This window comes from Macaca fascicularis, chromosome 1 (genome assembly GCF_037993035.2).
Source record: "Macaca fascicularis isolate 582-1 chromosome 1, T2T-MFA8v1.1".
Taxonomy (NCBI): domain Eukaryota; kingdom Metazoa; phylum Chordata; class Mammalia; order Primates; family Cercopithecidae; genus Macaca; species Macaca fascicularis.
Window position 1 is genome coordinate 191,862,728 of NC_088375.1, and position 121,896 is coordinate 191,984,623.

Genomic DNA, 121,896 nt, shown 5'->3' on the forward strand with positions numbered 1-121,896 from the left:
GATCTCAGCTCACTGCAACCTAAGCCTCCCGGGTTCAAACGGTTTTCCTGCCTCAGCCTCTTAAGTAGCTGGGATTACGGGTGAGCGCCACCACGCCCGGCTAATTTTTGTATTTTTAGTAGAGACGAGGTTTCATCATGTTGCCCAGGCTGCTCTCAAATGCCTGACCTTGTGATCCGCCCACCTTGGCCTCCCAAAGTGCTGGGATTACAGGCTTCAGCCACTGCGCCCGGCCCCTTCTTTTCTTTGTAAATTACCCAGTCTTGAGTATGTCTTCATAGCAGCGTGAAAACAGACTAATACAGACCTCAACTGAAGTATCCTACCTCCCAGGAGAGAAGGGCCTCCCTATACCCACTCCTCTCTGCATGGCTTCAGCCAGTGCAGACAAGGGTAAGCCAGTACTTCAGCCAGTGTAGACAAGGGTAAACCAGAACCCTGTCTCCCAGTGACTGCCTTCTCCAAGAGATCTGACAGCCATGAATGCATCCGGGGTTCTTGAGGGCCAAAGACAGGGTGCTGTTTTAAAGAAGCTGTGAACTCTCAGTGTGCACTTACAGTAGAAGGCAGAGGCAGTGATAGCAGCAGGGCAGAGCTGGAACCTTCGCTGTGGGTTTCCCATTGTCATCCCCAGAACAGTGGAATCAGTATGAATTTCAGAGCCAGACCAACCTGGCTTTGAATCCTGACTCTGACACCCATTAGCTGGGCGAGTTTCTTGGGCAAGTTATTTCATCTATGAGCCTCAGTTTCTTCACCCATAATTCCATAATATTGGAATATGAATCCCTATCTGATAATCCAGTTGGGACAACTCAGTAAGAACATAAGCAAAAGCACGTGAGTCCAGAGTAAGAAGACCATCTCTTCCCTTCCTACCTCCAGTTTCCCCTCTACTTCCAGGATGGAATAAGGAAAGATTACTGGCTGCTGCCCCTTCCCCCACAGTCTAGAAGCCATCGTAAGGAGGATAGTAATGTGGGGTGGTGAGGTCGGGGGGAGGCCAAAAGTGGTACCTCAAAAGATATCCATATCTTTATTTTGGGCATGGTGGTTGACACCTATAATCCCAGCACTTTGGGAGGCTGAGGCAGGAGGATTACTTGAGCCTAGGAGGTCAGGACCAGCCTGAACAACATAGTGGGCAACATAGTGAGATGCCATCTCTACAAAAAATTCACAAATTAGCTGGATGTGCTGACGGTGCCTGTTGTCCTAGCTACTCAGGAAGCTGAGGCAGGAGGATCACTTGAGCCCAGAAGTTTGAGGCTACAGTAAGCTACAGTCGTGCCACTGGACTCCAGCCCGTGTGACAGAGTGAGGTCCTGTCTCAAAAATAAATAAAATTAAAAAAAAAAAAAAAGATACCCACAGGAATCCCTGACACCCGTGAGCATTATCTCATATGGCAAAAGATGTGATTAAGTTAAGGTTCTTAAGAGGAGGTGCTTAACGTGACTTGTCCAAGCAGGCCCTAAATGACATTACAGGTGTTCTTATGAGAGGGGAGAGAGACAGACAGAGAGAGGAGAAGACATACCTACATAGAGGAGAAGGCCATGTGAAGACAGAGTCTGAGATGAGAGTGATAAAGCCACATGCCAAGGAACACCTGCAGCCACCAGATGCTGGAACAGATAAGGAATGGATTCTCCCCAAGAGTCTGGGGAGGGAGTGGAGCCTTGCTGACACCCTGCTTTCAGACTTCCAGCTTCCTGAACTGTGAGAGAATACACGTCTGTTGTTTGAACTCGCCCAATTTATCATAATTTATTACAGCAGCCACAGGAAAGTAATACAGGTCTATTGATTCTGGCTCCATATCAGCCAGTCCCCTGCTTCTGCACCTCTCATCTTCTAGCCAAATCTGGACCTAGGCCTTCATGCATTCACCCACCAAACCCCGAATGAAGCCTGATCTCGGTGGGGTGGGATTCCTGCTACCTGCCACCTAGTCTGGGTCATAGCTATCGTCTGCTCCTTGGCCCTGCCTACCTCCACTGGGCTGCAGCGCCAGTTTTTCTGCCCCATTAGACCCCAGTGGAAGTGGGAGGGAGGCATGCCTACTGGGTCCAACTACTGGCTAGTGGGGAGAAAACACTAATAGTAAAATCAGGAGGCCTATATTTAAATTTAGCCTCCACATTAACTTGGGCAAGTCACTTCACCTCCCTGGGTCACACTTTTCTCCCCTGCCATGTGCCCAGATTGGACTGTGTGATTTTTCCACGTCCTTTCAGTTCTGACTGTGAATGAGCAGAGGAAGAAGTGGGAAGCTTAGGAGGAAGGAGGAAGATAATCAATGCTTAACAGTAAAAACGTGCAGTCCTATAAAGGGAGTTTCAGTTTATTTTAGAGGCTGGATGAAGAGCAGTGTTAGGTAACAGTGAACCTCATGTCTTGGGAGGATTGAGGGTTTAGGATTGGAGGTCTGCAAGAGAGGTGACCATCTGCAAGACAAGTGATCTTCTATATGGGAAGTGTCCATCATATGGCCTGCCCCATCACACTCCTTTCTAGGAAAATGGTTCTGTCCAAAACCCCCATAGCCCAAGTGGGTACATTTGGACCATTAAACCTTGTCCTCTGCTATGGTCTGAATGTTTGTGTCCTCCCAAAATGCATATGTTGAAATCCTAACCCCCAGGTGATAATATTAACAGATGTCATGAGGGCAAAGCCTTCATGAATGGGATAAGTGCCTTTAAAAAAAAAAAAAAGGTCCAGAGAGCTGCCTTGCCCCTTCTACCATATAAGAACAGTGAGAAGGTACCATCTATGAACCAAGAAGAGGACCCTCACCAGATACCACATCTTCCAGTGCCTTGATCTTGGACTTCCCTGGCTTCAGAACTATGAGAAATATAAATCTGTGTTGTTTATAAGTCCCTTAGTCTATGGTATTTTGTTATAGCAGCTTAAATAGACTAAGACATCCTCTGTGGATGGAGTCAATTGGAAGAAGAAGGAATCTGACTCAAGGGCTGCCTGACAATCACTGACATGGAGGGAAAAGATGGGATGAGCCCAACTAGGTTCTCACCCTTGGGAACCTGAATTGGGAAAACATAGTAGGAAAATGGAGGCAAAGAAATCATAGTATGGAGAGGTCCAGAGATCTGAGCCTGTTCAAGCCAGTGACTGAGCAGAGAAATCGAAAGGATTGAGTTAGTGAGGTGAAGCAGGTGTGGATGGTAGTTGAGTTGTGTTAATGTTGATCTGTGAAAGTAAAAGTTCATGCCCTCCTGCTACAGGTGGTCCTGAAGGTTCCTAGCATTGGAGGGGAAAGACCACAGACCTAGAATTTATAAGTACTCTGTTTCTAAAAATGCATTCTGGGAAAGGAGGAGGACAGTATTCACAGCCAGGGGTTGGGGACCATCACACTAGGTTCTATTTTTATTATTATTATTTTTTATTTTTGAGACAGAGTCTCGCTTTGTCGCCCAGGCTGGAGTGTGCAGGAGTGCAATGGCGCAATCTCAGCTCACTGCAAGCTCCGCCTCCTGGGTTCATTCCATTCTCCTGCCTCAGCCCCTCCAAGCAACCGGGACTACAGGCGCCCGCCACCACGCCAGCCTAATTTTTTGTATTTTTAGTAGAGACAGGGTTTCACTGTGATCTCAATCTCCCGACCTCGTGATCCGCCCGCCTCGGCCTCCCAAAGTGCTAGGATTACAGGCGTGAGCCACTGTGCCCCGTCCACACTACGTTCTTAACATGTTAAAATTATAGACTTCTTAGCTACTAGAACTAATAATAAGTGAGAACTAAGTGAGTTTAGCAAAGTGGCAGAACACAAAGTCAGTATTTTAAAATCAATTATATTTCTATATACAAGCAACCAACAATTGGAAACTGGAATTTTACAAACACTTTTTAAAATTACATAAAAACATCAAATACTTAGGCAGGGCACAGTGGCTCACGCCTGTAATCCCAGCACTTTGGGAGGCCGAGGTGGGCAGATCACCTGATGTCAGGAGTTCAAGGGCAGCCTGACCAACATGGAGAAACCCCGTCTCTACTAAAAATACAAAAGTTAGCCGGGCGTGGTGGCGCATGCCTGTAATCCCAACTACTCAGGAGGCTGATGCAGGAGAATCGCTTGAGCCCGGGAGGCGGAGGTGGTGGTGAGCTGAGATGGCACCATTGCGCTCCAGCCTGGGCAACAAGAGCGAAAATCCATCTCAAACAAAACAAAACAAAAAAAACACATCAAATACTTAGTGATACACTTAAATATGTGCAAGATGTGTTAGTTATCTATTGCTGTGTAACAAATTATCCTAAACTTAGTGGTTTAAAATGAGCATTGACTATCTTAGTTTCCACAGGAAGTCAGGAGCAGCTCAGCTGGGTCGTTCCGGTTCTGGGTCTCTCATGAGGTTGGAATCCAGGTGGGGTTGACCACCAGCACTGCAGTCATCCGGGGGCTGGACATGGTTGTTAACAGAGGCCTCAGTTAGTTCCTCATCACATGGAACTCTCCATAGTGCTGCTCACAACCTTGCAGTTGGTTTCTCCTAGCCGGGATGGTGCTACACACTCTACAGTACACAGACTAGCCTCTTAAAACAAAGAATTATCTGGGCCAACATCCCAATAGTGCTGAGGCCAAGAAACCCGGGGCTAAGCAAAGACTTAGAGAGAACACAAAATACAGAAATCATTTAAAAAAAAAATCCACAAAGTCAATATTCTGTGTTAAGATTGTGTTTATTTAGGTTAAGATTTCATTTTGACTTTATCAAAATGAAAAATGTTTGCTCTTTGAAAGACACCAGTCTTAGGCCAGGCACGGTGGCTTATGCCTGTAATCCCAGCACTTTGGGAGGCCAAGGTGGGTGGATCATTTGAGGTCAGGAGTTCGAGACCAGCATGGCCAACATGGTGAAACCCCATCTCTACTAAAAATACAAAAAGTAGCCAGGCGTGATGGCGGGCACCTGTAGCCCCAGCTACTTGGGGGTTGAGGCAGGATAATTGCTTGAACCCGGGAGGTGGAGGTTGCAGTGAGCCAAGATCACGCCACTGCACTCCAGCCTGGACGACAGAGTAAGACTCTTGTCTCAAAAAAAAAAAAAAAAAAAAAAAAAAACTGTCTAGGGGAGAATCCTATTAAAGATGTATATAGGTGGCCATGGAGTTTGTCCAGGGAATGAATCATTTAAGGATATCTTTATTAGTTGGGATTTTTGACATTAAGAATCTTTGAAGACACAGGTAGTACAGGTAATAGGGAGGGAATGAATTCCTCATCAATTAGGACCCTCATGAGGTCCATTGCTAGTAAAATCTTTGTAATACTCCTGGGATTTCACTTAGTGATCCATGCATATTCTTACACCAATGCCCCTTTGACTGAGTCAGTGTGAGTGGTCCAGTCCTTTGTTTCCTGCCACTAAAAGCTCTTCACTAGAAAAGGGTCAGAGTTCCAGTTTATGACTAAGGGTTAGGTTAAGATTAGATTTAGAATTATGCTCATGCAAAATCTAGCTCAAATGGTTCCTAGAACTTGTCTACATAGTAAGTGATCAGTATATATTGGTCAAAGAAATGAATGAATGGACACTGGTTTAAGCAAATGGAATCTGTTGGCTGGCTTCAAGTGGCTCAAACAACATAATCAAGAATGGAGAAGGGGTCTCTCGCTTTCAGCCTGCTCTGATCTCTGCAGCATCATGCTCAGATGACCCACTATCCATGATTGTGCTAAAGGATTCCTTGTCCCTCCCTACACCGTCTCAGAAAAGGAGGTCTGCCTGGTAGCACCCACAGGTGTCGGGGGAAGCCACTTCTCTTTCTCAAGAATGCCAAGGGCCGGGTGCGGTGGCTCACGCCTGTAATCCCAACACTTTGGGAGGCTGAGGCGGGTGGATCATGAGGTCAGGAGTTCAAGACCAGCCCGGTCAACATGACAAAACCCCATCTTTACTAAAAATACAAAAAAAATTAGCCAGGGGTGGTGGTACATGCCTGTAGTCTCAGCTACTTGGGAGGCTGAGGCAGGAGAATCGCTTGAACCGGGAGGCAGAGGTTGCAGGGAGCTGAGACGGCGCCATCGCACTCCAGCCTGGGCGACAGAGCAAGACTCTATCTCAAAAAAAAAAAAAGAAAAAGAAAAAAAAAAGCCAAAAAAGTCTCTTGCTTTCCTTGGCTCTGATTTGGTTCAGAACCAGCCCCGAACAAATGGCTGCAGACAGCGAGTGGGACATGTGGATTGGCTAAGACCCATCAAAACCTATTCCTGGTGCCGGGGCATGAGCTACTTCCTTCAGGCATGGGTAGAACAGATGCTTAGTGGCCAAACTTACAAATGTTACAGGAATTTCAGGGTCTGGATTAGAGTGCCAGGAAGGTTCCAATCTAGACTAAGCAATAAAAAGGTTCAGTTGTGTTTTTCCAGATGAGAGAAAAATGCATAAACACTTTGAGCCCTGCATTCCACTCCCAGGGCTTTTCTTAAAAACAATAACAAAAAAATCACCTTCCCTAAAAGCTGTTGTTCATGGCGTTCTTCATGTAGAAGAGTATAAGACCACATAGAAGGCCAGGCACAGTGGCTTATGCCTGTAATCCCAGCACTTTGGGAGGTCGAGGCTGGTGGATCACGAGGTCAGGAATTTGAGACCAGCCTGACCAACATGGTGAATGAAACCCTGTCTCTACTGAAAATACAAAAATTAGACAGGCATGGTGGGGCGTGCTTGTAATCCCAGCTACTCAGGAGGCTGAGGCAGGAGAATCGCTTGAACCGGGGAGGCAGAGGTTGCAGTGAGCCGAGATTGCACCACTGCACTCCACCTGGGTAACAAGAGTGAAACTCCATCTCAAAAAACAACGACAGCAACAACAACAACAAAAACACATGGAAAGAGAGAAGGTTGGGGTAGGAAGTGTGGGGCAAGCAAAATGCTATGTACATTATTGAATGATAGTGATAAAAAAATACTGGCTAGGCTGGATAGCTCATGCCTGTAATCCAGCACTTTGGGAGACTGAGGTAGGAGGATCGCTTAAGCCCAGGAGTTCAAGACTAGCCTGGGCAACATAGTGAGACCCGGTCTCTCCAAAAAAAAAATTAAGAATTAGCTGAGTATGATAACATGCACTTGTAGTCCCAGCTACTACTTGGGAGGCTGAGCTTGGAGGATCACTTGAGCCAGGAGATCAAGGCTGCTGGGCTATGATTGTGCCAGTGCACTCCAGACTGGGCAGCAGAGTGAGGCCCTGTCTCAAAAAAAAAAAAAAAATACTGCCTATAAAAGTCACTAGACATAGGTCGAGTGCAGTGGCTTACGCCTGTAATCCCAGCACTTTGGGAGGCCAAAGTAGGCAGATCACGAGGTCAGGAGTTTGAGACCAGCCTGACCAACATGGTGAAACCCTGTCTCTACTAAAAAATACAAAAATTTGTTGGGTGTGGTGGCACGTGCCTGTAATCCCAGTTACTCAGGAGGCTGAGGCAGGAGAATCACTTGAACCTGGAAGGCAGAGGATGCAGTGAGCCGAGATTGTGCCACTATACTCCAGCCTGGGCAACAGAGTGAGAGGTCTCAAAAAAAATCACTAGACATATAGGGATTCAATGATGTGTAGGGGTTGGCTGAAAGCAAGTGAAACATGTTTTCTTTTGCTTTCCATAATGATTACAATGCTTGTATAATCATAAAAACAAATAGAACACAGCTTGGATTAGGTTAGGGGTAAAGCTGGGGCTGGAATTCAGTCAGGTGACATTTCCGTGGAGAATTGATTTAACCTTTCTGAACTTTCCTTTCTGCCTATGTAAACCGAGGTATTAATAATAATAGTGCCACCTCCTAAGGCTATTGTGAGGGTTAAAGGAAAAATTCTCCATAGAATGCTCAGCACACAGTACCTCATGCATAGTAATCATTCAGTGTGGCCTTGGGATTGTCACTGGCTGTGAGTGCACAGAACTGGCGTCAGATTTTTATAACAGCTTTATTGAGATATAATTGACATACAATAAGCAGCACATATTTAAATTATACGATTTGATATGTTTTGACGCATGTATACATCCCTGAAACCTTTGCCCCAGACTAGATCATGAACATATCCATCACCTCCAAAAGTTTCCTTATCTGTACCTGTAGTTCATTTCTTTTTATGCTGAGTAATAGTTCATTGTATGAACATATCACAACTTATTTTGCCATTCACCTGCTAATGAACGTTTGGATTGTTTCAAATTTTGGCTAATTACATATAGAGTTGCATTCATTTACGAGTCTGTGGGTAGACACAGGCTTTCAGGTGTCTTGGGTAAATACCTACTAGTGGGATGTCTAGGCTGTAATGTGAGTATAGATCTTTACAAGAAACTACCTGGCACCAGATGTGGCCATCAGAGTGCGGGACTCCCCTGGAGAGGAATGAGGGTGGAGGTCAGAGTCAGGGGTCTCCTACACCCTCTGTTTACCTTCTCAGGCTCGATGGTCAACTCCTGGAGGTCTATGGCTGGCATCTCAATAGGGCCTATTCCTTCTTAGAGATGCCCTCCTCCCCATAGCAGGAGTTCCCATATCCCTGTGGGCATCAAAATTTCCTGGAGAGCCTTTTATTTATTTATTTAGTTAGTTAGTTAGTTAGTTAGTTTGAGATGGAGTCTCTGTCTCGCTCGTTGCCCAGGCTGGAGTACAGTAGCACAATCTTGGTTCACTGCAACTTCCACCTCCCAGGTTCAAGCCATTCTCATGCCTCAGCCTCGCTAGTAGCTGGGACTACAGGTACATGCCACTACGCCTGGCTTTTTTTTTGTATTATTAGTAGAGACGAGATTTCACCATGTCAGCCAGGCTGGTCTCAAACTCCTGACCCCAGGTGATCCGCCTGCCTCAGCCTCCCAAAGTGCTGGGATTACAGGGGATTACAGGTGTGAACCACCACATCTGGCCCCGGGAGCTTTAAACACTGTAGATTCCTTAGGCATGAGCTGACAGGAGTGAAATTAAATAAATAAATAAGTAAATAAATAAACATTGTAGGCCGGGTACGGTGGCTCCCACATGTAATCCCAGCACTTTGGGAGGTTGAGGCTGGAGTGTTGCTTGATCCCGCGAGTTCGAGACCAGCCTGGGGCAAAACCCTGTCTCTACTAAACATACAAAAATTAGTTGGGCATGGTAGCTCACGCCTGTAATCCCAGCTACTCGGGAGGCTAAGGAGAATTGCTTGAACCCTGGAAGCAGTGGTTGCAGTGAGCTGACATTGTGCCACTGCACTCCAGCCTGGGCGACAGAGCAAGACTCCGTCTCAAAATAAATAAAAAAATAAAAATACAAAAAATTAGCCTGGTGTGGTGGCATGCACCTGTGACCCCAGCTACTCAGGAGGCTGAGGTGAGAGGATCACTTGAGCTTGGGAAGTTGAGGCTCAGTGAGCCGTGATTGTGCCACTGCACTCCAGCCTGAGTGACAAGAGTGAGACCCTGTCTCCTAAAAAAACCACATAAATAAAAATTAACGCTGCAGATTTCTGGGCCCCATCTGAGACCTGTTGACTTAGAATGTTGCTGGGTAGGACTGCAGAATTTGTTCTTTTAAGTGCCCTTTGTGATTCTGCCATATTAACAGGAAGGAACTCCTCACCTGCCAGGTCAAGTTTAAAACCTCAAGCAAGGCATTTCCGGCCTTTTGCCATCCGGCCCCCATGTCCTGTGCAGGCTCACACGTTGCCCTCACCCAGACACGCAGTCTCATGAAACTCCTCTATGTTCCCAACATTTTCAGGCTCTCTCACATCCGAGTCTTCACACTAGTTCGTCTTTCTATATCCCCCTTGTCTACCTGGGAAACTTCCACACTGACCTCTGAGGCCAGCTAAAACACTATTTCCTCTGGGAAGCCTTCCACATTCTTCTTCCAACCAGCCAGTCAGAAGTAGTTTCTCTTTCCTGTGAGTCTCCCAGCACCTCCCACCATTCTATATCCCAGCATGCATCACTCTGTCCCATAATTATTTAGTGATGCCAGTGTCAAACAGTTTGTATAGCTTGCCTTGTTTCAGGTCCCCAGGTACTTCTGAGGTAGATGATGATGATGTTATGATCATGACGATAAAAGCAAAGGTTGAGCATGTGAAAAGTTTGCTCAAAGAATTCTACATATGGACCGGGCACAGTGGCTCATGCCTGTAATCCCAGCACTTTGGGAGGCGGAGGCAGGTAGATCACCTGAGGTCAGGAGTTCGAGACCAGCCTGGCCAACATGGTAAAACCCCGACTCTACTAAAAATACAAAAATTAGCTGGGCGTGGTGGCAGACACCTGTAATTCCAGCTACTCAGGAGCCTGAGGCAAGAGAATCGCTTGAACCAGGGGGTGGAGGTTGCAGTGAGCCGAGATCGCGCCACTTCACTCTGGTCTGAGCAAAAGAGTAAGACTCCGTCTAAAAAAAAAAAAAGAAAAAAAAAAAAGAATTATACATATGCTGCTAGACCCTTTCATCCTCACCAAAGCCCTGTGAGGCAGGTACTTTTATTATCAGGCCCTCTTGCAGATGAGGATACTGAGGCTTAGATAAATTATTTGCCTAAACTCATCCATTCTCATAAGTAGCATCACAACTTGCACCCAAGAGCCTCTGATCCCAGGGCTCCACACTCCCACATGACCCACGTTTAAATCTTCTGCTCAGTAATCACTGGGCCAAGACCTTAGTTTTTTTCCTTCGCCCTGAGATCTGGATTGTTTCCATTGTTCAGCTATTACAAATAAACTTTCTATGAATATTCACGTACAAGTACTTGTAATGCTTTCTTTCTCCTGGGTAAGTAATTAGGAGTGAAATAACTTGGTCATATGGTAGGCGTATGTTTAACTTTTTGAGAAATTACCAAACTGTTTTTCCAAAGTAGTTATACCATTTCACTCCTACCAGCATGTATGAGAATTCCAGTTGCTCCACATCTTCCCCAACATTTAATATGATCAGTCTTTTTAATCTTGGCCATCCTAATAGATGTGTAGTGGTACCATACTGAGTTTTAATTTGCATTCCCCTAATGCCTATAATATTGAGCTTCATTTCATGTCCTTATTACCATCCATTTTATTTGATGAAGTGTCTGTTCAAATCTTTGCCCATATTTTAATTGGGTTGTTTTCTTAATACTGAGTTGTAGCCAGGCACGGTGGCTCACGCCTGGAATCTCAGCACTTTGGGAGGCCGAGGCAGGAGGATCACCTGAGGTCAGGAGTTTCAGACCAGCCTGGCCAACGTGGTTAAATCTTGTTTCTATTAAAAATACAAAATTAGCTGGGCATGGTGCCGCGCACCTGTAATCCTAGCTACTTGAGAGGCTGAACCCAGGAGGTGGAAGTTGCAGTGAGCCGAGATCATGCCATTGCACTCTGTGCAAAAAGAGTAAAGCTCCGTCTCAAAAAAATAAAAAATAAAAAAAAAGCAAAAAAAAAAAAAAACCTGATTTGTAAGAGTTACTTATATATTCTGGAAACAAGTTACTTGTCAGATAGTGATTCTTTTTTCTCCCATTCTGTGGCTTGTCTTTTATTTTCTTAGCAATGCCTTTCTAAAAGCAGTAAGTTTTAATTTTAATAAAATCAAATTTATCAATTTTTTCTTTTATGAACAGTGCTAATCTATGTCAACAACATTTTATCATTTCAATGTATAGGTCTTACATATATTTTAGCAGATTTACCTTAAGTATTTCATTTTTTAATGCCATTGAAATTTAAATTTTAGATTGTTGATAGTATACAGAAACATGATGAAGTTTTTTATATTGATCTTGTAGCCTGTATCCTTGCTAACTCATTTATTAGTTCTAGTAGCTTCTTTCATAGATTCCATAGGATTTTCTACACAGGAAACCATGTTGTCCAAGAATAAAGATAGTGTCACTTCTTTCTTCCCAATCTTAGCTTTTTATTTCTTTTCCTTGCTTTATTGCACTAGCAATTTGGTTGTTGGAAGTTGTCTTGCAGTTCCCTAAAATATTGCGGTTTTTAAAGGTCTTTTTTCTCTGCCTGTTTCATTTTGCCCAAGCTCACCATAGTTTCTATTACTGTGCCTTTGAGTTCACTGATATTCTCTCCTACAATGTCAAATCTTCCACTCTTTCCATCCACTGTGTTTTACATCTCTGGCATTGTAGTTTCCATCTCTAAACGTTTTCTTTGGTCTTTTAAAATATTTGCATGTCCCTACATAGTCAATAGTTCTTCTAGCTTAACACATGACATACATTTAATAACTGTTTTAATGGTATTGTCTACTGATTTTACCGTCAGCGTCATTTCTAGGTCAGTGTCAATCGATTGATTACCTCTCCATTACGGGAAGTGTTTTCTTGTTTCTCTGCATGCCTGGTAACCACTGACTGGATGCCAGACATTTGTGAATTTTACCTTGTTGTGTACTATATATTTTTGTATTTCTAGAAGAATTAGAGAATCTTGATCTCTGGCAGAGTGGTAGACCAAAGGAAAAAAAAAAAGAAAAAGAAAATGAATGTATAAATAATCTCAAGTTGTGTTCTGAAAAATAATTACGTTACGCAGAAACAGTTTGGTCCTTTGGTTAGATGGGCCCAGAGCTGTATTTCTGTAGGGTTACTTTTTCCCCACTACTCAGCTAATACCCTGAGACCCCTTGAATTAATCCCCTCTGGCTATCAGGAACAGACTCTGTCTACTAGCTCTGTGCGAGCTCTGAGCACTATTCTCTCTTATCTTTTTGGGTGGTTTCTTACCCCAGCCTCAGGTAATTTCCACTTGATTAATACTCAACTGAATAGTTAAGGGGGACCCTCTGAATATCTCCAGCGCTCGCTCTTTGTAGTTCTCCTCTCTCCAGTACTCTGCCTTACAAACTTCAGCCTCTTTGGCTTCCCCCAGGCCCCTGGACATGTCTTGTTAATGAGGGGAGCCACGGCATGGCAACTTTCTCCAGGTGACAAGTCAGTAGGACTAACCTGTATTTCTTCATTTCTCTCAATGATCACTGTTTGCCACTGTCTAATGTATACATAGTGTCTTTTTTTTTTTTTTTTTTTTTGAGACGGAGTCTGGCTCTGTTGCCCAGGCTAGAGTGCAGTGGCTGGATCTCAGCTCACTGCAAGCCCCGCCTCCCGGGTTCACGCCATTCTCCTGCCTCAGCCTCCCAAGTAGCTGGGAGTACAGGCGCCCGCCACCTCGCCCGGCTAATTTTTTTTTGTATTTTAGTAGAGACGGGGTTTCACCGTGTTAGCCAGGATGGTCTCGATCTCCTGACCTCGTGATCCGCCCGTCTCGGCCTCCCAAAGTGCTGGGATTACAGGCTTGAGCCACCGCGCCCGGCCATACATAGTGTCTTGAGTGTCATTTTGTGTGTGTGTGTGTGTGTGTCTGTTTGGTTTTGTATTTTAAGGCATTTCAGAAGGGAGGGTAAATCTAGTCTCTGTGACCGTTCTGAAAAAGCAGAAGTTCGTGGTGTCAGAGTTGGCACTGGAGTTGGTCAGGAAGTGTCAGAGCTGGCTCTGCACTGAGCAGGGAGGTTTTTCTTCCTTTATACCAGCTGGCACACCTGCCCGCAGAGGAGGACGGATTCTACTGTGCCGTCAAGCTCTCAGGCACTGGGTGCCAACTGGGTCAGTAACCAGGGAGAGGAGGTAACTGGTGTGCCCATGGGAAACCAGAGCTGGCATATCTCATTATAACTGTCAACAGAATGCTTCTTCACTGAGGTTCCAATGCTGCCACCTCTCCAGCCAGCCCAGCTGGAGTCAGGGTGCCTTCCTCTAAGGGCTCTGACCTCATCTCCAGTGACTGACCTCACTTGGCCAGAGCTGGAGGGGATTAGCACCTACAGCCTCCCAGCTGGCAACATTAGCCACTACCTAGCAACAACAATGACAAACTTCCATTTTTTGAGCAGTTACTATTTGCCAGGCCCTGAGCTACCTACTAAAAAATTGAGGCTAGAGGAGGTAAAGCTGCTCACCCAAGTGACGCAGCTGGAAAGGGGAAAAAGGCGGATTCAACACTTACCTCTGGAGACCTGGGGGATGGTCTGTCATACATACATCCTGGGACCTTTCAGAGGCTCTGGGTCCCAACCTCCATTTTGGCCTGGGCTCCTGTCTCTGTTTCTGGCTTTTGTCTGCCTCTGGGTCTGAAGCCCTAACCGAATCTGCTTAATTCTGGGGCATGGCATGGTGCGCAGGACACACACTGACTTTGTTAACAGACAGACTGAGGTTCAAATCCTACTTTCTAACTGTGTGACCTTGAGGGAGTCCCTAAATTCTTGCTGAGCCATAATAATTACCTCTACAACATGGGGTAGTGGTATTACCTCACAGGGTGAATGTGAGGATTAAATAAGATAATACGTTAAAAGTGCTTACTTCCACCTGAGTGTTCAATACATGGCAGTGAGACACCCAGTGTCCAATCAGGCATGTAAGGGGCTTGGACGTTGTCTCTCCGTCATAATAATAACTAAAAGGTTGAACAAACTGGAAAATCAACAATTCTTAGATCCTGTAGAGGAGTGAGATCACAGGGCAAACCACTGCCCTCAAAATTGAAGAGACAGAAAAGCAGAAACTCCCAAGTAGAAACCTCCTCTAGAACCAGTACCAGGACAGGACATCCTAACCTGTAATTGAAGAACTGCTGGAGGCTCAGTATGGGCAAATCTGAACGTTAAACATTCCAGCAAGATCCAGCCATAGGGGCGCACCCACATGTTTGTGAGTTTAATCTTCAGGATCTCTATCGGGTCCTCCCAGTGAATGTCAGAGAAAAATCTCCTTGTGCTTTCAGCAGGGGGATGGGAAAAGTGACCATTTTGAAATATGCCAGAGCATTCTGTTCTTAACAAGGCCTGCTTTCAAGAGAAACTATTTCAGCCCAGCCCAATCTTCTGGAGCTTAATCAGAGCCTAGCTGACCTGAGGGAGGGGAAATAGCCAACTCCACACCCCTCTCTGTCCCACCTAAGGGGAGAAAAAAAAATGGAGAAGCACTGGTGAACTTCACAGCCCAGGAGGGTTCCCCGGCTCATGAAAAGACTGAGGACTAATCACAGGATTGTGGAACACCACCCCTGCCCCACACCTCCTCCACCACATTGCTAAAGGCCTATTTTACGGGAATTCCTTTTACCCAGTGTAGGAGCCATGGGAAAACGTTCCCTTCACTCTTGGAAGTTTCACTAAAAAATCAATTTACGGGCCAGGCGCGGTGGCTCAAGCCTGTAATCCCAGCACTTTGGGAGGCCGAGACTGGCGGATCATGAGGTCAGGAGATCGAGACCATCCTGGCTAACACGGTGAAACCCCGTCTCTACTAAAAGATACAAAAATATAGCCGGGCGAGGTGGCGGGCGCCTGTAGTCCCAGCTACTCGGGAGGCTGAGGCAGGAGAATGGCGTGAACCCGGGAGGCGGAGCTTGCAGTGAACCGAGATCGCGCCACTGCACTCCAGCCTGGGCGACAGAGCGATCCGTCTCAAAAAAAAAAAAAATCAATTTACAGGCCAGGCTTGGTGGCTCACACCTGTAATCCTAGCACTTTGGGAGGCCAAGGTGGGTGAATCACCTGAGGTCAGGAGTTCGAGACCAGTCCAGCCAACATGGAGAAACCCCATCTCTACTGAAAATACAAAAATTAGCTGGGCATGGTGGCGGGCGCCTATAATCCCAGCTACCTGGGAGGCAGAGGCAGGAGAATCGTTTAAATCCAGGAGGCAGAGGTTGCAGTGAGCTGAGATTGTACCATTGCACTCCAGCCTGGGTGACAAGAGCAAGACTCTGTCTTAAAAAAAAAAAAAAAAAATTGGCCGGGCGCGGTGGCTCAAGCCTGTAATCCCAGCACTTTGGGAGGCCGAGGCGGGCGGATCACGAGGTCAGGAGATCGAGACCATCCTGGCTGACACGGTGAAACCCCGTCTCTACTAAAAAATACAAAAAAAAACTAGCCGGGCGAGGTGGCGGGCGCCTGTAGTCCCAGCTACTGGGGAGGCTGAGGCAGGAGAATTGCGTGAACCCGGGAGGCGGAGCCTGCAGTGAGCTGAGATCCGGCCACTGCACTCCAGCCTGGGCGGCAGAGCGAGACTCCGTCTCAAAAAAAAAAAAAAAATCAACTTACAAAAGGCAAATTGGTAGGAGAAATGGTGTACAAATTTATTAGTATGCACAGGGGAGAATCATAGAGTGATTACCCAATATCCCAATGGAGTAAGATGGTACTCTTCTTTTTAAAAAAACTTTTATAAATTTTTTAAATTAAAAAAAAAATGGAATACTTTATGAATTTGCATACCATCCTTGCGCAGGGGCCAGGCTAATCTTCTCTGTATCGTCAAAATTTTAGTATATGTGCTGCCAAAGTGAGCACTGTATACTCTTCTTCTTAGGGGAAAGGAAGATGGGAAAGTATGCATGATTTTAGGGGATAGGAAATGATTTTTAGGGGAATTCAATGGGCTTGAAAAACGTACAATTTCCTTCGACAAAGTCTGTTGGGCCTGCAGAGCACACAATGGTTTGTGACAAAAGTCTGTGTACCATCTGGCGAACATGGTGAAAGCCTGTCTGTACTAAAAATACAAAAATTAGCTGGGCGTGGTGGCGAGAGCCTATAGCCCCAGCTACTTGGGAGGCTGAGGCAGAACCGCTTGAATCTGGGAGGTGGAGGTTGCAGTGAGCCGAGATCACGCCATTGCACTTCAGCCTGGACAACAGAGTGAGATTGCATCTCAAAAAAAAAAAAAAAAGTCTCCCTAGATTTGTTGACAGACTTGGGTCTTTCTTCCTGTGCTACAAATTCAGTTAATGAAAACTCAAAGACGGGACTAGAGGCAATTGTCTTCTACTTTGGCGGAACTGGACTTTAGGCAGATAGGGGAACTTCAGAAAACAACTTTATCATGTGCTTTGGGAGGGACGAGGATTGAGAGACAGGAGATGAGGGAAGGTCAGAGAGACCTTGAGGCTTTTTCTTCAGTTTGGCATGTCAAAATACCATATTTTGTTGTATTGGTTTCTGAGCCCCAACACCAGCATATCATGTGTGGCTTTCAATGGAAAAAATTACAACGCATATTAAAGGCAAAACACACACTTTGAAGAAAAAGAGCAAGCATCAGAACCAGACTGGGATACAACAGGAATGTTAAGATTATCAGACTAAAAATTTAAAACAACTAAAATTAATGTTAGGGGCTTTGATGGAAAAAGTAGATAACATGCAAGCACAGATAGACAGTGTAAGCACAGAGACAAAAATTCTAAGAAAGAATGTTTTTTAATGATAGAGATAAAAAATACTGTAATAGAAATGAAGAATGCTTTTAATGGGCTTATTAGTACGTTGGACATGGATGAGGAAAGAATCTCTGAGACCGAGGATATGTTGGTAGAAACTTTCAAAACTGAAAAGCAAAGAGAGAAAAGACTGAAAAAACGTAAGAAAGAATATCCATGTACTGTGAGACAACTCTAAAAGCTATATTATATGCATAATGGGAATATCTGAAGGAGAAAAAAGGACAAAAGAAATATTTGAAGCAAGGGTAACTGAACATTTCACCAATTTTTTTCTTTTTTGAGGCAGAGTCTCGATCTGTCACCCGGGCTGGAGTGCAGTGGTGCGATCTCCTCTCACTGCAACCTCCGCCTCCCAGGTTCAAGTGATTCTCCTGTCTCAGCCTCCCGAGTAGCTGGGACTACAGGCACCTGCCACCACACCCAGCTAACTTTTTTGTATTTTTAGTAGAGACGGGGTTTCACCATGTTGGTTGGGCTGGTCTCAAACTCCTGACCTCAGGTGATCCACCTGCCTTGGTCTCCCAAAGTGTTGGAATTACAGGCGTGATCCACCGCACCCTGCAATTTCACCAAATTAATGTCAGACACCATACCACAGATCCAGGAAACTCAGAGATCTCTCTCTCTCTCTCTCTCTCTCTCTCTCATACACACACAAAGCCCCAAATGCTACACCTAGGCATATCATACTTAAACTGCATAAAATCTAAAATCAAAGATAAAGAAAAAATCTTGGAATGAAAGCAGAGAGGTAGCCAACAGTACTTTGGCAAAAAAAAAAAAAAAAAAAAAAAGGAATAATTTTCTAAAAAGGAAAGCAGAGGGGGGAAAACCTTGCCTACAGAGGAGCAAAGACATGACATCTGAGTTCTTAGAAACCAAGCAAGCTAAAAGAGAATGAAGTGAATATTTTAAATATTGGGAGAAAAAACCCACCAACCTCGTATTCTGTATCCTGAAAACTTTCCTTCAGGAGTGAAGGAACTGGGTGAGGTGGCATGTGCCTATAATCACAGCTACTTGGGAGGCTAGTGTGGGAGTATCCCTTCAGCCTAGAAGTTCCAGGCCAGCCTGGGGCAACGTAGCAACACTCTGTCTCTAAAAGAAAAAAAGTTGGCCGGGCACAGTGGCTCACTCCTGTAATCTCAGCACTTTGGGAGGCCGAGGCAGGCAGATCACTTGAGGTCAAAAGTTTGAGACCAGCCTGGCCACATAGTAAAACTACATCTCTACTAAAAATATAAAAATTAGCCAGACATGGCAGCATGCGCCTGTAATCCCAGCTACTTGGGAGGCTGAGGCAGGAGAATCACTTGAACTCAGGAGGCAGAGGTTGCAGTGAGCCAAGATGGCGCCACCGCACTCCAGCCTGGGCAACACAGCAAGACTCCATTTAAAAAAAAAAAAAGTTAACAAATCTAGCTATATATACAAAGTTTAATAAATCTAGTCCAAATAGAGTTTAATCTCAGGAATGCAAGGTTGTTTTAGTATTTGAAAATCAATTTGTGGCCTGGCACAGTGGCTCACGCCTATAATCCCAGCACTTTGGGAGGTCAAGGCCGGTGGATCACCTGAGGTCAGGAGTTCAAGACCAGCCTGGCCAACATGATGAAACCCCATCTTTACTAAAAATAAAAAAATTAGCCAGGCGTGGTGATGTGCACCTATAGTCCCAGCTACTCGGGAGGCTGAGAGAGGAAAACTGCTTGAACCTGGGAGGTAGAGATTGTGCTGAGCCAAGATCATGCCACTGTACTCCAGCCTGGGTGACAGAGCAAGACTGTCTCAAAAAAAAAAAAAGAAAGAAAGAAAGAAAGAAAATCAATTTGTGTACTTGATTATATTAACAAAATAAAAATTACATTTATTTTTTTTTTGAGACAGAGTTTCGCTCTTGTTGCCCAGGCTGGAGTGCAATGGCACGATCTTGGCTCACTGCAACCTCCACCTCCCAGGTTCAAGCAATTCTCCTGCCTTAGTCTCCCGAATAGCTGGGATTACAGGCATGTGCCACCGTGCCCGACTAATTCTGTATTTTTAGTAGAGACGCGGCTTCTCCATGTTGGCCAGGCTGGTCTCAAACTCCTGACCTCAGGTGATCCACCAACCTTGGCCTCCCAAAGTGCTGGGATTACAGGTGTGAGCCACCGTGCCTGATCTTGTTTTTTAAAAAGTGAAAGAAAAACAAAGACTTTCTCAAACAAAATTGAAGGAATTTGTTGCCAGTAAACCTAATTTACAAGAAATGTTTAAAGAAGTTCTTCAGAGAGAAGGAAAATAATATAGATCAGAAACTCAGATCCACTTAAAGAAAAGAAAAGCAATAGAGAAAGAATAAGTAAAGAGAAAATTAATACTTTTATTCTTATTCTTAATCTAACAAATAAGATAATGTTCAAAATAATAATAGCAACAATGAATATAGCTATATATAAGCAAAATGAATACAGCGAAACAAGGGATGGAGGGAGGAATTAGGAATGTTTCATTACCGAAGCAGGATAGTGTCATTTGAAAGTGGACTGGGATTAGTGTATATGTATACAGCAAACTCTAGGGCGATCCTTAAAAAAACTTTTTTTTGAGACGGAGTCTCGCTCTTGTCGCCCAGGCTGGAGTGCAGTGGTGCGATCTCAGCTCACTGCAACCTCTGCCTCCTGGATTCAAACTATTCTCCTGCCTCAGCCTCCTGAGTAGCTGGGATTACAGGCGCACGCCACCACACCCAGCTAATTTTTGTACTTTTAGTAGAGACGAGGTTTCACCACGTTGGCCAAGCTGGTCTCAAACTCCTGATCTCAAGGAACTGCCCACCTCAGGCTTCCAAAGTGCTGGGATTACAGGTGTGAGCCAACACGCCTGGCCTAAAAATTTTTTTAAAAGTAAGTATATTGGGAGGCCGAGGCAGGCAGATCACGAGGTCAGGAGTTTGAGACCAACCTGACCAAGATGGTAAAGCCCCGTCTCTACTAAAAAAAAATATATATATATATATATATACACACACACAAAAATTAGCTGGGTGTGGTGGCATGCACCTGTAATCTCAGCTACTCAGAAGGCTGAGGCAGGAGAATCACTTGAACAGGCAGAGGTTGCAGTGAGCCAAGATCGCGCCACTGCACTCCAACCTGGGCGAAAGAGCGAGACTCCGTCTCAAAAAAAAAAAAAAAAGAAAAGAAAAGTAAGTATAATCAATATTCTGAAAATAAGAGGAAATGTAATCACATAAAATGCTCACTTAAGTCTAAAAAGGAAGAAAATGTGTAGAAGACAAAAATACAAGGGCAATGAATAGAAAACAATAACAAATATGGTATACATTAATCCAACTACATCAATAATCACTGTAAACATCAATGATCTAAATATACCAATTACAAGACAGAGATTTGGTCAGAGTGAATCAAAAACAAGACCGACCTATATGCTGTGTAAAAAAAAAAAAACACTTTATTTTTTATTTTATTTTATTTTTGAGACAGAGTCTCTCTCTGTTGCCCAGGCTGGAGTGCAGTGGCACACTCTTGGCTCACCGCAACCTCCACCTCCCAGGTTCAAGTGATTCTCCTTCCTCAGCCTCCTGAGCAGCCAGGACTACAGGCACCTGCCACCATGCCCAGCTAATTTTTGTATTTTTAGTACAGATGGGGTTTCACCATGTTGGTCAGGCTAGTCTCAAACTCCTGACCTCAGGTGATCCACTTGCCTCGGCTTCCCAAAGTGCTGGGATTACAGGCGTGAGCCACCGTGCTCGGCCAAGATACCCACTTTAAATACAAAGACACCAGAGGCCTGCCTGGCCCTCGAGAGACTGCCCACCATGCCCTGACTGAAGGCCCCATCACCTGGGGAGGGGATCCTGATAGAGGGCACTGCTGCCACTGTTGGGGCCCAAGTCACAGCCATCCCAGGAAACAGGGGAGGGCACCCAGCTGACAGTGGAGCATCACCTCGTCTCCTGGGGAACATGTCCTCAACTCCAGAGTGGGAGGGACAGGGAGAGTCCTGGAGATTCAGATTCCCAGCCACTCCCTGGGGTTTGGTCTCAGCTGGCTAGGCTAGTACTTCAAGCTAGATATTGTCAGTGGACCTGGGCACTGGGATAAACCCAGGACAGCATGCCAGCCCCTACAGGGAGAGGCAATGTACAGAAAAGGCCCAAATCAGCTGGGCGCGGTGGCTCACACCTGTAATCCCAGCACTTTGGGAAGTTGAGGTGGGCAAATCACCTGAGGTCAGGAGTTCGAGACCAGCCTGGCCAACATGGTGAAATCCCATTTGTACTAAAAATACAAAAATTAGCCACGTGTGGTGGCATGTGGCCATAATCCCAGCTACTCAGGAGGCTGAAGCAGGAGAATCGCTTGAACCCGGGAGGTAGAGGTTGTGGTGAGCCGAGATCGCGCCACTGCACTCCAGCCTAGGCAACAGAGCGAGACTCCATCTTTAAAAAAAAAAAAAAAAAAAAAAGGCCCAACCCCCCTGGGCTGCCAAGACCAGAGGCAGATGGCGAGTCACATCTCAGCTTCTCTTTTGGGCTCTCCATTAGTCTCTTCCATATTTGTCTTCATGAAACAACCAAACAGTACAGGCTGTTTGGGGAATGAGAGGCTTGCAGCCACTCTTTGGACTGGGGTTACTTGGTAGCAGCTCTGTGGTAGGAGAGTGAGCCTAGAAGATGACCCCATGCAGCCTGGTGGCCCTCGGAGGGCAGAATCCAGACATAGGCCTGCTGCCTCCATGCCCACAGGCGCACCTGCAGGATGCACAGCTTAGAAGCACCAGGTTTGGCTTGAGGAGAGGGATCCTTATCCACATCCCCTTGAAGCACACGACAGCCAGAAAACAGTGTAGGCAAGGATCAAGGCCTCGTGCAGGGACAGGGCAGGGTCTTCTCCAGGCCCAGTGTCTTGGGAAGGAGGAAAGCTGGGGCTGGGTGAGATGAGGCTCGGACTGAGGGAGTTTATCTGGACCGGAGGGCTGCTTGTGGCCCATCTCAACAAGGACTCACTGCTCCTCACTGCTCAGGGTCGTGCAGGTGTGCCACTGCGAGCTGGGCTGGCAGCCCAGCCCCATAGGTAGTGGGCGGAGAGTATGCATGGCCCACACACAGTACCTTCTCATATGACACAACAGCACTGTGGTGGTGCCATTTCCATTTTTTTTGGATGAAGAAACTGAGGCTCAGAGAGACTAAGTCTCATGCCAGGGTCATGTAGTTAGTAACTGGCAAAGCCGGGTCAGTCAGCCCAATCCCCAAGCACTAAACCACTCTGTGGTTCTGTCTCCTGAGATACCTGTCTCCCTCTCCCCTCTCCTTCTCCTTCTTTCCCCAGCCCCATTTCCAGGCTCTGCTGCCACTTCAGGCTTTTCCTTGTGGGTATGTCAGCCTCCTAGCCAGTCATGGTGGGGCTCCCATGGGGTGGAAGAACCCGCGCCTTCCACCCACAAAGGTTTTATATCTGCTCCTGACACCTGCCTGTGCTGTGTCCCCTATACAAATGATAAACGGGTCAATTCTCCAAGAAGACACAGTTAAATCCTTAATGGGTATGTGCCTAACAACAGAACAGCAAAATATGGAGGCAAAAACTGACAGATCTACAAGGAGAAATAGATGAATCCACTAGTATAGCTGAAGACTTCAACATCCTTTTAAGAAATGGACAGATTCAGCAGGCAGAAAATCAGTAAGACCATAGTTGAACTCAACAGCACCATCAATCAACTGGATATAATTGGTGTCTATAGAATACTTCATCCAGCAACAGCAGAAAACACATTCGTCTCAAGCTCCCACAGAACATTCACTAAGACAGGCTGCATTCTGGGCCATAAAGCACAGCTTAACCAATTTAAAATAACAGAAACCATACAATGTCTGCTCTCAGACCACACTGGAATTAAATTAAGATAGCAGGGTAATCATTCTCCTTCAGTTCTCCTGTGCTATGTATATTAAAATAAAATGGTTATGCCTTTTCTTCTATTAATCTGCCTTTTGTGTCAGTTGATTACAGTGGACCTTCAGAGGATAAAGGGCAAGTTTTTCCTTGGCCCCTTTAGTAAGATGGGCCAGTATTAAGCTAATTTCCAATGCCATAGCTAATCACATTATATTGAGGTTGAAATGCAGTGGAAAATTGAAATGTATCTTCCACATATCCCCTCTTGGAAGACCTTAGAGATGGTTTTTAATATTTTATCAGAGAACATGAGAAATAGCTTGCCAGACCCAGAACCCAGAAGCTTTATACATTAGCACTTGAAATCAAGCCAAATGGAAAGTATATACTCGCGTGGGAGGTCTGGGTGTCCGGGAAAGATGAGTCTAGTGATACACTGACAGAGGATGAAAATAAAGCTTAAGAAGGAAGCAATCCTTTAAAATTTTGTTGTCATTGTTTTGCATTTAGACTTACCAGTTAAAACATGCCATTTTTTACCCTTTAGTTCAGATGTATTTCTCTTCTTAGAGATAAAGACTCTAATAGATTATTCAGGTTGGGCGCGGTGGCTCATGCCTGTAATCCCAGCACTTTAGGAGGCCGAGGTAGGTGGATCACCTGACGTTGGGAGTTCGAGACCAGCCTGACCAACGTGGAGAAACTAAAAATACAAAGAATACTAAAAATACAAAATTAGCTGGGTGTGGTGGTGCATGCTTGTAATTCCAGCTACTCAGGAGGCTAAGGCAGGAGAATCGCTTGAACCCAGGAGGTGGAGGTGGCGGTAAGCCAAGATCGCACCATTGCACTCCAGCCTGGGCAAGAAGAGCGAAACTCCATCTCAAAAAACCAAAAATAGATTATTCAAGCCTATGTATAGTTCAGATAACAAGCTGTCTTCCAATTTTTCTCAGAAGTATGCTTTTTTGTTGTTGTTGTTGCAGAGGCAGTATCGGCACCTGCCAGCAATGTTGCAGAGGAGATGTCTGTGTTGAATAAGGTGTGGACTCAATGACCCCTTAAGGCCTCTTGTAATTGTTAAGAGTTTTGGGATTCTGAAATTCTCCACAATTCTTAGAACTTGTGGTCCTTAGGCTAGGTTATTCCAAAATTTTTGTTTCTTAGATTATTTGGTATTAAAATTCTGTGAGTCTCAGGTTTTATAAGTGGCACTAAATGTGATAAGGCATACAAAAATTACTACCTAAACATGTGGCCCAAATTCCTGTTGGGAAAAGGAACTACTTTTATTGAGGAAAATGCTTTGACAAGGGCTTTGAGTTGAGACCCTTCCAAGAGCCTGGGATGGCTTATGCCTGGGTTCCTGAGGAGCAAATTGGGAGGGAGAAAGAGAAGTGAGCAGAAAGTGACAGGTCGGGGAGGAACAGCTCACATCTCATTGTACCATCTGGGTGGCTATAAGCATAGCTTGCTTCACAAGATGTGATCCCTCTCCAGAACATTCTGGATCTCTGTATAATCTGCTCTCGGGAATGCTTAAGGAGAGTGATTTGATTTTTATATGGAAACCAAGCTTCAGTTTCATCACATTCAGGTCAGTGTGGCTCAGGACAAAGCCAGCATGATTTTCTGGAGGCAGAGATTACGGTAGTAAGTGTAAGCCCTCTGGGACTTAGCCGACTTCTCTGGGAGAAATGTGGGCTTTCTCACGCAATGGTGCATGTCATGCTGCATCTAAGGAACTCCATTCACATCAAAGTCTATGTGAATGGCCTTCTTTAGAGGTATATTGTGTACAACCTGAGCAACGGAATGTGACAGCCCTGAAACTCAGGCATTAGAGGACATTTCGCCTCCATCTGAAGGAATAGGGAGATCTCCCTTCTTCACCCTCCTAGCTAATATTCTGGTGCACGTTATATTTATATATGTTTATAAACCTCTATGTTTAAGGTTCTAAGGTCCTAGGGTTCTATGATTCTACAGTTCTCTGACTCCAAGAAACTAAGAGTATAATCAGGTTCTATAACTCTATGGCAACAACAACCACATAGCTGATGCTATTGTGCTTGCTATACCTTCTAGGGACTGTGCCAGGCACTTTACGTGTATTATCTTAATTAATCCTTAAGCCCTATGACATACACACTATCATTCTCTCCATTTTGTAGATGTGGAAACTAAGGCACAGAGAGTTCTGTCATCCGTCCAAGGTTATGGTGCCAGAACTGAAGCAGCTGGTCTGACTTACAGCCTCTTCCCCTCTGCCTTCCACTGCTGACATTCCAATAAGCTCCCTTCCTAATTAATAAGCCTCCTTTCACTGGGAGCTGCCTTTTCTCAGCTGAGGCCCCAGAAGTTAGAAAACAGACCTGAGTTCTCGTATCCTGTGTTGGCATGTGCGAAGCTGTCATGCCGCGTTGTGTTGTAATAGGCTGTGTTGTGTTTCATGCGTTTGGCTCCATTGTATTACGAATTCTTCTATCACAAGCACTGAATCTGATCTGACCTTGTAAATCCAGCTTTCTGTCCAAGGACTGGCACACTTTGGGGGCTTAAAAAATGTTTATCATATGAGTGACTAATTGTCCAAATGGGCTGTTGGGAGTGAGCTCAGGTGTCTGGCAGTCCCAGAGCATCACTGCAGGGGAGGGAAGATTTCCCCTCTGAGGTTCAATAATGGAGTCTATGAAATAAACTGAAAGCAGAAGGAAGGGTTACAGAAGAAAAGGTACACAAATATACTACACGCATGGAGACATCACATGAAAGAAAAGTGAATGTCCTAAACCTCAGTGAGAGCATATGGACCTCTTACAGGGGGTGAGTGGAGGGAGGATTCAAGCAACTTATGAGAGAGTAAATTATTTGGGTGAAAGATGAATGGTCCCTCAGAATGATATGTGATAAAGTCTGCCTGGGGTGGTGTTGACTCAGTTTCCTGTCCTGTGATCTGAGTTTACTATTCTCTGGTTGATGACGTTCCTGGGGAGGGGATTTATAACCACTGAGTTCCTTTTGGAGGATTTATCTTGAAGCAGCTATAGGAAGTTCAGAGAAAGTCCCTCCTTGCATTTGCTGTTCCTCAAATGCTCTCAGTTTGAAGTCCAAAGTGATATACCTTGGGAGTGGCATTTCCTGAACTCTTACATCATCCTGAGATTGCATTCTGACGAGGCTGGCAAGGTGGGCACACTTCCGAAGGTACATGAGCAGGTAGAGCCAAACCAAAGTTCATCCTCGCCAGGAGCTTGGAGCCAGGAGCAGGACAACCCTGGGTCCCAGCTCAGGATCAGGTTGTAACTGAGTCAAGATGCAGAGCCTGGAGGGAGCGTCATCTGAGCGGGGCAGGTATGAAGAAGAAACTAGCCCCAGATGCCTCCAGGTGTCCACGTCTCATCGTTACAGGGAGCCATAAGAGAGAAGTGGCCAGAGACGTAAAGGTGCTGGAGCCAGGTATGCTCGGTGCTCTGCCTTGTAGTCTCTTCTGCTTTTAGGGCAAGGGCCCCACCTGACACCCAGCCTGGCTCCTGGGGGCTCTTCCCTAGGCTGGGTTTTGCCCTGACTCCCAGGTATAGGCTGGAGTCCTGCTGTGGACCTTCCCAATCGCTAGACACAGACCCAGCTGCATTTGCTGACTTTGAGCCTGCTCAAGTCAAAAGCCCAGGAGTGCCTTCCTGCCTTAGCCTCCCTTTGGTCCTGAGCCCTGGAAACACACAGCTGCCTTCAGTGTGGCCAGCTCCACAGCCTATCTGCCCCTCTCCCACCTCAGCTCTTACGCTGAGAAGTGCTCACACTTGCTGAGCCAACTGCCCTGTCCTAGGCTAGGCATCGGCTTCTCCTACCTGGCCTGTGTCTGATCCTCTTTATTGAACACTCTGCCTGACCTCTCCCCCTTCCACCCATTCCCCAAAACCAACTTCCATAGCATTGTTCTAAGAGGCAGATCTGGCCGGGCGTGGTGGCTCATGCCTGTAATCCCAGCACTTTGGGAGGCCGAGGCGGGCAGATCACAAGGTCAGGAGTTGGAGACCAGCCTGGCCAACATGGTAAAACCCGTCTCTACTAAAGATACAAAAAATGAGCCAGGTGTGGTGGCAGGCACCTGTAATCCCAGCTACTTGGGAGGCAGGAGAATCGCTTGAACCCGGGAGGTGGAGGTTGCAGTGAGCCAAGATCGTGCCATTGCACTCCAGCCTGGGCAACAGGGTGAGACTCCATCTCAAAAAAAAAGAGGCAGATCTGACCATGTCCCTTCTCTCCCTAAAATCCTCCAATGACTGCCCCCTGCTTAAGACAGAAAGTTCTAGTTCCTCAGCCCAGCTTTCCAGGCCCTTCATGGATGCCCCTGCTCTTCTCCCAGCCTCCACTCCCTCTGCTCCCCTGAACCTGCCACGCTGTAGCCATCACAAACTTCGTGCCTTTGCATTTGCTATTCTCACTGCTTGGTATGTGCTCCATGAATTTCTATGCATTCTTCAAGAATCAACCTTGCCTGGGTTACTCCTCGGTTTTATAACACCTTATGCACAACTCCACAGTGGCAATTATCATGTTGTATTAGAGCTGTCTGGTTGTGTTGGTGACCCCATCCAACTGGGAATGCCATGTGAGGCTGTATATTGCCTGTGGCTTTATCCTGTGCCTGGCACATGGCACCTATGTGTTGAATGAGAAAGGAAGAAGTAAATGAATGGCAATGAGCGAGTGAAACAGTGACATCCTTGATGGTGTGGGTGGGGTTGGAGTGGGCAAGGGATCCTGATGAAAGGAAACAACAGAACGCAGCATGAAGACACAAGAACCGACTCCAAGAGGGAGGTGAGGAAGCTGCCCCGAGAGTGTTCCCCCCATCTCTCTGTGGGAGTCCATCCTGGACCGGAGCTGTGTGCTCTGAAATCCTCGGCATCCCTGTCATTTCCTTGTGTTTGTTGTTTCTGCTACCCCTGTGAGGAAATGATTCTTAACCCTGCCCCTGGGAAGAGTTGCTCAGACCTTACCCAATGCTGTTTTCTTCTGTGTAAGATGAGGGTGGGAAGGCGGCTGCACAGCTCACTCCTACTCCAGGCACCAGAACCCTCCCGGTAGGGGGTATCGAGGGCAGGGCCTGGGAGTTTGGCCCGCAAGGCCAGAGCCAGGACAAGAGACTGGGCCTGTGAGAAGGGGGAACCAGGAAGCCACAGGGCCTGGAGGCTGGATCACTGAGCCCTGCGGCCACCACTTGATCCCCCAGGATGGACTCCTGTCCCAGGTCTCTTGTGCTTAGCCACATTCCTGATGACACAGCACTTCACGCTTAGCTGAGCCAAAAGAGCAGGAATCACCCAAACTTTGGGTCAGGAGGTTGGGGGGAGAAACTACCTATTTTATTCACTTTCAGGACCCAACAGCATGCCTAGCACATGGCGGAGGAGCTCAAAAACTGTTGGGAAGAAGGAAGGAAGGAGGGAAGGCCGTCTGTCCTTGCTGGAGCCAGAGGGCTATAGGGAAGAGGCACTTCCAGAGGCCGATCCTGGCGGTAAATGTGGCCATCAGAGTGAGGGACTGCTTTGGAGAGGGGTGGAAGGCTGGGGGTCAGAGTCTCCTACACCCACTTCCCACCTTCTCAAGCTCTCTGCCCAAATCTTGGAGGTCTGGGGTAGGCATCTCAATGGACCCTATTCCTGTTTAAAGATATCCCCCACCCTCTTCCATGGCAGGGGTTCCCAATTCTGGGTGGGCATCAGAATTTCCTGAGAAGCTTTAAAAAGTGAAGATTCTTCAATCTAAATGCCCATCTGTGATACAGTGGATAAAGAAAATGTGGTACATATACGCTATGGAATACCATACAGCTATAAAAATGTCCTTTGCGGGGACATGGATGGAGTCGGAAGCCATTATCCTCAGCAAACTAATGCAGGAACAGAAAACCAAACACTTCAGGTGCCCATTTATAATCTGAATGATGAAAACACATGGACACATGGATGCAGAAGGGAACAACACACACTGGGGCCTATTGGGGGTGGGATGGGGGGAGAGAAAGCATCAGGAAGAATAGCTAATGGATGCTGGGTTTAATATCTAGGTGATGGAATGATCAGTGCAGCAAATCATCATGGCACACGTTTACCTATGTAACAAACCTGCACATCCTGCACATGTACCCCTGAACTTAAAATAAATGTTGAAGGAAAAATGTGAAGATTCTTGAGTCCCACCTGAGGCCTCCTTGAGGGAGGCCTCCTCTTCTCCCTCTTTCATAAACTGTTTTGCCAGGATCTGAGCCCTCTTTCTTTTCTTTCTTGTCTTTCTTTCTCTCTTTCTCTCTTTCTTTCGATGGAGTTTTGCTCTTGTTGCCTAGGCTGGAGTGCAGTGGCGCGATCTCAGCTCATGCAACCTCACCCTCCCTGGTTCAAGTGATTCTCCTGCCTCAGTCGTCCCAAGTAACTGGGATTACAGGCACCTGCCACTATGTCGGGCTAATTTTTTGTACTTTTAGTAGAGATAGGGTTTCTTTATGTTGGCCAGGTTGGTCTCGAACTCCTGACCTCAGGTGATGCACCCGCCTCGGCCTCCCAAAGTGCTGGGATTACAGGCATAAGACACTGTGCCCGGCCTCTTTTTTTTTTGAGATGGAGTTTCACTCTTGTTTCCCAGGTTAGAATGCAGTGGTGCGATCTCGGCTCACTGTAACCTCCACCTCCTGGGTTCAAGCGATTCTCCTGCCTCAGCCTCCCGAGTAGCTGGGATTGCAGGTGCACACCACAACGCACTGCTAATTTTTTGTATTTTTAGTAGAGACGGGGTTTCATGTTGGTCAGGGTGGTCTCAAACTCCTGTCCTCAGGTGATCCACCCAACTTGGTGTCCCAAAGTGGTGGGAATACAGGCATGAGGCACCGTGCTCAGGCCCCAAGCCCCCATTCTTTCTGTAACCTCAAGATGGCATATAAGCTTCTGCACCCCATTGCAGGGTGAGGAGTAATCAACCACTCTGTGGTTCTCCCTGTGTGCACATTAATAAATTTGCATGCCATTTCTTCTATTAATCTGCCTTTTGTCAGCTGACTTTTCAGTGAACCTTCAGAGGGCAAAGGGGAAGTTTTCCCTTGGCTTCCATACCTTCCACACCCTTCTTCCACCCAGCCAGACAGAAGTCTTTTCTCTTTCCTGTGTCTCTCCCAGCACCTCCCTGTATCACAGCACCCATCACTCCGCCCTGTTATTATTTAATGATGTCTGTGCCAGACAATTTGTGCAACCTGCCTTGTTTAAGCCTCCCAAGAATCCTTGGAGGTAGATGATGATGAGGATGAGGATAAGGATGATGATGATAGCAACAAAGACTCTGCAGGAAAAAAGGCTGCTCTAAGAATTCTCTATGTGCTGCCAGACCCCTTCATCCTCACCACAGCCCTGTGAGGGGTAGGTTTCATTATTATCAAGTCCATTTTACAGACAAGGACACTGATGCCCAGAGAGGTGAATTCATTCGCCCTTGGTCACACTGGTAAGTGGTGGAGCCAGGATCTAACCCAGGCAGTGCTCCAGTTACCCACTGGGCTTTGGCCCTTATATACATGAAGACCCTGAGGCCCAGGGAAATCATTTTTCCAAACTCACCATTCTCATAAGGGGCAGAGTCATAATTTGCATGCAGTAACCTCTGACCCCATGGCTCCACTCTCCCACATGGCCCCTGTTTAAACCTGCTGCAAAGTAACCTCCAGGTCAAGCTCCTATTCCTGGCCTGTTCTATGATGTTCCCTTCCTCTATTCCACAAACCCCCAGAGACCTGCCTTCCTATCTTCCCAACATGGACTTCCCTCTGATCTCACTCCCTACCCATCCTGCCCCACCTCGAGTTCCCTGGAAAGGCACACCCTGCCCTTACTGAGGTCACAGCTTCCCTGGAAGGCAGAGATCCAGCAACAGTTGGGAGCTTCTCCCATTACTTCTCTATTCCGCATTCTGGACTAAGCAGGCAGAGGCAATGGGGGTGTGGGGGTAGCACCCTCTTCCCCTCCCTGGGATTCTTTGTCAGTAAAGTGGAGAATGGCCCTGCCCTGGCTGCCTGCCAGGGCCAAGAAGACGTTCTGATGGGATAATGGAGCACAAAGCTTCATAAATGCTGGTGGTCCAGCCCCGAATGCCTCACTTCTGGGCCATGACAGGAGGGTGGGGTCCCAACCAGCTGGAGACCCAACCCCACCAAGCTGGCAAGTTACCTACCCACCCTGCGCCCCAGCAGTCCCCTCTAAAGTACATTCTGCATAGAATCACTATAAGAATTGACTGCAGCACAGACTGTACACATATAAAGGGCATCGCGCACAGAGGAATAGTTCCATAAATAAATGGTAGCAATTATGTGAAGGGCCCGGCCTCCCTCTGTAGAATCAGAGCTGTGAAATCAGGCACCTTTTCAGAGAACTCCAGTGGGAAACCAGCTCTCCACAGTGGGCCCTCAGTTCAGCCATCCCACCACTGAGAATAACTCTAGCTGTCCAGCTGGGCAACAGCTGGCTTTCAAAATTGCATTGTAATCTTGTAATCACAGATATCCTTTTTTAAAAAAAAATGTCACCCAAGCTGAAGTACAGTGGTGCAATCTCAGCTCACTGCAACCTCTGTCTCCTGGGTACAAGGGATCCTTCCGCTTCAGCCTCCAAAGTAACTGGGACTACAAGCACACGCCACCACACTTGGCTAATTTTTTTTTTTAGAGAGACAGAGTTTCACTATGTTGCCCAGGCTGGTGTCAAACTCCTGGACTCAAGCAATCCACCCACTCTGGCCTCCCAAAGTGCTAAGATTACAGGTAAGAGCCGCCGTGTCCAGCCCTGCAGATATTCTTTACCTCACAGAAGTTGTAGAGCTCTCAACCATCTGCTTTTCTCATCAGTCCTTTACAAAGCCTGAAGAAGGAGTTTGCGTGCTTCCGTGCTGACCTGAGCTCATCTCCAGCTCTGTGTCTTACTTGCTGGGTGATCTTGGGCAAGGAATTTCCCTTCTCTGGGCCTCACTTTGCTTCATCTGTAAACTGGGTGGGATACTCAGCCTTTGAGGGTTCCTGTGAGAATTACAAGCATCAGGCACAGAGGAAGAAGATAATAGTCCTTAAATCACCATTACCCTCATTTTCGAGATGAAGAAATTGAGGTTCGGAAAAGCTCCCTTACTTGCTCCACAGCTAGGACGAAGCAGGGTCGGCTCTGAGTCCAGGACTCTGCCTCCACACAAGAAGCCTCCCCCAGTTTTAAAACTTCTGACACTATGGGGTATGGCTTCGGTTGCTCAAAAACAAAGACCAATCTCAGGGTCCTGTTTTACACGCCCCTTTTTACAACTCTTATTAAGTTACAGCCAGCCTGGCCCAGATGCAGCACCAGGTCCTCCAGAGTGGGTCAGAGGGAACAAGGTGAAAGCCAACACGAGCGTGGAGGGTGAGGCCGTGAGCCCTGTTGTCTGCCAGAAGGCCCACAGACACGGGACAGGAAAGCAATGGGCTTGTCCCAGTCGACCGCACGGTGAGGACACAGTGACCTCATCCCCACAGCCATGAGCACTCTTGTCAGCACCATGCTCCAATTTTACAGCCTGAGTCAGCGGGCAGAGGGACACTGTGCATTTAATAGCCTGACATTGTGCAGAGGGACACTTTGCATTGCCCTGGCCTCAACCCTGCTGATTTATTCGGGCTACCTCAGAGTAAAAGACAAGAATTCTCTTCTCAAGCATCTGGCTCTGGGTAACTTACTTCTAATCCTCTCTTTTGAAGACAATGATAAAACACCATTTTTCACTGATCCAATTGACAAAGACTGAAAAGACAAACCACACCCAGTATCGACCGGAGGATTTCGAAAAGCAGGTCTCTTTTCAGCTGATAGAAGTGCAAAATGTACCATTTTTTCTGAAGGGCAATTTGGCAAAGCTTTAAAAATTCACCTGTTCTTCGGCCCTGTAATCCTTCTCCTACAGTGATATGTACTGGGTTCTTGACACAAAGTTGTCCTTCACAGAGTTGTTCATAACTGCCCCAAAATGAAAACTGCCGAATTATTCATCAAGATGAAACTGCTTCATTCAACGATGGGCTATCAGTCAACCATTCAAAATCATGTTGGGGCTGGGCACGGTGGCTCACACCTGTAATCCCAGCACTTTGGGAGGCCAAAGCAGGCAGATCAGCCTGACCAACATGGAGAAACCCTGTCTCTACTAAAAATACAAAATTAGCCAGGTGTGGCAGCGCATGCCTGTAATCCCAGCTACTCGGGAGGCTGAGGCAGGAGAATCGCTTGAACCCGGAAGGCGGAGGTTTTGGTGAGCCAAGATCGCACCGTTGCACTCCAGCCTGGGCAACAAGAGCGAAACTCTGTCTCAAAAAAAAAAAAAAAAAATCATGTTGGGGGCAGGGTGCAGTGGCTCACACCTGTAATCCCAGGACTTTGGGAGGCTGAGGAAGGTGGATCACTTCAGTCCAGGAATTTGAGACCAGCCTGGGCAACACAGCGAGATCCCATCTCTCAAAAAAATTTTTTTTAATTTAGTGTGTTGGCACATGCCTGTGGTCCCAGCTACTAGGGAGGCTGAGGTGAAAGGATCACTTGAGCCCAGGAGTTGGAGACCAGCCTAGGCAATACAACAAGACTCTATCTCTTTAAAAAAAAAAAAAAAAATTAGCTGGGCATGGTAGTGTGCACCTGTAGTCCCAGCTATGTGGGAGGCTGAGGCAGGAGGATTGTTCGAGCCCTGGAATTCAAGGCTGCAGTGAGCTATGATTATACTATGGTTATGCCACTGCACTCTAGCCTGGGCAACAGAACCAGAGCCTGTCTTTAACAACAAGAAGAAAATCACATTGGGGGCCGGGCGCGGTGGCTCAAGCCTGTAATCCCAGCACTTTGGGAGGCCGAGACGGGTGGATCACGAGGTCAGGAGATCGAGACCATCCTGGCTAACACGGTGAAACCCCGTCTCTACTAAAAAATACAAAAAACTAGCCGGGCGAGATGGCGGGCGCCTGTAGTCCCAGCTACTCGGGAGGATGAGGCAGGAGAATGGCGTAAACCCCGGAGGCGGAGCTTGCAGTGAGCTGAGATCCGGCCACTGCACTCCAGCCCGGGCGACACAGCGAGACTCCGTCTCAAAAAAAAAAAAAAAAAAGAAAATCACATTGGGAAGAATATTTACTCACACAGGAATGTTCATGAGAGATCAAGAGACAAAGCAACTTAAATCCAGAATGATTTGCATTGATATAACCTGGCTGGATAAGCTTTTCCACATTGAGGATTGTCCCCTTGGAACAGTCCCCATTGGAACCCAGCTACCATGCTATAAGGAAGTCCAGGCTATCCTTCAGGAGACAGAGGAGGATGCGACACCATATGGAGAGAATGGCCCAGTCATGTGTCCAGCTGAATGCCACTGCATGAGTCACCCCAGCTGCCATCATGTGGGACAGAATTGACCAGTCAATCCACAAAATCATGAGAAATAATAAGCTGTTGCTGTTTAAAGCCACTAAGTTTTCAGATGGTACTCTTTTTTTCTTTTTTCTTTTCTTTGTTTTTTTTTTTTTGAGATAGAGTCTCACTCTGTCGCCCAGGCTGGAGTGCGGTGGCACTATCTCAGCTCACTGCAACCTCCACCTCCTGGGTTCAAGTGATTCTCCTGCCTCAGCCTCCCGAGTAGCTGGGACTACAGGCATGTGCCACTATGCACAGCTACTTTTCGTATTTTTAGTAAAGATGGGGTTTCACCACGTTGGCAAGGATGGTCTCAATCTCTTGACTTCGCGATATGCCCGCCTCAGCCTCCCAAAGTGCTGGGATTATAGGCGTAAGCCACTGAGCGGGCCCCTTTTTGTATTTTTAGTAGAGACAGGGTTTCGCTGTGTTGGCCAGGCTGGTCTTGAACTCATGGCCTCAGGTGATCCACCTGTCTCGATCTCCCAAAGTGCTGGGATTACAAGCATGAGCCACTGCACCCAGCTTGACATGGTTAATCTACAGCAATAGATAGCTGTGGCACCTTGTTTGCGTTCCTAGATTTTCAGAATGCACACAGACCCCAAGAGCAGAAGCACCAGTGTGGAGCATTCAGCTTAGTTGTGCACACCTGGAAGGCAGAGCTTTAAGTGACTCCAACTTACTGAGCCTCCACCACTGGCCAGTCATTGTGCAGCTTCCACAAATACCATCACGTACTAGATACTTAATAAGTATTTATGGAATAAGTGAATACATGTCTTAGTTAACACACACTGTAGCCCTGGGAGGTAGGAATTGTTTTATTATTATTATTGTTATTTTCTTTATTTTTTTTGAGACAGAGTTTCACTCTTGTTGCCCAGGCTGGAGTGCAATGGCACAATCTCGGCTCACTGAACCCTCCACCTCCCAGGTTCAAGCGAATCTCCTGACTCAGCCTCCCTAGTAGCTGGTATTACAGGCATGAGCCACCACGCCCAGCTAATTTTGTATTTTTAGTAGAGATGGGGTTTCTCCATGTAGGTCAGACTGTTCTCAAACTCCTGACCTCAGGTGATCCACCTGCCTCAGCCTCCCAAAGTGCTGGGATTACAGGCGTCAGCCACTGCGCCTAGCGGAACTGTTTTATTATTACTTAACTGATACCTATTCATTGCAGAAAAATGCAGATATTACAAAAAAGAAAATAATAATTACCCCTAATTCTACTCTCCATAGTTCATTTAACATTTAGCATATATCTACAGAAGTCCAAATATATTACCTATGCATATTTACTTTTAAAAATGTGATAAACATATTGCTCTGCAACCTGTTTTTTTCCCTTCAAAAATACTTTTTGACTTTCTTACCATGTCAATGAATGTAGAGTCTTCGTTCAACAACATTTTTGTGGTTTTGTTTTGAGACAGGGTCTTGCTCTGACACCCAGGCTGGAGTGCAGTGGAGCAATCTCAGCTTACTGCAACCTCCCCTTCCCAGACTCAAGGGATCCTCCCACCTCAGCCTCCTGAGTAGCCAGGACTACAGACACGCATCATCACGCCCAGTTTATTTTTGCATTTTTTGTAAAGATGGGGTCTTGCCACGTTGCCCAGGCTAGTCTCAAACTCAGGCTCAAGTGCTCTGCCTGCTCGGTCTCCCAAAGTGCTAAGATTATAGGCGTAAGCCGCTACCATGCCCGGATTTCAACAACATTTTTGTTTGTTTTTGAGACGGAGTCTCACTCTGTTGCCCAGGCTGAGACAGGAGAATTGCTTGAACCTGGGAGGCAGAGGCTGCAGTGAGCCAAGATCACATCATTGCACGCCGGCCTGGGTGACAAGCGCGAAACTCCGTCTCAAAAACAAACAAACAAAAACTCCCTTTTTGGTGACAGCTGGCTTAAATGCATTGATGCTTGCAACCAAAATATCCTAACAATCACTACTTCAAGGAAATAGGGAAGATAGGACTCTCAGCCACAAGACCAGGCCTCTGGGAACCAGTTAAAAGAACCACGCAGGACAGACTGCTGCCTGAGCACTCTCTGTAAGTAAAGACTATACCAGTCACTTTACAATACCAGGTGCACAGGCTGGAATGTAAGCTCCTTGAGGGGAGGGCTCTATAGCCAAGCAGTCAAAGCCCTCCATGATGTGCTTTCTACCTCCCAGCCTCAGCCCCAAATGTCGGGTTGGGCACTGGCCAGGTTGTAATGTGCAATTCTAAAGCCTACCCAGCTGTCACAACTATAAATCTAAGCCAGCGTTCCAGCCCGCCAGGAAGATGGTATAACACGTTCTAGAAGTGGCATTGGGTTTTCCAAGTACCTTCATCCCCATTGTCTCCTGTGATCGTCCCAACAGGGTCCACCAGCCCAACTTTAGGGACATGGAAATGAGGGAGGCAAAGGTGTTAAGCAACCTGCCTGAGGGGTAGGTGAATAGAAGAACTGTGACTTACATTCAAGTTTGAGCCAACCATGCCACTGGGAGAAGGATCCAATAACACTTGATCTTTATTATCGTAGTTTTAAAGATGAGGAAACTTTAAATGAGATACCTAGAGTAGTCAAATTCACAGAGAAAGTAGAACGGGGGTTGCCAGGGATTAGGGGTAACAGGGAATGGGAAATTATTATTTAGTGGGTTCAGAAGATGAAAAAATTCTGCAGATGGATGATGGCAATGGTTGCACAACAGTGTGAATGCACTCAATGACACTCAACTGTAATCTTAAAATAGGTAAAATGGTAAATTTTATGTCATGTAGTTTAATTTTTTTAAGTGAGGAAATTGAGGTCTAATAGCATAAAGGTGTAGAGCAGATTTTTTTTTTTTTTTTTTCCTGGGATGGAGTCTTGCTCTGTCACCCAGGCTGGAGTGCAGTGGCACGATCTCAGCTCACTGCAACCTTTGCCTCCCGGGTTCAAGCAATTCTCCTGACTTAGTCTCCTGAGTAGCTGGGATTACAGGCACCTGCCACCACGCCCAGCTAATTTTTGTATTTTTAGTAGACACGAGGTTTCACCATGTTGGCCAGGCTGGTCTCCAACTCCTGACCTCGTGATCCACCCGCCGCAGCCTCCCAAAGTGCTGGGATTAAAGGCATGAGTCACCATGCCCGGCCTTAGACTAGATTTTATGCAAAGTCTGGGGACAAACCAGGTTTAATTCTTAGCTCGGCCACTTGCTGACCTGCTCCACCTTGGGAAAATCACTCTGAAACTGTGCTTCAGTTTCCTCCTTTGAGAAATAGGACAAAAAATAGTAAATCTAGAATTCATTATGAGAATTAAATGAGATATTAATAACCCCATACCAATCACTTACCTGGCACATAGTGAATTAGCAACACATACAACATTATTATGACGAGGTTTCTCAAACCAGAGCAAGAACAGTCTTTCAGATGCTTGAAAAGTCTTGGCACTTATCTGTTGCAACCCCTTTGTTACAAAGCCGAAGAGACTGAGGGACAATGACTTGCCTGAAGTCACCCAGTCAACTTGTAACAGAGCCCAGAGTTGAACCAAACCACTCTTCTCTGAGTCCAGAGATCCCCCGCTCCAGCCAGCTCACAGTGCTTTCCTTTTTTAAAGAACTAAACTGCCGTGGATTTGAGGCATGAATCTCAAGCCTCGATGTGGAAAGCGGGGGCTCCTGTGGCCAACTGATTCTCACTCTCCCTCTTGCAAAGCATGAGTCAGCCCCAGTATAATGTGTGAGTCAGCCAGCTCCCCTGTAATGAATGTGCATATGACTGCCAGGTGGCACACAGGTGGGGGCTGGGTGGGGCAAGTGGGCACAGCTAGACACCGGCTGCTCTGTCCGGGCGTAAGCTGTGTGCTTTCTTTCAGATCCAAATTGCCGCATGGTGGTATCTAGAAGTCAGGAGGCCCAGGTTTTACATCTTCAATTTGCTTCCAAATTCTTCCTTCACTGTGATCTCAAGCAAGTGGCTTAATTTCTTTGTGCCTCAGTTTCCACAACTGTGGATACATGAATAATTCTAGTCTTGCCTGCAGCATAAGGTGTGGGGAGGACCCAAGGAAAGACATGTGGGAAGGAGTTTTGCAGAGTTACAAAGTTACATCAAAGCCAGGTACAGTGGTGCTGGCCTGTTGTCCCAGCTACTTGGGAGGCTGAGGCAGGAGTATTGCTTGAGCTCAGGAGTTTGAGGCCAGCCTGGGCAACATAGCCAGACCCTATCTCTAAAAGGAAAAAAAAGAAAGAAAAAGTTATATTGGCATGAAAGGCATTGTCATTCCACTTCTCTGAAGAAATATGATTCTAAGAATAAAACAAAACTATGCCAGGCTATTTGCTTTTCCCATCAGTCCTTGGGCTTCTCAGGGTCCCTCTGGTCTCCTTGCTGTTTCCCCAGCCTCAGGGTGCCAGGTTAATTCCTCAGACTCAATACTTGTGGAGGGCTTACTGTGCACTAGGCCCAGGGCCAAGCCATTGAATCCTCCCCAGAGATCTCCAAGGTCAACATTATTCCGGGTCTTAAAAAAAAAAAAAGAGGGCCAGGCACGGTGGCTCACGCCTGTAATCCCAGCACTTTGGGAGACCGAGGCGGGTGGATCACTTGAGGTCATGAGTTCAAGACCAGCCTGGCCAAACGTGGTAAAACCCCGTCTCTACTAAAAATACAAAAAAAGTAGGTGGGCGTGGTGGCAGGCACCTGTAATCCCAGCTACTCAGGAAGCTGAGGCAGGAGAATCGCTTGAACCCGGGAGACAGAGGTTTCAGTGAGCCGAGATTGTGCCACTGCACTCCAGCCTGGGCAAAAAGAGTGAGACTCCATCTCAAAAAAACAAAAACAAAAACAAAAAAACCACAGATTATTCTGGGCCTTATTTTACAGAGAGAAAACTGAGGCTCACTGGTAATAAGCAACTCACCAATCGCAAGGTGGAGCTGGGCCATGAAGCCAGACGTCTGGACTGTTCCAGAGTTCTGCCCACCCCACGGGGAAGAAAGCTACTGGGGGAAGCACCATCAGGTCTCTTCTTCCAACCTCACAGACCAGACCTCCAGAAAACAATACGTGGAAATCGAGAGGGGCAGATCCCTGTAACCCTGAAGAAAATCAGGCTTTGAGAATGTAAAAAAATGGAAATAATAATAGTTACCACATTTCAAGTATTTACTGTAGGACAGTCACCTGATACACGTTTCCTTACTTCATATTCACAATAATTCTTAGAGGTGAGTACTGCTATTAGCCCCATCTTACAGTTGGGGAAACTGAGATTCAGGTGAGGTAACATGCTCAAAGACATATAGTTAGCAGGTCTGTTTCCAAAACCTGTGGTCCGCCCACCACATACCACTGTCAGCCTCCTCCTTCATTCATTCTTTGATTCATTCATTTATTAAACATTTATAGCTTCTTTCTTGTGCCAAATAACTTGCTGGACAGAGGGAAGACAGGAATACCTGAGCCCCAGCCCTAGAGGAGGTCATTATCTCAGAGGCAGATAAGGCTCAAATAATTGTAATCTAAGCGATAAGAGCCAGGCAAAGCAAATTGCTTGTACTGGTGCTGGGTCAGAGCAGGCAGTGCCGGTTGGAGTTTCTGTTGTTTTTGTTGCTTTCTTTAAAGACAGATAATCTGGCAGCATTTGATTTAACACATTTCTCTAGAGTCAAGTCATCCATTTATTATTTTTTTTTAATTTTTAATTTTTTTTTTTTGAGACGGAGTCTTGCTCTGTTGCCCAGGCTGGAGTGCAGTGGTGCGATCTCAACTCACTGCAACCTCTGTCACCTGGGTTCAAGCGATTCTCCTGCCTCAGCATCCTGAGTAACTGGATATTACAGGCGCCTGCCACCATGCCAGGCTAATTTTTGTATTTTTAGGAAAGACGGGGTTTCATCATGTTGGTTAGGCTGGTCTTGAACTCCTGACCTCATGATCTGCCCGCCTCGGCCTCCCAAAGTGCTGGGATTACAGGTGTGAGCCACTGCACCCGGCCTACTTATTTATTTTTAGAAATGGGGGGGAATCTCACCTTGTTGCCCAGGCCAGACTTGAACTCCTGCCTCAGCCTCTTGAGTAGCTGGGACTATAGGCATGCACCACCACACCTGGCTCCGTTTATTTTTTCAATCCAGGTGCTGGCACTCACATTTACTACCTGTGTGATTTTGGGCAAATTACTTCCCTGAGCCTTGGTTTTCTCCTTTAGAAAACAGAGAGAAAGGGCCGGGCGCGGTGGCTCAAGCCTGTAATCCCAGCACTTTGGGAGGCCGAGACGGGCGGATCATGAGGTCAGGAGATCGAGACCATCCTGGCTAACACGGTGAAACCCCATCTCTACTACAAAATACAAAAAAACTAGCCGGGCGAGGTGGCGGGTGCCTGTAGTCCCAGCTACTCGGGAGGCTGAGGCAGGAGAATGGCATAAACCTGGGAGACAGAGCTTGCAGTGAGCTGAGATCCGGCCACTGTACTCCAGCCTGGGTGACAGAGCGAGACTCCGTCTCAAAAAAAAAAAAAAAACAGAGAGAAAAAGGCCAGGTGCAGTGGCTCACGCCTATAATCCCAGCACTTTGGGAGGCCGAGGTGGGCAGATCATGAGGTCAGGAGTTCGAGACCAGCCTAACCAACATGATGAAACCCCGTCTCTACTAAAAATACAAAATTTAGCTGGGCGTGGTGGTGCGCACCTGTAATCCCAGCTACTCGGGAGGCTGAGGCAGAAGAATCTGTTGAACCTGGGAGTTGGAGGTTACAGTAGGCTGAGATCGTGCCACTGCACTCCAGCCTGATGACAGTGAGACTCCATCTCAAAAAAAAAAAAGAAAAAGAAAATAGAAAAATACTCATTTCGTAGAGTTGCTGTTGGAATTAAATTAACTGAAATATTGTATTCCTTCATTCAACAAAAATGTATGAGACCCCGTGTGAGCCAGGTGCTGTTTTTGGTGCTGGGGACACTGGAAGAAGCAGATGGAGATACTCCCTTGGAATCATGGAAATATTTTAAGTTAGAAAAAATTAATTGAAGCAAAATATGCATACAGAAGAGTACGAAAATCAGAAATGTACACAGCTCAATGCACTTTCACAAACTAAACACACCCGCAACCAGCACCCTGATGAGGACACAACATTACTAACACAGTCAGAAACAGGGTGTGACAAGAAAGGCACTCACCTCCCCTATAAAACTTAAGCAGGGGTGGAGGGGGACGGCAGACTCTGTCATCAGGATAAATCATATTTTTAATGCAGTATTTTTGAAAAACCAGAATTAATGCAAAAAATTCATGATGACAAAATATCAAAATTTTAAATAAAAACAGGATTAGTAACATGCTGTGCTGAGTCATATTAAAGCTCGAGGCGAAATAAAAAAAATCAGTACTGCTGATCTGGTCTCCACCTGCCTCACCCTGATTACCAGCACCCGCCCCCAGAGTCACAACCCTCCCTTCCAAGGGTAAGTGCTGTTACCCCAGAGATAAGTTTTGCCTGTTTTTAAACTTTATACATATGAAATCACACTTTTGCACAGCTGCTGTCACTCAATATGATGTCTATGAGATTCAGCCACATCATTGCGTGCCATGGAAAGATGTCTGAACAAAGCAGTGATGTGGTCAGCTATGCATTTTAAAGAGACCAGTGTGGTGGCGGGGAGAAGGATGAATGAACAGTGGTCCTAGCCTGTGCTGTAGGAGGGACTGTCTGCATGGAGAAGGCAGGCAGAGTCCACGGGATTGACTGGATATGGGGAATGAGGGAGACAGAGAGGGGTCAGAGAAGATACCAGATCTCTAGCTAGGGCAATTTGGTGGCTAGAGCAGCCATCTCTAGGGTGGGGACGGGAAGGGATGCGCAAAAATAATGAGTTCAGGTTTGAGCATGGTGAGTGTGAGGGACCTGTGGGACATCCAGAGGGCTGTGCTGGAGGCAGCTGGACAGAAAAGTCTGGTACTCAAGAGAGAAGGGAGGGGAATACATCCCTTCAATTCCCCCAGCATCAGCGAGCAGGTGGTGGCCCTGATAAGACCATTTGCAGAGGGTCAAGAAGGGGCATACAGAAGATAAAGAAGGGATGCCGAAAAGCTTTCTGGGAGCAGGTGGTTCAAGCAGGAATGCAAATCAGAATGAAAATATTAAACACACAAAACTGTCGTGCCTGGCCCATCAGGCCTTCCTGGAATCCAACACTGTGTTTACCTGCAATACAGGAGGATTTGAATTGCAAAACATCCTTCGGATTAGGGGCACTTCCGTCCCAGCCCCTGCTATCCCCCCTTATACCAGTTGCAGCTGACTCAGCAAAACCTTTCCTCCTGGCTGCCAGGGGCGCTTGCCTTTAAAGGCAACAGAGTCTTTTCCCAGCCCGCCTTACTCACTCCTAACTCTGGAGCTGCTAAGACCCGCCCTGCATGGCCCTGCCACCACCACCACCACCACCCCTCCCCCACCCACTTGCGTGCTCTGAGGCACGCACTAGGCTCCAGCATCCGCCTGGCACCTGACACCTCCCTGCTAGCCAGTCCCAGACAGCTCTTTTCCTCCAGACTAGCTGGGGCTGGAACTGCTTAGAATCGGACCCAGAAGAGGTCGAGTTCCGTCCAGGACTAAAGACAGCCTCCAGGGAACAAAGCTGTCAGTGTGGGCGCAGACTAGGGAAGGGGCACCAGGTCATTCAAGCTGAATGCTGGGGCTCTACAGCCTCCTCACACCCCCTTTAGTGCCTCAGGTAGGGTAGGCCTGTGGGGACACTGAGGTTTCCTCAGGTCCCTCCCCTGCTCAATAACTCTCCATGGCTCCACACTACCCACTGCATAAAGCCCTAACTCCTATAACCTGACATTTGGGAGCCTCTGTGATTCCACCTTCAGTCTCTGTGATTCCTTCAGTCTCTTCTCCTCCCTGAGCCCCCATCCCCCAGCCACAGGGGTTACTTAGCTGCCCCTCCTGCTCCCCTTTCCCCCTGCACCCGAACCTTCTCTGCTCAGATGCTATTTCCTGGGGGCTTCTCTAGGGCTTATTCCCTAGTTGGAGTTAAATTCTGCTTCCAAGGACTCAGCCACCCAAAAAACAAACCAGTCCACCTGAGAATCTAGTCAGTAGCTTCTGATGAATTTGCTTCTGACCAGTAGCCTCCAGGGGTCATAAAACATTCATAGAGAGGAACACAGAGAGGGTAATGGGGTCTGTGTGTGGGCAGATGGGGTGGAGTGGGTGAAGGAAAAGCTTTTCTTCTGGCCACTTTGCTTGTTCCTCAAGTACCACCCTACCATGGGATGGGGATTTGACTGAATTTCTCAAGTCAAGAACGAGTACAGTTTATGTAGCTAAGCCTTTATAAACATCCACTTTCCTTCAGGCCTACCCAGGAAGGGTTTATTATATCTATTTTACAGATGTGGGTCTTCGGGCTCAGAGAAGAGAAGCCATTGTTTGCCCATCAATGTCTGCAAGTAAACAGCAGAGCTGGGACTCCAGAGTCCAGATCTGGGGCTCCATCATCAATCTCTAAGAACGGCCCAGATATTCTTAAGGCCCCTAGGTAATCATTCTGGCAGTCTGCTGCCTTTGCACATGCTCTTCCCTCTGCTGAGAATGGCCTACCTGGATCCATCTGGTGAACTCCTATTCAGCCTTCCAAACTCTGCTTAGCATGACCTCCCCCTTCCCAGATGCTCTCTCTACTCACTCTCCTTCCCCTGTGGTACAAGTTCTGCTCCTGTACAGATTCTTAACCCTCTATGCTTGACTTGGTACTGTTGCTGCTCATTTCCCCTCTTGCTCCCCCTCCAGCTTGGGGCCTCCATGAGGCTAACAACAGGGTCACATGTCTCTGTCCCTGGGAAAGTGGCCAGCATGGGGCTGGCCCAGAGAAGGACAAGGTGGCTGTTTGGTAAGTGTGACCCATGGGCTGAGTGAGGCAAACCCACAACTGAGAAAAGACATAGACCGTAGACTGGATGTGCTAAGAAACAAGGAGCTGTGGAGAGACTCTGAGCAGGGAAGTAGCAAAACCCAAACGGTACTTAAGGAAAGCCTGGACATATCAGCAGGACAGACTAGAGTGGAAGGAACATTCGAGACAGGTAGATTAGCTGCTCACTCATTCGTGCATTCCCTCCCTCCTTCAATCATTCACCCACGTGCCTCAGCTGCAGAACTAGTCCTCGAGGTGCTCACAGGCTGAGGGAAGGCAGACAGAAGACAAGTGGCAACCTACAAAACACCAAATGGTAAAGGAGAGAAAGATTTCCACTTGGGAGAACCAGGGAAACTTCCCAGAGGAGGAAGGACCCATGGTGCTTTTTGGTATGCTGAGGTGGCAGGCGGGGGGATTCCCAGGCAGAGGAGACAAGCTGAGCAAAGGTGTGGATGTGAGTTGCTGGTATGAGGGGCGAGGTTGAGTGTGTAAACTGGTGCCCCGAAGAAGGACCGTGATGGCCAGGCTTGGCCCTTACTCCCTCCATGACAATTTCAGACAGATGAGCAGGAGAGTGGCAGGGTGCAGGACTGGAGGACGAAAGACCAGTGGAGATGTAGGCCCTGCAGACAGCAGGGGAGGGAAAGAGGATGAGGTGGTGTAGACAGCGGAGTCAGCAGGACTTAGTGGGCTCTGTCCAGGGGTGAGGAGAGAGGTGGCCCCAAGCTTTCCAGGCTGAGCATAGAGAGATCATAGGAATTGAAGCCTTGGGCAGGGGGGTGCCCAGAATGAACCTGCATTCTGTTTCAGGGCTCCATACTCAACCAAGGTGCCCCTCAGCCAGAACTGGACACATTGCCAGAGAACTCCAGGGGTCATCTGGTCAGCTCAGCCTCCTGGTTTCCAACAGATAGTAAGCCTACCATGACTCCCTCCATCAGGAAAGGGACCCTCAAGATTTTGATCAGACCTTTGGACTGGGTGTCCTTCCCTTCACTGTGTCTCAAGCAAGACACTGGTCTAGAGGAAATAAGGTGAAGTCAGATGATAACAATACCACTACCAGTGCAGTGGCACATGCCTACACTCCCAGCTACTACGGAGGCTAAGGTGGAAGGATCACTTGAGCCCAGGAGTTCGAGACCAGCATTTATTTATTTACTAACAAAATAAATAAATAAACCAACAATACCACCAACCAGTAAATGAGAACTTCCATGCTAAACACTTCATGAGCTTATCTGGAAATTGCACCTCTCATGATAGCAATGAGATTGGTGTGAGAATTCCATTTACTCATAAGAAAACATCCTCGGCCGGGCTCGGTGGCTTACGCCTGTAATCCCAGCACTTTGGGAGGCCGAGGTGGGTGGATCACGAGGTCAGGAGTTCAAGACCAGCCTGGCCAAAATGGTGAAACCCCGTCTCTACTAAAAATACAAAAAATTAGCCGGGCGTGATAGCAGGCGCCTGTAATCCCAGCTACTCAGGAGGCTGAGGCAGAGAACTGCTTGAACCCGGGAGGCGGAGGTTGCAGTGAGCCGAGATCGTGCCACTGCACTCCAGCCTGGGCGACAGAGCGAGACTCCGTCTGAAAAAAAAAAAAAAAAAAACCGAAAAAAAAAAACCGAAAACAGCCTCATTGGCCAGGAATTCGCCCAGGATCGCGGCCGGGCCAGTATACAGTTGAGCTGGTTTAAACCCAAGGTCTATCATGTCCTTAACGTCAGTCAGTTAGCCTGCCTTTCATATTTTACACACTTATAGGTCACCATAGACTCACCTGAACTGTGAGAAGTAGAGGAAGGCGTCCCAGAGGAGGTGATTTTAAAGCCCAGGTTTGAGACGGGTATGCATTTCTAGGCAGAGCCCGGCCGGTGCAAAAGCAAGGCTTGGCTCACAAACGGGAACGTGGGGGGTGGAGACAGGGAAGGGAAAAGTCAATCACTGGGCAAGACCTCCTGGAGTCTCTCTAACAAATAAATACTACTTTGCACGCAGTAGACGCTGTTCTAAACACTTTACAAATATTAACTCACTTGGTCTTTCTATAACCCCACGAGGTGGTACTGTTACTATCCCTAGTGCACCGAAGTCACCCAGCGGCCGAGGGAGAACTCCAGTCCAGCTTTACACCCGCTACTCCGCGCATCCCAGCTTGCCTTACAGCCGGGTACCGGCTCCACCATTTTGCTAGAGAAAGCCGCGGAGGCTCAGAGAGGTGCGCACACTTGCCCTGAGTCACACAGCGAACGCGCTCCGCGGTCCCAACGCACAGAGAGGGCCGATCGGCAGCCTGAACGAGGCAGTGGTTGGGGGGCCCCGGCCCCGGCCCCTCCCCTAACCCCCTCCCCGCGGAGCACCACCCAGGACAGGCTGGGCCCCAAGCCCCGCCCCGAGGTCCTGCCCACACACCCCTGACACACCGGCGTCGCCAGCCAATGGCCGGGGTCCTATAAACGCTACGGTCCGCGCGCTCTCCCGCAAGAGGCAAGAGGTAGCACCAGCGAGCGTGCCGGTAGCTAGTCGCGGGTCCCCGAGTGAGCGCGCCAGGGAGCTGGAGACCAAGCGACGGGAGTCGGAGTCAGAGTCGCAGTCGGAGTCCCCAGACCAGAGCACAAGCCTGGGCCGGAGAGCGCCGCTCGCACGCCCGCCGCCACCCGCGTACCCGGCGCAGCCAGAGCCACCAGCACAGCGCTGCCATGGAGCCCAGCAGCAAGGTGAGTCGCGCGCCCGCGGGCCCTCCCGCCGGGAACAAAGGCGCGGACTCCTGCACGCCTTTCGCCGGCCAGGGCCTCCCCCGCCGCCCCGCCGCGCTGTGCGCCTGGGGCGGGCCGCGCGCCTCTCCGAGCCTGGCTGGATGCGGGTCCCGAGCGCAGTGCCCCGCCGGGCCGCGCGCCGCAGTGAGAATGGGCTCCGGATCTAGCGGGCCGGAGGGCGCCGCGTGCGTAGTTGGCGCCGGCACCGAGCACGCGGCTTCTTTCCGGGGGCGCCGCGCCGTCCACGCGGCCCTGCTGGTGCTGGGGACACAGGGCCCGGGCGCGGCACGTCGCACACGACCTCGGCGGCTGTAGCCCAGCGTCGGCCCCTCCCGGTGCGGGGGAGGGGGCCCGAGCGCGGCGCCCATTGGCTGAGCGGGCCGAGCCCCCGGCCCAGCCCCGGCCCCGGCGCGCGGAGGAGGCAGGACCCGCCCCCGCTCTCCGCCGGCTCCCCTAACCCGGGCGCCCCAGTAGGTGGGCGGCCTGGTGCGAGATGTCCCGCCCGCCTACCCTACTCCTCCCGCCCGTCCCCCGCGGTGCCGAGGCCGAGGGGAGGGCACTTCTCTCCAGGCCCGGGCTCTAACGCGGGGGTTGAGATGAACCTCCGGTCTTGGAGGCTCTCCTTTCCGAGGAGTGTAGGCCCCAAAGCTTTGGCCCAGTCTCGCGGAGATGTGTTCCGCGGAGGCAGGTTTACCCTCGGGACCGGCGGGGAGCGCAGCCGGAGGGACGGGGGATCCGGGAACCGGGAAAGAGCCCCAGGCTGAAGTCGAGCGGGAGGCGCGCACACCACAGGGTTGGAGAATGAGGGATGGGGACTCTGGGGACCAACAACTGCCTAGATGGGATTTCTTTTTTCATGTGTAGACGGGCTTGTCCTGCAGGGCATCTTTCTAACTTCCGCAGAGCGATTTCTTTCCAACAAATGTTTGTGGAACCCCTCCTGTGTATAGGGCGTTGTTTCTTTCCACCCTCCCTTCCTCCCCAGTCTACAATCTTTTCAAGTGCCCTTTTTCTTTTGAAACGCTCCCTCTTTATTATACTTGGATTTTTCCATCTCAGCTGGGAGGGCATCTGGATGGCCCTTGTTTTCTTAGCTGGGACGCGGGGGTAGCACTGAATTCTGAACTGCCCTTCCTACTGGCTGTGGAGGTGTCCCGGTGGGACTGAGAGGGGTGACGCTGGGCCGTACCCTCGGCGGGAAAAGGCCTTCCGCCCCACACCTGTTGAATCCATGAGTCCAGACGACTTGCTTCACCCTTCCCGCGCCCTCGCTTAAGGTGAGACCCCGAGGAAGTTCCCGGGGAAGGCTCCCAGAATCCTAGGTGAGCCATAAGGGTGGGATATAACTAAACGAAAGTTCAGCGAGAAGCTCTTTTAGCTAGTGGCAAGGAAGTCCAAATATCTCAGGGCTCTTGCAGGCAACTTCTGGGCCTCAGTTTTTCCATCTGAAAGATAGAGATCACTTTTGTCACTTCCTCTAGGGAAGGAACTATCTATTCAGCATGCTATGCCAGACATGGGCATTTATTTGTTGAGTGAATGAGTGAATATTCTACGTGGAGACAGGAAAGTGGAGGAGAAAATCAACAGGTTCTTAGCCAAACTACTTTTCAGCCTCACGGACCATATAGCCCTGCTGGTTACTCACCAGCCTGGAACTCAGAGAAGGGAAATAAGTTTGCTAAAGTCACACAGCTAGTAAGTGGTTGAACTGGATTTGAACCCAGGCCCATCAGATTTAATTTCATTTCTGTCTCCACTGTCTCTCTTCACCACAGCATTTCTTGAATTTTAGGCAAAAGGGAGAGAGTTTGCTTACCTTCAAAGGTGGCTCCTTATGCCAGCTGCTTCTAAATAGTGTAGCAGACGGGTGCTCTTCATGGAGTGCTCTCCAAATTTTCCACTGTCTACCTCGTCAGTAATTAATGTTGGAACACCTCTTTCACAGTGGTATATATGTATTTTTAAATTCATGCACGTGCACTTTGATACTAACAGATTATATGCTTTCACAAAACAGAAATTTCAAAAGAAATAGATACAAGACGGCAGTTGGGGTCATTTCCCCTCCAAATCTTGTGTAGATCATTCCATATACATTCTGGAATAAAGCCCTTCGCTTTGGAGACTGCTGAGTTGACCTGCAAGCACAACCTTTTTGTGCACGATGTTCAACTGAGGCCTGGAGAGGTCGTATCGCTTGCCTTTCACACAAGATCTGAAAATCAGGTGTGCCTGGCTCCAAAGCCTTGGTTCTGCTATGTTCCTCTTTGTCTCCCAGGAAATGGGAACTGACTTAACTAACTTCCCTGTGTTCCATTGTGCTCCTCTGTAACTCATAGTAATGAGCTTGACCAAATAGGAAGTAGGGGACAGATGGAATCACCTCGCCTCCAAGCCAGGGGTTCGCCCACAATCCCTCCTGGGCAGCACCAGCACGCAAGGGTGAGCCCTGCCCCAGATGTCTCACCCTACCCTTCGTGAAGAACTTGTAACTAGCCTTGCCTATGCCCATCACTCATCACTTTTCTGGCCAGTCTCTATCTTCCAGAAAAGGAAAAATCAGAAATCCGCGGCATCCTCAGCCCCTCTGTGGTGCAGAGAGCATAGTTTTTTGTTTTTTGTCCTTTTTGAGACGAGGTCTCACTCTGTCACCCAGGCAGGAGTGCAATGACACGATCTCGGCTTACTGTAACCTCTACCTCCCAGGCTCAAGTGATTCTGTCACCTCAACCTCTTGAGTAGCTGGAACCACAGACGCACGTCACCATGCCCAGCAAAATTTGGTAGAGACGGGGTTTTGCCATGTTGCCTAGGCTGGTCTCGAACTCCTGAGCTCAGGTGATCTGCCCGCCTCGGCCTCCCAAAGTGCTGGGATTACAGGCATGAGCTACTGCACCCGGCTGAACATAGGTGTTTGCGTATGTGGTTTTGACTCCCAGCTTGCCTCAATTGCCCAGTTTTCATCATTACAGTGTCTAGGAATTCAGAAAAGAATGTATGTCTCTGTCCCCATAGATGCTCCATAAATATTTCTTGCTTCCTTGGACTCCCGTGATGCATTGCACTTACCTGGGCCGTGGGTGACCTGTACCTGGGCCTTGGCCTTTATCTAAAAGCTGGCATTCTGGCAGTATGAGCTTTTGGGGAGTCAGGATGCTGGCCCGTGGGTATTAAGTCAGGTAAATCATTAAAGCTCCCACTAACCCATTCTTCCTAATAGGGGCTTGTCAGGAAGTGAGTAGGGATGGCACATGGGTGAGAGTGCCAGGCCAGGGAGGGTCCGCTCATGTGAGTGCCCTGCGCTGCTTTGGGCTTCTTTGCTTTGCCTTTTTGCCTTAGGCTGCCTGCCTGCCTTTCTGAATTTGGGTCACCCTTGGGATAGTTTGAAAGGGACATTCATGTCCAGTAACTCCTAGGGTCTTCACAACTGCCCTGTGATACAAGTTACAATGACCTCATGGTCCAATAAAAAATGACTTTGCAAATATCACACACTGAGCCTCCCACCCCAAGACAAGCTGCCAGCCTTTCCAGGATGACATTAGAGGGTGGAAGGAACCCAGAGCAGGAGGGGCCTTCCAGCCATGGCCCAGCCCTCCATTTGACAAATGGGGAAACTGAGTCCAGAGAAGGGAAGAGATTTGTCTGAGATAAGGCTATCACAAAAGATTTCAGGCATTCTACAGAGCTGTGTTTTTTTTTGTTTTTTTGTTTTGTTTTGTTTGTTTTTTGTTTTTTTGTTTTTTGAGACTGAGTTTCGCTCTTGTTGGCTGGAGTGCAATGGCACGATCTCGGCTCACCACAATCTTCGCCTACCAGGTTCTAGTGATTCTCCTGCCTCAGCCTCCCGAGTGGCTGGAATTACAGGCATGTGCCACCATGCCCGGCTAATTTTTTTGTAACTTTTTTGGTAGAGATGGAGTTTCTCCATGTTGGTCAAACTGGTCTCGAACCAGATCTCAGGTGATCCACCCACCTCGGCCTCCCAAAGTGCTAGGATTATAGGTATGAGCCACCGCGCCTGGCCTAGCTGTGTTTTTCTTAAAAGATGCTTTCTTGTGCACACGCCTGTCTGTGCCATCCTCCACCCACCCCCAAATGAGCAGGAATCCCCAGACACAGGACTTGCCCATGTTCTTTCTGCATGCCATAGGAGCCTGAAAGTTGGATTAGACGTAACTTGACAACTGAAACTCTACTGTAAATGGAAACAAAACACTAGATGTTACCACTAAACTCTGACCTTGAAGAAGTGGCTTTCCTTGGAGCCTTGGTTTCCTTCTCAATAAACAGAGACTTGGCTACCCCCAGTGGATGTGGTGAGACTGGCCCCATGCCCTAAATTAGGGCAGTGGCTATTTGAAGTGGAAAGACCCTTTGTATGGCCAGTCTGGGTGTACGAATGATGTAAACAGCCCCAAGATGATCCTTGTCTAGTACCGAGCCATCCAGGGATTCGACCCTATTTGCCCCGGAGCTGGACCAGCCTCAAATCCCCTGTAATCAGCTTGTGACTTCAAGGAGCTCAGCTTTGCCCAGTGCCTCCTGGTCACGGGGTGTCGGCCCAGAGCTCTGCTCCAGTACCAAGGGTACAGGCATCCAGCTCCCCGCTTCCCTAAGACTGGCAGAGCTGGGGAGGCCTGGAACAAAGAGGAAAGTGTGCAGTGTTGGCTTGGGGCCTGAAACCTCACCCCTTCCCCCACCTCACTCCTGGGCATAGAGGTGATAAAGCCGCTCACTCAGTCTGGTAACTGACATCCCCATGATGGCGGAGGCTGGGAGGCCTCCTGACCGGACTCATGGACTCAGAGAGGCTGTGTCCAGGCCTGCAGGCCCAGCCCTGGCCACCCAAACAAGCCTCCAATTGTTACCTCCCTTCACAGGAGGGGTGGACTGGAGCCTGAGACTCTGTCTTCCAGCCACCAGGCCTGGCAGTAGCTGATGCATAAACATTAGGGTTTTGCAGTAACTGAGCAGGGCTCCCAGGCCTTCAACCTGGGCAGAAAGAAGCATCATCTCCTCTCTTTGTGACCACACTGACTTGCCTCCCTGGGGCCTGCGCACCCTGGAATGGGAGAGAGCTCTTGCCAGGCCTCAGCTGATGGAGCTTTTGGCTACTGAGGCCTCTGCTGGACAGGAAGTCTGCCTGTATCTCCCCCTGCCCTGGCATTTGGGAGTGGGGAGGAAAGGGCTCCATCAGAAACAGCTCTACCATTTGACCTTAGGCAAGCCACACTTCTTGATGGAGCTTGTGTCCTCAGCTGTACTGGGGATGAGACCTAGCTGTCTGGGTCAGCGGCACTGAGGCTCCAGGGGAGCATGTGGGCTGTGCAGCAGGCTAGGGGAGTGCTGAGCAGCACAGATAGGGTTTCATAGCACAGTGGGAGCGCAGACAGGCCAGCTAGCCATAAGCGCCGCTGCTGGAGGAAGAGGTGGACTCTCTCGGGCTGGGGGGCCCAGTTCGAGGAAAGAAACAAGCAACTGCCCTGGGTTCCTTGAGCACCCAGCTATGGCAGTTCTTCTTGAGGACTTCTTTCCCCTAGCTGGGTGCCTTCTTCGGCTCCCTGCTGCGTGTGATAACTTGGGTGTGGCCCTCACAGCTGTGCAGAAGCTATCCCCAGAGGATTCTGGCCCCAGGTAAACAGAGTCGGCTCTGGGCTCGCCTTGCCTCCATCCCACAGCCCTGCGTGCTGTCTGTGGCACAGCCTAGAGTGGCACTGCACTGTGGCCCTGGCCCTCATGCAGCTGGAGCTGATCATGAAGTCCAGTGTCCCAGCAGTCATGGCTGGCATCATCACCATCTACAAGCTGGTGGTGGAAGTCCTTATCTCCAACTCACTCATTGACTGCATCAGCCTCTACGGGAATCTCCTCCAGCCAAGCGCTAGCCTGAGTGTGGGCCTGAGTGGCCTGGCAGCCAGCTGTGCCATCCGCACTCTGGGGGATGCAGTGCTGCCCAGAAGCCCGGGCTATCTGTGGGCCTGATCCTGACCTCATCTTCACTGTATGGTCTCATTGCCCTCATTCTCTCCACAAAGTAACCTTTGAGCCCACCAGCCACAGAATACAATATAAAGATCACCCCTCCTCGTTCCAGAATGAACAGCCTGACACATATGTCCCTTCAGTAGTTGGTCTTGTGAATGCAGTGTCCTAGTGCAAATGCCCATCATCTGTTGACCCCATCCTTGCCCCTGCCTGCTCCATGCTGTGGACATCTGGGCCCCCTCATCACCCATCCTGGCCCCCCTGACCAGTGAGGATGCCCCCACCCATCTAGGGTGCTCCGTGTCTAAGGATGAATTCCAGTGTCATTTTCCTCTCCACTGTAGGTTTATTTATGGAAGATTGGACCTGTTCATACATCTGTGGGGCAGCCCTCCATCTCCCAGCTATATAAAGTCTCTAACCACAGTGTTGCATTGTGGAGTTACCATGTGGTCTGACACTTCCTTGGATGAACTACGCTCGCTCCCAGCCCTAGACAGTCCAGGGCCTAGCGGGCAGTGTGTGGTGTCTGCCAAGTCCTGGCATCCAAGCTGTGTCCAATAAAGTGCTTGGATGTGACTGGAAAAAAAATTGGATTAAAAAAAATTTCAGAAGTTATAGAGCCAACTACAGAGAAGCATAATAAATGAAAGAATGTCTTCTAGTTTTGACAGTTTGGTGTTTACCCTAAAGACTTCTCTTTGTGCATGTGTAGATACATGCCTATAAATATAACGTTTGTGTAGTTGGATCCCACTTTCTACATAGTTCTTTGCAACCCATTCTGTTCACCAACCCAACCCTTAGAGGTAAATACTGGCAGTGTTTCTCTCTGCACATACAACCAAGTGCTACTATACAAGTTCACCAACTCCCTGTTCCTTACACAATATGTACAACCTATTGCTTTTTTTTCCCCCTGAACAATCTACCCTGGTACTCTTCATAACACAGATGTGTTTCATTCTTCCAATTGCATAATATTTCATTCTAGGCATGTCCCACCATGATTAAGAAATAGCACCCCCGTCACTTTCTTCATACCACTCACCACCTGATGTATTACATGTATTTATTTTCTTCCCCAGCCTTCAACTAAACTATCAAGTTCCATAGGCAGGGATTTAGTATAGTTTTATCACTGAATTTCCATTGACTAGAAGAGTGTTGGGAGCATGTATTCGGGCATAATCTTTCCTTGGCACTATCATTTATTCATAGAAAATCCTCTCTTATGGAGAACTAACTGAAGCTTAGAGGAAAAGACTTTTTTTTTTTTTTTTTTGAGACGGCGTTTCACTCTTGTTGCCCAAGCTGGAGTGCAATGGCGCCATCTTGGTTCACTGCAGCCTCCGCCTCCTGGGTTCAAGTGATTCTCCTGCCTCAGCCTCCTGAGTAGCTGGGACTACAGGCGTGCACCCCCATGCCCGGCTAATTTTTCGTGTTTTTAGTAGAGACAGGGTTTCACCATGTTGGTCAGGCTGGTCTTGAACTCCTGACCTCAGGTGATCCGCCCTCCTCGGCCTCCCAAAGTGCTGGGATTACAGGCGTGAGCCACTGTGCCCAGCCAGGAAAGGATGTTTTTAAGGTCACACAAGTGGAGGAGCTGGGAGTTAAACGTGTTTGCTGAGAGTGACAGTGAACTTTGCATGTGCCCAGTCTTACCAAATTAGTGTTCTCTTACTTGAATTATTGCCCATCTAACCACCAAATGTGTATCTTCTCAGGGATGTCAGTTTCCCCAGGGTCCAGATCCTGACCCCACGCCCGCACTCGGCCAAGAAGCCAATCGTTTACATTTAACATTCCATTATAGGATGCATACCTTTTCGGTTATTTAGGGAGGATGTGGTTTTGCCTGGAAGGCTTTGAGAATGCTGGGCAGCTCAGGGGACTTGGGGCTTAAATCAGAGGACAATCAACTTTTTTCTAAAGGGCCACATATAGCGTAAATATTGTCAGCTTTGTGGGACATGCAGTTCTCAGCCTGCCGCTCAGCTTTGCTGTTGCAGTACAAAAGCAGCCGTAGACAAATGAGTGTGGCTGTGGTTCCAATAAAATTTTATTCATGGTCACTGAAATGTGAATTTATTATAATTCTTACGTATCACAAAATATTAGTCGTTGTCTTTTTTTTCTCTCCAGCCACTTAAAAATGTAAAACTCATTCTTAGCTGCCATAGTTTGCCAACTTTGGCTTACAGCAAATGCAGCAAAGTGGCCCAAAGTTTTCTGAGCTTGTGCCCGTGCTGTCTCGGCTCAGAGTGGGCAAGGCTCAGAGAGCTGCTGTTATGGAATTTGACCTACATAGAAAGCACCAGGTAGAAACCTTGTTTCCTTCAGAGACCAGTACCCGGAAACAAGGGGAGGACCTGAGCAGGCAAGGCGCAGAATTTGGCATCAGAGACCCCCAGTTGGAAGCTTCTCTGAAGCCTAGAGCGCCCTGGTTCTGCGCTTTTCCCTCCCTCTCATTTCCCATCCGTGAAAAGGGAGCAATCTCTCCCCAAAAGCTTGTTCATGGTGGTTAAATCAGAATGTATGAGCAGCCCCTGGCAGGGTGCCTCAGCTCGCTGGTGCTGCTGATAAATGCACCAGCTCCCTCCTCTCAGTTGTACTTTCAAGACTGGCGAGTGCCTTCTGCCTCGAGGGCCACCAGGGGTGTCGGGAGGTTCAGTCATGCAAGGGTCTTGACATCACTGGAAGGCTTAAAGGAAGTGGCTTCAGGAGCACTTAATGCTTGAGGTCACCCTAAGGTCAGGCTTCGGGCTGTTAGTCCATCACTCTTCTTTTTTAAAAGACTTGGCAGGATGGAACTGGTCAGAGGGTAAAATGCCAGGCTAGGAAACCAAACAACTCTAGTCCCAACCCTGGCTTTTGTTTGTATGCTAGGCTGGGCACCTGCCCTCTGACCTCAGGCGCCTCCTGTCATGTGCCAATGTTACAGCAGTCTGCAATTTCTTGAGCTTCGTTCTTTCTTACTGCAGCCCAGGCTGTCTTTTTTTCTTTTTTTTGAGAGTGTCTTGCTCTGTTGCCCAGACTGGAATGCAGTGGTGCGATATCTGTTCACTACAACCTCTGCCTTTCAGGTTAAAGTGATTATATTCTCGTGCCTCAGCCTCCCAAGTAGCTGGGATTATAGGCATGTGCCACCATGCCCCACTAATTTTTGTACTTTTTTTTTTGAGACGGAGTCTTGCTCTGCCACCCAGGCTAGAGTGCAGTGACACGATCTCAGCTCACTGCAAGCTCTGCCTCCTGGGTTCACACCATTCTTCTGCCTCAGCCTCCTGAGTAGCTGGGACTACAGGTGTGTGCCACCACGCCGGGCTAATTTTTTTTGTATTTTTAGTAGAAACGGGGTTTCACCGTGTTAGCCAGGATGGTCTCCATCTCCTGACCTCGTGATCTGCATGCCTTGGCCTCCCAAAGTGCTGGAACTGCAGGCGTGAGCCACTGTGCCGGCCCGTTTTTGTATTTTTAGTAGAGATAGGGTTTTTGCTGTGTTGGCCAGACTGGTCTCGAACTCCTGGCCTTAACCAATCCGCCTGCCTCGGCCTACCAGAGTGCTGGGATTACAGGTGTGAGCCACCGCATCCAGCCTTGAGGTTCTTTCTTTTAATGCCCCAAAATTTGTTTAAATGAGTAAGAAACACAACAAAACAAGTTAAAGGGAGCTGTCATGGATTACGTAAACCCCTCCCGCCCACCTTTGTGCTGTGTACTAAGCAGTTGGAAAGCCCTGCGTCCCCTGCTTCCCTGCACCTCGGGAACCCACGTGGGATGCTGTAGGAAGAGGACAAGATGGAGCAACGTCTGCATTCTGTTGGCCCTGGGACCCTCCTCTTGCCAGGAATACCCTGCCTCTGAGCGGCAGTAGCCATGTGCCCTCCCTCTGCCAATATAGATTGAGAACCTGCCGCAGGCCAACCCGGGGGCTGGAGCGCTATGCCGACACACTGACATGGGTCAAAAGGCCACGGTTTGGCCGGGCGCGGTGGCTCACGCCTGTAATCCCAGCACTTTGGGAGGCTGAGGCGGGCGGATCACGAGGTCAGGAGATCGAGACCATCCTGGCTAACACAGTGAAACACCGTCTCTACTAAAAATACAAAAAACTAGCTGGGCGAGGTGGCAGTTGCCTGTAGTCCCAGCTACTCGGGAGGCTAAGGCAGGAGAATGGCGTAAACCCGGGAGGCGGAGCTTGCAGTGAGCTGAGATCACACCATTGCACCCCAGCCTGGGCGACAGAGTGAGACGCCATCTCAAAAAAAAAAAAAAAAAAAAAAGCCACGGTTTTTGCAAGTTATACAGTGTGGCCAGGGCCATCTGGCATCTGAGTGTTGGGGGAGAGGTCCTGAATCTTAACACCCCATCCACGGCTTCCTGGGAGAGGGAGGTCTCTTGTGGGTCGTGAGACCCCCAGCAGTGGGATAGGGAGGGTGAGGGGTGGGGACATGAGAAATCCTTCTCTGTGCTGGACCCTGGGCCCAGGCGCTGGCCAAGCTGAGAGGTCATGACTCTGTTAGGAGAGTCAGGATTTGAACTCGGTCTGCCTGACTTCAGAGGTCTTTCCTCAACAGCCCTGTGGGTTTGGAGTGGAGGGTTTTGGGGGATGCTGTTTTCACCTCTCAGAGCTCTGATAGTCCAGCACTCTCCAGGGGTTTGATAATGGCTGAGGATGAACACTGGTCTGGCACAACAGATACACACAGAGCCAGCTTTGCCTAAAAGCTAAATTGAAAAGTGGCAGGTTTCTTTGTTTTGCAATTTGTATGTGCTGTTCCCTCCTCTGGCCACTCTGGCTGCAGACACGGTATGACCCAGGTTCCATTCTTTTTTTTCTCACTCTGTTGCCGAGGCTAGAGTAAGGTGGCATGACTCACTGCAACTTCTGCCTCCCAGGCTCAGGTGATCCTCCTACCTCAGCCTCCTGAGTGGCTGGATACAGATGTGTGCCACCATATCCGGCTATTTTGTTGTTGTTTTAGTTAAAATTAGCCATATCCGGCTAATTTTAGTGGAGACCTGGTTTCACCATGTTGCCCAGGCTCGTCGTCTTGAACTCCTGAGCTCAAGTGATCCGCCCATGTTGGCCTCCCAAAGTGCTGGGATTACAGGCGTGAGTCACTGCGTCCTGCCCCTGGTTCTGTTCTTAAGGAGTTCCCAAACTGAGTGACAGATGGGTAATAAGCTAGAGACTGTAGAGGACATAGCAAGAGCAGAGGCCTGGAAGAGAACGGAATGTTCTAGAAAGTAGTCTTATCCCCAGGGAGTGATGATGGGCTGCTGGGGATCCCAGATTCTGGGCTGTAGATTGCTCCCCACCAGTAAAAAAGGCTCCCACAAGAAAATCACAAGCTGTCTGGGGCTAGTACCCTTCTCTAAGTCATCACCAACTGTTCATCAGCTTGACAGACACCAGAATAAATACACGTTGAGTGAATGGACTTCGTTACCATGTTCCAGTTCCAGCCACTGGCTGGTGGGGGCAGATGGTGCTGAGGTTGCCCGGTCAAGGGTAGCTTGCTCTTCTTCCTTGCTCCAGCAAATACTTGTGGAGGGAATTCTGCCAGGCTTCGTAATGGATACTGATAGAAAACTTAACAGCAACGCCTTAAGGAAGGAACTTTCATCTCCATTTTCTAGGTGAGGAAACCAAGGCCCAAAGCAGGGCTACCTTGTATCCCACTCCAAGGTGAAAGGAGGCAGCTTGCTGCATTTAAACGTGGGTCAGCTTCCAAGCCCAGCAGTGATCAAGCCGGCTATGGTGGGCGCAGCAGAAGGGGAGCATGAATCTGAGATTGGTTGCAGTGTCATCGTGTGCCTACTGAGGAGCAGGGGCCATGTCCCTCCCCCTACACCTAGCACTGAGCCACACTGAGCACCCTGTTTCTTAATCTGACCGATCGGTCCCCATTTCTTCCCCCTGCACATACTGTTCTGTCCACCTGGAATGTAGCCTTGCCACTGCTTTCCCACTTGGCAGACTCTCTGTGTGTCCTTCACGGCCCAGCTCCAGTGTCACCTCCTGGGAGCTCATCTTTTTTTGTACCTGGGCAAAACTGGAAATCTTTCCCTCCAGGGTTCTCACAGTGCCTCATACCAGCCTCCTGTTGAAGCCAAGACCACACTAGCCACTCATCTTCATCTGCCTCCCCACTGCCCCCACCCCACTGGACTGGAAACCCCTTCCTTGGTGTCAGGACTGGGTCCAGTTTCATCCGGGGCCCCAGCCTCACTTAGCATGAGACCTGGAGCATAGGTCACTGGTATTTTAGTGAGTCCTAGTGCCGCAGCTGCCTGGGTGGATGTGGATGTGATCCAGGGCGTGGGTAGGCAGGTTTTCTAAAGTGGAGTTTGACCTCGACCTGCCGATGACAAGGTCCAGCAGAGGGGTATGTCCTTGGACCCCAGCAGCCCCCATTGCCAGAGGCTAAAATCGAGCAGCTGCTCAGTGGGGCCCCAGGGATGACTTCAGAGGCTCCAGACCCCTGGAACATCAGATGCAGACCCCAGTAAAACAGGGCCTGTGATAATAGCACTTGCCTCACACGGCCAGTGTCATTCACTCATGCTCTGCCAACATGTTTTTATTTAAATTTTTTTGTTTTTATTTAAACAAAAAATGTTTTTATTTAAATTATGTTTTTATTTAAATTGCTTTGTTCTAAGTAATATGAAATCATAGGGCTTGTAAAAATTATTTTGAATAGGTGATTCCATTCACACCATTCAGAATTCAAAAAAGTGCCAAAGGCTATAAAATGAAATCTCCCTTTCACCCTGTCCCCAGTCACCCAGGCCCCCCGGGTTAGAATGTCACCTTTCTTGTACATTCTTTTTTTTTTTTTTTTTAGACAGAGTCTGCTCTGTCGCCCAGGCTGGAGTGCAGTGCAGTGGCGCCATCTTAGCTCACTTCATCTCCCAGACAAAGTGATTCGTGTCCCTCAGCCTCCCAAGTAGTTGGGACTACAGGCACGCACCACCATGCCCGGCTAATTTTTGTATTTTTAGTAGAGACAGGGTTTTGCCATGTTGGCCAGGCTGGTCTCGAACTCCTGGCCTCAAGCTGGGATTACAGGTGTGAGCCACCGCGCCCAGCCTCTTGTGCATTCTTTTAAATAGATGTGTATATTCTCCTTCTGCCCCCAGCCAATTTTTTTTTAAAACACAAAAGGGAGCATACAATATACACACTGCTCTGTTTTTGGTTTTGCTTTTGTTTTTTGGGACAGGGTCTCACTCTGTCACCCAAGCTGAAGTGCCATGGGGTGATCACAGCTCACTGCGGCCTCGAACCCCCAGGTTATGTATTCCATTATATAACTATGCCACGCCACGTTTTCTGAAATCATAGATTGATGTCACTGCATTGCTTGTTTTTAATCTATTCTAATGTGTTCCAGAAAAATACAGTATATACTTTGCATCCCATAAGCCAAATGCAGGTAATTCCGCAGGCAGAAAGCCCAGCACGTGGTGGGCCTAGCAGTCGCTGTTTAGTGAACCCTCCTGGTGATGCTTAGTGCCTTGCCACAGCCTCTGATTTAATCCCAGTGTCCACCCTATGAGTTAGACTTGACCTGGTGTGTCACTGGGATCCCCCAGAAGTTTGTCAGCTGCTCACTACCCACTCAGAACAACAGCTCTGGGCCTGAAGGCTCCCCAGAGACTTGAGAGAGGGAGACTCGGGGCAGTGCCAGGACATACTGGGGGAGGGGCTGTCTTTCCAGTTGGGCAATGCAGAGAACTTAGAGAGAATGGAGTCCCTGTGGTATGAGGGAAGCCCCAGCATGTGGAATAAATGTCCCGAGGCAGGCTAAGGGGTCAGACTAATGGGAAGGAAGGACACAACGCACACACAGAGGGGGCTCTGAGCTGTACGCTCCTCCTGGGCCAAAGTCTTCTTCCTCTTTCGCAGCCTCTGATGTGAGAGCCTTGGCTTTTGCAATCGTTGCCCTGACTGACAGCTTCCAGAGAATGAAAAGACCATACTGGGAATATGCCTGATAACAGCTACGCCCAGGGCTATCTGTGATGATCTTGAAGTAAAGGGTGCTTCTGGGTTCTGTGGAAACCGAGGCCCAGAAACCCACAGGCAGGCCGTGGCCAGCTCCACTCACTTCCAGTGCCCAGTCTGGTGTGGTGTGCGTAGCGAATGCCAGTCATTTCTTTGGTGTGCCTCCCGCAGCCCTGTTCTCCCACAATCAGTTAAAGGCCTGCCTAATGTCACATTTCCTGATTTCCTCATTTTTATAGCTGAAAAGAGTACTTTTCTCCAGCAAGGCGGACATCCCACTGGCCTCTCAGTCACCTGTGGCTAAGCAGGGCTCTTCACCTGCTGGCCTCTGCCCTTCCTGCTGCCTCATGTCCTCGGCTTCCAGTGGATAGAAGCAAACTGCCCTTTTTCTCTCCTAGCCCTTTGCCCACTGGAAACACCTTGGCCCAACACTCTTACTCACCTTGTGCACTTTTCCAAAGTGCATTCCTGCCTAGCATGTCATCTATGTCCAAATAACCTTGGGAGTCTTATGGTTTGGGGATTGTTGCCGTCAGGAGCACTGGGTAGGGAGTCCGGAGCCCTGAGCTCTCTGCTGCAGACTCCTGAGTGATCTGGAACTTGCCTCACCCTCTCAGGGCTCAGTTTCCTGCCCTGTGAACAGCAGGAAGGTCAGGGCAAGGTGGGATCACATCTCCAATGTGACAAACGAAGCTGTTGCCATTTTGCTGACCATCCAATGGAAGACAGGGGAGAAGTGGAGGACAGGGGAGAAGTGGTGCAAGGGGGACTTAGCTGGAATTCACAGAGCAAACAGGCCGATGGGCTGGAATCAGAAGCCAGCGCCTTCAGCTCCAAATCCAGGTTGTTTCTCCTATATCTGTGCTACTCCTACCAAGTAATTTGGGCCCCCTCACATAGGAGGGTTGGTTCCTGGGCCTCCCAGTTAGAGAGTCTAGAACCACCAGACCCCAGGCATGGCTTCACCAGGGAAATGAGACCCCCACGAATCCGAAGCCTCTGCCTCTCTGAGACCTGGCTACAGAGAGAGAAGACCATACTTCCCCTCTCTCCCCAGGAAATGGTCGGCCAGCCCAGTGTCTTGAAGTCAGCTAGGCTGGTTTGGGCACCTGAGGTCGGGAATAGGCCAAGTTTCCTGGGAGAAAGACTGGTGTGGTGCCAGGAGTCAGGCAAGATACCTGAACACAGGAACCTGCCAGTCCAGGCCCTGCCCTGTAGTAACCTGGGCCCAGACACGCCTATAACAGTGTGGTTTGTTTCTCTGCAGAAGTTGACGGGTCGCCTCATGCTGGCCGTGGGAGGAGCAGTGCTTGGCTCCCTGCAGTTTGGCTACAACACTGGAGTCATCAATGCGCCCCAGAAGGTGAGTACTATGCCATCGTTGGCTTATGGACACGAGCCTGCTCTGTTGCACATCACACATGCCCATGGTCTCACACCACCACCTGAATTAGTCTCACACCACCCCAGAAGGTGAGTACTATGCCATCGTTGGCTTATGGACACGAGCCTGCTCTGTTGCACATCACACATGCCCATGGTCTCACACCACCACCTGAATTAGAGTCATTTACATCAACGCACTGTCTGCCTCTCCAGCCAATTTTCTGGCCCTGACAATGTCAGAGACTCGTCTCTTGCTTTGGAATCTTAGGGCGGCAGAATTCTAGAATCTCAGGTCCCACAGAATCCTGGGGTCTTTTATAGGGCCTCTTGACCAACCCTCCACCCAACTCAGTCGTATAATAATATGTTGGATGATATAATAAACTCAGAGCAAAGCTCAATACAACAATGCTGCATTTCCATGGCATTCTGGGGCTGCAGAGGGTTTTCCTGGGCTTGTCTCACTTGATGCTCACTGCAGCACTGTAGGCAACAGGCACCACTCCCAGCCTGCAGGTGTGGGAAATGGCCAGGGAGAGGAAACCTGCCCAGTATCACCCAGCTAGTCAGAGACAGCTGGTATCCAACACCTGCCTGCCAGGTGGTCCTTGAGCCTGCACTCATACCCATCCACAGGCAGTGCACTTCCTTTTAAGGCATCCAATTGTAGGTTGAAACTGCGTCCTCTCCCTGAAGGCCCTGTGCCAGTCAAAGCAGAAATGGCGTCTTGCCCTGGGGAGCCGCAGGGGGTGAAGGTCTGTGCTGGCTTCCTCCTCCCTACCGTGCATCCTAGATCTGTCCTCACTTGTTTACTTGAATGTCAGGATGGGAAGGGACCTAGATCATCTCCTCCAGCCCAGCCTACTTGCATTAAGGAGGAGAGAAGAGGAAAAGGGGGTAGGGGGTAGGGACAGGAAAGGAAACTAACTGAGCCCTTCCTCTGTACCAGGCATTTTGCTTGTGTTTATGAGATTGGGTGGTGATTTCCATTTTATAGACCCAGAAAACTGAGGTCCAGGCAGATGAAATGACCGACAGGCCCAAGGTCACAAAGCTACTGAATGTTGGAGTCAGAAGCCAAGCTCTTTATTTCCATGGCCGCAGGCGGTCTTCCTAACCAGCTGCCTTGCCAGTTTAAAAATCTGTACCTTCTCAGAGAGGACCAAATGAGTGGGCAGTCCTCACTCACGTCAGGACCACATTTCTTGTCTAGACGGATGCGGCTAGAAAGTGAGTGTGGTGACTCCCAAAGATCAGGGGCCTGTTTGGGGGAACCAGGTAGTGTCTGGAGTTAGCTGGGCTCTTTTCCAAATAGGCACTATGGGCTATGGGCCATGCCCGATGCCAAGGAGCAAGTCACCAGGAAGGCTTGGCCTGCTGAGTCATGCTCAGCTGCCGCGGAGGTGACGGGACTTTTCCAAGTTTGCCGGGCATGGCGACCGTGGGCCCATGTTTGGACCAGCCCCAAGCCCTGCATTTGCTAAGTGCTCTTGACAGCTCTTGCCGAAGTGTGTGCTTCAGAACTGGCTCCCTTTGGGAATCCTTACAAATGGAAAGTCTGTAAGACAGGCTGGGAGGAAACAGAGGGAGGCTGAGCTCTCCACTTTGCTGCACACTAGGGTTTCCAGGACACCCCCAGATTCTGATTTAATTGGTCTGGGATGCTGTTTGGGCATTCAATTAAAAGCTTCTCCACCAATTCAACTGTGCAGCCAAGGTTGACAGTACTGGACTGAGTGATGTCTTGACTGTGATCTCATAGTGAGTTAATGACAGAACTAGGACTCTAAGGTCAGGACAGAGAAGGTGTTTTCCAGAAACAGAACAGGGTTGGGGTGAGCAGGGGGCCTGCAAAGTAAAATGCCCAGAAGAGAGAAAGCCTGGCATGAGTAAAGCATGAGTAGTTTAGTGTGTCACTAGAGTGAACAGGAGGAGGGGGAAGGTTGGGGAGGTCAACACGGTAGGCAAGAGCCAGACCACAAAGGGCCCTGTAAGTATGGCATGGCACAGTCAGAAGGGGCGGTGGGGGTGGGGAGGGGCAGCTAGGGAGCATGGACTTCAGGATGAAGACAATAGGAACTCACTGCCCAGGGCAGACGTGATCAGACTTGCATTGTACGGAAATGACTCAGGCGTCTGGTATGGAGGGGTAGACCTAAGAATGTGAGACTAGAGACGGGAAACCATGAAAGTTGCCGTTGCACTAGTGACATAAAAGCAAACCCTCAGAGGAAGAATGGACAGGATTTGGTCATCAATTCCGTGCGAGGGCAACAGAGAAGGGTTTAAAAATGGTTTCTAGGTATCTGGTGACGTGTGGTTTGAAGAAGGAGCAGGTGTGCCAGGAGCTGAGAGGTGGCCATGGGATGTGCAGGAATGGAGACGTGGGTGACACAGCTGGAGATGTGCAGGAGGCACCTGCATGTGTGGGTCTGTTTCTTAGACCCAGGCTGGAGAAAAGTTGAGAGTTAGTCACTGGTATCCACACAGCGGAGGAAGATCTTCTAGGGAGACTGTGGAATAAAAAGAGAAATGAAGAGTAAGGCAGGCGTGGTAGCTCACACTGTAATCCCAGCACTTTGGGAGGCTGAGGTGGGTGGATCACTTGAGCCCAGGAGTTCAAGACCAGCCTGAGCAACACATCAAGACCTCATCTCAATTTTATAATTAAATCAATAAAAATTAAAAGTAAAAAGATTAAGGCCCCAGAGAACAACCCATTGCTAGAAAAGGACCCTAAGTAGAAGAACAAAAGCTGGTATCTCTAAAACCAGGAGAGGATACCCTCCCAACACAGAGGGAGAATGTAAGCTGTCGAAGGGCCAGGGTATTTGTCTGGTTTGTCCACGGCTGTGTCCTCAGTGCCTAGAACGGTGCCTGTCATAGTAATAGACACTGGTGGATAGTGAGTGGATGAACGGAGTGGAGGAATGCCATCAGGTGCCCCAGGGGTTGAACTGGGCAAGCCTCTCCACATTGCTGAATGCAGAAGAGGCGATGGTGGCCTTGTGGCCATTTGGGCTGACTGGGTGACACAGCACGGGTAGAAGCCTCACTACGATTGGGTGAAGAGTGAGAGGCAGATGAGAAAGGGTGGAGACAGCCCTTCCAAAAGAGTTGGTGGGAAATGGAGAAAAGAGTTGAGGAGGTTTGGAATTATGGTATGGCTAGGAATTTATGTATGTATGTATGTATGCATGTATGTATGTATTTTAATGAAGGTCATTTTAAAACATGTTGGAAGGAATCAGCAGAGGAGAGCGTGAAGATAAGGAAGTGAGGGCGGAGGTCTTGCAGGAGGGAGGTGGTGTCGGAGCAGAAGGGAGGGGCTGCCTTTGGCCAGGAGGGACTGAGATACCGTTTTTTTTTTTGAGATGGAGTCTTGCTCTGTTGCCCAGACTGGAGTGCAGTGGCATGATCTTGGCTCACTGCAACCTCCGCTTCCTGGATTCAAGTGATTCTCCTGCCTCAGCCTCCTGAGTAGCTGGGCTACTGGTACAGGTGCGTACCACCATGCTCAGCTAATTTTTGTGTTTTTAGTAGAGATGGGGTTTCACCAGGTTGGTGAGGCTGTCTCAAACTCCTGACCTCAGGTGATCCACCTGCCTTGGCCTCCCAAAGTGCTGAGATTACAGGTGTGAGCCACCATGCCCAGCCAGGGACTGAGAGACTTCCAAAGATGTAGACAAATCTGAGATGGACTTCTGTGATCCCTGAGGCCTCCCGTCTAATCAGAAATAAGCGAGAGGTTATAACTGTCATGGACTATGGGCAGAACCTCTGACCAGGGCATCACAGGGCTGGTCAGCAGCTCAGAGGGCCCAGGTGAGGCTGTAAACTGCATTCACAGGACCATGTATGGGCACCTGTCCAAAGGTCACTTCGGGAACCAGCCCCAGCAGACCAAAACTGGAGATGTGAGTGGCCAGAACCGAGAACACTGAAATCTAGCGGTGTTTCCTGGGCAAGCACCCAGGCGCTCGGTCTGTTGACTTTTGCACTTTACAAGCACTTCTCACAAGGCTGGCTGCAGTTTTTGCAACCCGGAGACAGATTAGAAGTGACACATGTAACATGTGAAGAGAGGATAGAAGGACCCAAGAGGAAGAAATGAAAGTGAGGCTCAGAGCCCACATGTAGTAACAGGGCAGAGCGACTCCTGTGCCCGGGTAGGGCTGAAGGCCTGCCCTAGGGCGGCACAGATTCCATCCAGTCAACTCTTTCATTCAGCCAGGACTTCCTGAGCATCCACGCTGTGCCAGATGCTGTCCTAGACAGTGAGGAGGGAGAAGTATAGCTGTGAACACAGCAGGCATATGCTGGCCCTCAGGGAGCTGCCTGAGACACAGTCCGAGCCAGGCCCTGTCTCCACAGCAGTGGGAGAGACCCCTTGGAGAAAGCCAGAGTGTCACTAACAGAGGGCTTCAAGGTGCTGTGAGAGCAAACGGGGGGCAAGTAATGCTGGGGCTGGGGAGACAGGGGAGATTTAAAAAAGGGGCTTCACGGAGGACTTGGCAGGCATGCTTGACCTTGAAGTGTGAGTTGACCCCATAGGGCAGGAAGGGCAGGTGTCTGGGCAGTGGGAGTGGCTTCTGCAGAGGTGCAGGGATGTGAAATGTTCTGCTGATGAGGAATCGCTAACTGCCTGCACTGGGCACACCAACTTCCCTTGTCTGTTTAGAAGAACCTCTCTTAGGAAACAGCATTGGGTTGGCCATGGTTTGCCTACTCTTGAAAAGAGACTTTGCCCCACGAATGGTGAGGATGCCAGAAGCTTGTTCTCTTCCATAAAACAGGCCCCAAAGGGCTTCCCCCTGGAAGTGGTTAATTAATTCTACTTGCTTACATGTTTACAAAGCACCTCCCCATAAATTACCGCCTCACAGCAACTCTACAAGGCAGGCGGAGCTGACATTATCTTCCCCTCTTCTAAATGAGGGAACTGAAGCCAGATGAGGTATCTGGAGAGTGAAGGGCTAAGCCAGAGGTGGGCTCCAGGCCTCCCCAGCTCTGCGCACTGGCCCTGCCCTGCTGTGAGTGATGACAGGAAATTCCTGCCATGCATCCCCTCCTGGAGGAGGAGGACAGAGGTGGAAGAGGTGAGCCCAGCCACAGGGGGAGCAGCTAAATGAACAGGGAATCCTGACCATCATACTGGGCTCATCTGAGCACTGCCTTTCCCCTCCCCAAATGACTGAGCTGCCAGTAGAAATAACTGAGTGCCAGTAGACTAACAGCACTGAGAAACCATGAAGTCCTGGCCCAAGGGACCGTGTCAGGCATGTCTAAGAATAAGGCATCCTCAGAATCCAGAGAGTTTGGGCCAGAAAAGACCTCATTGTTTGACAAACAACACTCCTTGTTTGACAAAGGAGGAACCTGGTCTGCAGAGGAGGTGAGGTCTGCCCAAGATGACCCAGCTTGGTGAGTGAAAGAGCTGGAGGCAACACCCGCCTCCCAACCCAAGCCCTGTGTCCCGTCAGGCTGAGCTGGGCTTCGTGCTCCAGGCAGCCTCTCCTTCTCTCTCCTATGTCCAAAGAGCTCTGGTCCCCTCTCCCCTTCATCCATCACCACTACCATAAACCCTTACTGCTTACTTAAGGCTTGTTATACATTGTTTCAGATTATTATACAATCCAGGCATTGTTATACATACTCTAGAAATAGTAATTCAGTTGTTCCTCAAAATAACCCCATTAGGCAGACACCATCATTTTCCCTGCTTTATAAGAAACTGGGTCACAGAGATGTTAAGCAATGAAAGCAAGGACACACAGCTAATAAGTGGCAAGGCTATGATGTAACTCCAGGGAGTCTGGCCCTAGTCTGTGCCCTTGACCATTGTGGAAGATGGGCACAGTCCCAGATGGCTACCTAAACACCCTTTCACTCACCTACAACTGCCACCCAGCTGGCCGTGTGTGCTCTCACTTCGGAGCTGAGTCAAGCTCAGTCATGTACCAGCGTCTCAAGTTTCCCACACACAGTTGCACAATCTCTTACACCATCACATTCTGTCATATCACATCACCCCTCAAGCCCTTCAGTTAGATTCGTGGCTTGCTGGTCATTTAGTGTCAACTCTCCACCTCCAGCGCCGTGCTGGGCACCAGCGACACGGATGCATCAGACCATCTCCATGCTGAGGTTTACTACAGAGGGAGCACACGGTACCTTACAGTTAGCCGTCTAAAGGCAATGATGGAAATGTGAACAAGCACAGTGGAAGCAGGGAAGGGAGAGGAAGAGGGTGCTTCGCCCTTAGAGCCGGGTTTTTCAACCTGGCACTGTGATGTTTCTGCTGGTGTTGCAGAGGCATGTCCTGTGCGTTGGAGGATGTTTATCAGCATCCTTGGCTTCCACCCTCTGGATGCCAGTAGCCAGTGTGACAACCAAAAATGTCTCTGGGCATTGGCAGATGTCCTATGGGGTGCCAAAGCCGCCTCTGTTTGAGAACCAGTTGCAGTGGAGAGGGAGGGGTGGTTCTTAGGAGGAAGGCTTTCCAGAGGAGTATCTGTGCATGCCCTGAAAGGTGATTAGGCCCGAGCAAAGATGTGAGGTGTCGTATGAGGGAGTCACCGCGTGTGCCTCGTGAGTCATAGTTGGGGTAGAGGAGTCACTTTATTGCAAGAGCTTAGAAGGGCTTCGGGTACGGCTGCCGCGGTGGGATGATTCCTCTGTCTGCCGGCAGGCCTGGCCTTGGTTTGGAGGCTAGCCATGTCCGCGCCCTTCCAGGCAAGCAGCCTGGGTGGTCCAGCCCTCTGCAGGCGGGTTGGGGCTCAGCTGTAGCCCCAACCTGGGCCTCTTCCCCCAGGCACCAAAATGAGGCCCCAGGGGACCCAGTGGGGAGGGTTATCTGTCCAGCCCCACCTGGAACATCTGGCTCCAATCTCCCAGCTGACCCTGGGGTGTGGCTGAGAGTTGCTGTGGAGATGAAGGCCCTGGGCTGAGAGCTTGGAGGAGGGGCGGTGCGGGGCCAGCCCCAGCTGGAAGACGGGCAGGCAGGGAACAGGGGTGAAGGCCAGGCTGAGAGGCTAAGCCGGAGAAGCTGGCCCTTTCCTCCTTGTAACTGGTGCTGAAAGCTTGGCTGGCAGTTAGCCCCTTTTTCCCCATAATAGCATCCAGTAGAGCACAGGGAGGGTTGAGATGGAGCTTCAACCTGGCCCAGGGATCCCTGCTGGGGATGACCTAGCCGACCTAGTCCTCCTGGGGTAGAGGAATGTCTAGCAGGAAGGATGGTGAGACCAGCCAGAGGTTCCAAAACACATACCCCTCCCGGCAGTGGTCTAGAATCCTAGATCAAGGGTTGGCAGGAGGGCCACATCCAGCCAGCAGCCTGTTTTTGTCTACCCCGTGAGCTAACAATGGTTTTTACATTTTTACAAGGTTGAGAAAAAAAGAATGTGGCTCACAGACCCTGCCTAATGGATTCTAGCTAGCCTTTTACATAAAATGTTTGCCAGTTCGGCTCTGGAGCACTTTGACTTGCATGTTCCCTATTTACAGGGAACTCACCACCTGTAAGGTGGGCAGCCTCTTACCCTGAAGTCTATAAAGCTCTTCCTTCCCCGAAGCTGGAGTCTGGCCCTGGCGCCTCTGCCCTCTGGGGCTCCAGACCTGCTGGGTTCCTCTGCCAGGAGCAGCTGAGCAGGGCCTGGAGACTAGCTTTACTCCCCGAGCAGGCCCCTAGTTCCTTCAGGTTCCTCCTTCCTCTTACATTCTTAAGGTAATGATTTCTGGCAATTTCAAAATGGAAAACCTTGTCCCTAAGGCTCCTCTGAAGGTGGTGACTTCTCTTCTTGAGAGAGCAACAGTGACAACAGTAACAGCTTACCCATGTGCCAGGCAGTGTCCGCCGTCTCATGCCGCTCTACAAAGGGGAAGTGAGAAGTTCCTTGGTAGACAGGCGGACATGTGGTCTCACCCACAGTTGCCTAGACTGGCAGGGGGTGGTATGGGGATTCCCAGGGTGTCCTTCGGCTTGTGCAGGCCTCCCCCTCACCCCAGGAAAGCCACTGCGTGAGGAATAGCTTCGTGTACCAGAAGCCATCTGGTCCAAAGGATCTCAGCTGCCCACAGTCAACCTGCTTCTCTAGGGTGGTCTCCATGGTGGGTGTCCTCTAGGCTCAGTGAGGCACCTGGACAGAGATCTTTAGTAGCCCCTCAGCTCTCGGCTGGCCGATGCCATGGCAGTCCCCCTGGGAACTGACCAGAACCGCTCCTCCCTCCTCAACACGCTTGCTGCCACCCAGACCCCACGGCTGGGTGAAGAGACCGGGCTGGGAAGGGAGCAGAGAAGCGGGTGAATGGACGAGCCTGGCACATTTGGTGTGTGGGACACCGACTGCATTCTGAGGGGTGGTTCGCTGTGGGAAATGAGGTCTGACTTTGGTGGATAGGAAGAGTCAGGAGCAGAATCCAGATGAGACCCAGGGCAGGCTGCCTGGGTAGAGAAGTAGGACAGACTCGGAGGCAGAATCGAGAGGACCTGGTGATTGGTGGATGTGGGGTGGTGGCAGCATCAAGTGTCTAACTCCTAAGCTTGGGATGGGCATGTGAGGTGGGAGCGTTCAGAACAGGCACGTGCCAGGTCTCACCTCACACATGACCCAGGGCTGCGGAGGCTGCTGGGAGCCCACGGGATTGGGCCTGTGGGATCCTGTCAGGGCATAAGTAGAGTCTTCTTTCCTGAGGTGCACCCAGACACTTCTAGGGAGGATGTGTCCAGAGCTTTTCCCTATGTAGGGTTCTTCTCATTCTCCAGCATTCCCGCCTTTCCTGGGCCAAGAGTCAGCATGGAACCCCATATGAATCCCCAGGGAGGAGAGGGCACAGAGCACCGGAACCAGCAGTAGGAGTGGAAAACCAGGCGTGGCTTCTTCCCAGAAATCTCAGGCACCAAGAGGCAGAAACCCACTCCCCAGCCTCAGCTTGGCCAGGAAGTGCTGCTGTGGGCTGGAGAGGATGAGTCTAGGCCAAGGTTAACATGCAGAGAGCTGGCTGCTCACCCTTCCTCCACCCCATAAAGTGGTCTGAGTAACAGAGCAGCTAGGCAGCGTCCAGGAGCCAGCCCTGGACGAGGTTGGGTCCCTCTGACTGTGTGACCACAGACAGGAGACGTAACTCAGGGTGGAGCTCTGGTCACACCTCACTTATACACCTCTCTTATTAGTTGTCCCAACATCTCGACAGATCTTCAGGCTTATTTAGGTAGTTTCAGGCCTTACTTAGCACCTATTTACTCTTTCTTTGTATTCAATTCAAACAAATTCCATTTGCTGACTTCTTGGCAAATTTCAAAAGGGGTGTGTAGAGTTGTACAAGACAAGCCTCTGAACTACGGAGGAGTGGGGGAATACCTTAGAACTATGGACTGCAGAAATTTAGCCATCAGGAGCCAGTCTGCACAGGCGCAAACACCTCTCTTTGCCCCTGCAGAGAGCCCCAAGGGCAGACACCATTGCCCTGCAGCCCTGCTTGTAGGTCTGGTTGCTCAGGAGAGCAAAGTGAAATCTTTTCAAATTTTCACCCCATAATGGGTCAGGAAAGGTTGGACCCTCAAAAGGGCAAGCGCCATTTATCTGGACAGTTCCCATATCCACCCTCATCCAGAACAGCCTGTTCTTGGTGGAGCCTGATAAACAGGGCATTACCGTTCCCAACCAGTCCTCCTCTGGGGTTAGTTTCGTCCATAGAAGAACACTTTGTGTTTTGTTGCTCTGTTTTTTTCTCAAAATCTACCTTCTCTCTGCCCCCAGCGGAATCAAGGGGTTCTAAGAGGAGAGCCAAACATCTTTAGTTCATCAATTCCTCCATTTACTCACCAGGTATCCCTGGCATTGGCTCTGGGACAGACCAGGTGTGAATCAAGTGTCTTCCTCAGGGAAGACAAACTCCTGGAGTCAGGGAAACCTGCATCTCGAAAGGTTTCAGCAGTAAGGCCAGGGGTACCTTCCAGGCAGGAGTGGTAGCATCTCAAAGGTGTAGAGGAGTGGGAAATGGTATATAGCGCAAAGGTGTGGTAGGTAGGGAGATTGGATTGATACCAGGCAAGAGCCCCGAATTTGAGTTACGAGTTGAAGGCTTGGGGAGACTCTGTTAGTGGTCTGCACAGCCTTCAGGCCACCAGTGTGCAGTGGGGTGATTTTAGGGATGATGACACCAAGCACTGGAGAGCGCTGTGTCACTGATTCCCTGCAGCACTGTGAAGCAGCTACTGCTAATGTCTGCACTTTAGAAATGGGGCCATGGAAACTCAGAGATGAAATAACTTGCTCATGGTCACACTGGAAATAAGGGGTGGAGCTAGTACCTGAATTTAGTTGTGTCCAGATTCAGAGTTCAGGTTTCTGTTCACTGCCCTGCCTGGCATCCTTGGAATGGACAAGCAGATCCTTAGGGCTTGCCTCTCCCCTACCAACTGTCCTCGCCCGTTGGAGCCTGGCCTCCATCAGATGCCTCCAGACTTGGGACAGGTTGTGACAGGGCAGGCAAAGAGATGACTAGAGGCTGAGGACCCACAGCAATGGGAAGGAAGGCACCAGGAGGCAGGCCCAGCATATTCAGTGGGCATTTCTGGGACTGCAGGCCCCCGTTTGGCAAGTGTGCCCGCCCACACCTTCCTCTTTTGCTAGACCTCGGTGGGTTGGAAGGGATAGGGAGGACCAACAGCAGTGATGGAGGCTGCATACCGCTGTGTGTGTATGAACTTGCGGCATGCACACACATGGAGGGGTGTTGGGATGGGTTGGGTTCAAATGGAATTGAGTTTGAGCTGTAAGTGGTAGGGGATGAGGGGCCTGTGAGTTTGTGACTGGCTGAAGCAGGAATATTCAGATTCTGTGAGCATGGTTATGTGTGTGTGATGGTATACGTGCACAAGAAGCCGTTTCTGGGTAACTAGGCCTGCACTCTGCTATACGTGTGGCTGGATGGGTCTGGCCAGTCCCGTGGCACTGAGAGTGTAGTGAGTGTACTCAGGCAGAACCGGTGCTGCCTGCCTACCACATCCCTGGGAGCTGGCCAGGGTGGGGGCAGGGCTGGTGGGCAGGTCTGTCCTAGGACAGGCGTTTCCAGTTCCTGGAACTGCTTCCTTGTGTGGAGCCTTTCCCCGTACCTCCTAGCTGGGCCCTTGGGAGAGGGGAGGAGGCCATGCATGGGTCCTTCAAGGGGGTGCTCGCAGGCCAGACACAAGGGAGCTAGGCCTGGGGAACAGAAAGCCACAGTGTGAGTCTTTCAAGCACATCTGAAGGGTGACATGTGTGAGTCTGTCACACCAGGCCCTCAGTGCGGTCAGGGAGTCTGTACTTCCTGGATGGCGGAGCCCGTCTGTCAAGCCCTGCTTCCTCCCCAGCAAGGGGTTGGGGAGAGGGCCCGGTGGCAGGAGATGGGCCCTTGGGGCTTTGAGACATGGTGAGGATAAAAGGGGCAAGTAGGAAGGCCCTTTTCCTTCTGTACTTCTTTTTTTTTTTTTTTGAGACATAGAGTGTCACTCTGTCACCCAGGCTGGAGTGCAGTGGCGCAGTCTTGGCTCACTGTAACCTCCATGTCCTGGGTTCAAGCGATTCTCCTGCCTCAGCCCTCCCGCATAGCTGGGATTACATGCTTGCGCCACCACGTCCAGCTAATTTTTTTTTACTTTTAGTAGAGACAGGGTTTCACCATGTTGGTCAAGCAGATCTCAAATTCCTGACCTCCCGTGATCTGCTTGCCTTGATCTCCCAAAGCGCTGGGATTCCAGGTGTGAGCCACCACACCTGGCCTTGTACCTCTCTGTTCTATGCCTGAACTTCCACCATTGGTCACTTGCTGTCATCCCAGCAAGTCACACTGAGCCTGTGAAACCACAGGGCACTGGAAACCACACGTTAGGGGAAGCGGGAGAGTTGGCGGGGCTCTCAGATGGACTCCAACCCCTTGTTTCTTGCCTGGGGAAACTGAGGCCCACAGAAATAGAGGGACTTAGCTCAAGAACATGGAGTGAATCTGTGGCAGAGCCAGGCCCCGGCCCTCTCTTAGGGAGGGGTGCAAGGGGAAAGGAAAAGGAAGACTGGGTCCTGGCCCGGGGCTTGCCCACCCAGGCTGCATCTCCCCCTGCAGGTGATTGAGGAGTTCTACAACCAGACATGGATCCACCGCTATGGGGAGCGCATCCTGCCCACCACGCTCACCACACTCTGGTCCCTCTCTGTGGCCATATTCTCCGTTGGGGGCATGATTGGCTCCTTCTCTGTGGGCCTTTTCGTTAACCGCTTTGGCCGGTAAGTAGGAGAGGTCCTGGCACTGCCCTTGGAGGGCCCATGCCCTCCTGCCCAGGGAGTCCCAGATGGGGTGGGAGGTGGGGGAGACTTCCCTGTCTGTTCTAGGGTGTTACCTATGACCCAGCCCCTGGGAGCCCAAGGAATGTGGGCACCGGCCTGACCTGTGACCCCCCCCCCAGGCGGAATTCAATGCTGATGATGAACCTGCTGGCCTTCGTGTCTGCCGTGCTCATGGGCTTCTCGAAACTGGGCAAGTCCTTTGAGATGCTGATCCTGGGCCGCTTCATCATCGGTGTGTACTGCGGCCTGACCACAGGCTTCGTGCCCATGTATGTGGGTGAGGTGTCACCCACAGCCCTTCGTGGGGCCCTGGGCACCCTGCACCAGCTGGGCATCGTCGTTGGCATCCTCATTGCCCAGGTAAGCTAGGGCAGGATCTACCTGCCCGGCACAGCCCCTGCCCACAGCTTCAGTGGCTCTTAGATCTGTGCCCCGCAGGGCAGTTTCTCTTCCACCCAGCCCCCACAGCCCTGCAGAGGACAGCTATGGTACACAGGTCCAGAGAACACAGCACCATGGCCTCCTAGTTGAGAGCAAGATGACTTGACTCTTCTCAATCCCTTTCTTCTCACTCTAGGCCGCCAACCACAGGGCCCGCCTTCCCCCAGCATGCCTTAGGCCATTATGTGCAGTGTACCCTCTCTCCAGGAGGCTTCCCCTTCCCTGTCCCCAAAACCCTCCTGTGGCAGAGTAGCAGCCCCCGTTCTCTGTCCTGGACACATCTGTGGCCTTGGCATTTGTCCTCCCAGCAACACTGTGGGGTAGGTCCTACTTTCCCCACGTGACTGATGAGGAAACTGAGGGTTCAGAGAGGTTGAGCCTCATGCTAGTGGCAGAGCCTCTAGAACTGGGGCTCTTCTGTGAAGCAGCAGCTGACACAAAGTAGGGAAGGCCACTCTGGCAGGACGGGGTGGGAAGGGGGGTCAGGGCAGAGGCTCACAGCCCCTGCTTCCCCCAGGTGTTCGGCCTGGACTCCATCATGGGCAACGAGGACCTGTGGCCCCTGCTGCTGAGCATCATCTTCGTCCCAGCCCTGCTGCAGTGCATCGTGCTGCCCTTCTGCCCCGAGAGCCCCCGCTTCCTGCTCATCAACCGCAATGAGGAGAACCGGGCCAAGAGTGGTACGGGCCGGGCCCTGCCCTCCTCCCCACTCCCTGAGCCCTGGCCTTCTTCCCACTCTGAGCCACCCCCACCTTCCCTCCGGTCCCTCCAGTGCTGAAGAAGCTGCGCGGGACGGCTGACGTGACCCATGACCTGCAGGAGATGAAGGAAGAGAGTCGGCAGATGATGCGGGAGAAGAAGGTCACCATCCTGGAGCTGTTCCGCTCCCCCGCCTACCGCCAGCCCATCCTCATTGCTGTGGTGCTGCAGCTGTCCCAGCAGCTGTCGGGCATCAATGCTGTGAGTGCCCCCACCCACCCTTCCTGTGCCCCAGCCAAGCCCTCTGGTCAAGTGTGCACGGTGAACAAGCCCCAAACTTGAAATAACAGATACGCCTCTGCCAAAGGAGAACCTTCCCTTTAGAACCCAAGCCTGTAAGGACACTGCAGTGCAGTGTCCTTCTGCCTGAGTATTTGTCCCCTTCATTCTTTACTCATCCTGGGTTCCACATGCACTGCTACAGAGGCAGGGAAGGGCCACAATGTCCAGGTAGGCTCCAACAGTTTCTGTTGTCTGGCAGGTCTTCTATTACTCCACGAGCATCTTTGAGAAGGCAGGGGTGCAGCAGCCTGTGTACGCCACCATTGGCTCCGGCATCGTCAACACGGCCTTCACTGTTGTGTCGGTGAGTCTTCGCTTACTGGCTCCCCCAGCCAAGCCCCAGGGAGGAGGCGGTGCCATCTTCCCTGCTGGTCTTTGCAGTGTCCTGTGACTTTCCCGGCTGTTGAGGCGAGGCCTCTGGGTGGGTGGGTTCAGAGGGGCACCAGGCAGGGGTGGCACTGACACTGTCTCTGCCCACAGCTGTTTGTGGTGGAGCGAGCAGGCCGGCGGACCCTGCATCTCATAGGCCTGGCTGGCATGGCAGGTTGTGCCATACTCATGACCATCGCGCTGGCACTGCTGGTGAGTTGCCAGGTTCTGGAGGGTGAGGGATGTGGGGGAGTTCGCCTGGGCTTCAGATCCCAAAATGCCTGTCTCAGCCCCAGGCTGGCAGGCCAGGTGGTGACTGCGCTCTCCCTGGCTGTGGGTTCAACCTTCTGGCTCCTGAAGTTGTCACCTTCCAAACCACACACATCCTCTCTTGAACTTGCTCCTCCCTGCTTGATGGATTCTCAGCACAGCACCTCTGGTCCCAGACCCCAAACTCTCACCTCCTTAAGGAATTACTTTGCCTAATATTAACCCTTTCCAATCTTCATCTGTAGCCTCAATTCATCTTCACAGCAACCCTGGGAAGTACTGCTCTCCTCCCCACAGAGGTGCAGAACCACGTCTTGCCTCATTCAGTTCACACGACTAGAGGTGTAGTTCAGTTCTTCCCATTTTATGGGGGAGGAAGCCTAATTCCCAGTGAGGTTAGTAACTTGTCAGATAAAGGATGAAGCCAAGAATCAACCTCAGCCCCAAGCCTGTGACTGTGACCGCTATGCCAACCCTGTGCCTGGCACTCACACACAGGCAGTTGTTTATTCAGCCTCTGGGCAAGGAAAGCACCATGACCATCATTTTACAGCTCAACCTGGGCTTGGAAAGTTTGGTGGTTGCCGAAAGGCCGGACAGGCAGCAAGTGGAAAGACCGTAACTTTTCCACCCGGGCCACCTCAAGGAGAATGGTTATATGAGAACCATATGCTTAGTGCTTACTCTGTACCATCCGGAGCTGGGCACCGCACAAACCTTAGAACCTGAATCCACCCCACCCCCAGGAATGTTCTTCTGCATCCTGCCACAGGCAGACTGCACTGCAGGCACAGCCAGGGGACCACGGGGCCTCTTAGCACCCTCCACATGCATACCACATTACCACTCCCAGGGGGTGGGCTCACACTTGGAACCAACCCGCAGGACTTAAGTCATTTTGTTCAGATGAGGAAACGTAGGCCCAACGCTGGATACACAACAAATCCAGGACCAGCCCCAGGCTTCCTGCCTTCTAGCATGGCTCTGCTCTGGGCTGCCTCTGTAGCTTCTGTTTCCCCTGAGGATCCATCACAACCCAGTCTAACTTTTCCCCTTCTTCGTCATCCTCAACAGGAGCAACTACCCTGGATGTCCTATCTGAGCATCGTAGCCATCTTTGGCTTTGTGGCCTTCTTTGAAGTGGGTCCTGGCCCCATTCCATGGTTCATCGTGGCTGAACTCTTCAGCCAGGGTCCACGTCCAGCTGCCATTGCTGTTGCAGGCTTCTCCAACTGGACCTCAAATTTCATTGTGGGCATGTGCTTCCAGTATGTGGAGGTGAGAACCCCACTGTCTCTATACTCACCATTTCTCGCCTGCACGCATGACCCCACAGTGCTGTGCAAAGTGCTGGCCCAGCATTCTCATTAGGAATCATGCTGAGGAGGAAATCGAGGGTAGGAAGCCCAGGTCACATGACCAAGAATGCTGACCTCAACTCCAGGGTTCTCCCCTTAGCCTTGAGTGGTGCTCCTGGAGCCTATTACACGCTAGGTGCAAGCGTGATCTCATTTAATTATGATAGCCTTCCTGGGGAGGTGAATGTTCCCTTTTTCAGCTCAAAGGCCCAAAGGTAAAGTGACTTATCCAAAGTCCTACAGTCAGGATGTAGGGTCATGACTCCAACCAAGCGTGTCTGTATGTCTTTCAGCAACTATGTGGTCCCTACGTCTTCATCATCTTCACTGTGCTCCTGGTTCTGTTCTTCATCTTCACCTACTTCAAAGTTCCCGAGACTAAAGGCCGGACCTTCGATGAGATTGCTTCCGGCTTCCGGCAGGGGGGAGCCAGCCAAAGTGACAAGACACCCGAGGAGCTGTTCCATCCCCTGGGGGCTGATTCCCAAGTGTGAGGCGCCCCAGACCACCAGCCCGGCCTGCTCCCAGCAGCCCTAAGGATCTCTCAGGAGCACAGGCAGCTGGATGAGACTTCCAAACTGACAGATGTCAGCCGAGCCGGGCCTGGGGCTCCTTTCTCCAGCCAGCAATGATGTCCAGAAGAATATTCAGGACTTAACAGCTCCAGGATTTTAACGAAAGCAAGACTGTTGCTCAAATCTATTCAGACAAGCAACAGGTTTTATAATTTTTTTATTACTGATTTTGTTATTTTTATATCAGCCTGAGTCTCCTCTACCCACATCCCAGGCTTCACCCTGAATGGCTCAGTGCCTGAGGGTGGGGACTATGCCCTGTCCAGACACTTGCCTTCTTCACCAAGCTAATCTGTAGGGCCGGACCTATGTCCTAAGGACACACTAATCGAACTATGAACTACAAGGCTTCTATCCCAGGAGGTGGCTATGGCCACCCCTTCTGCTGGCCTGGATCTCCCCACTCTAGGGGTCAGGCTCCATTAGGATTTGCCCATTCCCATCTCTTCCTACCCAACCACTCAAATTAATTTTTCCTTACCTGAGACCAGTTGGGAGCACTGGAGTGCAGGGAGGAGAGGGGAAGGGCCAGTCTGGGCTGCCGGGTTCTAGTCTCCTTTGCACTGAGGGCCACACTGTCACCATGAGAAGAGGGCCTGTGGGAGCCTGCAAACTCACTGCTCAAGAAGACACGGAGACTCCTGCCCTGTTGTGTATAGATGCAAGATATTTATATATATTTTTTGGTTGTCAATATTAAATACAGACACTAAGTTATAGTATATCTGGACAAGCCAACTTGTAAATACACCACCTCACTCCTGTTACTTACCTAAACAGATATAAATGGCTGGTTTTTAGAAACATGGTTTTGAAATGCTTGTGGATTGAGGGTAGGGAGGTTTGGATGGGAGTGAGACAAAAGTAAGTGGGGTTGCAACCACTTCAGCGGCTTAGACTTTGACTCAGGATCCAGTCCCTTACACGCACCTCTCATCAGTGTCCTCTATTGCTCAAAAATCTGTTTGATCCCTGTGACCCAGAGAATATATACATTCTTTATCTTGACATTCAAGGCATTTCTATCACATATTTGATAGTTGGTGTTCAAAAAGACAGCAGTTTTGTGCCAACCGTGATGCTCAGGCTTGAAATGCATTATTTTGAATGTGAAGTAAATACTGTACCTTTACTTGACAGGCTCAAAGAGGTTATGTGCCTGAAGTCGTACAGTGAATAAGCTAAAACCCCTGCTTTCAACAATGGTACTATACAACCCCTACTCCATTAACTCCACCCACCTCCCGCACCCCTCCCCCCTACACACAAAATGAACCACGTTCTTTGTATGGGCCCAGTGAGCTGTCAAGCTGCCTGGTGTTCATTTCATTTGGAATTGCCCCCTCTGGTTCCTCTATATGCTACTGTTTCCTCTCTAAAGACAGCTCATCTTCCTCCTTCACCCCTGAATTCCAGAGCACTTCATCTGTTCCTTCATCACAAGTCCAATTTTCTGCCACTAGTCTGAGTTTCATGAGAAGATGCTGATTTGGTTCCTGTGGGTCCTCAGCACTATTCAGTACAGTGCTTGATGCACAGCAGGCACTCAGAAGATACTTCAGGAAATAAAACACCAAGGATATTTGTCTCTAGAGGGTCAGCTGACAAAGGAAAACTGGTACTTAGCAAATGGAAATACCTATATGCATTACCATTAGGTATAAAAATCTATGAGAACATCCATCTGCATCTCACAAAGGAGAGCAGATTGAGAAGGATGTGCCCTGCCTGAGCCTGAGGACAGGGCGGTTAACTGATGAAGGGCTGAGGCCAGGTGAAAAGAAGCCTTATCACGTGCTCCCAAAAGACTTCTGTGGAAAGGAGTTATCCGGGTCCCCGTGCAGCAGAGGGTTGGGGACAGGGCGAGAAGGAGAGGCTGGGGCCTAGGCTGTCAGGGTTGCCACTCGGGTATCTTACTCCTACGACGCTCCTCACTCAGAGGCTGTCCCCACTGGACCGGAAAGGAAACAGACGGGGTGGGGTGGGGATGGGTGGGAGCCCCGCGCCGGTGGCCGTACGCGAGGGCCCCGAAAGTTGGCAGAGCCAGGCAGCAACCCGGAACCGCCCCGGCCGGGGGATCCAGACCCCGGTCTGAAAAGGCCCGACAATCCACTCGCAGCTCCCTCCCGCCACGTCCCCGAGCACCGCCATTTCCCAAACTGCAAAATGTCAGCGCAGGCGCAGGGAGCCCGGCCCGCCCTCAGCGTGTCCCAGAGTGCCGTGGCGGCACAGCTGCCGGTCGGTCCGCTGACGCCTTTCCTCTAGGGGCCGCAATCCACCCCGGGGTAGAAGATTTGGAACCAAGGTTCGGCCGCCTACTGCCGGGGTCGATGGCGCATCCTCCCCAGACTTCACAACGGTCCCCAAAGCCCGGCCGCCGGCGGCGCCCGGACAAGATTGGGGAGGGGCGGGGCCAGGTGGCGTCTCCACCAATCAGAGACGATTTTTTGGGCCCGACGAGGGGCGGGCTCCAAGACTCCACCAATCACACCCTGGCGGTTCCAGGCGCTGGCCCTTGAGGACGACCCGGACGCCTGCTTGTCAGGCGATGCTGTTTACTCTGGAGGGGGTGACGGTGACTTGTGTATCGCTGGGCATCCCTGGGGACGTAGCTCACCCGGGTTCCTATCCTGCATAAGGTGACGCCTACGGTTTCTGACGAAAAGGGGTAAATAGATAACGGGACTGTTCTCCGGGCCACCATCTTTTCCCAGCAGGCCACCATCTTTTCCCAGCAGTGCTTAGTTGTTTCACTGACAGTGTTATGAGATGTTTCATTTGAAATCTTAGACGCAAAATCTCCTCTCCCTGGAAGCCTTCTGGATCAGGTTTTCCCGGGGACACTACATCGGCTTGTATTTCCTCCATCAAAGCGCTCTCCACGCTGTACCGGAATTGACTATCTTTCCACCACACTGGGCGCGCGGGCGGGGTGGGGGCAGCTGCCGCAGGTACAGGACTGAGCCGTTCCTTGGTCCCCACTTTCCACCACAGACTCTGGTCAGGATTATTGAATGAATGAAGTAGAATTTAGAAGCCAAGAAGTTCTGAAATCTGAGTTCTTCCAGTGCAATTTTAGGTAGACGATCTGACAATTCAGGATGCATTTAATAATAGGGAAAGGATATTCATTCTCTTCTGTCAACTACATTTTTAGTGGCCCCTTTTTCATTCTGTGATTTTTATTTCATAAGTCTCCTACAATTCTGGCCCGTCTGTCCGTTGCAATTGCTGCCCCTAGTGCTGGCCACTCATCACCTCTCCCAGGATCACTGCAACTGCCTTCTCACTGGCTCTGCTTCCTCCTTCCTCCTCATTCTCCACACTGCAATCGATGATCTTCCTAAAATTCAAATCTAGTTATGTCTCTCTCCTACTTAAAAACCTTCGTGGGTTCCTCATTTCTCTCAGGATAATGTCTGTGTTTCTTAACCTGGAAATTCAAGTCATTCATGATCAAGCTCTCTCCCTCACGGCTGGCCCCACTCGACTCCAACCCTATCCTCCAGCCATCCATCCACTCTGTTCTCTGATCACATTCTCCTTCTCCTCTGGGCCTTTGAAGTTTCCTCCGAAGAGATTGCCCTCCCACCTACTCCTGTTATCCACCAGCTGATCATATCCCACCACAGCTCAAGGAGTGAGAGAAGGGAAGCTGTGCTAGTTGGGAGTTTGGCTCATTCATTCATTGGCACACTCCTGCCAACTAGTGGCTGTTTTGTGAACATTTCGATCAAGGCAGGGTTTAACCTCACCCTTCCAGGGTTTCAGAGATACTACATTGCTTTGGAGGGAACCCTTGACTGGTCCTACTACAACAAATCCATCCGGTATCCCTGACCCTGGCTTCCTAAATGATCTTCCTAAAAATGTGTTCTGACCACATTATTCTATGGGTTAATACTCCCCACTTTCTCATGATAAAGCCCAAATTCCTTAACCACATTCTGGCCTTTGCCGACCTTATCTCCCAATACATTCCTTCCACACCCTAATCTCCAGCGAAGCTGATGTACTCATGTTCCCAGGACAGCTCCTCACCCTAAAACTTTTTGTTTAAGCTCCTTTCTCCTGGTCTGCCTTTGGTCTCTCCTTAGGATTATCTGATATCAAAATACCAAATTAGCTGTCACTTTATGAAGCATTTGCTTAATTATTTGAACCGTTGCCTAACTGAGCACACACTTGTTGCCAAGTTTCCTCCTCAGTTATGCTGGGTCTTGGAAAAAATATGGTTTCTGGAGTCAGAAATAGCTGATTTAGCTATTTAGCTCTGCTATTTACCAGAATAATCTTGGGCAAGTCACTTCACCTTTCTGATCTTCTGTTTCTTTGTCTGTTGTAATACTAAAATGAAATAAGATAATATATATTGTAATGCAGATGTCAGCTGAAGTTACATCATCTTCCCCCTTCCAAACGCTTCAGAAAGTCTGGTAATCACCCCCAAGGTTTCTGTGAATTCCCAGGGATCTTTTGTTTTCTTTCTTTCTTTGTTTTTTTTTTTTTTTTTTTTTGAGAAAGAGTCTCCCTCTGTCACCAAGGCTGGAATGCAGTGGCACGATCTCGGCTCACTGCAACCTCCACCTCCTGGGTTCAAGCAATTCTCTGCCTCAGCCTCCTGAGTAGCTGGGATTACAGGCCCCCACCACCACACCCAGCTAATTTTTGTATTTTTAGTAGAGACAGGGTTTCACTATGTTAGCCAGGCTGGTCTTGAACTCCTGACCTCATGACCTCATGATCCACCTGCCTTGGCCTCCCAAAGTGTTGGGATTATGGGCGTGAGCCACCATGCCTGGCCCCCAGGGATCTTTTATATTCCTTTTTTTTTTTCTTTTCTTTTTCTTTTTCTTTTTTTTTTTTTTTTGAGACGGAATTTCACTCCTGTCATCCAGGCTGGAGTGCAGTGGTGCCATCTCGGCTCACTGCAACCTCCACTTCCTGGGTTCAAGTGATCCTTCCGGCTCAAGCCTCCCAAGTAGCTAGGATTACAGGTCCCCACCACCATGCCCAGCTAATTTTTTGTATTTTTAGTAGAGATGGGGTTTCATTATGTTGGCCAGGTTGGTCTCGAACTCCTGACCTCAGGTAATCCACCTACCTTGGCCTGCCAAAGTGCAGGGATTACAGGTGGAGCCACAGCACCTGGCAGGATCTCTTCTATTCTTAAGGTTATCTCTGGTTCTGACGGTCAACATCCCCTAAACCAACAGGTGCAGGGTTTCTACCACAAGCTGTTTCCTGTCATGGAACTCATATCTTCTTTAGTTTCACTTCATTCATTTACTGAGCACCTCCTGGATGCCAGGGATGCAGCAATAAGAAAACAAAGATTTGCCTTCACGGAGCTTACATTCTGTTGGGGGAAACCCAATAAGCAACCAACAATGTGTGATAAACTTAGATGGTGATTTGTGTTAAGGGGAAAAAACCACCCTAAGGGGATGAAAGCGGCAGTGTGGATGGGGGTCAGTTTTAGATGAGATCATTTGAAGCCTTCCCTCAAGGAGTGATATGTGAACACAGACCTGAATGAGATAAGGAAACAAATCATACATGTATCTGGGAGAAAAGCCTTCTGAGCAAGTTCGAAAGTACTGAGGCAGGACCATGTGAGCAGACCAACAAGGAGGCTTGGGTAGCTGGACCAGGGTGACACAGATGAGGTCAGAGAGGTGGCAGGATGCTAGATCTTGTAGGGCCTCTTATATCACATGAGGACTTTGGGGTTGGTTGGTTGGTTGGTTGGTTTTTGAGATGGAGTTTTACTCTTCCAGGCTGGAGTGCAGTGGGGCGATCTCAGCTCACTGCAACCTCTGCCTCCTGGGTTCAAGCAATTCTCCTGCCTCAGCCTCCCTAGTAGCTGGGACTACAGGTGCCTGCCACCACGCCCAGCTAATTTTTGTATTTTGAGTAGAGACAGGGTTTTGCCATGTTGACCAGGCTGGTCTCAAACTCCTAACCTCAGGTAATCCGTCCACCTCCACCTCTCAAAGTGTTGGGATTACAGGCATGAGCCACCGTGCCTGGCCAACTTTGGGTTTTATTTCAGTGGTGATCCACTGGAGAATATTGGCCAGAAAGGTGACATGATCTGATTTACTTTTTTTTTTTTTTTTTTTTTTTAGACAGAGTCTCACTCCGTTGCCCAGGCTGGAGTGCAGTGGCATGATCTTGGCTCACTACAATCTCTGCCTCCCAGGTTCAAGTGATTCTTGTGCCTCAGCCTCCTGAGTAGCTAGGATTACAGGCACCCACAACCACGCCCGGGTAATTTTTCTGTTTTTAGTAGAGATGGGGTTTTGCCATGTTGGCCAGGCTGGTCTCAAACTCTTGACCTCAGGTGATCCACCTGCCTCAGCCTCCCAAAGTGCTGAGATTACAGGCGTGAGCCACTGTACTCAGCCTGATTTACATTTTTAAAGGATCATCTGGCTGCTGTAAACTGTAGGGGAGCAAGGGTGGAAGTGGGAAGAACAGTCAAGAGGCAGTTGCGGTTGTCCAGGTAAGAGGTGATGGTGGCTTGCCTCAGGTAGTAGCAACAAGTAGATGTAGTCAGAGGGGATGTATTTTGAAGATTCAGCCTACAGGATTTGCTAATGGGGTGGCTGTGAGGTTTGAGAAACAGAGAGAAATAAAGGTTAGCCAAATTGACTGGATAAATGGTGGTGCCATTAACTGAGAAAGGGACCACTGAGAAAATTGGAATCAAAAGTTCAGTTTTGGATGTGTTAAATTGAATCCTGGTAGACATTCAGCTAAAGACGTTGAGTAGGCAGTTGAATATACTAATCCAAGGCTCGTATAAACCTTTTTAGAAAGTGGGGGAGAAGGGATTTAAATCATAACAACATAACCTAAAATTGAATTTTAGACATCTAAGTCCCTTGGCCTCTTTCCCAGCTCAGGCTTTGGGCCCAAACTCCAACCAGCTTGCCCAGTCCTCACTTTGCTTGTCAAAGGCCTTGACTAATGCTTTGAAATGACAGCTGGTAAGGACCTGTCAATTTACTTGGGCTTTCCTTTACCCAGTTTTTATCAGGGAGCAGGGGAATCACAAATTTCCCCTTAAAATGTGCAATCTCTTACAAAAGTTATTCCATACATGTTTGCATAAAGCAGTAGGTGAGAAGGTTTAAGCACGTTTATTAAGTGGTAATGGATTTCCTTTCTTCTCAGACTCACTGTTTTTGTCCTGTTCTCCTCATAAAGGACTGGATCCCAGTGCCTCACAATTGTCATGGACAAAGAGCTTGATTTTGAATTATGGTTCAAGACGAGGGTGGTGTTGACCCCAACCTAGGATATCAGTTTTTCCATCTTCCTCCGCTGTCTCAAAATGAATTCCACATCTCTGTCTTTTTTCTAGAGTAGTTATCTTCAAATTTTTTTGCTCACATACTTCCCAAAAGAATTTTGAGGCCAGGCCTGGTGATTCACACCTGTAATCTCAGCACTTTGGGAGACCAAGGCGGGTGGATCGCTTGGGCTCAGGAGTTGGAGACCAGCCTGGACAACATGGAAAAACCCTGTCTCTACAAAAAATACAAGAGTTAGTTGAGTGTGGTGGTGCACGCCCATAGTCCCAGCTACTCAGGAGGCTGAGGTGGGAGGATTGCTTGAGCCCAGGAGGTCGAGGTTGCAATGAGTAAGCTATGATCACAGCATTGTACTCCAGCCTGGGTGACAAAGCAAGATCCTGTCTCAAAAAAAAAAAAAAAGAATTTGAAAAACTATCTCTTTGCTTATTTTTAGATTGAAGTTACAAATTTATCTTCTTAAATTCAAATATTTGCAGGAGATTTAATTTCTGCTATGTGATATTGCCATTTTATTTTATTATTATTATTTTTTGAGATGCTGTCTCGCTCTGTACCCAGGCTGGAGTGCAGTGGCATGATCTCGACTCACTGCAACCTCCACCTCCTGGGTTCAAGCAGCATCCTGAGTAGCTGGGATTACAGGTGCCCGCCACCATGCCCGGCTAATTTTTGTATTTTTGTTTTAGTAGAGATGGGGTTTCACCATATTGTCCAGGCTGGTCATGAGCTCCTGACCTCAAGTGATCCACCTGCCTCGGCCTCCCAAGGTGCTGGGATTACAGGTGTGAGCCACCGTGCCAGGCCGATATTGTCATTTTACAATAAAACTCTTACATTACTCTTCTTTATATATTCAAACAATATACCACACTGTTACTATATCATATCCACAAAATAGGAGATTTTGCATATATATTATTAGATTATACATAAGTATTTCAATATGGGGGGTGCTAATACAAATGGTAGTATGTTTTAATTTCCACTTGTTCATTGCTATCATATAGGAAAGCAAATTATTTTTGTATATTAACCTTGTATCCTGCAACATTGCTATAATTAATTGCTTATTAGTTCCAGGGGTTATTTTGTAGATACTTTTGGATTTTCTATATAGACAATCATGTCATCAACCAACAACAATAGTTTAACTTCATCCTTACTGATCAGCATACCTTTTATTTCATTTTCTTTCTTGTTGCATAAACTAGGACTTCCAATACAATGTTGGAAAGGAATAGTGAAGAGGACATCCTTGCCTTGTTCCTGATCTTAGCAACAATAATGCTTCACATTTTTCACCATTAAGTATAATATTTAGCTGTAGGGTTTTTGTGAACATTGTTTAATCAAGTTGAGGATGTTCCTCTCTATTTCTAGATTCCTGAGAGTTTTTATCAGGAACAAATGTTGGATTTTGTGAAATACTTTTTCTTTTTTTTTTTTTTGAGACAGACTCTCACTCTGCCGCCCAGGCTGGAGTGCAGTGGTACAATCTCGGCTCACTGCAGCCTCCACCTCCCGGTTCAAGTGATTCTCCTGCCTCAGCCTCCTGAGTAGCTGGGATTACAGGTGTGTGCCACCACACCCAGCTAATTTTTGTATTTTAGTAGAGACGGGGTTTGACCATGTTGGCCTGGCTGGTCTCAAACTCCTGACCTCAGGTGATCCGCCTGCCTCAGCCTCCCAAAGTGCTGGGATTACAGGCATGAGCCACCATGCCCAGCCAATTGAGTTTTTAATGTTGAACCAGACTTGCATGCCTGGAATAAATCACATTTGGTCATGGTATATAATTTTTTTTTAATGCATCATTGGGTGTGCTTTGCTACTATTTTGTCGAGGATTTTTGCATCTATGTTCGTGAGAGATGGCCTGTATTTTTCTTTTTAAATTTTATTATTTATTTATTTATTTTAAATTGATAAATCGATCTGTAGTTTTCTTGTAATGTATTTATCTGGTTTTGGTATTAGGGTAATGCTGGCCTCATAGAATGAGCTGCTTCTATCTTCTGGAAGATGTTTAGAAAATTGGTATAATTTTTTCTTAAATGTTTGGTAGAATTCACCAGTGGATCCATCCAAGCCTAGTACTTTTTGTTTGAGGAGTTTATTATTTATTGATTCCGTTTCTTTAACAGATGCAAGCCTGTTTCAGATTGTCTACTTCTTGTGTGAGTTTTAACAGATTGTGTCTTTCAAGAAATTGGTCCATTTCATCTGGGTTATCAAATCTGTGGGCATAGAGTTGTTCATAATATTCATTTATTATTCTTTTAACATCCATGGGATTTGAATTGATCTCTCTTTCATTTTCAATATTCATAATTCATGTCTTTTCTCTTTTTTTCTTAGCTAGCTTTGCTAGAAGCTTATGATTTTATCGATTTTTACAAAGAAACAGGTTTTGGTTATGTTGATTTTCACTATTGATTTCCTGTTTTCAATTCATTGATTGCTGATATAATTTTTATTATTTTTATTATTTATTTCAATCTGATTGCTTCCAAATTGTGTATAGAATCCTAGAATGAGCCATTTTGTACTGGGTAAATGGAACTGTGGTAAATAGGCCTTTAGAGCCTGGGCAACAGACTGAGACCCCCATCTCTAAACAAACAAACAAACAAACAAACAAAAAACAAAACCTTAACCTTAACTTTGGCTTTTTCTCTTTCAACACTTTAAGTATTCCACTCCATTATCTTCTTGCTTATGTGATTTCTGAGGAGAAGTTGGATATAATTCTTATTTTTGCTCCTCTGTAGGTAAGTGGCTTTTTATCCTCTGACTTCCTTCAAAGTTTTTTCTTCATCTTTAGTTGTCTGCAGCTTGAATATTATATGTGTAGGTGTAGCTTTTTTGTTTGTTTGTTTATTTTTGGCATTATTTTGCTTGGTGATTCCTGAGCTTCCTGGATCTGTGGTTTGGTGTCTGGCACTAATTTGGTGAAATTCTCAGGCATTATTGCTTCAAATGTTTATGTTGTTCTTTTCTATCTTTCTTCTTCAGGTATTCTCATCATGCCTATATTACATTTTTTGTGATTGGATATTCTTTCTCGTTTTTTTTCACGTTTTTTTTCTCTTCACTTTCAGCTTTCAAAGTTTCTGTTGACATATCCTCAAGCTCAGAGGTTCTTTTTTCTCCAGCCATGTGCAGTGTACTAATCAGTCCATCAAAAGGTTTCTTCATTTCTGTTAGTGGTTTTTTTCTTATCTCTATCATTTCTTTTTTATTATTTCTTATAATTTTCATCTTTCTGTTTAAACTGTCCATCTGTTTTTGCATGTTATCTACTTTTTCCATTAGAGCTCTTAACATATTAATCATAGTTGTTTTAAATTCCCAGTCTGGTAATGCCAACATCCCTGCCATGTCTGTGTCTGGCTCTGATGCTTGCACTATTTGTTCAAGCTGTGTTTTTTTGCCTTTTAGTGTGTCTTCTAATTTTTTTGTTGGAAAAAAATGAGCCATTTTGTACTGGGTAAATGGAACTGTGGTAAATAGGCCTCTCACTCTGGGCAACAGAGTGAGACCCCATTTCTTTTTTTTTTTTTTTTTTTTTTTTTTTTTTTTGAGACGGAGTCTCGCTCTGTCGCCCAGGCTGGAGTGCAGTGGCGCGATCTCGGCTCACTGCAAGCTCCGCCTCCCGGGTTCACGCCATTCTCCTGCCTCAGCCTCCCGAGTAGCTGGGACTACAGGCGCCCACAACCGCGCCCGGCTAATTTTTTGTATTTTTAGTAGAGACGGGGTTTCACCGTGGTCTCGATCTCCTGACCTTGTGATCCGCCCGCCTCGGCCTTCCAAAGTGCTGGGATTACAGGCGTGAGCCACCGCGCCCGGCCGAGACCCCATTTCTAAACAAACAAACAAACAAACAAAAAACAAAACCTTAACTGAGCCTGCCTGTAGTCCCAGCTACTTGGGAGGCTCAGGCAGAAGAATCACTTGAGCCCAGGAGTTCGAGGCTACAGTGAGCTATAATCGCACCACTGCACTCCAGCCTAGGCGACAGAGTGAGACTCCGTCTTGGAAAAAGAAAAAAAAAGATATAGATCTTTAGTAACGTAACAGTGCGGTGTTGCAGGAGGAGAAGTGTTCTGCAGTTCTACTATTAGGTCTCAATCTTTTGGTAAGCCTGTGGGTCTGGACTGCGAACTTCACCAGTGCTTCTCAGCTTGTGTTTTTTCCCCTTAGGTGGGGGCAGAACCACTAGAGGAGACTGAAGTTGGGTATCTCCCTTCTCCTACAGGGAAGCCTAGAGGAAGCTGGAGTTGGTATTTCCTTTCCCCCAGATGGGAAGCTACAGCCTGTTGGAGTTGGGTATTTCCCTTCCCCAAGATAGGTTAGGCTCTGGCAAAATTATTTCTCCTAAGGGTAGACCTTTTTAAAAACAACAGAATGTTCTGGCATACTACAAATGGTTTATTTCCCCTCCCTTTGCTAGAAGCATGAAGGGATTTTTCTCTGAGATTCACTGTGAGGATCTGGTAGAGCTCTGAGAGATAAAAATCACAAAAGTGTTGAGGGTTCTCCATAATCAATACCCCTGAAATGTGTTTTTTTTTTTTTTTCTTTGAGACAGGGTCTTGCTCTGTCACCTAGACTGGAGTGCAGTGACATGATCATGGTTCACTGCAGCCTCAATCCCTCTAGGCTCAAGCGATTCTCCTGCCTCAGCCTCCTGAGGAGCTGGGATTACTGGAGTGCACTACCAAATCCAGCTAATTTTTAAAGTTTTTGTAGAGACGGAGTCTTGCCATGTTGCCTAGGCTGTTCTTAAACTGTTGAGTTGAAGCAATCCTCCCACCTCAGCCTCCCAAAGTGTTGGGATGACAGGTGTGAGCCACCATGCTTGGCCCCTGGTGGAGTTTTTAACTCCTTGAGTTGTCCACACTGATTCTCTAAAAATTGGGTCAGTTACTGTTTAGGTTTTCCTATTCCTGTTTTCAAACCTCCTGTAGAGGCTTCTGCTCATGTGTTGCATTTCCAGTAACTTGTGACTCTCTGTATTTTCCTGTCTCTCCAATTTTGGAGGCAGCAATCTGCCTAGTGGTCTCATTCCTCTAACAAATCTAAGAAGAGATGTTCACCTATTGCTTGGTTTTGTTGTTGTTGCTCAGCTTTTTAACTTGTTTAGATGGGAGTATTATCTTCTAAGGTCCTTACATGCTGGACTGGAAACCAAATTTCTCTCCATTTCTGAAGGACAGTTCTCCTGAATATTATTCTTGCTTGGCAGGTTTTCTTTTAGTGCTCTGAATATATCATCCCACTCCCTTCTGTCCTGTAAGTTTTCTGCTGAGAAATCTGCTGATAATTTTATAAGAGCTCCCTTGTACTTGATGAGTCACTCTTCTCTTGCTGCCTTCAGAGTCTCTCTTTGACTTTTGACAGTTTGGTTATTATGTGTCTCAGGGTTGGCTTCTTTGGATCATACATTGTATCCCATAAGTCCCTTAGGCTTTCTTAATTTTTCTTCATCTTTTTTCTTTTGTTTCCCCTGACTCAGTAATTTCAAATCATCTGTCTCAAATTTCCTGATTGTTTCTTCTGCTCACTTAAATCTGTTATGATCCCTTCTAGTGAATTGTTCAATTCAGTTATTGTTTTTTTCAACTCCAGAATTTCCATTTGGTCTTTTTTTAATAGATTTTGTCTTTTTTTTTTTAGAGACAGGGTCTCACTGTGTTGCCCAGGCTGGTCTCAAACACCTGGGCTCAAGTAGTCCTCCTGCCTCGGCCTCCCAAAGTGCTGGAATTTCAGGCATGAGCCACTGCACCCAGTCTCTGCGTCTTCGTTGGTATTCTGGTTTATACATATCACTTCCTGGTTTCATTTATCTATCTGATTGTCTTGTAGCCCGCTGAGCCTCTTTAAGATGATTATTTTGAATTCATTGTCAGGTAATTCATAGATCTCTGTTTCTTTAGAGTTCCATTTCTGAGACATATTTGGTCCTCTGATTGGATCATGTTTCCCACTATCATCATATGTCTTGTTATCTTTTGCAGGAGTTGGTGGATTTGAAAAAATGACCATATCTTCTAGTTTTTATGGATTGTCTTCATAAAGGGGAAAACCTTTAACATTCAGCTCAACCAACAGTCTGGGGGAGTGGTCTCTCAAACCTTTTCTGGAGATATGTATTCTTGGGCTTGTGCCTGTAATTTCCCAATTCAAGAGGTTTGCTGATGTCTTTTCAGAAGCTTGTAGTCTCTTCCTCCCTCTGGTGTCTGTCTACAGTACTGCAAGTTCTCAGGGTCTACAACAAGCTGTTGATACCTCTTATTCTCGGCAGTTCCCAGGGATTCAGAGTATTTTTACTTTATCAGCACTCAGTGTCAGGCAAGACAGAAACCAGTCCCTCAGGGAGCCCTCTGAAAAGCCTGAATGTTGGATGCACATTCTACTCTTCTGTTTCCCTTGTAAGGTAGAAGCATCAAGTTGAGCATTTACTCCTGAAAGCACCAAGCTGTACTGGCTTTGGGAAAGGGCTATTGTAAGTTAAATGAAAATGGGTTTTCTTACCCATTTTAATATAGCTGTTCTTGACTTTGAGCTTGCCTCAGGTACTAGTTTCTAGAATTCTCATAAAAGCTTTTTGGACCATATATTAAGTCAGTGTCTACGGAAGAACAAGGTCTGAGACGTCCTATTATGCTGTATTACTGATGTTACTCCTCTCAGGAAGATTCGTTTTTGAAAAGAGTACATGCAGAAGGTAAAGATCGGGATTTGGAAATTGATTCCCTTAAAGCTAAATATGTTCACATATTCCTTGGAAATGTTTTTGGACATCCCCAGTTATGAATACCCAGTTTGAAGATAACCTTTTTGGAGGATTCACATTAGTATTCTTCTGGCTGCCTTTGGGATTTTGTTTCCTAAGTCTGCCTTGAATGTGCTCTCAAAATACCTACTTCCTATACTGGGTGTCTTCCACCCCCAAGCTGGGCACCTCGTCAGAGGATGTGTCTGGCAGACTTTGAATGGTATAATGGTTAATTTTATGTGTCGACTTGACTGGGTTAAGGAAGACTCAGATAGCTAGTAAAACGTTATTTCTGGGTATGCCTTGAGAGTATTCCCAGAGATTAGCATTTGGGTCAGCATACTGAGTAAAAATGATTCACCCACACTAGCGTTAGCAGGTATTATCCAACTCATTGAAGGCCCATCTGAATGGAATAAAAAGGTAGAGGAAGGGAGAATTCTCTCTCTCTCTTGAGCTGGGACATCCATTTCCTTCCCTTGGACATTGGAGCTCCTGATTCTTAGGCCTTCAGACTTCAGGAGTCAGAGCAGCAGCCACCTGGGTCTCAGGCCCCCAGCCTTGGACTGGGAGTTACATCATTGGCTCCCCTGGTTCTCAGGCTTTCAAACTCACACTGAATTTCACTACCATATTTCCTGGTAGTATATCATGTGACTTCTTGTGCAGGCAGTATATCGTGGGACTTCTTGGCCTCTACAATCACTTGAATCAATTCTTATAATACATCTGCCCTTAATATCTATGTAAATATCCTATTGGTTCTGGTTTTTTCAAGAACGCTGATGAATGCAGATTTTTATACTGAGAGTGGTTCTAGAGGAACAGAATTTTAAGGATGAGTTTTCTGAACTGGTTTTGGGGCTTATGGAATTGGCTCTTCAATCTCCTTAGATTTCAAGATGCTAAGGACTCTATATCTAGTAGTCTATTGCATGAGCTATTTATAAAGATATGCATTAGATGGTCCTAGTTTACCAAATATAAGAAGTAAGAACCTAAGTAACTCTGTATATGATACTTTCAAACATTTTTGGAAAACCAAGGAATATAATGCTATTGGTTGGTTGCTCCTAATGTCATTGAACAAAATGGTGAAAGAGGAGGATGAGCTCAGAGATTCAAATTACCAGCTTGAGCGTCACATAAATGGTCTAAGAGCTTCTACATGTGCCCTGAGGGAGAGCCTTATCTCCTATAACCTCAGGACTGAAATTGCTACAAATGAAACAGAAGATCTCATCTTGTAATTGGCTGAATTACAATGCAAATGGAACACCCAGCCTTACAAGGTGCCTACTGTTGAAGTGAGGGTATTGATTGGGAAATAATGTCCCATCCAATATGTTAGGATGAGGACTTAGGGGAAGATCCTAATGAAGCTGAGGACATTGAGTCCTAAATTCTGATAAGTCTCCTTTGCCAGTGGAAGAGTTCTTTCCACCCCCAGAAAAAGTTGCCTGCCTACTCTCAGCAGAAGTGGCTTCCCCAACCCCAGCAAAAGTGGCCTCCTCACTCCCAACAAAAATGGCCTCCCTGACTGCAGTGGTACTGGCTTTTCTACCTCTGCCCGATGGGATTAATCCTAAATTGCCTGAGGGATGGTAGTGGCCTCCACTAAAGCAGTTGCTAAGCAAGATCATGTTGATTCTTCTCAGGACTCATCCTCACCACTCCTCTTTCTTCTACACCCCTAACTAGACTCAAGTCCCAGCAGGCCCCTAAAGTGAGGTATGGCTCATGAGAAGGTACGTTGTATTCCAAAAGAATTACTTGAGTTTTCTTCTTATACAAGCATAAATTTAGGGAACATGTGTGGGAATGGATATTAGGAGTATATAATAATGGCAGAGGGAACATAGAGTTCGATGGCCTAATTTATTATTTTTCAATCCTGCTTCTTTACAGGCTTAATTTATTGATGTGGGCCCACGAAGCAGAGATTCTGCATTTAATGTTGCCGCTTGGGGAAGTTAGAAAGGGCTCTAGTTGTTTGGTTTTTGGCTGAAAAAGGTGGCCCATGATGATGCAAGTTGGAAATGCCCGATCTCTCTGGTTTAATGTAGAGGAAGGGATTCAAAGGCTTGGGGAAATTGGAACATTACAATGGATTTGTCATTTAAGACCTACTAACCCATATGAAGAGAGTCCAGAAGACATCTTGCACAATACTTTTAGAAATAAATTTATGAGAGTATAATCCCAGCACTTTGGGAGACCAAGGCGGGCAGATCAGTTGAGGTCAGGAGTGTGAGACCAGCCTGGCCAACATGGTGAAATCTCGTCTCTACTAAAAGTACATACACAAAAAATTAGCCGGGTGTGGTGGTGGATGCCTGTAATCCAAGCTACTCAGGAGGCTGAGGCAGGATAATTGGTTGAATCCAGGAGGCAGAAGTTGCAGTGAGCCTAGATCATGCCACTGCACTCCAGCTTGGGCGACAGAGCAAGATTGCGTCTCTAAATAAATAAATAAATAAATAAATGAAATTTTTGAAGGGATCTCCAACATCCTTGATCACTCTCTTCTGTAGGCCAGATCTTACAGTGGGAATCACAGCCACTGAACTAGAAAACAAAGGCAGTCACAGTAATTAGATTATGTGGTGGCAGGGGCCAAGTAGCAGCACTAAACTGCCAAAGGTATGGTGGGCATAGTTACTATAATGGACAGCAGAGTCAAAGCAGCAATAGGAATAGCCTGACTCCTGCAGACTTATGGCATTAACTAGTTAATCATGGTGTTCCTAGAAGTGATCTGTATAAGCAGAAAGGTTCCAGATCAAGTGAACAATAAGTCTAGCTCAAATCATTTTTAAAAAGAGTCACAACCCTTCAATGAATTCCCAGACTTGAGCCAGTTTACAGACCCAGAACCCCTTGAATTAAGGGAAATCCAGGTCCCCTGGAGGAAGGATCTTGGTGCACTACCAAAAATTTATGCTGTTCATCTTTCCCTCAGCCTTCCTCAAAGGGACCTATAGTCTTTCATCACAGTAAGTGCACTGGGGAAAATAAAATCACCAGACCTTTCAGAGACTACTGGACACTGGCTCTGAACTGACCTTGATTCCAGGAGACCCAAAATGTCACTGTGGTGCTCCAATCAGAGTAGGGAATTATGGGGGCCAGGTGATTAATGGAATTTTAGTTCAGGTCCATCTCTCAGTGGGCTCAGGGGGTCCCCAAACCCATCCTGTGGTTATTACCCCAGTTTCAGGATGCATAAGGAACAGATATACTTAGCAGTTGGTAGAACCTCCACTTTGGTTCCCTGACAATGATATATTATCATGGAAAAAGCCACTAGAAGCCACTAGAACTGCCTCCACCTAGGAAAACAGTAAAACAAAAGCAATACTGCATTCCTTTCATTGCAGAGTTTAGTGACACCAGATGTAGCGGTGGTGATTCTCACTACATCTCATTGAACTCTCCTAATTGGCCTGTGCAGAAGACAAATGATCTTACAGAATTAGAGTGGATTATCATAAGCTTAACCAACTGGTGACTCCAACTGCACCTGCTATACTAGATGTGGCTTCATTGCTTGAACAAATGAACACATCCTCTGGTACCTGGTATGCGTCTATTGATCTGGGAAATGCCTTTGCCACCCCATCTATAAAGCCTACCAAAAACTGTTTTCTTCCAGCTGGAAGATCAGAAATATACCTTCACCACCCTACCTCAGGGGTACATCCACTCGCAGTCCTGCCATAATTTAGTTTTCAGGGATCTTGATCATCTTTTCATTCTACAAGATATCTCACTCTTCCATTACATAGATGACATTATGCTAATTGGACCTAGTGAGCAAGAAGTATACTTGAGACTTAGTGGTAAGACATTTGCATGTCAGAGGGTGGGAAATAAATGCTACTAAAATTCAGAAGCCTTCTACGCAGTGGAATTTCTAGAGGGCTAGTGGTGTGGGACATATCCCTTCTAAGGTAAAAAATAAGTTGTAGCATTTGGCCCCTCCTACAACCAAGAAAGAGGCACAATACCTGGTGAGCCTCTTTGGATTTTGGAGGCAACATATTTCCTATTTGATTGTGTTACTGTGGTCCATTTACAAAGTGACCCAAAAAGTTGCTAGTTTTAAATGAGGCCCAGAACAAAAGAAGACTCTACAATAGGTTGAGCCTGCTGTGCAAGCTGCTGTGCCACTTGGCCCATATGATCCAGCAGATCCTATGGTGCTTGATGAGTCTATGGCAGATAGGGATGCTGTTGGGAGCCTATTTGGCAGGTGTGCATAGGTGAATCACAGTGCAGGCCTTTGGGATTTTGGAGCAAGACCTTGACATTATTGGCAGATAACTACAGCCATGAGTCACTTAATGACAGGGATATGTTCTGAGACGTGTTGTTAGGCGATTTTGCCATTGTGCAAACATCATACAGTTTACTTACACAAACCTAGATATCATAGCCTACTGTACAACTAGGCTATTGCACCTAGGCTATAAACCTGTACAGTATGTTACTGCACTAAATACTGTAGGCAACTGCAACACAGCAGTAAGTATTCATGTATCTAAACCTAGAAAAGTACAGTACAAAATACAGTATTATGATTTTATGGAACCACGGCAGTATACGTGGCCCATCTGACTGAAACATTACACAGTGCATGACTGTACTCTTCTTTTGAGAGACAGCTCTTAGCCTGCTACTGTGCCTTAGTAGAAACTAAACACCTACCATAGGCCACCAAGTTACCATGTTACCTGAGCTGCCCATCATGAACGAGGTGTTATCCAACTCACCAAGCCATAAAGTTGTGTGTGCATAGCAGCTCCCCATTGTCAAACAGAAGTGTTATGTATGTAATAAGGCCAGAGCAGTCCCTAAAGGCACTAGTGAGTTACATGAATAAGTGGCCTAAATGCCCATGGTCGCTCTTGCTACACTTTCTTTCTCTCTCTCAACATGTACCTATGGGCTCATGGGGAGTTCCCTATGATCAGTTGACAGAGAAAGAGAAGGCTTGGGCCTGGTTTAAAGATGGTTCTGTACAATATGCAGGCACCACCTGAAAGTAGACAGGTACAGCACTACAGCCCCTCTCTGGGACATCCTTGAAGGACAGTGCTGAACGGGAATCTTCCCAGTGTTAGAACGACAGGCAGTGTGCTTGATTCTACACTTTGCTTGGAAGAAGAAATGGCCAGATGTGCGATAATATACTGATTCATGGGCTATAGCCAATGGTTTGGCTGGATGGCCAGGGACTGGGAAGGAACATGGTTGGAATATTGGTGACAAAGGAATATGGGGATGGCGTATGTGGACAGACTGCTCTGAATAGGCAAAAGACATGAAGATATTTGTGTTCCATATGAATGCTCACCAAAGGATAACCTCTGCAGAGGAGGATTTTAATAACTGAGCGAATAGGGTGATCCATTATGTGGTTATCAGTCAGCCTCTTTCCCCAGCCACCCATGTCAACACCCAATGGGCTCATGAACAAAGTGGCTATGGTGGCAGGGATGGAGGTTATGTGTAGCTTAGCAGCCTGGACCTCCACTCACCAAGGTCAACCTGGCTATAGCCACTTCTGAGTGTTCGATCTGCCAAGAGCAGAGACCAACACTGAGCCCCCGATATAGGACCATTCCCCAGGATGATCAGCCAGCTACCTGGTGGTAGGTTGATTATAATGGACCATTTCCATTATGAAAGGAGCAACATTTTGTCCTTACTGGAATAGACATTTACTCTGGATACAGATTCACCTTCCCTGCATGCAATGCTTCTGTCAGCTACCATCCAGGGACTTTCATCTTGCCTTATTCACCATTGTGGCATTCTATGCAACATGCTTCTGTCCAGGAAACTCAACTCACAACCAAAGAAGTGCAACAGTGGGCCCATGCTCATGGAATTCATTGGTGTTGTCATGTTCCCCGCAATCCTGAAGTAGCTGGCTTGATAGAATGGTGGAATGGTCTTTTGAAGACTCACCTACAGAGCCAGCTAAGTGGCAATACTTTGCAAGGCAGAGGCAAGGTTCTCCAGAAGGCTGTATGGCTCTGAATGAATGTCCAACATACAGTACTGTTTCTCCCATAGTCAGGATTTATGGTCCAGGAATCAAGGGGTAGAAATGGGAAGGGCACCACACACTAATTCCCTAGTGATCCACTAACAAAAATTTTGCTTCCTGTTTCTACAAAGGTATGCTCTGCTGGATCCAGAGGGAGGACTGCTTCCACCAGGAGACACAATTGAACTAAATTCCATTGAACTAGAAGTTAAGACTGCCATCCAACCACTTTGGGCTCCCGTCATGCCTCTGAGTCAACAGGCCAATAGGGGAGTTATGGTGTTGGCTGGGGACTACCATGACTACCATGGGGAAATGTGACATAAAAGAGGTAAGAAAGAATATGTCTGGAACACAAGAGATCCCTTAGAATGTCTCAGTATTACCGTGTCCTATGGTTAAAGTCAATGGAAAACTACAACAACCCATACCAGGCAGGACTATGAATGGCCCAGACCCTTTAGGAATGAAGGTTTGGCTTACCTCCCCTCCGCCCCCAAACCAACCCTGGCTTCCTAGGTTAAGAACCAAGACCAGCTGAGGTTCTTGCTGAAGGCAAAGGGAATACAGAATGTGTAGTTGAAGATGGTAGTTATAAGTCTGAGCTACAACCATGTCATCAGTTACAGAAAAGAATACTAATTGTCAAGAGTATTTCATTCCTATTTTTTTAAAAAATGTGTGTATGTATACATATATTAAACAAACATCTTTGTTTTCTTTCCTTTGTTATCCCTTATCATGTAACATAAGATGTATTGAGTTTATACTAGTATTCTAAGTACTAGTATTGTTAATACTTAAAATACGTCTTAGTATTTTAAGTATGGGATATCAGAAGACTACACATCACTCACAGACTACTTCCTCTTCTGGAAAAGGGATTACTGCATTTTTTGTTGCATGCAGGATGGTTGTATCATGTTAAGTGGAATTATGACCTTGTTATTGTTATTATTTGGAGACTAACTATGGTTTAAGGAGATACATATGGATGCCAAGTTCCTAAGGGGCAGACTTGTAATGGTTAATTTTATATGTCAACTTGACTGGGTTAAGGGATGCCCAGACAGCTGGTCAAACACTATTTCTGGGTGAGTCTATGCTGGTGTTCCCAGAGAAGATTAGCATTTGAATCAGCAGACTGAGTAAAAAAGATCCACTGACACTAGTGTGAGCAGTTATCATGTAATCCATTAAGGGTCCACCTGAGTAAAACCAAAAGGCAACCGGGCACAGTGGCTCACGCCTGTAATCCTAGAACTTTGGGAAACCAAGGTGGACAGATCATGAGATCAGGAGTTTGAGACCAGCTTGGCCAACATGAAGCCCTGTCTCTACTAAAAATACAAAAATTTAGCTAGGCATGGTGGCAGGCGCCAGTAATCCCAGCTACTCAGGATGCTGAGGCAGGAGAATCGCTTGAGCCTGGGAGGTAGAAGTTGCAGTGAGCCGAAGCTGCATCACTGCACTCCAGCCTGGGCAACAGAGTGAGACTCTGTCTCAAAAAAAAAAAAAAAAAAGACAGAGGAAGAAAGAGTTTTCTCTCTCCCTTCTTGAGCTATGACACCCATCTTCTTTTGCCCTTGAACATCAGAGCTCCTGATTCTCAGGCCTTCACACTCCAGGACTTATACCAGCAGTTCTCTGCACCACCCCCCACCCACCTCCGGTTCTCAGGCCTTCAGCCTTGGACTGCTAGTAATACCATCAGCTACCCTCATTCTCAGGCCTTTAAATTTGGACTGAATCACACCACATACTTTTCTAGTTCTTTAGCTTGCAGACAGCATAATGTGGGACTTCTTGGCCTCTGCAATCATGTGAGCCAATTTCCATAATGAACCTCTATTAGGGTTCTCAAGAGAAACAGAACAAATAGATTATATATTTGTTCTCTTTCTCTTGAAAACCCTAACAGAAGTGGTGAGAAATGGACAGCTGTCCTCAGCCCAGATATAACAACATCAGGGTTTGTGTTTGTCCAGGAGGGTAGGCTACTCCCTCTTCACTCCCAGAAGAAGTCCCCCTCCACCTTTATCTCAGACCCACATACACTGAGAAAGGAGTGTCACAGAGGCTATCTTCCCTTATTAGCTCCTGCCTCCAGGGAGGTAGGAGGGAAAGGGAACATGAGCTGTTCTTTCCTGGGGTCTGCATGGCTCCTCTTCCAGCTCTGCTCTTATTTTCCCATACTTTCACTTAAAAAGATTTTTTAAATTCTACTTCTTTTCTTTTTATTTCTTTTTTTAAAAAAATTGTATCTTTGTTGACAGTATAACATGAACGTAATTTCCACATTTTTAAAAAATCCACATAACTCTTTTAATAAATAAAGCATATTCAGGACTTAGATTTTAAATCACATGTACAGGTGAGAGAAAACTTCTAGGCCTAAACAGGTAACAGTGAAGCAACAACTGCTGGAAGGAGTGGTATGCCACATGTGCCTTAAGCCTCCACAGTGGGAACTGCAGGGCTGAGAATACCAAACACATCACCTCTAGGCCAGACGGAGAGCGGAGACCCAGGAAGCCCATGCAGCCACCATCTGCCCCCTCCCCTAGTGCTGCAGAGCCAAACGGATGCTGTGTTACTTTCAGATGAACTAGAGGTGGGTCCTGATCATATTACATGAAGCCTTCCGCCACTGTGAACAATTAGGCAAGGTGTTAGTGACAGGGGGCATCACTGATAAATACAGAGCAATATTGGGGCAGTAAAGAGGAAGCTACAGAAACATTCGTATTTCTTCAAATATCAGAATCTTCCACATCACAGCAGGAGAGCCGAGAACGAGCTCCACCTCCTGAGGCTTAGTCCTAAAACTTCCTACTGGCATTTGCACCAAACAAGGCTCCCCGGACTTCTGGCATCATCTGCTGGGCTATGAGATCCAGCCGGCTTTTTGGGGTGTTGGAAACCTTTATTTTATGATCCCCATTATAGATCTCAACTCCACCAGCTATGTCCTCCGGCAGGTAGGACTCCTGGTCAATTTGGACATCAACATTGTTTTTGGTGGCAATTTTGTACATAGGGATTGCCTTTTGCACCGCAGCCTTTACCAGAGGGAAGTCTTGTTTCCTGCAACGAACAATCATTTGGTGCTCCAGCAACTGGTACTAAACCCTGGAGAACCAGTCCATCTAGCAGCACTTGGTACCTGGTTGTATCTTTCACTACCTTGCTGAGTCTCTGTTTTGCTTCATTTAGTAAGTCTGTAATAAGGTCATCTCTCGCTCTGAGGATTTTGAGCCTTGCTTGATTCATCAGATTGGACATCTGAATTTTCTTCTGCTGCTCAATCTGTTTCTCTTTCGTCTCATAGTATTCCATAATCTTTAGTCTTTGGGTTTGCACAAGCCGACCTTTCTCTATGTTCAACTCTTCTTCTGCCTTTGCATCTATTTCTTCTGCTTTCTAATTGGCTTCTTGTTCAATGAAAGCCATCATATGCTTTACCTGCTTCTGCATGTCAGCATCGCTGAGAGCCATGGCAAGAGCAACGCTAGGCTGGAGAGCAGCAGGCTCGAGTTTAGGTTTGAATGGGGAAGGTGGGAGGATTAGGCAGAGGAAACCCTTGCACAGATCTTTACTTTATCAATTTCCTTTACTTTATCAATTTCCACACTTTCTAAGCAAGCCTTGGCTTTAAAATGACCACAGTCAGGTTTTCCAAATGAGTGCAGTGTTTTATAGATGTCTTTCCTCTGCACAGCCAAAGTAAAAAGTATGCGCAATTCTACTAAACTGAGTCTGAAGCCCAGACACCCTTCACAGCCTCCCTCTGGAACTGGGCAGTAATGCTTCCATCTCAGCAGTCATGCTGTCTTTGGGAAAATGCACTGTTTCACTGGGTGCCTGGCAGCGTGGGTCTCTGCTTTATCCCAGTCTGCCCCTATGTCTGTGCTTTGGTGGGTATCTCAATCTCTATTTTTAGCTAGGTTCCTGACATTGTTAACAGAGTAATGGGTGTAACCCTGAATCAAGACCGGGGCCTATCCTGGGAGTCTTCTTACCTGCTCATTCCCATGCCCCAGGCTCCGGGTGTCAAGAATTTGACAGGGATGCTCAATAAATGAAAAATAAGAACCTTAAACCCAACCAACATCATACATGGCAACCCAAACCTTCTCCAGGACTCAGTCTATTACCAAAGCTCTATGCAATCCATAATAACCTAGATCTAGGCCAAAACCAAATCACAGTAACCAATACCCTTCATCCAGTCTCTTCCTCTAGACTAGTTACTCTTTGTTTTTTGTTTGTTTTTAAGACAGGGTCTTGCTCTGCCACCCAGGCTGGAATGCATGGCACAATCATGGCTCACTGCAGCCTCAGCCTCCCAGGCTCAAGAAATCCTCGCACCTCAGCCTCCCAAGTAGCAGGGACTACAGGTGCAAGTCACCACACCTGGCTCAGACTGGTTGCTCTTTGAAGGCCACTGGAACACTGTCCCCAAGACAGATCAGCTTAACACAAAGAAAGTTATCAATAAGCGTTTAGTGAATTTGACTTTTCCTCCTTACACTACAGAGCTGCCACCTACAATTCCCTAAAAACACTTTTCCAACATTTCTTCTCTTACGTAACAAACCCAGTCTCCTGTAATCTAGGTTTTTTTCATTTAGACAAGCATTTACGTAGGTCACTGAAGAAAAACAATACAGATATCCCTTGCCTTCGACATGCAGTCACAGGAGAAATAAACGACGCTCAATTAAGTTATAGTGTAGTATCATGATTCTTGGCCAAAAGAAAGAGAAATGTCAGCAGTAAATATGAATGATATAGTGAGGTACTACAAAGAACTTTAAAGTAAGAGAGGTAAAGTTGCCCCCTATAGTGGGCATCTATTTTGGCTGCCTGCCATCCAATCACCCTTTTCAAGGAAGGTCGCTCCTTCCCTACTCTCAGTCCATATGTTTATGGAATAGTTAACTCCAGCCCAAACTCCAAGGGTCAATTTTTGACCCCAGGCATGACCATTAAAGCATCACCTTCCCCTGGTCACAGTGATCAGTTCCAGAATGGACCCATGACCTATTCATATCAGTGAGATGAAATGATTCTTTTGTGAGAACAATTAGAAGAGAGGCAGTCCATGTTTTAGCTGTACTTTAGCCCAGAGGGATAGCTCCAGCTGTCTTGTAGCACAAAGGGAAAGAAAGCCTGTCTCTGAATGGAGCCAACACAGTCTGTAGCTACCATTTCTGACGCTACCATGTCTGAAGTCAAACTTTTCAGCTACATGAGCCAAAAAATGCTCTTTTCTTAAGCTGAAATTGACTGCTTAGCTATAAAATCAATCTATAATACATATAATCAGACCTTGGTAAAGTTACTTCAAAACATTTTATTTAATTGTTCCCAAGTCACCTGTCTCTTTAGGGAGTTGGTCAGTCAAGGAAGCCATATGTTAAGTGGGGACACAGGTTTTAGAGCCAGACATTCATGGAGCTGACTCTGGCTTCTTAACCTTTTTGAGTGTTAGTTTCTTCATCTGTTAAATGTAGATAACAATAGTGTCATGTAATTTTTTTTTTCATGTCTGAGGGCAGATTCTGTGAGCACAAAAAGACTACTTACAGCAGCTTAGGTTTTAAGTTAATATTTGATTTATTAATTTAAAACTCAATACCTAGGTTTATTTAAGTCTTAAAATTCAGTTCATAAGTATACTATTCTATCTGTAAGTCTATTATATATAATCTATTATATAGATTTACAGATAGAATAGTATACTTATAAACTGAGCTTATATAAAATAATAATTCAGTTTAAGGGGATCTTTTATTATTGTTCAAGTAACTCAGGTAGAACTATCTAAACTCTTTTAAACAGTCTCACTTATAAGCTTATACAACACAATTATATTAGAATTTTAAACTGAATTTGTAAATTTCATATATTCTTTTTTCATTTTATACCTGTCAATATGCCTAACCAGTCAGGTTCATCACTGAGGAGGCAGGACTAGATTGCCACTCTGACTCTGATGGACAGAGCAGCATGTGGAGGCTTGCATGGTGAATTTTAGCTCCAGAACGACTGCAGGAATAAGTCAGGAATCCTGTGAGGACCCACAGACCCTCTGAAGGAAGTGAACTGCTCCTGCAGGACCTGGGAGACACCCCAAATACTGTGAGTGCCCAAGCTGCGGAAGTGGGAAAGGGAGATCCTCTGCTTTTGAACACATGCCGCCACTAAGGAAACCAAAGATCTAGTTTTTGGGAGAAGATTTCGACCTTACCTGGACCTGAGTCAATTTAGAGAGCCGAGTGAAATACAGGGGTAGAAGAAGCAGTGGGAAAGGCCCTGGGAGCTCGCTGAGTCCCTAAGCAGGCCATTCCTGCCTGGCATCACAGGACTTGTTTGAGAGGGTGGCCAGAGGTGCAGGAAAAAATGCCACGGAGAGAAGAAAGTCTCCAGATGCACTTTGTAACAATTTGAAGCATTTGAGAAGCCTCCTGACCAGAACTTGGGGGAGGGTGTGAATCCTGCTTGCAGACTCCACGGGTTTGGGAAGAACTCAAGCCCTTGTCTTTCACACCTGGGAGGCAGGTAGCCTGGGGCAAGTTCCCAGCCCTGCTTACCCATTGCCTGGAAACAGACTCAGTGCCATTAGCGGGGCATAGTGGGAGTGAGACCGGCCCTTTGGATTGTGTGGGAGCTGGATGAGGCTTGTGACTGCGCTTTCCCCCACTTCCTGGACAACCTGCGTGACTCAGCAGAGGCAGCCATAATCCTCCTAGGAACATAGCTCCATTGACCTGGGAACCTCACTCCCATCCCCCACAGAAGCCACAGCAAAACCCACCCAAGGAGAGTCTGAGCTCAGACATCCCTAGCCCTGCCTGCACCTGATGGTCCTTCCCTACCCACCCTGGTAGCTGAAGACAAAGGACATATACTCTTGAGAGTTCTAGGGCCCCACCCACCACCAGTTCCTCTTCATACTACCACAGCTGATGCTCTCTAGAAAGCACTACCTCCCAGCAGAAGGCCAGCCAGCACAAAAATAGAGCATTAAGCCACAAAAGCTAAGAACCCTCACAGTCTATTTCACCACCCTGCCACCTCCACTGGAACAGGAGCTGTATCCAGAGCTGAGAGACCCAAAGATGGTTCACATCACAGGACTCTGTGAAGACAACTCCTGGTATTACCACAGAGCCTGGTAGACTTGCTGGGTGACTAGACCCAGAAGAGAGATGACAATCACTACAGCTCGGCTCTCAGGAAACCACATCCATACGGAAGCGGGGAGAGTACTACATCAAAGGAACACCCCATTGGACAAAAGAATCTGAACAACTGCCTCTAGCCCTAGACCTTCCCTTTGACAGAGCCTACCCAAATGAGAAGGAACCATAAAAGCAACCCTGATAATATGACAAAACAAGACTCTTAAACACCCCCCAAAAGTCACACTAGCTCACCAGCAATGAATCCAAACCAAAAAGAAATCCTTGATTTACCTGAAAAAGAATTCAGGAGGTTAGTTATTAAGCTAATCAGGGAGGCACCAGAGAAAGGTGAAGCCCTATGCAAGGAAATCCAAAAAAACGATACAAGAAATGAAGACAGAAATATTCAAGAAAATAGATAGCATAAAGAAAAAACAATCAAAACTTCAGGAAACACTGGACACACTTAGAGAAATGCAAAATGCTCTGTAAAGTCTCAGCAATAAAATTGAACAAGTAGAAGAAAGAAATTCAGAGCTCAAAGACAAGTTCTTCAAATTAATCCAATCCAACAAAGACAAAGAAAAAAGAATAAGAAAACATGAATAAAGCCTTCAAGAAGTCTGGGATTATGTTAAACCACCAAACCTAAGAATAGTTGGTGTTCCTGAGGAAGAAGAGAAATCTAAAAGTTTGGAAAACATATTTGGCGGAATAATCAAGGAAAACTTCCCCAGCCTTGCTAAAGACCTAGACATCCAAATACAGGAAGTGCGAAGAACAACTGGGAAGTTCATTGCAAAAATATCGTCACCTGGGCACATTGTCATCAGGTTATCTAAAGTTAAGATGAAGGAAAAAATCCTAAGAGCTGTGAGACAAAAGCACCAGGTAACCTATAAAGGAAAACTTATCAGATTAACAGCAGATTTCTCAGCAGAAACCCTATAAGTTAGAAAGGATTGGGGCCCTATCTTCAGCCTCCTCAAACAAAACACTTATCAGCCAAGAATTTTGCATCCAGCAAAACTAAGCACCATACAGAAGGACAGATACAGTCTTTTTTAGACAAATGCTGAGAGAATTTGCCATTACCAAGCCACCACTACAAGAACTGCTCAAAGGAGCTCTAAATCTTGAAAAAAATCCTGGAAACACATGAAAACAAAACCTCTTTAAAGCATAAATCTCACAGGACCTATAAAACAACAACAAGAAGGTACACAGGCAACAAATAGCATGATGAATGGAATGGTACCTCACATCGCAATACTAATATTGAATGTAAATGGCCTAAATGCTCCACTTAAAAGATACAGAACTGCAGAATGGATAAGAATTAACCAACCAAGTATCTGCTACCTTCAAGAGACTCACCTAACATATAAGGACTCACATAAACTTAAAGTAAATGGGTGGAAAAAGGCATTTCATGCAAATGGACACCAAAAGCGAGCAGGGGTAGCTATTCTTATGTCAGACAAAACAAACTTTAAAGCAACAGCAGTTTAAAAAAGACAAAGAGAGACATTATATAATGGTAAAAAGCCTTATCCAACAGGAAAATATCACAATTCTAAACATATATGCACCTAACACTGGGGCTCCCAAATTTGTAAAACAATTACTAATAGACCTAAGAAATGACATAGACACCAACACAATAATAGTAGGGGCCTTCAATACTCCACTGACAGCACTAGATAGGTCAAGACAGAAAGTCAACAAAAAATCAATGAATTTAAACTATACCTTGGAACAAATGTACTTAACAGATATATACAGAATATTCCATCCAACAACCCCAGAATACACATCCTATACAACAGTGCATGGACCTTTCTTCAAGATAGACCATATAATAGGCCACAAAAGGAGCCTCAATAAATTTAAGAAAATTGAAATTATATTAAGCACTCTCTCAGACCACAGTGGAATAAAACTGGAAATCATTTCCTAAAGAAACCCTCAAAACCATGCAAATACATTGAAATTAAATACACTGCTCCTGAATGATCACTGGGTCAGAAACAAAATCAAGATGGAAATTTAAAAATTCTTTGAACTGGGCCGGGCGCGGTGGCTCAAGCCTGTAATCCCAGCACTTTGGGAGGCCGAGACGGGCGGATCACGAGGTCAGGAGATCGAGACCATCCTGGCTAACACGGTGAAACCCCCTCTCTACTAAAAAATACAAAAAACTAGCTGGGCAAGGTGGTGGGCGCCTGTAGTCCCAGCTACTCAGGAGGCTGAGGCAGGAGAATGGCGTAAACCCAGGAGGCGGAGCTTGCAGTGAGCTGAGATCCGGCCACTGCACTCCAGCCTGGGCGACAGAGCGAGACTCCATCTCAAAAAAAAAAAAAAAAAATTCTTTGAACTGAACAACAATAATGACACAACCTATTAAAACCTCTAGGATACAGTAAAGGCAGTGCTAAGAGGAAAGTTCATAGCCCTAAATGCCTACATCAAAAAGACTGAAAGAGCACAAACTGACATTCTAAGGTCACACTTCAAGGAACTAGAGAAACAAGAACAAACCAAACCCAAATTCAGTAGAAGAAAGGAAATAACCAAGATCAGAGCAGAATTAAATGAAATTGAAACAAAAAAAATACAAAAAATAAATGAAACAAGAAAATGGTTCTTTGAAAAGATAAATAAAATTGACAGATCATTAGTAAGATTAACCAAGAAAAGAAGAGAGAAAATCCAAACAACCTCAATAAGAAATGAAATGGGAGATACTACAACTGACACCACAGAAATACAAAAGATCATTCAAGGCTACTATGAACACCTTTATGCACATAAACTAGAAAACCTAGAAGAGATGGATAAATTCCTGGAAAAATACAACCCTCCTAGCTAAATCAGAAAGAATTAGATACCCTGAACAGACCAATAACAAGCAGCAAGATTAAAGTGGTAATTAGAAAGTTACCAACAACGAGGAGTGGAGCAAGATGGCTGAATAGGAACAGCTCCAGTCTCCAGCTCCCAGCGGCAGCAACACAGAAGACGGGTGATTTCTGCATTTTCAACTGAGGTACCAGGTTCATCTCACTAGGGAGTGCTGGACAATTGGTGCTGGTCAGCTGCTGCAGCCCGACCAGTGAGAGCTGAAGCAGGGCGAGGCATCGCTTCACCTGGGAAGTGCAAGGGGGAAGGGAATCCCTTTTCCTAGCCAGGGGAACTGAGACACACAACACCTGGAAAATCGGGTAACTCCCATCCCAATACTGTGCTTTACCAAGGGTCTTAGCAAACAGCACACCAGGAGATTATATCCCACACCTGGCCGGGAGGGTCCCATGCCCATGGAGCCTCCCTTGTTGCTAGCACAGTAGTCTGCTATCTAAAGGCAAGGCAACAGTGAGGCTGGGGGAGGGGCACCCACCATTGCTGAGGCTTAAGTAGGTAAACAAAGCCCCTGGGAAGCTCAAACTGGGTGAAGCCCACAGCAGCTCAAGGAGGCCTGCCTGTCTCTGTGGACTCCACCTCTGGGGACAGGGCACAGCTAAACAAACAAACAAAAAAAGCAGCAGAAACCTCTGCAGACGCAAACGACCCTGTCTGACAGCTTTGAAGAGAGCAGTGGATCTCCCAACTTGGAGACTGAGATCTGAGAATGGACAGACTGCCTGCTCAAGTGGGTCCCTGACCCCTGAGTAGCCTAACTGGGAGACATCCCCCACTAGGGGCAGACCGATACCCCACACCTCACACAGCGGGGTACACCCCTGAGATGAAGCTTCCAAAGCAAAAATCAGACAGGTACACTCGCTATTCAGCAATATTCTATCTTCTGCAGCCTCTGCTGCTGATACCCAGGCAAACAGGGTCTGGAGTGGACCTCAAGCAATCTCCAACAGACCTACAGCTGAGGGTCCTGACTGTTAGAAGGAAAACTAACAAACAGGAAGGACACCCACACCAAAACCCCATCAGTACGTCACCATCATGAAAGACCAAAGGCAGATAAAACCACAAAGATGGGGAAAAAGCAGGGCAGAAAAGCTGGAAATACAAAAAATAAGAGCGCATCTCCCCCTCCAAAGGAACGCAGCTCATTGCCAGCAATGGATCAAAGCTGGACAGAGAATGACTTCAATGAGTTGAGAGAAGAAGGCTTCAGTCCATCAAACTTCTCAGAGCTAAAGGAGGAATTACATATCCAGCGCAAAGAAACTAAAAATCTTGAAAAAAGAATGGAAGAATGGATAACTAGAATAATCAATGCAGAGAAGGCCATAAACGAACTGACAGAGATAAAAACCATGACACGAGAAATACGTGACAAATGCACAAGCTTCAGTAACCGACTCGATCAACTGGAAGAAAGAGTATCAGCGATTGAGGATCAAATGAATGAAATGAAGTGAGAAGAGAAGTCTAAAGAAAAAAGAGGAAAAAGAAATGAACAAAGCCTTCAAGAAGTATGGGATTATGTGAAAAGACCAAATCTACGTCTGATTGGGGTGCCTGAAAGTGAGGGGGAAAATGGAACCAAGTTGGAAAACACTCTTCAGGATATCATCCAGGAGAACTTCCCCAACCTAGTAAGGCAGGCCAACATTCAAATTCAGGAAATACAGAGAACGCCACAAAGATACTCCTCAAGAAGAGTAACTCCAAGACACATAATTATCAGATTCACCAAAGTTGAAATGAAGGAAAAACTGTTAAGGGCAGCCAGAGAGAAAGGTCGGGTTACCCACAAAGGGAAGCCCATCAGACTAAGAGCAGCTCTCTCAGCAGAAACTCTACAAGCCAGAAGAGAGTGGGGCCCAATATTCAACATTCTTAAAGAAAAGAATTTTCAACCCAGAATTTCATATCCAGCCAAACTAAGTTTCATAAGTGAAGGAGAAATAAAATCCTTTACAGATAAGCAAATGCTTAGAGATTTTGTCACCACCAGGCCTGCCTTACAAGAGACCCTGAAGGAAGCACTAAACATGGAAAGGAACAACCGGTACCAGCCATTGCAAAAACATGCCAAAATGTAGAGACCACCAATGCTAGGAAGAAACTGCATCAACTAACGAGCAAAATAACCAGTTAATATCATAATGACAGGATCAAGTTCACACATAACAATATTAACCTTAAATGTAAATGGACTAAATGGTCCAATTAAAAGACACAGACTGGCAAACTGGATAAAGAGTCAAGACCGATGGGTACAGTTTGCTGTATTCAGGAGACCCATCTCACATGCAGAGACACACACAGGCTCAAAATAAAGGGATGGAGGAAGATCTACTATGCAAATGGAGAACAAAAAAAGCAGGGCTTGCAATCCTAGTCTCTGATAAAACAGACTTTAAACCATCAAAGATCAAAAGAGACAGAACGCCATTACATAATGGTAAAGGGATCAATTCAACAGGAAGAGCTAACTCTCCTAAATATATATGCACCCAATACAGGAGCACCCAGATTCACAAAGCAAGTCCTTAAAGACTTACAAAGAGACTTAGACTCCCATACAATAATAATGGGAGACTTCAACACCCCACTGTCAACATTAGACAGATCAACGAGACAGAAAGTTAACAAGGATATCCAGGAATTGAACTCATCTCTGCACCAAGCAGACCTAATAGACATCTACAGAACTCTCCACCCCAAATCAACAGAATATACATTCTTCTCAGCACCACATCACATTTATTCCAAAATTGACCACATAATTGGAAGTAAAGCACTCCTCAGCAAATGTACAAGAACAGAAATTATAACAAACTGTCTCTCAGACCACAGTGCAATCAAACTAGAACTCAGGACTAAGAAACTCAATCAAAACCGCTCAACTACATGGAAACTGAACAACCTGCTCCTGAATGACTACTGGGTACATAACGAAATGAAGACAGAAATAAAGATGTTCTTTGAAACCAATGAGAACAAAGACACAACATACCAGAATCTCTGGGACACATTTAAAGTGGTGTGTAGAGGGAAATTTATAGCACTAAATGCCCACAAGAGAAAGCAGGAAAGATCTAAAATTGACACTCTAACATCACAATTAAAAGAACTAGAGGGCCGGGCGCGGTGGCTCAAGCCTGTAATCCCAGCACTTTGGGAGGCCGAGGCGGGCGGATCACAAGGTCAGGAGATCGAGACCACAGTGAAACCCCGTCTCTACTAAAAATACAAAAAATTAGCCGGGCGTGGTGGCGGGCGCCTGTAGTCCCAGCTACTCAGGAGGCTGAGGCAGGAGAATGGCGGGAACCCGGGAGGCGGAGCTTGCAGTGAGCCGAGATCGCGCCACTGCACTCCAGCCTGGGCAACAGCGTGAGACTCCGTCTCAAAAAAAAAAAAAAAAAAAAAAAAAAAAAAAAAAAAAAAAAGAACTAGAGAAGCAAGAGCAAACACATGCAAAAGCTAGCAGAAGGCAAGAAATAACTAAGATCAGAGCAGAACTGAAGGAGATAGAGACACAAAAAACCCTCCAAACAATCAATGAATCCAGGAGTTGGTTTTTTGAAAAGATCAACAAAATTGATAGACCGCTAGCAAGACTAATAAAGAAGAAAAGGGAGAAGAATCAAATAGACGCAATAAAAAATGATAAAGGGGATATCACCACTGACCCCACAGAAATACAAACTACCATCAGAGAATACTATAAACACCTCTACACAAATAAACTAGAAAATCTAGAAGAAATGGATAATTTCCTGGACACTTACACTCTCCCAAGACTAAACCAGGAAGAAGTTGAATCCCTGAATAGACCAATAGCAGGCTCTGAAATTGAGGCAATAATTAATAGCCTACCAACCAAAAAAAGTCCAGGACCAGATGGATTCACAGCTGAATTCTACCAAAGGTACAAGGATGAGCTGGTACCATTCCTTCCGAAACTATTCCAATCAATAGAAAAAGAGGGGATCCTCCCTAACTCATTTTATGAGGCCAACATCATCCTGATACCAAAGCCTGGCAGAGACACAACAAAAAAAGAGAATTTTAGACCAATATCCCTGATGAACATCAATGCAAAAATCCTCAATAAAATACTGGCAAACCAAATTGAGCAGCACATCAAAAAGCTTATCCACCATGATCAAGTGGGCTTCATCCCTGGGATGCAAGGCTGGTTCAACATACGCAAATCAATAAACGTAATCCAGCATATAAACAGAACCAAAGACAAAAAAAACATGATTATCTCAATAGATGCAGAAAAGGCCTTCCACAAAATTCAACAGCCCATTCATGCTAGAAACTCTCAATAAATTCGGTATTGATGGAACGTATCTCTAAATAATAAGAGCTATTTATGACAAACCCACAGCCAATATCATACTGAATGGGCAAAAACTGGAAGCATTCCCTCTGAAAACTGGCACAAGACAAGGATGCCCTCTCTCACCACTCCTATTCAACATAGTGTTGGAAGTTCTGGCTAGGGCAATCAGGCAAGAGAAAGAAATCAAGGGTATTCAGTTAGGAAAAGAAGAAGTCAAATTGTCCCTGTTTGCAGATGACATGATTGTATATTTAGAAAACCCTATCATCTCAGCCCAAAATCTCCTTAAGCTGATAAGCAACTTCAGCAAAGTCTCAGGATACAAAATTAATGTGCAAAAATCACGAGCATTCTTATACACCAGTAACAGACAAACAGAGAGCCAAATCATGAATGAACTTCCATTCACAATTGCTTCAAAGAGAATCAAATACCTAGGAATCCAACTTACAAGGGATGTAAAGGACCTTTTCAAGGAGAACTACACACCACTGCTCAGTGAAATAAAAGAGGACACAAACAAATGGAAGAACATACCATACTCATGGATAGAAAGAATCAATATCGTGAAAATGGCCATACTGCCCAAAGTAATTTATAGATTCAATGCCATCCCCATCAAGCTACCAATGAGTTTCTTCACAGAATTGGAAAAAACTGCTTTAAAGTTCATATGGAACCAAAAAAGAGCCCGCATTGCCAAGACAATCCTAAGTCAAAAGAACAAAGATGGAGGCATCATGCTACCTGACTTCAAACTATACTACAAGGCTACAGTAACCAAAACAGCATGGTACTGGTACCAAAACAGAGATATAGACCAATGGAATAGAACAGAGTCCTCAGAAATAATACCACACATCTACAGCCATCTGATCTTTGACAAACCTGACAAAAACAAGAAATGGGGAAAGGATTCCCTATTTAATAAATGGTGCTGGGAAAATTGGCTAGCCATAAGTAGAAAGCTGAAACTGGATCCTTTCCTTACTCCTTATATGAAAATTAATTCAAGATGGATTAGAGACTTAAATGTTAGACCTAATACCATAAAAACCCTAGAAGAAAACCTAGGTAAATACCATTCAGGACATAGGCATGGGCAAGGACTTCATGTCTAAAACACCAAAAGCAATGGCAACAAAAGCCAAAATTGATAAATGGGATCTAATTAAACTAAAGAGCTTCTGCACAGCAAAAGAAACTACCATCAGAGTGAACAGGCAACCTACAGAATGGGAGAAAATTTTTGCTATCTACTCATCTGACAAAGGGCTAATATCCAGAACCTACAAAGAACTCAAACAAATTTACAAGAAAAAAACAAACAACCCCATCAAAAAGTGGGCAAGGGATATGAACAGACATTTCTCAAAAGAAGACATGCATACAGCCAACAGACACATGAAAAAATACTCATCATCACTGGCCATCAGAGAAATGCAAATCAAAACCACAATGAGATACCATCTCACACCAGTTAGAATGGCAATCATTAAAAAGTCAGGAAACAACAGGTGCTGGAGAGGATGTGGAGAAATAGGAACACTTTTACACTGTTGGTGGGATTGTAAACTAGTTCAACCATTATGGAAAACAGTATGGCGATTCCTCAAGGATCTAGAACTAGAAGTACCATATGACCCAGCCATCCCATTACTGGGTATATACCCAAAGGATTATAAATCATGCTGCTATAAAGACACATGCACACATATGTTCATTGCAGCACTATTCACAATAGCAAAGACTTGGAATCAACCCAAATGTCCCTCAGTGACAGACTGGATTAAGAAAATGTGGCACATATACACCATGGAATACTATGCAGCCATAAAAAAGGATGAGTTTGTGTCCTTTGTAGGGACATGGATGCAGCTGGAAACCATCATTCTCAGCAAACTATTGCAAGAACAGAAAACCAAACACCGCATATTCTCACTCATAGGTGGGAACTGAACAATGAGATCACTTGGACTCGGGAAGGGGAACATCACACACCAGGGCCTATTATGGGGAGCGGGGAGAGGGGAGGGATTGCATTGGGAGTTATACCGGATGTAAAGGACGAGTTGATGGGTGCTGACGAGTTGATGGGTGCAGCACACCAACATGCCACAAGTATACATATGTAACAAACCTGCACGTTATGCACATGTACCCTAGAACTTAAAGTAAAAAAAAAAAAAAAAAAAGTTAACAACAACAAAAAAGAACAAGACCAGACAAATTCACAGCAGAATTCTACCAGACATTTAAAGAAGAATTGATACCAATCCTTTTGACACTATTCCACAAGATAGAGAAAGAAGGAACCCTCCCTAATTCTTTCTATGCAGCCCGCATCACCCTAATACCAAGACCAAGAAAGGACATAACCAAAAAAGAAAACTGCAGACTGATATCCCTGATTAACATATACGCTAAAATCCTTAACAAAATACTAGCTAACTGAATCCAACCACATATCAAAAAGATAATCCACCATGATCAGGTGGGTTTCATATCAGGGATGCAAGGATGGTTTAACATAGGGAGGTCAATAAATGTGATACATCATATAAACAGAATTAAAAACAAAAATCACATGATCATCTCAATAGTGGCAGAAAAAGCATTTGACAAAATCCAGGATCCATTTATGATTAAAACTCTCAGCAAATCCATTTATGATTAAAAAATCAGCATACAAGGGACATACCTCAACGTAATAAAAACCATCTATGACAAACCCACAGCCAACATAATACTGAATGGGGAAAAGTTGAAAGCATTCCCTCTGAGAACTGGAATAAGATAAGGATGCCCACTCTCACTATTTCTCTTCAACATAGTACTGGTAGTCCTAGCCAGAACAATCAGACAAGAGAAAGAAGAAAGAAAGGGCATCCAAATTGGTAAAGAGGAAGTCAAACTGTCACCATTTGCTGACGATATGATTGTTTACCTCAAGAACCCAAAGACCCCTGCAGAAAGCTCCTTGAACTCATTAAAGAATTCAGCAAAGTTTCCGGATACAAGGTTAATGTACACAAATCAGTACCTCCTCTATACACCAACAGCAACCAAGCAGAGAACCAAATCAAGAACTCAATTCCTTTTACAATAGCTGCAAAAATAAATAAATAAATAAAATACTTAGGAATATACATAACCAAGGAAGCAAAAGACCTCTACAAGGAAAACTACAAACACTGCTAAAAGAAATCATAAATAACACAAACAAGTGGAAACACATCCCATGCTCATGGATGGGTAGAATCAATATTGTGAAAATGACCATACTGCCAAAAGGAATCTACAAATTCTATGCAATTCCCATCAAAATACCACCATCATTCTTCACAGAATTATAAAAAAAATTCTAAAATTAATGTGGAACCAATAAAGAGCCCACATTAGACAAAGCAAGACTAAGCAAAAAGAACAAATCTGGAGGCATCACACTCCCTGATTTCAAACTATACTATAAGGCCATAGTCACCAAAATAGCATAGTACTGGTATAAAAATAGGCACATAGACCAATGGAACAGAATAGAGAACTCAAAAATAAACCCAAATACTTACAGCCAACTGATCTTCAACAAAGCAAACAAACACATAAAGTGGGAAAAGGATACCCTTTTCAACACATGGCATGGGGATAACTAGCTAGCCACAAGCAGGAGAATGAAACTGGATCTTCATATCTCTCCTTATACAAAAATCAACCCACGATGGATTAAGGACTTAAATCTAAGACCTGACACTAGAAAAATACTAGAAGATAACATTGGAAAAACCCTTCTGAACATCGGCTTAGGCAAGGATTTCATGACCAAGAACCCAAAAGCAAATGCAATAAAAACAAAGATAAATAGCTGGAACTGAATTAAACTAACGAGCTTTTGCATGGCAAAAGGAACAGTCAGCAGAATAAACAGACAACCCACAGAGTGGGAAAAAATTTTAACAATCTATGCATTTGACAAAGGACTAATATCCAGAATCTACAACGAACTCAAACAAATCAGCAAGAAATAAAACAAACAATCCCATCAAAAAGTGGGCTAAGGACATGAATAGACAATTCTCAAAAGAAGATATACAAATGCCCAACAAACATGAAAAAATGCTTGACATCACTAACAATCAGGGTAATGCAAATCAAAACCACAAGGTGATATCACCTTACTCCTGCAAGAATGGCCATAATCAAAAAATAAAAAACAGTAGATGTTGGCATGGATGAGATGATCAGGGAACATTTCTACACTGCTAGTGGGAATGTAAACTAGTACAACCACTACGGAAAACAGTATGGAAATTCCTTAAAGAACTAAAAGCAGAACTACCATTTGATCCAGCAATCCCACTACTGGTTATTTACACAGAGGAAAAGAAGTCATTATATGAAAAAGATAACTTGCACACACATGTTTATAGCAGCACAATTCACAATTGCGAAATCGTGGAACAAACCCAAATGCCCATCAATCGATGAGTGAATAAAGAAACTGTGGCATATATATGCAATGGAATACTACTCACCCATAAAAAGGAATGAATTAACAGCATTTGCAGCGATCTGGATGAGATTGGAGACTGTTATTCTAAGTGAAATAACTTAGGAATGGAAAACCAAACATTGTATGCTCTCACTGATATGTGGGAGCTAAGCTGTGAGGATGCAAAGGCATAAGAATGATACAATGGACTTTGGGGACTTGGGGAGAAGGGTGGGAGGGGGCAAGGGATAAAAGACAACAAATAGGGTGCAGTGTATACTGCTCGGGTGATGGGTGCACCAAAATCTCACAAATCATCATTAAAGAACTTACTCATGTAACCAAACACCACCTGTACCCCAATAACCTATGGAAAAAATTTTTTAAAATTATAAATTTAAAAAAAGCAAAAAATTTCCATCCCTGATAAGCAAATCCTTCCCAAGTACTCAACTAAAAATTATTATGTATATTAAACATGCAAATTTATTAGGTCTAATTGTCAAATATTCTAATACTATTTATAACCCTAATTAAATTTTCATACACCTCACAGGTCTAATTGATCAAATTAAGTTAATCTATTGGATTCTTCAATATGCCATATTATATTAAAATTACACTTTAAGTACCATACTCCCACACATATGAACTTATTATAAACACAAAATTATTAACATAATAGGTTTGATTTATTTATCATCTCTATTTTTAATTCTAAGCCTTTTCAGGTTTGAAAAGTCACTTACTCACTGAGTTCTAGCATCTCCAGGGAGTTCAGATTACTAGGTCAAGAATTCACAATCATGATAGAGTTACCAACTCAGGGGGCCAAGCTGAGGTGACTGGCTCAACAGTTCATGGCTGTGAGATAGTTACCTTGTCAGGAAAACTGAGGTTGACATCTTAAACAAGTTGAAGCTATAGAGTTGAAAATTTGTTAACACAATAAGGTGATTATTGGTTAGAGATTTGACATTGGGGAGCAGGATCTGAGCTTTGCAGGCTTCCAGAATGATTCTACCTGAGCTACATCTGGATACAGTGAGCCGTTTTCATAGTCACCATGACAACAGGGGCCTTCTAGTCCATATCCTTCTACAGGATTCAAATTATACCCTTCTGTAATTCATCTGGTCAAAGTTTGCAACCTAACTCAGGTTGCAAGAATAGAAACTTCTACCACAATTTGAGTAGATATGTGAGCCTCTTACGATTTTTTTTTTTAAATTTTTATTTTTTTGAGACAAAGTCTCACTCTGTTGCCCAGGATGGAATGCTTTCAGCTCAGTGCAACCTCCACCTCCTGGGTTCAAGTGATTCTTCTGCCTCAGCCTCCCAAGTAGCTGGGTTTACGGATGCATGCCACCTAACCCAGTTAATTTTTGTATTTTTAGTAGAGATGGGTTTTCGCCATGTTGGCCAGGCTGGTCTCGATCTCCTGACCTCAGGTGATTCGCCTGCCTCGGCCTCCCAAAGGACTGGGATTACAGGCATGAGCCACCGTGCCTGGCCATCTTATGATATTTTAATGTAGTTTTTTTTTTAACAACTACGTGGGTGACCTTTCCACCCATCTCCCAAAATTCTGCTGTAATTGGTCTGGGTACAGTCTAGGCATCAGGAGTTTTCAAATCTCCTCTGGTGGCTCTAATATACAGCCAAGGTTGAGAATCACTGATATGCCTTCTCCTTCAGCTCTAAAGACATATTAATTTTATTCCATCAGAGCTTGAATATCTCTCATACCTTGCTTTGTCTGCCACAAAATTGTGTTGATGACAGTAAGTTATAATATGGGATAGTGGTTGAAACTTCAGGCCCTAGAAACAAACCATTTAGGTTTGATCTTGAGTGAATTTCTTACCTTCTCTGTGCCTTAGTGTCACTAATTGTAAAATGGGAATAATGATTGTACTATCATAAACAGTAATGGTGAATGCTGCAGCTCCCAGAACAACAGCCACAATATCAGGAGCAGGAGCGGCAGTGAGGGCACGTCACCTGCAGATATTTTATGCATGGGGTTTGTAAGGAAGAGATAACTGTCACTACTCGCTTGACCTTTCTGACAGTCCGTATGGTGTAGTGTGCAATTATTTTCAGCAAGGGTACTATATTTATGGAGACCACTGCAGATATGAACATAGCAAGCCTCTGAAACAGGAAGAAGCAACTGCTACAGAGCTAACTACAATGTCATCCCTTCCTGCTTCCTCAAGTCTCTCATCAATAGTTGGACCACTTGTTGAAAAGAATACAGGCAAAGCTGAGTCAAGAAATTCAAACTTTGCAACTGTATGAGCAGGTTCAGAGGACTGGGTGAATACTATTGAGTTTGTTCCTGGGCAACCCTACTGTGGCTGTACTGCGCCTTCCTGCACTGAAGCTCCCCTGCAGGGCTCAGTGACCAAGAAAGAATCAGAGAAAAAGCAGACTGCCCCGTGGAAACAAAGAAGCAGCTGTGCCTCTATGCTGCAAATGCTGTTAGAGAACTTAGCTCTACCTTAGGAGGAGGACTGGGGAGGCATTTTCAAGCGATTCAAGCAGAAGACAAAGAGATAATGTCATAAAAGAAAAGATTATCTTGAGTTTCTACAGTCAAGAAAGTTTCTAGGTTTTAGATCTGTTGAACAGTTGTTTCTCCTGTCAACTTTAGCCAAGTCAGTTTAGGTTAATAAATCATGCGGTTGGGCTGGGCTCGGTGGCTCATGCCTGTAATCCCAGCACTTTGGGAGGCCGAGGCAGGCGGATCACCTGAGGTCAGGAGTTCAAGACCAGCCTGGCCCACATGGCGAAACCCCGTCTCTACTAAAAGTACAAAGAAATTAGCTGGGCATGGTGATGTGTGCCTGTAATCCCAGCTACTCCGGAGGCTGAGGTGGGAGAATTGCTTGAACCCGGGAGGCGGAGGTTGCAGTGAGCCGAGATCATGCCACTGCACTCCAGCTTGAGCGACAGAGCAGGACTCTGTCTCAAAAATAAATGAATAAATAAATAAATAAATAAATCATGGAGTTACACATCTATTTTATCTCTATGTTGAAATCAATAGCCTTGTTGTCTGGAATGAACCCAAATGTTCATTCCCCTAGTCCTCTGTATAATTTGGCTTGGATCAGAGTAATTGTAGTGGCTGATTGCTTACATTGTTTTCGTTGCCTGTGCCATTGCCTCAGATGAAGTAATGAGACTAGGCTGGGAAGCCAAAAGCACTGATGGAGTTTCTAATTTTGAAAAATCCTTATGTTTCTGGAATAAGCTATACTTTGACTGTGAATGCATTATTTTTAAATTTAATACTGGACTTAAAAATTAATACTTTATTAAAATTTTTGCATCCACATCATAAATAAGATTGTCCATTTTATTGCCCTTAAATGTTTTTGGTATCAATATTATTTCAACCTCTTAAAAATGTGTTGAAAATTTTTTTCCCCTTTGGAACGACATGTATAAGATAAGAATCATCAGTTCCTTTGAAAGTTTAGCAAAAGCTCACTAGTAAAATGGTCTGGCTTGTGGGCGGATCATGAGGTCAGGAGTTCAAGACCAGCCTAGCCAACGTAGTGAAACCCCATCTGTACTAAAAATACAAAAAATTAGCCGGGCGTGGTGGTGGGCGCCTTTAATCCCAGCTACTCAGG

The 121,896-nt window shown here is 47.1% G+C and overlaps 1 protein-coding gene, 2 long non-coding RNA genes, 1 other non-coding gene and 2 pseudogenes across 4 annotated transcripts; 3 read left to right on the forward strand and 3 right to left on the reverse strand.

The window, feature by feature from the left end:
• Window positions 1–10,280: 10,280 nt before the first annotated feature.
• Window positions 10,281–46,949, reverse strand: LOC141408223 (uncharacterized). Its single transcript, XR_012421453.1, has 5 exons — window positions 46,391–46,949; window positions 39,598–39,790; window positions 38,024–38,904; window positions 32,069–32,281; window positions 10,281–10,418 (listed from the first exon to the last, which is right to left on the reverse strand). It is a non-coding gene; the product is annotated as an uncharacterized lncRNA (long non-coding RNA).
• On the reverse strand, window positions 16,270–16,376 carry LOC123570850 (U6 spliceosomal RNA). Its single transcript, XR_006695066.1, has one exon. It is a non-coding gene; the product is annotated as a U6 spliceosomal RNA (small nuclear RNA).
• A 143-nt stretch (window positions 46,950–47,092) lies between the features above and the next one.
• Window positions 47,093–79,941, forward strand: SLC2A1 (solute carrier family 2 member 1). The gene is made up of 10 exons (XM_065524107.1): window positions 47,093–47,327; window positions 62,645–62,740; window positions 74,863–75,023; window positions 75,203–75,443; window positions 76,042–76,204; window positions 76,297–76,484; window positions 76,765–76,869; window positions 77,046–77,147; window positions 78,279–78,482; window positions 78,856–79,941. The coding sequence occupies exons 1-10, from the start codon at window positions 47,310–47,312 to the stop codon at window positions 79,054–79,056; spliced, it is 1,479 nt and encodes a 492-aa protein (XP_065380179.1). The 5' UTR covers window positions 47,093–47,309; the 3' UTR covers window positions 79,057–79,941.
• A 1,690-nt stretch (window positions 79,942–81,631) lies between these two features.
• On the forward strand, window positions 81,632–106,908 carry LOC141408224 (uncharacterized). Its single transcript, XR_012421454.1, has 3 exons — window positions 81,632–81,776; window positions 99,432–99,631; window positions 105,254–106,908. It is a non-coding gene; the product is annotated as an uncharacterized lncRNA (long non-coding RNA).
• On the reverse strand, window positions 102,123–102,926 carry LOC123569080 (V-type proton ATPase subunit E 1 pseudogene; annotated as a pseudogene).
• An 8,499-nt stretch (window positions 106,909–115,407) lies between the features above and the next one.
• On the forward strand, window positions 115,408–121,605 carry LOC135966220 (E3 ubiquitin-protein ligase makorin-1 pseudogene; annotated as a pseudogene).
• The last annotated feature ends 291 nt before the right edge of the window (window positions 121,606–121,896 follow it).

Coding starts and splice junctions, on each gene's coding strand:
- SLC2A1 (XM_065524107.1), top strand. Junction 75,024..75,202: donor TTCGTTAACCGCTTTGGCCG/GTAAGTAGGAGA, acceptor CCCCCCCCCCAG/GCGGAATTCAATGCTGATGA. Junction 77,148..78,278: donor CCATCGCGCTGGCACTGCTG/GTGAGTTGCCAG, acceptor CATCCTCAACAG/GAGCAACTACCCTGGATGTC.